Raw genomic sequence first — 144179 nt, 5'->3', positions numbered from 1 at the left:
GCCCATGAACGCTGACGTCGGGTGAGGAATCCTTCGCTTTTGTCAACAGCTCTGACGACGGGAATCTTGGCATATTCAGAGCCAACTTCACGGTGCAAGGATTTCCTTCTTACTTCCCCCAATGTGCAGACAAGCTGGACCTTTAGAAGCAGATTATAGATTTAAAATGTATTTGAAGTTTACTTATGTACCTACCATTATGTTAACCACTAATCAGTTATCTCAACTAATGATAATTTAAAGATTTTTTTTAAAAAAATTCTCCCCTCTGGACATGAAGGTGCTCTGCTTGTATAATTGCATAGGCACTGGCCACCTCTGGTACCTCACACAATTGACTGTTCCTCATGGAGTGTAGCTTGGCAGTGAGGACCGGGAGACTTTTCAACCACACAAGCACCACAGTTTGGACAAGATAAAATCTGCGTAATGGGCTGGCCATGAATTACTGTCAATTTCTTTAGTTTTGCCTAACTACCTTCCCCTCAAGGAAGACTTTTTGTTTAGAAATTTTATTCATTTTGTCAACCTCAAAAGGGCTAATTCAAACCCAAAACATTCTGGCCCAATGAATCCCAATGAACTAAGCTGCCAAAAGGGAGAAGTCAGGCAACAAAATACTGAATAGATTATGGAGCATAATGAATATTACAACAACAACAACAAAATTACATTTGTATAGCGCTTTCGGGAGGACATCCCAAGGCGCTGGACAATCAGTGTTTCAGACCAAAACACTGCACCAAAAACAGCAAAAAGAAAGACTATCTTATACAACACTTTGTTGAATGAGTCAAGTTAGAATAGATGTAGGTCATATTGTCTTTACCTCGGCATCAAAGATTTGCCTGTAGACTTTTCCGCTTGGTACAATCCGAACTTCACCCATGGTGGTCCTTTTAGTTCTTTGCAATGAATGGCAGTCAGGCACGGAAGCAAATTGTCAAAGCTGCTCTAAACACAAACTAGAAAAGGCACATCACTGTAAGAGACCAGATTCATTTTCAACTGTTTGTACACATTTATAAGAGGAAGGGATGATTGCATAAAAGGCTATCAGAATGCCAGCATAACAATTATATGTATATTGCAATAATAATAATCCTTGCATTTTTGATGTAGTGCTTTTCACATCGGGAGGACATCCCAAAGTGCTTCACAGAACACACTGTAAAGTGAATAACGAAGTGTATATTTGTGGGCGAACGCGGCAACCAATTGCTCACAGCAATGTCTCACAAACAGTCGTAGATTGAAAATGACCAATTTATTATTGTTTTGGGTTTTGGAGGGATTATTATTAGGCTCTGTGTGGAGTAAGGAAACTTGCCCAAGGTTTCGCCCTGCCTGGAATTGAACTCAGGTCTCTCGCTTGCAAAGCGAGTGCTCTAACCACTGAGCTACAGGACTCCATAATCTTGATATCGTCCACGATAAGTTTCAAAATCAACCATTTTATCAATAATGCATTCACTTTTAAATGATCCTCTGCAGACACAAAGGATTAAAGAAATGACATCACATAAGACCATTTAGCCTACTGACCCTCGCTCGTGTGAATTCCTCGACTGGAGCTGTCTATTTTATTTCCTTTAGAGACATCCACTCTAATTACAATTCCCTGCTCTTTCCCTGTGCCAGGTGGACAAAGTTGTCAAGAAAGCAAACAGAATCTTAAGTTTTGTAAATAGGGGTGCAGAATAATAAATAAAAGAGGAGCTTAGGTGCATTGTTTTCATGCCCAGAGTATGTGGACATGGAACACCCTTCTGTGAGCGGTAGTTGAAGCAGAATACGTATTAGGTTTCAAGAGAGAACGAGATAAACAACTTGCATTTTATACTGTGCCCTTCACGTGGGATGACATCTTGGGAGGTGCTGAAATCTCATCAAGTTCATCAAGTTCGGAACCGTAAAGGAAAATGGACACAGATTTCGTAATGCCACAACTTTGACCTGTTTTCCTTGAAGAGAGAGACGAGCGAGACGTGTGTCACTCTGGCTCGGCGGTAGGCGGCACTCTCGCCTCCCGAGTCAGAAGGTTGCGCGCGTGGTCTAAGCCGACGCGCCAAGGCAGCGGTGGGGCAGTGGGGCGCTGTGGGGAGGGTGCTGAAAGCCGCGGTCCGCTTTGCCTATTCCGGAGGGGGTTGAGGAGCCCGTGGCACGGTTCGGAAGGGCGGCCGCGTTTCGTCCACGAGGCGCGCGTTCACTGCGCCGCGCGGCGCATCCCGCGAACCACTTTGAGGGAGTCCACGGGCAACGTGATAAAACGCCGCACCAATTGCAAGGAGTGTCCGATTGGGGGCTCGCCCCGGGTGGGGGGGTGGGGGGGGTGGGGGGGTGGGTGGGGTAGGCCTCCGGGTTCTTTACAATGGGGCACGGGTCCGGATGACACAAAAACTCCAATTCATAAATATATATATATATATAACATTCACGTTTTCTTTCAAAAAAAATGAATCGCTCTTTAAACTCACCCCGAACTGCCCTCTGAGCAGCAGTGACGACATCGCTGTGCGTGGGGACCAGACGTTGCTAGGCTGCAGGCGCTGCCACGGCAACGGCTCCAGTCGTGGTGTCGTCACATCCGGTGGCTCTGACCCGGGGGGGGGGGGGGGGAGAGGTGCTGGTTGGCGGAGAGGCGGAGATAGTTGCCGAGGGGGCGGAGCTGGAGGTGCCGGGGGGGGGGGCGGGGGCGGGGAGGCGGGACTGGTTGCTGGGGGGCGCGGCTAGTTACCGAGGGGCGGGGCTGGTTGCTGGGGGGCGGGGCTGGTTGCTGGGGGGCGGGGCTGGCGCGGGGGGGCGGGGCTGGCGCCGAGGCTGATGGCGGGCCCGGTGAGTGAGGTGCTGCAGGCGCTGTCGGAGCGGGAGCGGGAAGGCGCGGAGCCGCTGGCGGAGCTGCACAGGCTGCGGGCGCTGCTGTTGGCGCTGCCGCTGCCCTCGGTGCGGGAGCTGACGAGCGTCCTGCAGTTCGCGGTTATTTTCAACCTCCTGAACAGCGAGCACAGGTCAGTCAGTGCCCGCGGCCTCCCGTCACCGCAGCGGGACCGCAGCGCCAACCCGGGCCCGGGGCCCGGACTCAGGCCTGAGCCCGGCGCCTGGTCTCGGGGCTGAGGCCCTGACGGGGAATGGCCGCGAATTATTTGAGCTTTTAACTATATATTTCTGTATAAATATTATTTATGCATAAACGTCTAAATATATTTGTTTATATATAAATATACAGTTTCATCATTTGAGCTTTTAACTATATATCACTGCGTATTTATATGTTATATGTGTATATATGAGGGTAATAATCCCTTCAAAACAATAATAAATTGGTCACTTCAATCCAGGACCGTGTGCGGAGACGCTGCTGCGCGCGATTTGGCTGCTGCGTTTCGCCCACAAAACGCACAGTCACTACACTTTGCAGCATATTCTGTGAAAGCGCTGGGAGGCGTCTCGAAGGTTATTCTTCTTCCTACTAAACGGAGCCTCGGTCACACCCGATCTGCAGCACTGCGTCCTGTTTTGGGCAGCGCATCGATACATTGGCACCTGGAGGGGATGCAACGCGGCTTCACCAGAAAGACACCAGGGCTGAAAGGATTACGTTACGAGGACGGGTTGCACAAACTTGGTCTGTAAGTGCCCCGAGATGCCGTCCGGCATGAAGGGCGCTGTACAAATGCAAGTTGTTTACCCCCGAAAAACATTGGTTGCCGCATTCGCCCATAAAACACAGTTACACCACTTTACAGCATAACCTGTGAAGCGCTTTGAGACGTCTCAATGCCGTGACCAAGCAGCTGTTTTAAATGCAGTGATTATTATATCCCACGTGGTTTGGTTTCTCTCAAGCATAGTGATGGGTTTCTGCGTGTGTCAAGACACTCTAAAATATCCTTTCAAAACCTTCATTTATTTGCCTCCGTTTTAATGCTGAGTCTTCTTTCACTTCGTCAGGGAGCAGATTGAGGTGTGCGTTTCCATTCTCGAGCGACTTCTGCAGGCTGTGGAACCACTTTATTTGGCTCAGAACTTCAAAGAGCAACTCCAGAATGGACTTCAACACCCAGATGACAGTGTTCAAATCCTTGCTTTGTCCCAGGTAAGGTTGAACATTGAAATTCCCCCTGTGTCTGGAATGGAATGAGCACTCTCTCCAGTGGGATGCACCCTGAAAATATTTGGCAAAGGTTAGCAAGAGCCAAACCTTTGGAATCTGACCGGCTTCAACAATCTCTGGCTCAATTAATATTATTGGTAATCGACTGAGGTGGATAGATATTTGTTAGGTCAGGGTATTAAGGGATACGGAGCAAGGGCAGGTAATTGGACTTCAGGTACAGATCAGCCACGATCTTATAGAATGGTGGAACAGGCTCAAGGGGCTGAATGGCCTACTCCTGTTTCTATGCTGTGCAGCTGTAAAACTGGAGTGTGTATGGAAATGTGAGTTTTTCTTACAATCATAAATCAACTGCATTCATGCAAGTTTGGGGGCAGAAATGGAGCTTGCTCCCAACACACATATATCAAAATGGAATGGGGTCAAACTGCAGCATTTAACATTAAACTATATAAATGTTGCAACTGATTGATATCTTGTTTTTACACAAATGTTACATTTGGTTATTGCAACGATAGTACAGAACAAATTATTTATGCACATTTCTGCTCTTTTCAGATTGGACGAATTGTTGAAGATTCTGTTGCAGTCACAGCAATTCTTAACACCCCTGAGCTGCTCAAGGGCTTATCCAGAGTATTGGCAGTGAAAGAATATTGGTAGCAAAGGAGGTGAGACTGCTGCAAGTCACTGAATTATGTGTCCCCAAAAGTAAAACCATAATAACCCTTCTATTTGATACAGAGCCTTTTATGTCAGGAGGATGTTTCAAAGTGTTTCACAGGATTTATTGGAAAGTGGAGTGACGACATTTTTGTAGACAAACAGTGCTGTCACTGCATCAAACTCTGCAAGTCCGCCACCCAGTCCTTGGCAGGGATTACTGTCTCCCTCTCTGCCTTCAAGTTCCACCCTGAAATCTACCTTGCCCTGCTCAAGGTGCACGCCCGTCAATGAAGAGGGAGAGTGGGAGGGAGGGGGTAGAGAGTGAATGATTGTGTAAGAGAGAGGAAGGAAAGACAAGAGGGAGAGAGAGCAGAGAGAGTGTGTGTGGGGGAGAGAGAGAGTAATTGAGAGAGAATGCGAGAGGAGGGATAGAGAGAGGGATCGAGAAAGAGAGGAGAGTGATTGCTTGTGAGAGCATGAGGGGGAGAGAGAGAAACAAAAAAAGTAAGAGAGGTGCAAGAGAGAGATAGGAGAAGTGAGGGCAGCGTTTCGTGGTTATCTGTCAGAACAGACGATCGGAGTGTCCCTCGGACGGGGTGGGTGGGGGCAGGCGAACTGAAGACAAGACACTGACCAAGTTTCCTCACAGAAAGCTCCATCTTTCTACTTCTCTACTTTATTTCCACACCCCCCCGCCTGCAGTATACCTTTGGTTATTTCAGATAGATGACTAGGGGACAATGTATCTAATGCTATCATTCTGCTACTTTTTTTTTAGGCAATCCATTCTCTTTCCCGAGTTGCCCAAAGCAAAGCTGGGCTCGATGCATTGTTCATGACTTGCACACTGCAGGATTTGACAAATGTCATGGCGACCAGCGATGTGATACGATACAGAATCTATGAGGTACTGTGGATGTGGTGAATCTGAGCTTCAGAAATTAAATAGTACAATTTAATACATTACATTGTAAGGCGGAACCTTGGGCATGTTTCCTTACTCCACACAGAGCCTAATAATAATCCCTCCAAAACCAAAAAAACAATAATAAATTGGTCATTTTCAATCTACGACTGTTTGTGGGACATTGCTGTGCGCAATTGGCTGCCGCGTTCGCCCACAAATATACAATCAATTCACTTTGCAGTGTCTTCTGTGAAGCGCTTTGGGACGTCCTCCCGACGTGAAAAGCGCTATATCAAATGCAAGGATTATTATTATTATATTCCCTCCTCATTCAAAATTCAAATGAAATGGTTTTATTCAGGTCATGGCTTGCTTTGCCGTGAATGAAGCAGATTCTAAATATACAGATTCAGATGTTACTCTGAGCTGGTCTTCTCATTGCTGATTTGGTCACTGCGACATTAGGGGGCTGCCCAGGCCAGAGAGGCAGCGCAGGGGAGAGCAAAGAGGATGATCTCCAGTGTTGAGAAATGATTAGACAATCATTGCTAATCTTTTCTCGAGAGAAGATAACTCAGAGGGGACCTCGTAAAGGTCTACATTTTAAATAGGATTGAAAAGGTAAACCCAGAACAATACTTTAGAATATATGAAGCAGTAGAACAAGAGGTTTAGAGTTGGAAATAGCAATTTCTGATTAGACACCAGTTTTTCTTTACGGAGTGGGTAATGAACGCCTGGAACAGATTGCCAGGAAAGGTGGCAGAGGCCAGAGCAATAAAAGCAGGCCATTTACAAAGCAGCTGGATGTAGTCATGGGGGTACGGATGGTAGGGTAGGAGGGATGTTATCTATCTTAGAGATAAAGAAGTCCAGGATCTCTTCACACTTGGCATCAGAAGTGAGAATCGAGGATGCTTGAGAGGGGATGTGGAGAAGGTGGTGGATAACACTTCTTGTTGCTTGAAAGTCCTGTTTGAAGGAAAATAACTTAAGTTGAGTTCCTATGCTCTCTTTCTTAGCCCACATTACTATTGTTTTATTCCTATTTGTACCCTGATTCTCCGCCCTGCCCACCCCACCAATGGCAGTCAGGCCTTCAGTCTTTCTGCCCCCACCCTTTGGAACTCCATCCCACAGTTCCTTCGCCTTGCCCCATCCCTTTCCTCCTTCAAAGCCCATCTTAAAACTTCCTCTTCGATAGTGCCTTCAGTCACACTCCTTCCACCCCTCCTAATCCCAACCCCCAACTCGAATCCAAGTCCTTGACTGCCCAGCGTCTTGGGACGTCCTCCTGAAATGAAAGGTGCGATAGAAATGTAATTTGTGGTTGTTGAGATCACTACTGAGCTGATGGCAATAGCAACAGTGAACTCTGTGGTGTTTGTTTACAGCTGATGGTGGAGATCTCGTCTGTGTCACCTGTTTCTCTGGGATATTGCGTCAACAGTGGCCTTTTATCACAGCTGATCAATGAAATGATGGGGGAGGATGTGCTGATCAGGTGAGCAGATCTAGAATGATACAGCATGGAAACAACCCATTCAAACGAACAGCAAGGGGAGTGAGACTACTCAGTGTTGGTGTGTGCCAGAAGAGAGCTGGTAGGAGTATACCCGAGTATACCCAAGTCCACACAATTTTTTATTAAATCTTGTTTTTGGATCGATCCAGCTAGGTTAGAATTCCAGATACCCAGAAACTGGTAAACCAGAGGAGGTTTACCATAGTACATTTTGGATTTTTTAAAATGTGTATTCTCGTTGCAAGATCAATATTAGGGTAAGGGGGGTAAAGTCAGGCTGCCCATTGTCACCGGCCCTGCTCGATTTATTCATTAACGATGTATTGGATGCCATCAAAGGGGGCAGACTTGGTATATGTGTTCCAGGCCTTTCTGACAAGATTGGTGTTTCTGTTTGCAATGTGTCTCATATTTGACATTAGTATATAAATTGTTCCAAAACAATGACTGTCAGTAAATAGCAAATATTTGACACTCATTTCAGAGCCAACGCAATAGAGATGATCACTGCACTGCTGAAGACTCCACAAGGACGACATTACCTCGCTCAGCAAGGTGTCATCAACAAAATCTCAAATATGATCATTGGTGCAGCCTCTGACCCCTTCTCTGGCTTTTATCTACCAAGTAAGTAACAAAGTATTTTGTGCATCCTCTCCTTTCCTTGCATTCTCTTAGTATACAACAGGATCAGTCATTTAAAAATGACATTTTCCAATCTGTTGCAACTTTTATATTCTGGGCCAAATATTCTAAAGTGACACTCCAGTGCAATGCTGGGGATGTGCAGCAAAGTGGGAAGTGCCGCATTTCAGATGAGGCACTAACCAAGGTCTCACCTGTCTGTTCAGGTAGATGTTAAAGATCCCACGGCACTATTTGAAGAGAAAGGAGTTTCTCCTGATCTTCTGGTCAACAATCCTTCAAATAAAATTAAGTCAGTCACTCACTCCATTGGCTGTTTGTGGGACATTGCTGTGCCCAAATCAGCTGGGGCATTCACCCACAAAACACACAGCCCCCACGCCTTTTGAATCCTGAGAAGCACTTTGAGATGTTCTCCCAACGTGAAAGGAGTTATACCAAATGTTAATATTATTATTATGTGTGGAACCTTCTGTTTGGTTCGGACGCTGTCAATGGGTGATGGGTTTTCGCATCTGACCAAACAAAATCACATGTGTCAGCGCTGTAATTGGTAACTCCCCCTGCACAACACAATTTTGATCAGTAACTTCCTGCTTTGGGAATTGTCACCATCAGCCCAGTCCTACTCCCGCACGGCACTCTGCAGCTGGGATTCTGAGAATCAAAGCATTTGAAAGTTGGCTTGTACATTCATCGAGGCTCAGCTTCTTCCGTATCTCCTTTTCTTTGTAGATTTAGTCAAGTTCTTTGGACACTTGGCAATAATGGACGGTCCTCAGCAGATATGTGAGCGCTATCCTGCCTTTGTGGAAAAGGTCATTGAAATGGTGCAAGGGCAGGAGCTAACCATGGTTGGAGTTGGCTTGGACACCCTGGAAATTCTTGGATCCAGCATTGAAGGGAAGCAAGTGTTGAATAAAACAGGTAACGTTTATCAACATTATCCCAGAGGAGTTAATAATAATTCTTACTTTTGGTATAGCACCTTTCACATCGAAAGGATATCCCAAAGCGCTTTACAGGATATACTGTAAAGTGTAATGTTTTGTAGATTTCTTCTCTCCTTTTAGCATCAGGCAGCGTGAAATCTATCCATTAGCTATTGCTGAATCTCTCAGAATCCTTAGACAAGAAACATCAATAATTATGCTAGACTGGCTTTGGGGGAACGAGGTGAATTTTTCCCTACTTCTCTTCCAATCTCCTCTGAGGAAGATGCAAGCCTGTGTAACTATGCCCCTGCATTGTGTAGTGTAAACTAGTGGGTCTATTTTTCACCCTGTAGTGGAAAACGGAAGCTTGAGTTTTTTTGGGACTTTTGTAAGGGAGAAGTGGTAGGTTTAAAGGTATTTGAGCCAGACCTGGCAGTGTAAGGCTGTTTTGTGCCACAAGATAGTGGATTTTATCTGTTGTATTGAATTAAATCGTATTATTTTAAAACTGTATAAGCAGATGATCCAAAAACAATTCTGTGGGTTTTCCTCTTTTGCCTCATCACAGTTTAATGAGTAAAGCTTCACACAGTCTTGGATTGACTGCTCAGTGCTGAATGTTAGCTGATTAAGCATTGATTTATCATCAGTGAATATAAGTTAATTACTTTCGAGGACTAGCCACACCAAGCTTTTCTTTAGGATGCTGAGTGGGAAATGTCCATGATAGAGTGGATTTTGCATTATCTGTGGAGAACATTGCCTGTCTCCTCTCTGTTTGCCTACAAGATAGTCACTGCCCTTTATAGTAACTCCTGTGCGGCGCTTTGAGAAATCTTGATGACGTGATAAGACGCTTTATAAATGCAAGAGTTATTATTAGGATGGCCGTTCTATCGAATTACAAATTACTTTTCTTGTTCATTAGGTTCTGCATTCCAAGATCTGCTAAGAAAGCTCGGGAACCTCTTGAGCGGTGCAAATATGGATGTGCAAAGCCGCTGCCTTGATGCTGTTGCTTCTCTCCTCTACCTCTCTGTAAGAATCTTTTCTTCTAAGAGAATGAAGCCGAACCCTGGGGGTTGGGGCACATGAAATGGGATATTGTCATTTATCTACTCGCTTGGACTAATCACACCAGAATTAGCTAATATGATCCAATAAGTGCTGCAGGCCCCCCTGATGGCCTAGTGGGCTGCCTTGCCAGTGCAGAAGTAAGATATACAGACCAGAATGTTGACAAGACAGAAGCCATCCTCCTTGGCTCCTGCCAACATCTTCTCACCCTTTGCCTCTTCCTCTCCTGAAGGGGTTTTACTCCTTTTTTTTTAGCAATACCCCTGAGGTATTGTTTCACAGGGACTGGTCGCCCTCTGGTATTTTGTCTAAACGCCAATTATTATAATAATAATCCTTGCATTTGATATAGTGCTTTTCATGTCTTCTAGACGTCTCAAAGTGCTTCACAGAATAGACTGTAAAGTGAATTGACTGTATATTTGTGGGCAAAATGCAGCAGCCAATTGCACACAGCAGTGTCCCACAAACAGTCATGGGTTGAAATGACCAATTTATTATTCAAGAGTAAGTCCAGAGAGTGGGTGTTGACAGCCATTCATTCACATGGGCAATCACACATGCAGAGGAATTGAAGCAGAGAGTTCCATAGTCTTGGGCCATAGTGGCTTAAAGCATGGACGCTGATGGTGCAGGTGAGGGGAGGGGATAAGGGGCTTGCAGGACGCCGAAGCCAGCTGAGCAAAGGAGGCATGTAGAGGAATGGGGTGTGAGCAGATCGAAGAGGTAGGGAGATACCAGGGCATGAAACAATTTACACAAGTATGAGGATCTTGAAATTGATCCGTTCTGCAAAGGGCAGCCAGTGTAGCCTTGCAAGGACTGGGGTGATGGGGGTGTGGAATTTAGTATGGGTGACAGTTTTGAATTAAGTGTATTTTATGAATGGTGGAGCTGGGGAGACCAGTGAGGCAAGAGGTGATGAATGCTTGGATAAGGGTTTCAAACTGCATTCAGTGTGAGGTATGGCCAAAGGTGGGGAATATGGTGGACGTGGAAGAAAGTGGTCCTGGTCAGGGATGGATGAGGGGAAGGAAAGACAGCTGGGGATCTAACCTGACACTTGGGTTGTGCACAGGTTTAGCAAGTCTGAGGGATAGGCTGGGGAAGTTAAGGATGTCAGAATTGCAGGTGAGAAGATGTTGGCAGGAGCAAAGGAGGATGGCTTCTCTCTTGTCAACAATCGGCTGCAGAAAGTTGACCTTGATGTTTGACAAGCAAGATCTGGAGTTGAGGCTGGAGGAGGAAAAGTAAATTTGGGTGTCATCCGCCTATGTGTGGAGGTTGACTCCATGTCGACAGGGAGGCAGAGGGAGCCCTGGTCAAAGAGAGGTTATAAGCTGACCAGAACACTGTCCAACTTGAGTAATTTCTGAGAATCTCAGAACTCAACTGATTTACTTAACTCGTTTTTCTTGAATGTTGCAGGCAGACCAGCAAACTGATGATCTCCTGGGGATGATGGAGTCCTGGTTTCAGGCTTTGCACAGCCGGCCGTTGGAAATGTTCCGGACTATGAGTGCCCAGCCCTTCCCAGAGATTCACATCGGCGCACTCAAAGTCTTCACGGTGTGATTCACAATGTTACACATAAATTATATTAATTCATAGAAAGTTTACAGCACAGAAGGAGGCCATTCAACCCACCATGCATATGCTGCTGTTATGATATAATAATCCTTGCACTTGATATAGCACCTTATCATGTCGTTGACACGCCTCAAAACGTTTCACAGAATATACTGTAAAGTGGATTGACTGTATTTTGTGGGCGAAACGTGGCAGCAGCATCTCACAAACAGTCGTGGAAATTAATTGACTAAATTATTATTAGTATTTTTAATTTTCCTTTTTTAAGAGATTATTACCCCCGTAAAAGCAATCCGCCAGTCGACCAATAACCGGGCTCCTACTTAACGCTAGGTAAACAGGCGTGTGGAGTAAGGAAACTTACCCGAGGTTTCGCCCTGCCCGGGAATCAAACCCAGGTCCTCTCGCTTGCGAGGCGAGTGCTCTAACCATTAAGCTACAGGACTTTTTAAATGTTTTATAAGTGAGTTGAAAGTTATTATTTTTATTTTCCTTTTAAACTCAGGCGATTGCAGGCCAGCCATGGGGCCAGAGGTTGATGCTCGCCACCCCAGGGTTCATGGAATACATCGTGGATCGATCAGTTGAACCTGATAAAGATTCGAAAGACGCAAAATTTGAACTGGTGAAAACTCTAGTGGGCTCCAAAACCACAGCTGAGATTTTGGGAAACCAGCATTACCTGATGCTACGGGGGTACTTGCGGGAAGGCCCCTACTTCGTGAAGACTGTGACAGCAGTGGCAGTGGAAGGGAGCGAGTAATCTTACATTAAAGATCTGATCATTAAAGGCAGCATTGACAAACAATTAGGTCTTCAAAGTGAATTGCTATCCATCTAATGAGGGTTCAAACCTGCACTTGTCGAATGATCCACCAGTCACTGTTATATCAGGAACAACAACAAATTACATTTGTATAGTGCCTTTCACATCAGGAGGACATCCCAACAAGCACTTGAAGTCTGCACCAGTTCACTTGTTCTTTCGATTTCAACTAACCACAAGTGGACTTCCCCCTCTTGTCATTAAGCATCAACTTTTCACATCACCCAAGAGTGCAATTAACCCTTACAATAATTTTCCCACTTTTAATACGCTTAGTTTCTTTTATCTCTATTTACTTACTCGTTTATTTAATTATCCCTTCACACAACTGCACAATCCATAGGCTAATTACTATTCCATAGTTTGTTTTGTTTACTCATTGTGTGTGCTTCTCGCATTTTTACATTTCCCTTTTATTTGCTTCATTTTCTATCTTGTTCCCTCCTGATCTTGCTGATTTTCTTGATTTAGTTGCTGAACTCTTTCACTTTGTACCAAGGTACTCCAGCATGCAAGGGGTATTGCCTTGATCATGAAGCCAGGGACCAATTCTCCGAGAGGGCTGACAATTCACGATATCGCCAATGATTTATTGCTTATGCAGCTGAGGTTAGGAAACTGAAGCTACAGCCTGCAAGGCCCTCATCTCTGAAGTGGGACCTCATCTACCACAAAGGGAAGGAGAGCTGTTAGGAAAATGCAGACAGTCTTTAAAGCGGTTCTGGAAGCTTCCTCGGAGCAAGTAGAACTGCAGCAGAGTCAGCATACAATCAAGCCTGTCAAATCAAAGCTAGGAAATTTAAAAGAACAATGAAACAGGATCAATGGGTTGCGTCACTCCAAAAAGGAGCACAACTGCACAAGAACAATCCCAAATCTTTTCCGCTGGTTGAAGTCTTGGCCGTTCCAGTATTGGACTAGACCGGTGTTCTACAACAGACCTTTGAGGGTATCCTTTGGGTCTGGAGGGAGCAATACTGCTGGAGTATACAGTATACTGAATGCACTGTAAAATGAATTGACCTTTTTGTGGGCGAAATGCGGCAGCCAATCGCGCACAGCAGTGTCCCACAAACAATCGTGGATTGGGTGACCGATTTATTATTATTTCTATTTTTTTAAAGGAATTACTACCCTGGAAAGACGATCCGTCAATTGACTAACTGCCGGGTTCCTACTTACTGCTAGGTAAACAGGCCAGTGGAATAAGGAAACTTGGCCAACGTTGCGAGATCTAAAAACTGGTGGAAGTGGCTGCATGGCAGTCATGCACCACACTTACAAGCTCAGAGGCTTTCGCACTTGGCATTCCCAGTTTATTTGGGGGTGATTGAAGTCTCCCATCAGTACTACCTTCTTTTTCTCACATCCACTCCTAATAGGATCACTGTAACAAGTCGTTCTCCCTGCTTTGGACTGACAGTCTGTAGCAAACCCCAAATATTAGTCTAGCCTTTTTCTGGTTGAGCACATTTAACAGAGGATTTCCTATAATGATTGATCTGCGATGTCACATCTACGGTAACCTCCCAGATGTCCCTTCCTGTCTGCTTCTCTGATTTTGTTATCTGCTGCTTTCTGGAATCTTTGCAATCTTGATTTAGGTATCGTTCCTATTTTTGGTCTATGATTTGGTCTCAGCCTTTCTCGACTCTTCCTGATCAGCCGGGCCCGAGTTCTCTGTTACCTACTGTGGGCGTCTCTCCCAAATCTAGTTTAAAATGAAATGCAATTGCTGCGTTTATGTTTTGTGGCAGCAAACCTAAGTTTGGATACTCTAACTGTAGTAATGGGTTTCTACATGTGTCAGACATCTGTCCGACAAAAAGAAAAAAAAGTTTTGGGACTTAATCTTACAATCTAGGCTGAGGCTCAGCCCTGCCAGTGCCTTCAGAGCCACCGTGTTGAGAATCTATGAATCTATGAGTCACGTTGTCACTCAGGTTGTTACCATTCAGACTCAGATCTGTTGAACATCTTGCAGAAGTGGAAGACCAGGCGGCAGTTAGAGCCCACGCACCCTCGTCCCCAATCCTATTGCAGTCCAGATCCACTCTGCGCAGACTTGTATTGACGCGCAGCACCTCTGCCAACTGTTTCGCCGCCTCATCGTCCAAGCCATCCTCGTCCAACAACAGGTGGGAAATGTAGCTGTTGTGCTTCAGACTATTGAACAGCTCACCCCACGCCTTTGAATCCACATTGCTGTTCTGGGACAGTCCTAAATACTCAAGGGGAGGATTCAATTCAAGGAACTTGACCACAGTCCTCAGACCTCGGTGGCTCAGTTGATTTGCACCAATATCCAAATCCTTGAGTTGCAGCCTTCTCTGTGGCTGTATCCGCTGAACACAGTCGCTGGATTCTGAAGGCTTGTCCATTGTAAGCAAGTCAATGAGTCCTTTCATTAATATGACAATGCCGTCGTCTCCTAAACTGTTCCCATATAATCTGAAAAATGATTTTGTTAGAAGAATGGTATAATTAGTAAATGATGTTGGGATTACATTTCAGTAAAACACTTCCTCTTATCTTTCCCGTCCATGGCTGATATTCTATCCTCTCCTAAAGGCCCTCATTCCACAGGTTAGCGGTGTCTCCTCGGAGCTGAACTGGCTCCACGGTGACATACCTGGCCACGCAATGTCGGAATTGAACCACCCCGCTCTGGCGATCTAGTCCAGTTTCTGAGCCAGGCGGGTCCGCAATATTCCAGGGCAGTGCTGATGAAAGTCCAGCCAGCCTGGATCATCAGTAGTACCTGGAAGGGCAGGGCAAACCTGTCACTGGGGGCAGGGAGTCATCTAACTCAGCTCCTGTTAACCCTGCAAGCCAAAGCTCCAATGATGGGTAGAATGGTCCTAGCTGGACAAGAAGCAGGAAAGCTTGTCAGGCAGCAATATCAGTGGCAAGCTACACGGTTTTAGCTGGTTAGATTCCAACAGTTACCCCAATGCACACTCTGGGGTCCCCAAGCCTTGGCTCTTGCCAACTTGCACCTAATTTTTGAAATTAGGTAAACAGGATTCATCTCTCCAGGGAGAGAGTATGCATTCCACTCCCAACAATCTACCTCTGGGATTTCCATGTGTAGTTGGGATGTAAAGGGAGTCCTGTAGCTCAGTGGTTAGAGCGCTCACCTTGCAAGTGAGAGACCTGGATTCAGTTCCCGATAGGGAGAAACCTTGGGCAAGTTTCCTTGCTCCACAAGCCTGATGATAATCCCTCAAAAAAGATTACAAAATTGGGTCACTTCAATCCAGGGTATCTGACATATCTCCCACAAATATACGGTCAATTCACTTTACAGTATATTCTGTGAAGCGCTTTGAGACGGTTGAGAAGACGTGATAAGGCGCTATATCAAATGCAAGGATTATTATTCAAATTATTATGCATAGAATTCTCGGTTTGGAGAATCTTAAGCATGGTGACGGGGTTCCACGTGTGTCAGACACCCGGCTGGCTAAAACAAAATGGCACACGTGACCTGCTTGTAACATCTTTGTAGCATTGTGTCAGTCTAGACAGTATCAGCATCGCTGATTAACTAATAAAATAATCCTGGGAAGTGGATGGGGCTGTGCCACTACCTACAGCAGAGAGGTGACTGATGGCTGGGCAGTGAGGAGCTGGACCAGGGTTTGGGCGCTGGCAGGCCCCAGGCTGTTCAGGTTCAGGTTAATGGTCTCCACCCTCGACCGGCGGTTGTTCACCAGGGCAGTGACTAGCACCTCCAGCAGCCCATCGGTCAGCCCGGTGTTCCTGACCACCAGCTGATCTACTGATTCGCATGTTCGCAGCACCGTTACAGTGTCCATGACCTGCGAGGGGGGAGAGATAGCAAAGTGACAGTGACTGAACAACCCCCAAACCCCAACTTTCTTTCCTCTGCCATTACCACATGCCAACCAGCCTCCTAGCTATGACCAGTTACTGCAGTAAGCAGGATAAGGGGGACTACTAGGAGATGGGTAGCCTCTGTGTTGTTCTGGAATGACATTCTCACCCATCTGTGACCAGGGGTTTCTCTGCCTCCTTTTCCTTCTTGACCTCTCTGCCTCTTTCAACGCTGTCAACCATTTTGTCCTTCTTCACCGCCTTTCCCCTTAGCTCTACCTTCACGGTTCTGTCCTTGCCCGGTTTCATTCTTACTTACCCCAACATCTCCACTTAGTATCTGCCAATGGCTTCTTCCCCAGCTGTTTGGGAGGTGGGGGAAGGGAAGGGTGGTGCTAGGGGAGGGGTAGGTGATGAGTGAGTGCACAGAACTCCCTCTGTACTGTATGATCAAGCATAGCCTCTAATGCATCAGTATGACATTTGCCACTCCAGCCCCTCTATATTTTGTGCAGGCCCAACACTGGCTGTGGGCTGGTGGAGACTTGCCTCAAACCTATTGCACCCAACAAATGGCAGAGGCTGATAATAACACAATAATAATTGTTTCATTTGAGATAGAACTTTATCACATTATCAAAGTCTCAAAACACTTCAAAGAATTATACTATAAAGTGTAGTGACTGTGTTTATAGGCGAATGGACTCTTGCTTTCCGCAGAGAGTGCGCATTCCATTCCAAACATTATCTGGAATTTCCATGTGTAGGTGGGATGCATGGAACTGGGTTTGTTTTGGATATTCTTCAGCATGGTGATGGGTTTCAGCACGTGTCAAGACACCTGGCTGACCAAAATAAATTACATATTTTTCCAGAGCATCTGTTGTTCGCTGGTTCACAGGTGACTGGTGCTCCCCCTCCTCCGTGCCCTGTGACACGCATTTTCCTTGCGGCAGATTAGCCTCTGTATTTCCATCCACGTCTTCACTTATTGCTGGCTGAGTTTGTGTACTGAGCTCCGTGGTGCATTGTGGAGATAGGAGAGGCTCCTCAGGTACAGTAGTTAAGTGAGGACGGTCCATCGAAACTACTTTACCATCGCAGTGCTTGACTTGGGTTGTGCTGAAGGGATTTCGATATGTTTCTAACCATACTTTCATGTCACCAACTTCACTTCCATCAGATGTTTTAAGTTTCTGCTTCGGGTCGTTTCCCCCAGTGATGTCCTCACTCGATGCATCTCCAGAATGTTTGCCCGAAGAGAGAGAAGGACAAAGGCCAGTGTTTTCCTTGAGTGAGCCAATAGAAAAATCATCATTCCTGTCCCATTGGATCTCAATATATAACGCCGGTAGGCTGTCAGTGTTTTGTACAACAATCGGTTCTATAGTGCCATTATCACACTCTGTTCCACAGCCATTATTCGGGGTTTGCTCGTGATCCTTCAATCCAGGTGAAGCTACAACATCAATAAATGAGGCATCTCCTCCACTGATCATTTGCTCGGGTTGGAATGAGTGATGGTCATCTGTGAAATAGATGAATATACAAAACGTGAGTTTAGAATATTGATATACATTGCTGTGACCAATATTAGCTGGGGGATTGTTGGCCAGGATCCCGGGAGAAACTCCCTTCTCTTTTCAAGCAGTGCTATGGGATCTTTAACATCCACCTGAATAAGCAGACAGGGCCTCAGTTCCCTTGATACAGTCACTACACTTTAAAGTATATTCTCTAAAGCGCTTTGAGACGTCTCATCGACGTGATAAGGCACCGTATTAAATGCAAGGATTATTATTATTATCTTCTCTTGAGCTGTGCAGAACCCACCACTGTGTCCCACCCGGTTGGCCCAGTGTTCAAGATGGTCAATGTAGTCAGAAGGTCCCCAGGTGAGTCCGCCAGCAGCACAATATCATCCACAATCAGAAGAGCCACAAGGGATGGGCTCAGTGAGTCCGTTAACCCTTAGATGGATCGTACAACTGTAATACACATTCTAAATGAAATCTAAAATTTGGCCATGAATTCCCATGCTTTCAGTTTCATCATAAGGCACTAGTCAGTGGATAGATAGTTCCCAAGATAGTCGCATTAATGCTGCCTTCACCTGCTGCCCTATCATTAGCAATGCCCCGCAGTGCGGAGTCCACCTCCTCCCAGTTTGCAGCTCAGGCTGGTGGTCTCTCACCGTTCCTCACTCCTTCGCGTTCTATCATCCACTTTTCTTCTTCGCTCCCAAGCCAGTCTTCACTCTCACTGGAATCGCTGAGCTCAGCCTCTGACCACACCTGCTCGGGTCCAGCAAGGGCTCCTGCCAACTTCCCTCGTGTTCCGTCCACTTCAAAAAGAGAAATTGGGTACATTAACACAAACTGGAATGTTTTTGCGTGGGCGCTTAAAGCTGATTGAGAAAATGAAGGGAAAGTAACCCGAAGTCCTATCTGCCTGTTCAGGTGAATGGTAAAGATCCCATGGCACTGTTTGAAAACAGAAGGGAGTTTCTCCCAGTGTCCTGGTCACCATCCCCTGATAAAATTCACTTCTTGGCTGTTTGTAGGACATTGAGATGAAAAATTGACCCCTAAGTTCACCCACAGAATTCACTTCATTGCCTTATGGTAAATCCAATGAAGTGCTTTGAGACATCCTCCTAAGATGAAATGCGTGGTATTGAGTGTAAGGATTTATGGATGGAATCAGTGTTGACTGAGATAAGCCTTACCCTTCAGTCACAGCACTGGCTCTGATATGTAATGAACATCTACACAAGTTGATGCTAACAGTGTCTGAGGTGAGAAAACAACAACAAATATAGCGCCTTTCGCATCGGGATGACGTCCCAAGGTGCTTGAAACTCACGACTACAAATCCTGTTACAAATCCCCAAATAATAGATCCCAGAATCAGTCAATAAATAATATTCCATTTGCTCACCGTTGGGCACTGCACGACTCCCCACAGCAGTAGCTGCTCCACCTTCCAGACCGATTGCTTTCTTCTCTTTCGTTCGGATATCCAACATCTTCTTACTGGTGATTTTTTTGTCCATGTCATCAATAAAATTTTCTCTGGTCGAATCAACCTTCTTTCTTGCATTATGTCGTCCAATTTGCATCCTTGTTAACTTTTTTTTCACTTTCCTCTCTTTATTAAAGCTTGCACCATTGTAACAAATGCCCTTGTCATCGTCTTGTGAAGGAAAAACATTCGCTCGTTTTTCCATGTGTTTTTCATCTACATTGCAAATAGACTCCTCGCTGCTAACTTCAGTCTTCGTCGTTCCTCCTAAACTTTGATCTTGCTCCTTTTTCAATATCCTCATTAAACTTTCTTCTTTATTCACTCTAACCCCAGTATCAAAATCAATAGTCTGGGTTGATTTACTTGACTTCAAGGAGCCTCTGTTCATGAACTTTGCCTTGTGATCGGGCTGAATGTGAGATCCTTCACTTTCCTTTCTGTTGTCTTGCCTGTCTCTCCTCAGCAGGTGGTAGTCTGACATCACTAATGTTAATCTTGATGTCTCTTCTGTGGAAAAATATGCGAAATCAATTCCATAAATTACATTTATAAGACTGCGTTCTCCACACTACCATCAGTGGCTGATCTTTAAAGGCCTAGACCCCACCCTCTGAGACATCCTCCCGACATGAAATATATACCAATTATATACCAAATGTAGGATTATTGTTATTAAACCATGCCATTGAGACATCTCAATATGTTATTGTAAAGCAATAGGACTGTGTATTTTGTGGGACATTGTCCCACAAACAACCATGAAGTGAGTGACTTATTATTTGGGCTGTTTTTTTTATCCAGGAAACCAGGTTTTCAAATAGTGCCAAAGGGATCTTTAACCACCTGAACAGGCAGATGGGACTTCGGGCTAATGAGTCATCCGAAGGACAGCTCCTCTGACAATGCAGCAACAACAAAATGCAGGGTTGCATTGGAGTATCAGCCAAACCAAGAGGAATCCATGTGAGTGATTACCGGCTTCTTGGACATCATCAGAGTGAAAATCCTCGTTTGCTCCTCCGACCACTGCCGCTGAGGGTTGGTGGTTCCAATATTTCCGATACTTTCCAGCCACTGTACATCTGTTTAATACACAATGATTCAAGGAAAAGCATAAGTTTGGCGAATCTTTAAGTGATTCTAAATGGAGCACACGTAGTAAATCCTATAGGTAATGTATCTATCGAACAGTAAGAGGACATGTAGACAATGTGAGCAACATGTATTAGCTTGCTTCATAAGACAATCTGTCTCCGATAAGGTACAATCTCCAAACGTTGGTAACATACTGTATAATATTCACCTTAACACCTATGCAATCCCTTAGCGTTCATGATTAATTTACCTATGTAACAACATTCACTACATTACAAAGTAACTCTTTGTTCGCTGTTTTAGAGATCATAAAATCATAAATCAGATTCATTTTCATGTCATATTAAAGGCAAGTATGACCACCATTTAGAGATTAAAAAAATTTCCCTTTGCATTTGATACAGAGGGTAGATGAGGGAAAGGAAGCGGCTGAGGGTAGAGGACTGGGGTCCTCCGCAGGTGACCAGGAGGCTGAGGTGAGAAACCGTGAAAGATAAAGCGGAGGTGGTGGTTCATAGAGGATAAGACAGAGGTAGGTGGAAGTGGCAGAGATGGTCTGACAGAGGGGATGTGGGAGGAGGGATTGAAGACCATGAAGTGGTCAACAGTAACAAAACCTCCTTTTTGGAAACAAAACAACTGTTGTCCCTTCAATTTGAAAGTAAAAAATCCACCACATCAAACAAAATACCGCTGAGAAAGCTGTGGGAACCAGTGCTCTGAGAGGGGTGTCGCTCCCTAGTGGCCAATTGGTGTTTCATACACTTTCGTGTGCTGCTTAATTCACATCAAACATCGCCAATCACAGTGCTAATTTAAGCTGGTGAGGGTTATCGAACACCATAACTATTACCCGATATTACACTTGTCACTGCCGTCTGCCCACCTGGAGCATGGTTTCCCCCCTTTAACGTCAACCACGCGGAAGTTGCTGTGCCTTAGCTGGTGGTGGCATTGGTACTCACAGCACCCGCTGAGCTGTGCCACTTGGATGCTGTTGATGTGGATCAGCGCACTGAAGGGGAGCCCAGAGTGACACAGGGACATGAACCCAAAAGTTTCTGTGAACAAAACACAAAATACTGCAAATGCTGGAAATCTGAAAACAAAAACCGAAGTCGCTGGGAACACTCAGCAGGTCAGGCAGCATCTACGGAGAAAGGAAAATGAGTCAACGTTTCGGGTCCACGACCCTTTATTTTGCCAGTGCCATAATCACATCGAAGTGTTGCCGAGATAATTACTGTCACCAAAGCGTCTTGCGTGACGTTGTCACTCTGAACCCGGCTGATGCTCTGGTCCTGGTGGAGCAGATGAGCCATTAAACCCAGTCTTGTCTGTGCCTGGTTCAGGTAGATGTTAAAGATCATTCACTTCCATTTATTCTCCCCAACCCCCCACCTCCACCCCTCCTGGTCCCAACTTTTCTGGGCCAGGGAAAGCAGAGCAAGTAACTCTCTCAGGAATTTCCGACTTATTTCCTTGAGCAAGGCCATACAGAATGAGGCACTGAGTGTCCGGGGGGGTGTAGCTGGGGTTGTAATGTGCGGCTTGGTGAGGCAATGAGCTGCCAAAGGGGGAATTAAGGTACTGACAGAATTATAAAACGGTTTAGAAAAGCAACAGGTGATTTGGCCTGGAGGGTTAGTGATCTTAAAGGCACTGCACACACAGCCTTACCTCCAGGCACAGGCTTTCCCTGGTACACACACACAGACTGGCCACTGCAGACCCGCTGAGAGACTCTCAGTTCATCGGTAGCCTCAGCGCTACGGATGGCAATCTTTATCCCTCTCCCCAGGTACATCATCAAGATGTGGACGGCCGATTGCTCGGACATGAGTGACCCACACGCTCTCGCTGGGTGAGGGCTTCTGGCCGGCTGCAGGAACATGTTGTTAAATGTTAATCAGCTCAAAGGATTTGCGAGATGTTTGATCCAGCAGAGAACAACAACAACAACAACAACTTGCAATTTCTATAGTGCCCCAAACGGAGGATAAAGTCCCAGAGCGCTTGACAGTGGCAGAGCACGACGCCGAGCTGGGAGGAGTGGGAGGTGACCGTAGGCACGGTCGAATGGGGAAGATGGGGAAGGAAGGGGCAAGGCGGAGAGAGGGAATAGAGGAAGAGTGTTTGGAGCATAATGGCTGAAAGCTCGGCCACCGATGGTGGAACGGAGGGCACGAGGGACGTGCTGTGATTAACGCATTTATATGGAATGATTTGGCAGCAGTGACCGAGGATCGGAGCTCCTGAGAAGATTTCTCAGGGGCAGCTTTCAGGCAGATGTTAAGTGCCTGTGATATTATTCGAAAAGAGAAGGAAGTTTCTCTCATTTTCTGACCAGCAATCCTCAACATTTACAGGATTTACCTGTAATACACTGTAAAAACTATCACACGCCAACGTGCTGCTCACATTCCTCCTTCTAAGTTCATAGAATAGTAATGGAATCAGTCATTTGTTTTGTTTCCATGTGTTGGGTGGGAATGGGGCATGGATTTGTTCTTTGCTTGCCGCATAATTGGTCTCTGCTGTTCAAAGTCACTCACAATCGGTAGCGCTTTAATAAACGATTTGATCTGATTAGAGTTATTTGTATTTATTCGGTCTGAAACACTATCTGTCCAACGCCTTGGGACGTTCTCCCGACATGAAAGGCGCTATATAAGTGTAATTTTGTTGTTGTTATATTTACCTTTTTGTCTCCAAAGCAGCGGCTCTTCAATAAAGACAACTGCTCCGTCCTCTTCCCCAGGGATGGGCTCCATCCAGTCGGTGCTGCTCGTTCCAAGGCTGAGGATGAAGATGAGGATGAGGATGAACATCGTGGGATGTTGGGTCTCATTCTTGAAGACAGAGATGGCCTCTCGTGTGCGATGGCAGGTAGCTGCTGTTTGTGACTTGCGATTTGCCTTCGAAGCTTTATTTCATCCAACTGCGAAAAAACAAAGCCATGGGTGTGTTCCCCTGCAGATCCCAGCTGGAAATCCTGCTTTGTTAACTAACCCCAAGCTCCATCATTGAAACCCACTTGGAATGTCACATTTTGAACATAGCAGCCATTTTGCTTCAGCGAGTTCCCTCCAATGGACATGAAGTGAACCATTGATTAAAGTGAAGAAGGCTCTTTGACCAATTTAATCTATTTTAGATTATGATCACTTCCTCTTCTATAGTTTTCAGTTCCAATTGCTGCCCATCCATTCTCTTCTATAAAAAGTAAGGTGAAATACTCATTGAGTGCTTCACCTCCTGCTCCTTGCAGCGTACTCCAAGGCTCTGTCCTCGGATCCCTCCTTTTTCTCATTGACATGCTCCCTGTTGGTGATATCATCAACAGATATGGGGTCAACTTCCATATGTACATCCAGATAACACCCACATGTTTGAGTAAGTTACGCAAGAGGAGACAAACACCTTCAGGAAAGAGAGGAGGGAGGATCTTGGAGGAGAGCAATTAATGAGGAAGGAAATACCTGATACAGATCAAGAGTGTGTAAAAGTTCCATCAAGAACCTCTGCCTATGTTTATTGGGTCATTCAGAGCCATCATCGGTCTCATAGTAATAGCACTTTTAGGAGGTCGGTGACTGCTTCTCTGAAAATAGCACAAAACAGAAGATTAACTTTAAACTAAACTTTACAGCAAAAACAGAATATTTTCTATAAGGGAATAAATAGCTAGATATGAAGGTGAGTGTTCTTATTGTAGCCAAACACAGCAGCTACTCTGCACCAAGCATTGTCCCATAAACAACAATGGAATGAGCAGCCAAATAATTTAGAATATTAATATTGGATAAATATCGATTATATTTGATTCAGTGCCTTTCACGTCACAAGGATGCTTCAAAGCGATCAAAGTGACGAATGCAGCAGCCAATTTGTGTGCAACATCCCACAAACACCCATGAAATGAATGACTGTGTCCGGGGCATTGTTGGCCACCTCTACAATTGATCCCGAAGGTAAAGTACAAAATAAATGCGTTGAGGATTGCAGTTGGAAGAAACACACAGGTTAACAATGACAGAGCTCACCGTCCTTGGGCGGTGATATTCCTGGAAATCAGGTTTGGCTGGATTTCTGTCTCGGTTGTAAAGTAATGCACTGAAAATCACAAGATTGAAATGTTATTCTAAAGATGAAATGTTGGCGGAGGACAGGTTTAGTCTCAGCTGTGATGCTCTCATTGCCATCGTTGACAAAGAAACAGTGACCATTTTGCCATGATAAATTACCAGCCCCAGGCAGCCTCTGCCAGTCAGCAGTAGACAATAATAATTATAATCCTTGCATTTGATACAGTGCCTCTAATTTCATAACATTTCAAAGTGCTGTGAAGTGAATGGCCAATTCACCTCGAAGATTTGTTGGCCAGGGTATTGGGAAAACATATTATTTTCTACTGGTTTCCGTAAGAGGAAGGATTATGGAAGATAAATGGTTGTAAAAAAAATTCAAAGGAGGATAATGATCTAAGCAATCTCTATAAATGAATAAATGTTTTGTATAATAAATGTGAGTGTCAGATTGTACAGCAGATAGTCTAACCAACAGCTGAAGGTGTTGGAACCTAGGCTCCATCCCAACAATGAAACTCAATGTGGGTGAAACACCATCTGCGTCAAATCTACAGCTTCGTAATTGTATCTTTAGTCATTTCATCGCTTTGAATAATGGATGGAAACATGTTACAGGGACACAATGCATCATCCCAAAGACGTACTGACATCATCAGGACAATAGGCAATTGTCAAACTTCACAACCGCAAACTCAGTCACTACAGACTTCTCTTTACTGAATGCTTGATCCCAAGTGAAGACCCAGTAAAATCAGTAGAGGAGTAAACTTTTATCTGATTTCACCCGGGGATGGAGTGTTCTCTTAAGATCAAACCAATAGACACAACTTTCCAACAGAAACAAAACATCTTCATGAAATATCACAAGTCTTTCGAGATATTTACTTCACCCAGCTATATCCTGATCGGAGGGTGGAGGCTGTTACATAAAGGAAAAATCTACCCATAGGTTTGAGAGCAGGCAAAGAGAATAGAAGCACATATGTGATTCCATTGGTATTTTGATTAAATATCATAGAATCATAGAATATTACAGCACAGAAGGTGCCTGTGCTGGCTCTTTGGAAGAGCTACCCAATCAGTCCCACTTCCCCGCTCTTTCCCGATATCTTTACAATTTTTTTCCTTTTCAAGTCCCTATCCAATTTCCTTTTGAAAGTTGTTATTGAATCTGCTTCTACCCTTTCATTCCAGATCATAACAACACTCTGTGTAAAAAAAATTCTCCTTATCTGCCCTCTAGTTCTTTTGGCAATTATCTTAAAGCAATGTGGTCTAGTTACCGACCCACCCGCCATAGGAAACAGTTTCCCCCTATCTACTCTTATCAAAACCCCTCATAATTTTGAACACCTCTATCAGATCTCCCCTTAACCTTCTCTGCTCTAAGGAAAACAAATATGTCTGTAAAAAAACAGTCTGTAGTTTTATTATGTGGAAATTTAAGCCAGATAGTCCTGTGTTATTGCTTCAGGCATACCTGCACTGTCTGGTGCTCATTCTCTGTGCTGTCTGCTTCAGGTTGTAGCTGATTCTCAGTTACACAGACACTCGGCTCTTGGTACATTGCTAAAGTGACAAGTCTCCTCCCATTTTGGCTCCTTACCTGAATATAAGCTTGTTAAATGATACGTGTCAGTAAAGTTGTTGCTAAGGTCTTTAGGAAAACACTAACGATATCACGTCTTCAAAACATCTCAATGCGCTTAACAGAATATACTGTAAAGGGAATCGACTGTATATTTTGTGGGCTAAATGCAGCAGCCAATTGCACACAGCAGTGTCCCACAAACAATCGTGGATTGAGTGACCAGTTTTAATTTTAAGGAAACTTGCCCAATATTTCGCCCTGCCCGGGAATTGAACCCAGGTCTCTCGCTTGCGAGGCGAGTGCTCTAACCACTGAGCTACAATATCCCTGCGTTGTTGCTGTTGTTGTTGCTTTAGCCACTTGTGAGAAAGTATTCCATAATCAGAAACTCTTTTCACAAAAACAAATGTCTTTCAAGTTTCCCTTTGCTATTCCAGTGTCCTTTGTTATCAATGGAATCACATAGTCTAAGAATAACATCTTGTCGTGCTTTAGAGTGACTGGGACGACACTGAGTAGGGGAGGGGGAGGAACAGGAAGGTGACCACAGGGGGAGGAGGTCGAGGTTCATAGGTTGAGGTGATAGACTTCAAGTAGGACTTGAAGATGGATGGAGACGGATGTTTTGGAGAAGACGAGGGAGGCATAAGCATAGGTTAGGGATAAAGATTTGGAAAATCCAAGTGATGGTAGGGCAGAGAGGTTGGAAACTCATCACAAGCCTGAGTTAGTTGAGTAGAGGGGGGAGCAGAGGAGTGAAGCAGGAGGTAATCAAAGAGATAGGGAGGTGCTTGGGCGAGGAAGGAATTTATAGGTGAGGGGACCTTGAAATCAGTTCTGCTGGGAAACAGGGAGCCAATGGAGCCAGGCAAGCAATGGGGTGATGGATGTGCAGAGTTTTGTTTCAGTGAAGATGTAGCCAGCAGAGTTTTGAGTGAGTCGAATTATGGATGGAGGAGGGAGACCAGCAAAGAGAGAGCTAGCAAACTCCAGTTGAGAACTGGACACCGAGGTTGTGCACTGGTTCAGTGAGCGAGAGGTTGAGGAGGTTGGAGCCAGAATTTCTGTCCTGATATTGTCTATTCCAACTCTAAATCTACGTCCTCTTGTTCTGTCTTGGTGCATCCTAACGTATTGGTCTGGTTCACTTTTTTCAGTCGCATTTTTATACCTTTATATAAAGTCCCCTCTGCGACATCTTCTCAAGCTTGGAGAGCTCTTGAGCACTTATCTAGTCATTCTGTGAATCCAGGTCATTAAAGGTCATTAACATACACAAGGAGCAATTCTAAATCCACATCCATGTCTTACCCTTGATACCCAGTGATCACAGTTTGTGAAGGAATTTTTCATGTGGTATTTTGTCAAACGTCTTTTAGAAGTCTAGATATACAACATCAATTGACTTCCTACAGTCAATTTGGGCTGTCAGCTCCTCAAATAAATCTGTGAGATTAGTCAGATAAAACCTACCCTTTCTACCTACCATGTTAACTGTCATTTATTAGATTTTTTTTTAGGGGTAAACTACCACTTCCTTTCGGATGATTGACTCCATTATTTATCCTATTATTGAGGTTAGGTTTATAGGTCTTCATTGCCAGGTTTGTCAACCGCGTTGACCTGGGTGGCATTTAACCTCGGTCCTTTACCTGGATTTCTCAACAATAGAAAATATCTCACAGATTTGAGCGCAAATCTCAGATTGGTGTCCTTCAGTGTTGCGTGCTGAAATGGAATGATGAACAAGGCTGACATTCCACCCCCACTCAGTTAAATAAAATGTCCTCTGAGACTTGCTTTTAATGCAGATTCTAAAAATACAGAGTTTATTTTAAATACAAGTTAAAATTCAAAACCAATGGGACAGGATAGGGTGCACGATATGCAGTAACAACCCATGCATTTGATAGAGCATCTATCAATGTCAAAGTATCTCAAAGCATTTCACAAGTAAAGTCACTGTAACTGGCTTAAACTTCACAAGTGAATGTTATCAAGTATATTGACTGGCATTGTGAGCACAGCAAGGTTCCTAAAATGAATGAAGATTGCTCTCAATGGCAAGCTGTGTGGTTTTAGCTGGTTAGACTCCAGCAATTACCCCAACACACACTCTGCTTTCAGTCTTGCCAACCGGCGCCTAATCCTCTCCAGAATTAGGTAAGCAGGGTGCATCCCTCCAGGGAGAGAGTGGGCATTCCATCCAGACACAGGGAAATGTCCATGTGTAGATGCGTACATATGTGGAACTCTCAGGCTGGTTCGTGTACTGTTAAACACGTTGATAGGTTTCCATATGTCAGACACTTGGCTGCTCAAAAAATAAATAGCAACTGAAATCAGTGAGATTCCTCAGTTGTTCTCAGTCTCACTCGGATCACCCTACATATGGAAAATAGTTGACCATGTGACCGAGTAGATGGGACGTCACCTAAAGGATGGCATGTTTGAGAAGGCAACACTTGTCCAGCACTGGACTATCAGCTCAAAGTCTTGACGTGGGGCTTGAACCCAGACTGGGGCAATACGATAGCTACATCTTTGTTGAACTGCATGAGCTGATTTTGCTCCAACACATTGTTTATCTGTTATCTTCAGTGTATTCTGTGAAGTGCTTTGAGACGTCTCGAAGATGCGATGAGGCGCTATATCAAATGCAAGGATTATTATGATTATTGCAACAAAACCGCAAACAGAAGCTAAAGCTAAAAAAAAAAGCCAGCCCCTCCAGCTGAGGACCTGAGATATCAGAAAATGGTGCAGAAACTTGATTACTGAATTCCTGCAGCAAAACAACAGAAATTAATACACTTTATAATTATCCCGAGGTACATTTTTATTTTGAAGATTTCTTTAAAAGCAAATTCTCGCCGTGCTCCCTCTTCCTGACATTTGATTCCTCTTCTCCTTTTCCTGCAGGTCAGCTACCCCAAGTCAGACTGCCAAGCCAAGCTTCCCCCCCCCACACACACACACCCTTTAGCTCACAGCAGGGACCGTGGGCAGGGTTCGGGACCAGGTATAGTGGGGAGTTAAGGGTCAGAGTTCCTGCTTCTGAAGCTGTTGCGCTCTGAGGTGCTGTCCTGCATGAAGGTCCCTATATAAATGCAAGTTGTTGTTGTTAACCCCCCCCTTCCTCCTCCTCCCACCCACCCCCTTCCTGTGAGAAGGACGTATTGTGTGTGAGGTGGAGGGTGAGATCAGCCTGAGCTGTGATTGTCACCAGACGGGCGCTGACTGCCCACAGCTAGGGTATAAACGGAGCCTGCCCCGAACCACAGCACCACTCTGCGCAATTGGCTGCCGATTTCGCCCACAAAACACACAGTCACTACACTTTACGGTTTACTCTGTATACTCGAAGACGTAATAAGGCGTTGTATCAAATGCAAAGATTATTATTATTATTATTTAGCCTGAAAGGGGATGTGTGTTGTCCTTGTGTCTAGGCTATGTTAGTTAGGTTAGTTTGTCCAGGTAAGTCAACGCTTTACACTTGATGAGTCCAGAATATGTTTCCAGCATTGAGCAGTCTCTGCTGTCACTGATCTCCTCCCACATAGCCCCCAGCTCCTCATCGCTCAGCCCGTAGGAAGAGAAGAGGAATTGGTAGCAACAGCGGTTGAACCGGATGTGTTTATTGCCGGAGAACCTGGAGCTGTGTGTGGGCACTACACCGGCTCGCTTGGCACAGATGCCAACAAACACAGCCTCAGGCAATGAGCTGCCCAGGTCTGCGGATACCACGTAGATTTTCCTGGCCACATCTTGTGAGATAACAAAGGCGGCGGCGCTGCAGTAATCGGGGTAGCGTTGACTCGCATACTGACTGACCGGCACGAAGTTGGCATCAAGAGGGTTTCTGTTGGGCATGTCCTGGTGCTGGACTCTCCCAATGTACAGGTCCTCTGCATGTCTCCTCAAACCCAACAAGTAGCCCATCAAGCTCACGTAATTGACAAAGGATTCCTCATTGGATTTGAGAATGAATAAAGCTTTGGGACAAAACGTCACCGCCCACTGCATGATCATGATGGTCTTGAGAGTCAGGTTCTCAGGACCGTCCAGGAACTTGCCTTGGATTAAGTCCCCGTGCTTTGCGAATTCTCTGCGGATGTCGCTCTGAGCATCTGGCGTGCGAGGCATCCCGAGCGCAAACAAGGTCAGCACCGAGTAGCCTCGGACCCGGGTGACATTTGCCCAGGTTCTGCGGATCACATCCCGGCGGCTGCTGTTTTCCACGTCACTGGAGATGATGGACAGAAGGAAGATGTTGCTGTGACCACAGGCGCCTGAGCTGCTCAGGCAGAAGAACTGGGAAGCGTTGCTCTTGATGTAACCCACGGTAAGTTTCCGTGCCCTCTCTCTGATGTCTAGGGTTTGGGCATCTGTGTAGGTGTTCGGGGAGGATTGAAGCAAGTATTCTTCCACAAAGTCAGCTCCAAACAACAAGGCGTGGAAGAGGATGGCATTGAACAGCAAGAAACAGCACTGGTGAGTGCGGAGTCTGAAGAACCACATCTGGATGAAGAAGAATCGGGAAATATTAATTGGTTCTTTGTTTTTACCCTTTTTTTGACCACTGCACGTTTTTTTCATTTGGGAAAGACATCTATTCGCAAACATGTTTGGACAAGGACAATCTGCCCATTTCGATCAATATTATTCTTTAACCAATCTTCTCAGCCAGGCAATAATTTACAATTAGCAAAAGGAATGGAAAAGATTGACTTATTGTGATAATGACCATGGTGATGAATATTTATCAGTATCACATATTGAGACTAATGTGAGTCTTGGTTGGTTAGTTGATTGGTGGGTGGGTGGGTGGGTGGGTTGGTTGGTTGATTGATGAAGTATTGATTTGAGAAACATTGAATTAATGGAATTATCAATTTTCTAAAATATTCTTAAAACACATTCAATGTTTCAGAAAATCTAAAATTGCACCTACCTTATTATACTTTTATTATACCTTATTTGCGGAGTCCTGTAGCTCAGTGGTTAGAGCACGCGCCTCGCAAACGAGAGACCTGGGTTTGATTTCCGGCAGGGCGAAACGTTGGGCAAGTTTCCTTACTCCATACACCTCTGTTTACCTAACAGTAAATAGGAATCCGGTTGTTAGTCGTTTGCCAGATCGCCACGACTGTTTATGGGACACTGCTGTATTTGCCACAAAATATTCAGTCAATTCACTTTACAGTATATTCTGGGAACGGAAGGGTTTTGAGACAACTCGAACACGTGATAAGGTGCTGTATTAAATGCAAGGATTATTACTATTATTATATCATCTGATTGCACATACCTGTTAGGAAATAGTACGAATTAGACCAGTGAATGTGTTTGAGGACTCTGATCTGTTTGATGAACAGTAGCTTCTCTCATGTCTTCATGAATGGGGAGAGCAGAGTGGTCCAAACTTTTGGCTGCCTGTTAATAATCACAATAATAATAATTATCCTTGCATTTGATCTAGCACTTTTCACGTCTTCCAGACACCTCAAAGCGCTTCACAGAATAGACTGTAAAGTGAATTGACTGTATATTTGTAGGCGAAACGCGGCAGCCAATTGCGCACAGCAATGTCCCACAAACAGTCGTGGATTGAAATGACCAATTTATTATTGGTTTTTTTTGAGGGATTATTATCAGGTGTGTGGAGTAAGGAAACCTGCCCAAGGTTTCGCCCTCTGCCTGGAATTGAACCCAGGTGTCTCGCTTGCAAAGCGAGTGCTCTAACCACTGAGCTACAGGACTGTTGGACAAAGCTGGGGTAGAGGATAATCACACACTTACCTGCATGGTCAGTGAGGTGCCTCAGGGTTCCGGCGATGTAGAATTTAAGGGTTCTTTGGGGATTCGTCGTTCTGGCTTCACCGGGTGGATTGGTTCTGCAAATTCAGAGTGAAGGAAAGGACAGTTTGCATTGACCTCATTTCGCTGCTGGGAGGATCTTGTGTCAGGGTGAAATCCTATCGTATGCTCTCAAAAGAAACACAGAGGGGCTCAGTGAGGTGAGAATAGACCAAAAAACACCCCCATCACACGAGATGTGATGATTTTGAAACCTCTGATCCTTTTAACAACTTGACTAATTGGACATATTTTGTATCAGTTGAAATGCAACATTATTAACCTTATACACACAACCCTAAACCAGCCGGTGTTTTCTAACTTGCTTGTGCTGCAATGAATTATTCATCATCAAAAATGCAATTGATAGCTTGAGGTATCGGGTGGAAAGACAGCGACCTACTTAGATAGAAAGTACCGCAGGAATCATTTAGTGAAAAGACATGAAACATAACAAAACCAGGCAATTATTATGATAATCCTTGCACTTGATAATAGCGCATTATCACATCTAGACATCTCAAAGCGTTTCACAGAATATACTGTAAAGTGAATTGACTACATTTTGTGGGCAAAACGCGGCAGCCAATTGCGCACAGCAGTGTCCCACAACCAGTCGTGGATTGAGTGAACAACTTATTGTTATTTTTTAAGGAATTATAACCTCTGAAAAGCGATCTGCAATCGACTAACAACCAGGTTCCCACTTACTGCTACAGAGGCATGTGGAGTAAGGAAACTTAATGTTGAGAATAAAAATGCAAATATCCTGTGTTTTCATTGAGTGCAATAAATGATCTGATCTTGTTTCATTTTCCACCTAATCCAGAGATCCTTTGCACGAGGGAAAAAAATGACTTGAAAGACCAGCAATCCCATGTGATGTGGGCAGATGCCTTTTGGGTGGTATGTGAAGAGTGACTGAGATTGTCGGGCTGCATTATAATAATAATCTTTGCATTTAATATAGCCCTTTATCACATCTTCACAGAATATATTGTAAAATGAATTGACTGTAAATTTATGGGTGAAACGCAGCAGTCAATTGCGCACAACAATGTCCCACAAACAGTCATGGATTGAAGTGACCAATTTATTATTTTTTTTGAAGGAAGTATTGCCCTTGGAAAAGCGATCTGCCAATCGACTGATAACCAGGTTCCTACTTACTGGTAGATACAGAAGCGTGTAGAGTAAGGAAACTTGCCAAACATTTTGCCCTGCCTGGGAATCGAACCCTGGTCCTCTTGCTTGCGAGGTGAGTGTTCCAACCACTGAGCTACAGTATCCCCATGTTATTTCACAAAGCTTCAGATTACTAGTAATTATTGTATTATTGTAGCCTGTGAGGAAAATGCTGATATTTACAGTCTTGTGTGGGTTGTTCCCATACCTAAGACTATCCAAACCAGATTGAGAATCCCATACACCTAAGCAAATTCCTGTGTATTGGAATGACTACGCCGCCTGCTGAATCCCAAATCCCTGCTCCCCCTATTCTTACATTTGTATTTAATGCACTGAATCAACTTGCCCTAATTCTTTGCTTATAAGGAAAACATAATAAGCCTTGCATTTGATATGGCACCTTCTCACATGGATGAGTGGTCTCAGAATCATTCACAAGAACATGTACTAATGCACTTTGACTATTTGTATTTTGTGGGCGAACACAGAAACAATTCAAGCACAGCAATCTCCCACAAACAGCAAAAAATTTACATTTATAATGGCCTTTCCCATTGGGAGGATAGCCCATGGTGCTGGAGAGATACCGAGTGGGTGACACCAAATATGTTAAGGGTTCAATTCAGGAATTTTTTTTGTACTTTCCAGTTACAATCATCCTTACATTCGATACATCGCCTTATCACATCTTCGAGATGTCTCAAAGCGCTTCACAGAATAAATTGTAAAGTGCATTGACTATATTTTGTGGGCAAAACAAGGTAGCCAATTGCACACAGCAGTGTCCCACACATAGTCGTGGATTGAGTGATCGATTGTTTCTTCTTTAAGGAATTTTTAACCCTGGAAAAGCAATCTGCCAATTGCCTACCAACCGATTCCTATTTACTGCGAGGTAAACAGAGGCGTGTGGAGTAAGGAAACTTGCCCAACGTTTTGCCCTGCCAGGGAATCGAGCCCAGGTCGTCTCGCTTGCGAGGCAAATGTTCTCACCACTGAGCTACAGTTGAGTGCCTTGCCACTGATGGGGACGAAGCACCAGTGCCTGGACTGTGCTCCAGGCCATGATATAACCAGTTGGAGAATGTGACGACAGCAGTGCTAAGCGCTACACGCTCAGCATTAAGCAGCGATCTCGTGCCAGAGCTCTGACAGGCAGGCGCGATCGATTTGTACATTGCAGTCCATGTTCATTACCACAACCATTCTGCAAATGATTGTAATTCACCTTGTAGTTAATTTTGCAATGTAGAACTGCTCCAGAGTTTGTTCTCAACGCCCTTAATGGCTTGAGGCCCATCCCTGAGGCGTGTGGAACAGAAAGTCCCCGTTTGTAGATGGCTGACTTCACATAAACCGATGAAGCAAATTAATTATTACATTCCGGGCAGGAGAATGTACATCGAGTGCACAAAACCAGGTTATTCTGGTTAATCTCTGTCTCAGCCTTAATTTGCCCCGGAATTTAAAGTGGACCAACTGGAAAAGATGATTACAAGTCAAATAAAAATAAATCAGCCACGGTTCCTTCCTCCTCTCTGCTGCTCTCGCTCTGGGCCACCAGGGGAGGCTCCAGCTCTGGGGCCCACTGCGCCAGCAAGCCGTCTGCTGACATCAGCTGATCTAAATCCAGGACGTGAAGGGCTGAGTTTGCAGCCAGTGATCTGCCCTCCGGAGAGGGGCTCGCTGAACGCTGGCCGCTGGGGTGTGAAGTGTCCGAATGCACGGCGGTGGAGAGGACATCTTCTCCCCAGAAACCTTCGTCTTCAGTGTCTGAAAGAGCATCATCTCCATTAGACAATTTGCATCTCAACAACAGCCACGTGCCACCAGAGCAACAACAACAACTAACATTTACACAGCGCCTTTCACGTCAGGAGGATGTCCTGAGGTGCTGGACAATCTCGACCCGAGTAGGGGGTTGGGACCAGGGGGGTAGGGTGGCCGAATGTGCAGTCGAAGAGGTGGGGCGGACTTCATCACATCATTGCCAGAGTCCGAAACGACCAATGGCCAAACTGACGGTTTACAAGCAGCTTTATGGATGCGGGGGGCGGGGGGGGGGGGAACAGGAAGGTGGGGAGTTGATGCCTCAAGGATATCAGAGCACTACAACGGAGCAGTTGTTTGCAGCACTCGGAGGCGCTCTCCTGCTGAAGGGCACAATAGAAATGCAAGTTGTTGTTACGGGGGGATTAATGCTGCCACGTTAACCCGTTTCAGCAGCGAACATTACACGTGTCTGAGGGAAAAGGAAATATAGTCTCAAGGGACTGACTTAAGCGCCCCTCAATCCCGGCCCACCCCCAGAGAAGGACTCAGATCCACTGTGTACCATATCTACCGTACCCTGCAGGCTGGCAGCACTGGGGTCAGACTGAAGCTCACGTCCTGTGGCACAACTGAGGAGAGAACAATTGAAGAATTAGAAGTCTCGAAGTTGAAGGCACAGGAGCCAACGGGGAGGTTGAGGAGGGCAAGAGACTCACCGACTGTGCTGAGCTGTGCTGAGCTGCGCGTTTGGAGTCATTGGCTTGGGAACCCCGAGGAGCTGAGATCCCCAGACACTGGGGGAGTCTGCGAACCATCTCGTGGCGAGCGATACCAAGGTTTGCCTGCAGGGTTCCGTCATCGGCAGCAGCACAGACTTTCCTGGCACAGATATTGAAGAAAACCTTATTCAGGGCAAATATTTTTTTAAAAAACAAATTAGGTCCAATCGATGGATGGCATCGCGCAATCTGGGGAGGTTCAATTAGCTCGGAACAGCTTAACACAGAGCGACTCAGACACGCAGCCGTTTATACAGTTTCTCTTTGAGCAGAAATTCTCCATTGAATAATAATACTTGCATTTGATATCGATTTATCACGTCATTGAGACGTCTCAAAGCACTTCACCGAATGTACTGTGAAGTGAATTGACTGTATTTTGTAAGCAAAACATGGCAGCCAATTGCCCACAGCGGTGACACACAAACAGTCATGGATTGAGTGACCACATTTTTTGTGGGAGGGGATTATTACCGGAAAGCGATCCGCCAATCGACTTAACAACCGGGTTCCTACTTACTGTTAGGTAAATAGAAGCGTGTGGAGTAAGGAAACTTGCCTAAGGTTTCGCCCTGCCCGGGAATTGAACCATGGGTCCTCTCGCTTGTGAGGCAAGTACTCTACGCTACAAGACTCCACACATATCCACAATTTTTAATTTTAGGATCACAGTCTTAAGGCGGGTTGTGAAGTCGGTGAGAAGAAAATGGGTTAGAATTCAGACCAGTCTGAGGAACATTCAATGGAAAGCAAAGAGGAACAGACAAGAACCTGACTGGCTAGAACCACCAAAAAATTACAACTCCAAATGGTTTCTCCCTCTCCTAAACAAATAAAAGTCTGGAAGGTGCAGAAGCCAAAAGGAGGGTTTGAAGTCTTGTGCAGCAATCAGAAGGGATGACAGGTTTTAGAAATTCTCCAGCAGCACAGCAGTGTGAAAAGTTTCACAGATTTCACACTGAAACTGTCACAAATCACTCACTCGCTCGCACTCCCTCTGGACCTGTGGTCAGAAACTTGGGAAACTGCAGAAAAGACAAGGTTTTCACCCCAACCCCAAATATTTATTAAAGTTTGACCTTGTGCACGAATCTCAGGGCTTGCAGAACTCGTCTCCAGGTTAAAGGCAACTTCTGACTTCCTTTCTGGTCTCGTGCTGGGCTCAGTGCAAATTGAGACTAGAAACAGACAAGGTAAAAAAAAGGGGAATTATTTGAAATAAATGGAAACAATTGGAGACGAGAGCTCTCCACAGAAACACTAACCTGAGGTGGAAGGAAGGTTGATGGGTGTTGAGGTGTGGGGGCTTCTCACAGTGATGGTCAAGTCTTGCTTCTCATTCACAGCTGGGTTTGCCGGACAACGTTTTGTTGATATCTTTTTCCTGCTGAATTAAAAGAGAAGCTGTTTCTGGCATACCAACAAATCATTGGATAGCTCAGCACCGTCCACCAGGGAATCTCAACGAAGGGAGGACAACAACGGAAGAGACACAGGAGATGGCTAGACAAGGCATTGTATTTGGAGACGCCTCAGGAAGATTTTGTAGACAGAGAGAGAGGACCATAACATAAATAAGACTATGTTGTTTGCCAGAGGCAAAAATAGGGATATAAAAGTAAGGACAGATCAGATAATGAGGGGGAGAGAACTGATGCAATTGTGGTTTTGCACACAGAGATGAATAATATGCACAGAAGATCTGAGGAGTTAAAGTGAGAATACTGGACTCGGTGCTGTGATTGGGGGTGGGGTGCTGTAGAAAGATATGATCGGATGAGTTAAAGGACCTTCTTTACGCAAACAAAGCTCCAAATATGATAGGAGACAAACTTATTTGTACATTTTTCTTCTCCCACTTGTCCCAGGATCCCTTTCCTGCGCAGAGGGTAGTTTCTCCATTTGTGTCCTTACACCAGGTTTCTGCCACTTTTCATATAATTCTTTCGGTACAGATAGGATCTGTGGAACACACAATTACCAAATCAGGCAAGTTTCCTTACTCCACACATCTCTATTCACCTAGCAGTAAATAGCAAGCCGTTTGTTAAGTCGATTGGCAGATCGCTCTCCAAGGGTAAAAACCCCTTTAAAAAAAATAATATTATGGCCATTCAATCCAAGACTGTGTGCAATTGGCTGCCACCTTTTGTCCAAAAAACAGTCAATTCACTTTACAGTATATTCTGTGAAGCGCTTTGAGACATCTCAATGACATGATACGGCGCTATATCAATTGCAAGGATTATTATTGTGGGAGGGTCTACAAGGATGAAATCTGATGGCCTTCATCCAAACTAATCTTGTGATCTGGTGAACACAATACAAATTACATTTATATAGCACTTTTCATGTCGGGAGGATGTCCCCGAGTGCTTGATAATTCCATCGTAGATTACAAGCTTAAAATCACAACGTAAACCCACAACCTTCTGTTGTGGAGGCGAGAGTGTGACCAACTGAGTCAGGCTGACATCTATTTAAAAAGCAAGCAGAACAGTGGAGCGGTTTATAAAGAAAGTTTGTTTGAGAACCCTGTAATTCAATAGATCACTGGGTGACTGGAGCTCAGTGACTGTGGAGCTTTGTACTCACTGTAGAGCGTTGCTGTGGTGGAATGAGCACTTGAACCAGCTCCAGGTATTTCACAGTCATTTCCAGGACAGAAGCCATATCATTTTTTCGTCCTTCAAAGTTAGGCAACAAGTCCCGAAGATGATCACAGCTAGTTTTTATCCGTTTCCTACCCAACAGCAACGAGAGAGAGAGAGAGAGAAAAAAAGTTAGAGAATGAAATATTAGTGCTGATTCACATTCAAAAAACATTTCCAGGATGACCAGAAATCCGAGGCCTGAAAGAAACGGAAGTGATGACAAAGTGAGTTGCAACACTTTGTGTAAAAAAAATCTTCAGTTGTTTCAATGCAAATTTCACCCCACAAACATGATCAAGAAGCGGAAATTCCAAACACTTCCACTATTTTGTAACATCAAAGGGCCCGACAGCGATTCCTGTTCCATTATAGTGATTATGTAGGCAAAATGCAGTCACCAGTTTGCACACAGCAAAGTACCACAAGCAGTCAGGAAGCGAATAACCAATTTATCTGAAGGATTGTTGGGTCAGGACACAGGAGAAATTCACCTTCTTTTCTCACATGGGGTCATGTAACATCTCAGCTGAAGGATGGCACCTTCGACAATTCAACACTCCCTCAATACTGTATTGAACCTGGACAATCAGCTCAAGTCACCTTCAAATTAAGGTTCGAACCACAGTCCTGTCACCTAAACTGAGGATACTGTAGCATCTGAGAAATGCACATCTTCTGACCCTCTGTGTTTGACCTTAAGTCAAAACAGCAGCTCCAGCACTTTGAATGGTTGCCTGGTCACCCCATCACAAGTCTCAAGCGCCTCCAAATTAGAAGCTGAGATTTTCACCAAATAGCGTGTAAGTACGTTACCTGCGGTCCCGTTCTTTGATGACGTTGATTTTGTCTGTCTTGCTGGCAGCCTTGGCCACTGCCTCTTTGTGCTCCTTCAACATCCGTTTCTGGAACTTATTGAGCTTGTCCTCTTCCTCCTCCTCCTCGTCCGAGTCACAGCTGGAGCAGGAACTAACAGAGAAATGATTCTCACGTCTTATTGTAGCACTGAGGAGGTCACAGTATCTCAAAGCACTTCACAAGTAATTCCAGTCAGTCTGGGCTAGTCATATATTTATATAGACAAAAGCAGCAGTAACCTGCACACAGCCATGAAGTTAATAATAATAAATAATAATAATAAATGACTAATTTATCTGGGGATTCTTGGTCAGGACACCCAGAGAAACTCTCTCCTCTTTTCCAATAGTGTCATCGGAATATTTAACACCTGATGGAAAGGCAGACAGGACTTTAGATTCATGTCTCATCTGAAGAACAGTCCAGCAATGAACACAATATCCAACGGAGCAAAACATCACAGGACAACAAGGTTAGGTGACTAGCGAGGTGTAGAATTATTGGCAGTAGTGGGATTGATGGACACAGCAGGATTCCTCCCACCACATCTACTCCATCACCCTCCTGCTCCACTCAGCTTTCAAAACCAGATTTAACAACACCGCCCCATCCCCAGTCATAGTCACAAAAAACAACTCTATCGCCTTAATTGCAAAACACAGGGATTAGCTGAATTCTCCACACCCATTCCCTTCAGGAGTTCTGTAGCTCAGTGGTTAGAGCACTCGCTTTGCAAGTGAGACACCTGGGTTCAATTCCAGGCAGAGGGCGAAACCTTGGGCAAGTTTCCTTACTCCACACAGAGCCTAATAATAATCCCTCCAAAACAATAATAAATTGGTCATTTTCAATCCACGACTGTTTGTGGGACACTGCTGTGCGCAATTTGTTGCCGCATTTCGCCCACAAATATACGGTCAATTTGCTTTACAATCTATTCTGTGAAGTGCTTTGAGACGTCGAGAAGACGTGAAAAGCACAATATCAAATGCAAGGATTATTATTATATATTCTCTTAAGCACGTTGATGGGTTTCCACATGTGTCAGACACCCAGCTGAAGTCCCCCCAATTTTTTTTTAAATCATGGAGATACACATGAGTGCCTCAGCCCCCTTCCCCCCAGCCCAAACTGTCTGCAGGTGCTCACACACCTCACTCACACAGTAGAAAGCGACACTCAAGCAGGGAGTGGCTGTATCCAGGGGCAGAAACACAACCTTCTTTACACATGTTAAAGGTAAAGCACTCAGCCTGTATCAGGGGCACTAATATAAATGCAAGTTGTTGTTGTTAGTGTCATCGTTAAGACCCAAATCAAACCTATTAAACTCAATTCCTTTATATTCCTCATTTCTCTGACATGAAAGGGAAATATAAATGTAATTGTTTGGGTGTATTGGATCACTCACCAGCTGTACACAGAATCCTCTTCATTTCCTGGATTGCCATCTTCAGGTTTCTCTGACTGCTCCACACCCAAACTACGGGCTGAAAATATGCCTCTGGCAGCTCTGGGAGTGATGGTTGCACACACAGGCCAGGTGTGCAAGTCCTTGCAGTCTTCAGTCTCTGGAAACTCCATGTCATCACAATTAATCCTTCACAAAGACCTATGCACAGTGCTTTGTCCTACTCACTGCACACGTTTTTTTTCCTACTCACTGCCCTCTCCTCAAGCCTTTGAGCATTATCCTACCTTTTGGAAACCTCACATTGGTTTCAATTCAAAACAATCCTGATCACTTTCACCTGCACATCTTTGAGGGCTGAACAATTGATAACTGAGATTGATGACTGAGTGAGTCCACAGCTCCTGCTGCACAATTCCAGTTGGGTTTTTAGGAAATTCTGAGATTCTGAATATTAGATTGCATTGATATTACGCCGTATTTTAATAGCAAATCGCATTTCCGAGGAAGTAAATGTTTTGAGATCCGTTAACTAAATCTGTAACTTTTTCTTCAATGGTCTCCCCTCTCTCTGTCCCACCAGGCTTTATAAAACTCTCTAAGGGCCATTGGCTACATGTCAGCTTTGAGGTTTGACAGCTTTGAGACAAGAATATTTCCCCTCCCTGATAGCTCAGCTTCACTGAGGCCAATTGTAACTCCTCTTGTGTCCTATAGCTCAGTGGTTAGAGCACTTGCCTCGCAAGCAAGAGGACCTGGGTTTGATTTTCGGGCAGCGCGAAACGTTGGGTAAGTTTCTTTACTCCACACATCTCTGTTTATCTAGCAGTAAGTAGGAACCCAGTTGTTAGTCGATTGGCGAATTGCTTTTTCAGGGGTAATAATTCCTTCAAAATAAATAAAAATAGTTTGATCATTTAATCCACGACTGTTTGTGGGACGTTGCCGTGTGCAATTGGCTGCCGCCCACAAACTATACAGTCAATTCACTTTACTGTATTCTGTGAAGCTCTTTGAGGTGTCTCAGAAGTAATCGTCTAATGAAAGTATTATCATTATTATTCCATAAGTGTCACCAGTTTCAAAAACAATACAACAACAACAACAAAATTACATTTGTATAGCGCCTTTCTCGTCGGGAGAACTTCCCAAGGCGCTGGACAGAGTACAGCATTTCAGACCCGAGCTGGGGTTGGGGGAACACTGCTGGGGGTTAAGGGAGGGGAGGCGGAGTGACTGGGGGATGGAATTCCAGAGGTTGGGGGCAGAGTGGCTGAAGGCTCTCCTGCTAATGATGGGGCGGGTGGGTTGGGGGACGTGGAGCAGGCCAGAGCGGAGGGAACGGGTGTACAGACTGTACGGGAATGTGTCTGCCACCGATTGATGTTCCACGCAGATTATCTCCACACCTTTCTCTCTCTGCCTCGTCTTCCGCATGTTATCTGTCTTATGTTGGTGTAGAAATGTGGCCATCCACAGTACTCCTAGGAGCCTGCAGAGGGCGACAGCTGGTGCCTATGGGCCAGCTGCTGCTTTCTCTCTGAGTGATTCATTGAGTAATGTGATCGGGATCTGCTGGTCGGTCTCACACTCAGCTTCTCTGGAAACTCAGAGTCTCGCCTGGTTTCAAAAATAGAGGCGCACAAATGTCATTCGTGCCAAGCCAAGGAGGCCTGAGTGTGCAGAACGGCTGCATATGGACACTCCTGCATAAGGCTCTCCTGCCCAACAATAGCCTTCACCGCACATCCCTTCTTAGCTCCATTGATAAACCAATGACCTGGACCTCAGCGAGCCTGACCTGACCAGGTCACAGGTGCAGATCTGAAGCTACTCTGACTTTATTGATCGCAAGCGCTCTGGGACGTGAGGGGCACTATACAAATGCAGGTTGCTGTCGTTCATTGATCCTTTGGGCTGCCTTGCCCCTCGGCGCACTCTGGGGACCAGGATCAGGCTTAGCTGTGACGTCCGCTGTTAATGTCCACGGCCAGTAGAAAATAGTGGGAATATTTGTCAGACATTGCGGGGAAGTTTGACAAGTTTTGTGGAAAATTGCAGGGAGTTGATCGGTGCTATTGAGAGGCATTTTTTTTCACTTTATTGATTAAAATTAAACATGAACGAATAACACATCATCGATTGTTGCAAAAAAAATTTATTATTGATTTCTTTAACAAAAATTGTGTGGCCAACTTGGGGACGGGGACACAGGTGGGTCACACACATATACACACCTGTGCAGGCCCAAAGGACTGAATTGTCCGCATCCTGAGCTCCACACCTGTCTCCCCGTGTGGCATCCTATCAAACCCCACCCTACATTTGATGGCCTGGAAATCACCGAACACCAGCATCACTCGCCAAGCTCCTGACTGCAGGCTCCAGGAGGTCACCACATGTTGTCTCTCGGGACTGCCACCACACACAGACACACAGAGAGACACCCACCCACCCAGAGAGAGAGAGAGAGAGACACACACACCCACCCAGGGAAAGACACACAGAGTGACACACATACACGTGCACGGACAGTCTCAACAGTGGGCCTACATTCACAGCAGTGAGTAGTGTGAGCAGCAGTTGAACATGTTTCCCTCCTTAGCCGAGGGTTGCCAGTTACAGCATTGTACTTGTATTGGTTAGCAGGTGACTGACCCATGAGGAAACCCATCACCATGCTTCAGAGTATCCAAAGCAGACAGAGCTCCACATCTGGACGACGGTTAACCAGGGACAGTCGGCACAGGTTAGTAAAGGGCAGATCGGGTTTGATTAGTGGAATAAAGTTCTTCGAGGCAGTGACTGAGTGTACATAAAGGCAATGTGGATGTTGCGCATTTGGATTTCCAGAAGATTTTTGATAAGGTGTTTCTGTTTTTCTGGTATATATATATATATATATATACACTTGTATTGTGCCTTTCACATTGGGAGGACATCCCAGAAGCACTGTCCAGTGCACCCAAGCTCGCGGTGGGATATTTTTGAGAGGAGTGGGGCTGGTAGCTGGAGTCAGGGGGAACAGCCAAAAGTACACAGGCGATAGAGGAGCAACTGGGTATGGTCAGCCTGTTCACATTGGGGTGGGGCGGGTGGGCTGTCAAAATCCTTACGTCACTGAATGGGACCAGCAATCAAACCTGGGACTTTCCACAATGGGTAAACGAGGACGGAATAACGGAAGGGCAGGGCTGAGACGTCCCCCCAATGAACCCGAAACCAGGGGATGGCAGCACAGAGCTTCCCACAGGCCTCACTGCCCCCTGGGGTGACGCTTAATTCAGGAGGCGGGAAAATAGACACCAAAATACATCAACACAGAGATTGCCATGGAACAGGGTATCTGTATCCTTGAACATTCATACTTTGTTGATCCTCGATCCTTGCATTTGATGTAGCGCCTTATCACGTTGAGGAGACGTCTCAAAGCGCTTCACACGATCTATTGTAAAGTTGAGTGACTGTGCATTTTGTTTTCAGTAACTCGGCTTTACACTCTGAGGCTTGAGTTTTCCTTTGCCCCAGGGGTGGGAGACAGACAGTCGGTAGTTGGATGTGCAGAGAGCTGAATCTTTGCTCCTTTTGACCACAAGTGATTTGTGCAGGAACCTGTTGCTCTGTAATTGAGGGGTTGGGGAAGGCTTGAGTATCGGATGTCATTGCAAGTGAAGAGCGATTTAATCTCGCCACATTATCTGCTCCATGTCAGGATATCATTTCCAGTAAAAATAGACTGTGTGGACGGCGAGGCTGCTAACTGTCCCGCTCACTGTGACTCTCATCTTGACCCACAGATTAAAAAACACATAGAATTACGTCCGCCAGAGCTAAACCATTTTGTTTACTCTCTGCGCCACGTTGTGTTAGAGGATGTAATGGGGTGTTGTAATAAAGAGAGGATTGTGTGTGTGAGGCACGTAGCTTGCAGCTTGGAACAACAGTACCAAACTTGACCGGAAGGCAAGGAGAATCCAGGGGCAGTTTGGTTCTAACGGCTTCCCGATGTGTGACCTCTTGAGTGCACCGTAATAGGGAATGAAGGACTTAAGGAAGAGCTGATTTAAAAGCTCCTGCAAAAACGCAGGCAGCTATGGCCAAGGAATCTGGAGAATCTGATCGGGCGTTGCATACAGTGTCCAAAAAAGGTACTGCAGTTGGAGGAACAACTTAAATGTAAAAGAGAGAAAATCTTGGAACTAACTATGGCACAGCACATGCAGAAATCAACAGACCATTTGTGGCTATGGAAGGACCTGAGCCTCCATCAAACAGGGGACGTGGACAAGTAAATCTTACAGCCTCCAGCAGGAGGTGGGGCAATTGCTACAATTGCAATAAACCAGGGCACCATAAGTGGCAATACAGGTCATGGAGACGAAAGAGAGAGAGGGTCTACCCTCTAGACAAGCTCCAAATAACAGCAACTTGGGAACCAATGATAAAATTTGCTGGTTGAGACAGAAAAAGGAGAGTTTGGAGGCTGTGTTGAATATTCATCACCAACAAAATGGGAAAACAGACAACAACAACATTCCATTTATTGAGCGCCTTTCACGTCGGGAGGACGTCCCAAGGCGCTGTACAGTTGGGTCAGGACCCGAGCATTGGGGGGAAATGGTAAGGGTGAGGGGAGGGAAGGGAGGGAGCGAGGAGGGGGTAGAGAGTCGAGAGGGGAGCTGAAGGCACGGTCAAAGAGAAAGGTCTTGAGACCGGCCTTGAAGGAGGAAAGGGAGGAAGCGGCGAAGGCACTGGGGGATAGAGTTCCAGAGCCTCGGGGCTGAGAGGCTGAAGGCCCGGCCACCGATAGTAGGGCGGTTGGGGCGGGGGACGTGGAGCAGACCGGAGCCAGAGGAACGGAGGGTACGGGCGGGTAGGTAGGGGGATAGTAGGTCGGAGAGGTAGGAGGGAGCAAGGCCGTGAATGGCCTTGTAGGTGAGGATGAGGATCTTGAATTCGATCCTCTGGGGGATGGGGAGCCAGTGGAGGCGAGCGAGGGTGGGTGTGATGTGGTCGCGGTGTCTGGTGCGGGACAGTACACGAGCTGCAGAGTTCTGAATGACCTGCAGTGTGGAGGGAGGTGACGGGAAGGCCGGCGAGGAGAGAGTTCCCATAGTCCAGCCTTGAGGTGATAAAGGCGTGGACCAGAGTTTCAGCAGCGTGAGGGGTGAGGTAGTGCCGTAGTCTGGCGACATTCCAGAGGCGATGGAAGGCGGTGCCAGTTGTGGCGCGGATATGGGGGAGAAAGGACAGCTCAGGGTCGAACAGAACCCCGAGGTTCCTGACTGGCTTTGAGAGGTGGAGAGTGCAGCCTTGGATGCTGAAAATGCAGACAGGGAGACGCAGACGAAAAATTAAAAGGACATACAGGATACACTTTGAGTACACCGTAATAGAGAATGAAGGGCTTAAGGAATAGTTGAAAGAGCTCAAAGAGAAGCTTAAAGACGCAAAGGCCAACCGTCATGGCTATCATGAGAAAGCCAGCGGAGAAGCCAGTTAATCATCAGCAACGTCAAAAGAACGTAGAAAAAGAACGGGGAAGGACTAGAAGAGCTAGGATAGTCGCAGAGAGTCTGATGGCGCAGAATGGGGGTGATGGGGATGATATTAATCAATAGAATCTCCACCACTACCTCCTGCTCCTGTTTGGGAAAGTAAAGCCTCTCTTCAAGGAACCCTTGCCATTAGCAGCCATTAGAGTGGAGTCCTGTAGCTCAGTGGTTAGAGCACTCGCTTTGCAAGTGAGAGACCTGAGTTCAATTCCAGGCAGAGGGCGAAACTTTGGGCAAGTTTCCTTACTCCACACAGAGCCTAATAATATTCCCTCCAAAAACCAAAACAATAATAAATTGATCATTTTCAATCTACGACTGTTTGTGGGACATTGCTGTGCGCAATTGGCTGCCGCGTTCGCCCACAAATATACAGTCAATTCACTTTACAGTGTGTTCTGTGAAGCGCTTTGGGACGTCCTCCCGACGTGTAAAGCGCTATATCAAATGCAAGGTTTATTATTATTATTAGTAGTAGTAAAAACACAGGCAGAGATGTTAGAATCTCATTAGAATCTAAGTTACAAAAAGTTTGGGAAAAGCTGAAAGGCAAGGAAAGAGAAATGATGCAGGGTAATTCCAGCGAGCAAATGAGTATTACCACACTGAGTATTACCAGTTTGATGCATCTACATTAAGGAGAAAGACAACCATTTAGAAGTAGAGCAGATGAAGCTTGAACAGCGCTACAGAGCTTGACAAGGGAGAATGGAGATTTAAAAGCTCCTGTAAAAACACAGACAGCTATGGCCAGGGAATCTAGACAGTCTGAACGGGCATCACATACAGTATCCAAAAAAGGTACTGCAGTTGGAGGAACAACTTAAATGTAAAAGAGAGAAAATCTTGGAACTAACTATGCCACAGCACATGCAGAAATCAACAGACCATTTGTGGCTATGGAATGACCTGAGGCCCCATTAAACAGGGGACAAGGACAAATAAATTTTACAGCCTCCAGCAGGAGTTGGGGTAATTATTATAATTGCAATAAACCAGGGCACCATAAATGGCAATGTAGGTCATGGAGACGAGAGAGAGAGGGTCTACCCTCTAGACAAGCTCCAAATAACAGCAACTTGGGAACCAATGATAAAATGTGCTGGTTGCGACAGAAAAAGGAGAGATTGGAGGCTGTCTTGAATGCTCAAAGGATCACATCACCCACAAAATGGGAAGCCAGATAGGGAGATGCAGACAAAAAATTAAAAGGACATAACAAAAGCAATAACAAAATTACATTTGTAAAGCGCCTTTCACATTGGGAGGACGTCCCAAGGTGCTGGATAGACAGAGTTTCGGTCCCGAGCTGGGGGTCGGGATCAGGGAGGATGGAGGGCAGGGGGGGGGAAGCAGGGAGATCGAAAACACGGTCAAAGAGGAGGGTTTTGAGATGGATCTTGAAGGAGGCAAGGGAGGGGGTGAGACGGAGGGACTGTGGGATGGAGTTCCAGAGGGTGGGGGTAGAGTAGCAGAAGGCCCACCCGCCAATAGTGGGGCAAGCGAGGCGGTGGACGTGAAGCAGGCAGGAGCCCGCTGAGCGGAGGGAGCGAGCAGGATGGTAGGGGGTTAGGAGGTCAAAGAGGTAGGTGGGAGCAAGGCCATGGAGGGCTTTGAAGGTGAGGACCAGGATATTGAACTGTATCCTCTGTGTAATGGGAAACCAGTGGAATCGGGCAAAGATGGGAGTGATAGGATCACGGAGCCCAGTGCGGGAGAGGACACGGGCTGCAGAGTTCTGGATGATTTGCAGCCAATGGAGGGAGGAGTTGGGTAGGCCGACAAGCAATGAGTTTGCATAGTCAAGCCTCGATGTAATGAAAGCACGTATGAGGGTTTCAGTGGTAGCAGTAACAGTATAAAGTAGCAGAACTGGTATAGGGAAAAAATGAAAAAGTGCAGAAGAACGAGGATTCACTATAAGGTTCAAAAGACAAAACAGGACAAATTAAATCTACAAAAGAGTCAAATTTGGAAGAACGGTTGGGACAAATGATTGCTTCTGAATTTGAAAGGTTACAGAAAGAGTTAAAAGCAATGAGACAACTGATTGAGCAACATATAGATTCTAGTGTTCCACCAATATGCCTCCAGACAGAACAGGGAGAGGATTTATTAAATTTCTGACATCACTCAATCCACGACTGTTTGTGGGACACTGCAGTGCGCAATTGGCTGTCGTTTTTCACCCACATGTATATTCAGTCAATTCACTTTACACTGTGATATTGATGTGCTGTAATTACAGATGCCAATATTGGTTGAAAGGATTGATGTGGTAGCTGAGATAAAAAGGGAACCGTGAAGTTTCTGATGGTGATAATGGGCCGGTGCTGTCAGTTTGATCCACTCGAGGTGGGGACTGGACAGTTTGCACACCCAAAATTCTGGTTTGTCTTAAGTTGACCAAACAAAATTGCAAAGACTCATGGACTTGTTTTGCCGAAATAAAACGGATTCTATGGACTCTCAAAGACATTGGTAACATTGGTACATAAAGGTTGCCAAGAACAAAAGAAAGATAAAAACAATGTCTCATTTGACCATTTACAGTTAACTAGCTTAATAAATCATAGATAAATGAGAAATCGAAATCTTATTTTCTCACTCTCAAGGTGGGACCTGTAATAAATAGAGGATTGTGTGTGTGAGGCACGTAGCTTACAGCCAGGAACGACAGGAAGATAGTACCAGACAAAGCTAAGAACCAAGAACCAAATGATCGCCCTGAGCAAAGAAAGGCCTCTTAAAATACTTGTGATAAGAAGGAAGTAGCAGAGCAGTGAAAGCAGGGTTAAGATTAAGGGAAGTAACACAGCGAAACTTGACCGGAAGGCAAGGAGAATCCAGGGGAAGTAACACATTGTGGACCTAACGATAGAAGAAAGAGATAAGAGCAGAGCCTTGCGAAATGGGAGAGGGTCCACAGGAAGGATGATCTCACACATCTGGAGGTCAAGGTAGTACTGTTCATCCCTTGGTGATTAGAAGACTACTTCTAATTGGGAACGGGAACAAAGAGTGCAGAATTAGCACTTCAGATTGGGGTTAAAAGACCCAGAGAGAGAGAAAGTTAAGCAGAAGAGGGCTTAGATGAAGGACAGCAACGACTGTGCAGAAGGAAAGCCTTTCTCCAACCAGAAGCAATCCCTGGCTAGCTTTGCAGGTAATATGGTTTTAGTTGCTGTGTTTGCTAAAGCTTCATGCTAATATGATAACATAATATGAATGTTAATGTAAGGAATGTAATTTTGTGTGCTTGAATAAATCTTACGAAACTTTGATGATCTCGTGTGTTTAAACTCTCATTAAGTAAACCGTGGCAGTCCTGAATTCCTACAGTGGTTAAAGCACTCGCCTCACAAGTGAGAAGACCTGGATTCAATTCCCAGCAGGGTGAAACATTGGGCAAGTTTCCTTACTCCACAGGCCTCTGTTTACCTAGCAGTAAGTAGGAACCCGGTTGTTAGTCAATTGGCGGATCGCTTTTCCGGGGGTAATAATTGCTTAAAAAAAATCCACAACTGTTTGTGGGACACTGCTGTGCACAATTAGCTGCTGCGTTCCGCCCACAAAATATACAGTCTAATTCACTTGACAGTATATTCTGTGAAGTGCTTTGAGACGTCTTGAAGGCGCTGTATCAAATGAAAGAATTATTATTATTATAGCTCCTATGACTCCGCTGGAATTCCAAAGCTGCGTTTTACAGCGAGACCCTGGATAAAGTTACCAGTGATTTCTCCCTCACTCTGAACCATGTGCACATTTCAGTCAATCTGCTCTTTAAAGTGTAGGCTCAGCCGACAGCTGGGGAGAGATCGAGTGGACAGAGCCCTTCACAAAAAGCTCCCCCACTTTCTCCAGAGATTGCAAGAGCTGGTTCTCACAAGACATTTCACCAGCTTCCCCATGGAACCAGACTGGTTAAAGGAGAGAATTCCTGATTCGAAGCTCCCTTCAATGGACTCAGTTTTATTTAATCTCATTGCTCAATGTAAAATGGATCAGAAACTCCCATGTTTAGTCCCTGGTATGTGAGGAGTTTGCTGATTTCTGGTGGCTGAGAGGAAGGCCCAGAGAGGAGATTAATCGGGCAAAGTTCCCTGTCCTATTATATAATAATCCTTGATTAGGTCTTCGAAACATCTCAAAGCACTTCATAGAATATACCGTAAAGTAAATTGACTTGTGGACAAAACACAGCAACCAATTGCGCACAGCAAGGTCCCACAAACGGTCGTGGATTGAGTGACCAAGTCATTATTTTTATTAAACATTTTTAAGGGATTATTACCCCCGAAAAGCTTTCTACCAATCAACTAGCAACTGGGTTCCTACTTACTGCTAGGTAAACAAAGCCATGTGGAGTAAAGAAACTTGCCCAACGTTTCACCCTGTCAGGAATTAAACCCAGGTCAAGTTTATTCGAGGTGAATAAAGGGACATTTAGATTAAAAGATGTAAAAACTGGTGGAAGTGTCTGAATGGCTTCCTGTTCCTGTTCTCTATACTGTTTCATGGAGCTTCATATCTCTTAGCCTCTTAAGCAGACAATGTTAAAATGTGGCTGATTCTCCCTGGCCAGACTTACCCACCGCTGATCAGCAACCTCAGCACACAGCTCCAGGCTTTGACTCTGGGCCAAACAGGAGAGAGGATTTCTCTGACAGACTGACTCTGATCCTAGCTTTGCTGTGACTGAAAACTGATCCAAATCTTCTAACAACTAAACCCAGTGGGGGAGAGACGAAACAAACCTGTTGTAGATAAAACGTTACAGGTTTCTGGACAGCGCTATTAGTCCATAGTCTTCTGCTCGCAGTTTGACTGTGAGAGACCAGGAACTGAGGGGAGAATCAGTCTCTCTCCTTAGCCCACTTGGTGGGCTAAGCAGGGCGAAACCTTAGGCAAGTTTCCTTACTCCACACAGAGCCTAATAATAATCCCTCCAAAACCAAAACAATAATAAATTGGTCATTTTCAATCTACGACTGTTTGTGGGACATTGCTGTGCGCAATTGGCTGCCGCGTTCGCCCACAAATATACAGTCAATTCACTTTACAGTGTGTTCTGTGAAGCGCTTTGGGACGTCCTCCCGACGTGAAAAGCGCTATATCAAATGCAAAGATTATGGACTAATAGCGCTGTCCAGAAACCTGTAATGTTTTATCTACAACAGGTTTGTTTCGTCTCTCCCCCACTGGGTTTAGTTGTTAGAAGATTTGGATCAGTTTTCAAATGCACGGGCGTGTGGGAGGTGGTGGGAGGGGTGCGAGGGTGCATGGGTGCGGGGAGGAGGGTGGTTGCACGAGGGAGGGCGGTGCGGGGGAGGGTTTGTGTGGGGAAGGGGGAGGGGAAGGATGTGTGGAAATCTGTGAAAGGAAAAGAACGTCAATCCCCGAAGTGCATTGCCTACAGCTGCAGACATGCTCAGTGAAGCTCAGCAGCTGTGCAGCGCTGAGGCCTCGGCCACTCTATAAATAGGGGCAGTGGCTGAGGCGCTGTGGCTGCACAGTTGGAGACGAGAGGAGAGGCTGGGGTAGGGAGCAGCAATGACAACAACAACAATTTGCATTTATCTTGCGCCCTTTCGCGCCAGACAGTGCCTCATCGCAGGGAGAGGAGGCTGGGTTGGGGAGAGGGAAAGGGGCTGGGGAGAAGGAAAGGGGGGGTGGGGAGAGGGAAAGGGGGGTGGTGAGAGGGAAAGGGGGGGTGGGGAGAGGGAACAGAGGTGTAGGGAGAGGGAAGGGGGTGGGGAGAGGGAATGGGGGGGTGGGGACAGAGGTGTAGGGAGAGGGAAGGGGACAGAGGTGTAGGGAGAGGGAAGGGGACAGAGGTGTAGGGAGAGGGAAGGGGGTGGGGAGAGGGGAAAGGTAGGGGGTAGGGAGGCAGGGGTACCAGGCAGGCGGACACACTGCTCGGGGCAGACCCTCACATCTTGTGGACAACAGCAACAATTCGTTACCGAATCTCTTGGCTCATAAAATGCCCGACTAATTTCTAATCTCTTGCGTTTCAGGCTGAAGGACTGTTGTGTGCGGCAGAGATCATCATGACAGGTAACCGCAGCCTTTCACAGCAGCGATATGAATCCCATCAATTAATTTGTGACATTTTACACGGGACACTGAGGGCAATGAGATGCCTGTGACCCCCCCCACCGCCCCCTCCCACAGCTTCAGACCCCATTGTTGTGAAGCAGCCGAGCATTCAGCTGCCTCTGCCTTTAAACAGGGCTGAATCTAATTGTCTGACTGAGGTTTGAGCGCGGTAGAGCAAGCGAGTGAGTGAGTGAGCGAGCGAGCGAGTGGGGGGGGGGAGTGTTAGTGAGTGAGTGAGTGAACGAGGGGAGTGTGAGTGAGTGAGTGATTGAGCGAGCGAGCAATTGAGAGAGCGAGCGTTCTCACAGCCTCTCTACCAGCAGCTTATACATAGCTGATAGCTTACACCCCACTCCAGGCTGTGATCCAACCACTGAGGATCACAAATTTAGCACAAACTGAGCAACTGAAAACCTCACCCACTCTGACAAAGGGTCACTCACTGGGCAGAGACTGGCAGCGGACATCAACACCAACAATAAATTACATTTACATTTACACAGCACCTTTCAAGTCGGGAGGACATCCCAAGGCACATGACAGTCAGGGATTTGGACCCGAGCTGGGAGTTGAGGGCAGGGAGGGTGGGGGTAGGAGGCTGACCGAAGGTGCGGTCCAAGAGGAGAGTCTTGAGATGTATTTTGAAGGAGGCAAGGGAGGGAGCGAGGCGAACGGACTGTGGGATGGAGTTCTAAAGGTTGGGAGCAGGGAGGCTGAAGGCCTGACTGCCGATGGTGGGGCGGGCAGGGCGGGGGTGGTGGAGCAGGCCAGAACCTCCTGAGTGGAGGGAACAGACAAATCAATATGGTGTTAGCAGGTCATAGAGGTAGGAAGGAGGAATGGGAAAGGAGGGCTTGGAACACAAGGACCATGATTTTGAATTGTGGAGGAGGGGAGCCAGTGCAGACGGGCGAGGGTGCTGGTAACAGGGTCATGGAGCCTAGTGCCGGAGAGAACACAAGCTGCAGAGTTCTGAATGATCTGCAGCTTGTGAAGGGAACATTTGGGAAGGCCAAGCAGGGAGTTGGCGTAGTCGAGCCTAGAGGCGATGAACTCATGGATGCAGCCTGAGCAGAGGCTGGGATCAGGAACCAAACCATTGCATAAACCAAAGGAATGTTTAAAAACAGATGTGTTTTGTTTTACTTAAAAGCTAAGCATGGACTCAAACTCACTACAGGTCCTGCAGAATCTAGCTGACTATTTTGCAATTACTTTATTTGAGAAAAGTACAAATCTATTTATCAATAAAACTCTGTTACTCGATGTTCCAAGATATATATATATATATATATATATTATATAATGTGCTCAGTGGTTAGAGCACTCGCTTTGCAAATGAGAGACCTGGGTTTGATTCCCGGCAGGGTGAAACCTTGGGCAAGTTTCCTAACTCCACACGCCTGATAATAATCCCTCAAAACAATAATAAAGTGGTTGTTTCAATCCACGACTGTTTGTGGGACAATGCTGTGCGCAATTGGCTGCCACATTTCGCCCACAAATATACAGTCAATTCAATTTACAGTCTATTCTGTGAAGCGCTTTAAGATGTCTAGAAGATGTGAAAAGCTCTATATCAAATGCAAAGATTATTATTACTGGACTGTAGTCTGCCTTGGAAAAGCCACTCAAAGAGATGGGCCAGAGAATGAGGATCTGGCTCATGAGATTCTGGCTAGTGGGAGGGAAGAGTGGTTAGCGGCAGAGAGAGTGTGACTAGCAGTGGAGAGGGTGTGGCTAGCGGTGGAGAGGGTGTGGCTAGCGGCGGAGAGGTTGTGGCTAGCGGCGGAGAGGTTGTGGCTAGCGGCGGAGAGGCTGTGACTAGCAGCAGCGAGGGTGTGGCTAGCGGCAGCGAGGGTGTGGCTAGCGGCAGAGGGGGTGCGGCTAGCGGCAGCGAGGGTGTGGCTAGCGGCAGCGAGGGTGCGGCTAGAGGCAGCGAGGGTGTGGCTAGTGTCGGAGAGGGTGTGGCTAGTGGCGGAGAAGGTGTGGCTAGCGGCAGAAGGCCCGCCCGCCAATGGTGTGGCAGGCGAGACGGTGGACATGAAGCAGGCCGGAACCCGCTGGGCGGAGGGAGTGAGCAGGTTGGTAGGGGGTTAGAAGGTCGCAGAAGTAGTGGGGAGCGAACCGTGGAGGGCTTTGAAGGTGAGGACCAGGATCTTGAACTGTATCCTCTGTGTGATGGGAAGCCAGTGGAGTCGGGCGAGGATGGAGGTGTTAGGGTCACGGAACCCAGTGCGGGAGAGGACACAGGCTATAGAGTTCTGGGTGATCTATGAAGGGATGAGTTGGGGAGGCCAACAAGCGGGGAGCTCAGTGTGTGTGTGTCCAAAATAGGGAGCTCAGTGTGTGCATAACCTGTTACCTGGACCATGGGATTGGCTAAAATGGCCTCTTAATGTGTTACCAGCAACGTTGTACAGACAATATAAAGTGTTGTTGCCAATCCAGCCATCCAGGGGTTAACAGCTGGTCGAGCGCTCACTCGGTGAACCAGTTCCTGACTCCTGAGAATGATGAATCTGAGGGCTGGAGCTTAATGGTTAAGCAGGTCTCCAGGAAGTATCAAGATCAAAACTTTCCTCCGCCTCAAACTTTTTTTTCTGAAACCGCAGAAGGAAATAGGGAGTTTGGGGGATAATAATTGGCTTCAACATCTCCTCCCCGCAGCGGCTGTTAGTTTAGTTTAGGCCACCAGTGGACGAGGATCAAAGCAAATGGTGAAATTCAAACCAGAGAGTCACAGTCTAGACTTCCGTGCCAAGGCTTTGCAACCGTCGTCATGGAAACGCGTGATCCAACAGTTACTGCCTATGAAAAGGAAAGGACAAGTGAGCAGTGAGGGGTGACATGTGCTGCCACCCGGTACAGGCGCAGTAAGAGGGAGAAACACAAGAGAGATGGGTGCCATCTGCTCCTCACCCGACGTCACTTCAGGTAACGGGTGAGGTGGGCTTCAGTGGGGCGGGCATTCTTGAGCCTGGCATTCCTGGTCTCCGACATTCCTGCTCACTGAGGCCAGGACGAGGTCTGGCTAGGGATTGACTGGCTGGGATTAACCTGATTTCTTCCAAAATCTCTCAATGGAGCATATGGGTGTATAAAAGTTCCCCAGAGTTCATGGGTTGACGAGATTTTCTCTCCTGTTTCTCCCACAGAGAACCTGAAAAATTACAAGATCATCTTCGTTGTGGGTGAGTGAGCGAGCGAGCGAGCGAGCGTTTCACGTCATAAATGGTTTCTTTTTACCGAGTTAACTGCTGGGGTGCTGTTTTTCGAAAACGAAAGCCTTTGGAAAAGATTGTCAACAACTGCGACAGATTCCGCCATCGTTTTATAGAACCGTAGAATGTTACAGCACCGGAGGAGGCCATTTGTGCCTCCTTTGGAAAAGCTACTCAACCAGTCCCACTCCCTCGCTCTGTCCCCATATCCACGCAGATCTGTCTCAGCTAAACGTTGCTTTGATGTGCTCAGTGACGGAGACCCACATTAGCCCCTCCCCCCACAGTGCCAGCCCCTCGCCCCCACAGTGCCAGCCCCTCGCCCCCACAGTGCCAGCCCCTCCCCCCACAGTGCCAGCCCCTCGCCCCCACAGTGCCAGCCCCTCCCCCCACAGTGCCAGCCCCTCGCCCCCACAGTGCCAGCCCCTCCCCCCACAGTGCCAGCCCCTCCCCTCACAGTGCCAGCCCCTCCACCCCACAGTGCCAGCCCCTCCACCCCACAGTGCCAGCCCCTCCACCCCACAGTGCCAGCCCCTCGCCCCCACAGTGCCAGCCCCTCCCCTCACAATGCCAGCTCCTCCCCCCACAGTGCCACCCCCTCCCCTCACAGTGCCAGCCCCTCCCCTCACAGTGCCAGCCCCTCGCCCCCACAGTGCCAGCCCCTCCCCTCACAGTGCCAGCCCCTCGCCCCCACAGTGCCAGCCCCTCCCCTCACAATGCCAGCTCCTCCCCCCACAGTGCCACCCCCTCCCCCCACAGTACCACCCCCTCCCCCCACAGTGCCACCCCTCCCCTCACAGTGCCAGCCCCTCGCCTCCACAGTGCCAGCCCCTCCCCTCACCGTGCCAGCCCCTCCACCCCACAGTGCCAGCCCCTCCCCTCACAGTGCCAGCCCCTCCCCCCACAGTGCCAGCCCCTCCCCTCACAGTGCCACCCCATCCCCTCACAGTGCCACCCCATCCCCCCACAGTGCCAGCCCCTCCACCCCACAGTGCCAGCCCCTCCCCCCACAGTGCCAGCCCCTCCACCCCACAGTGCCAGCCCCTCCACCCCACAGTGCCAGCCCCTCCACCCCACAGTGCCAGCCCCTCCACTCACAGTGCCAGCCCCTCCACTCACAGTGCCAGCCCCTCCACTCACAGTGCCAGCCCCTCCCCCCACAGTGCCAGCCCCTCCCCCCACAGTGCCAGCCCCTCCACCCCACCAGTGCCAGCCCCTCCACCCCACAGTGCCAGCCCCTCCACCCCACAGTGCCAGCCCCTCCACCCCACCAGTGCCAGCCCCTCCACCCCACAGTGCCAGCCCCTCCACCCCCACAGTGCCAGCCCCTCCACCCCACAGTGCCAGCCCCTCCACCCCACAGTGCCAGCCCCTCCCCTCACAGTGCCAGCCCCTCCCCTCACAGTGCCAGCCCCTCCCCTCACAGTGCCAGCCCCTCGCCCCACAGTGCCACCCCTCCCCTCACAGTGCCAGCCCCTCGCCCCCACAGTGCCAGCCCCACCCCTCAGTGCCAGCTCCTCCCCCCACAGTGCCACCCCCTCCCCCCACAGTGCCACCCCTCCCCTCACAGTGCCAGCCCCTTCCCTCACAGTGCCAGCCCCTCCCCTCACAGTGCCAGCTCCTCCCCCTACAGTGCCACCCCTCCCCTCACAGTGCCAGCCCCTCCACCCCACACGCCTGAGAGGTGAGTGCTCTAACCACTGAGTTACAGGACTCCATGAAATGTTAAAAGCCGGGCTTTCAGCCTCTCTTGGAGTGGGGGGGAAACTCCATCCGACAATCCTTCGCCTCGCTCCCCCTTTTGCCTCGTTCAAGGCACGACTCAAGACCCTCCTCTTTGACCGTACCTTCAGCCGCCCTCCTACCCCCTCTGCCCTCCCTCATCCCAAACCTGCCCCCTATACTCTGGTCCTGATCCCTGTCTGTTCAGCACCTTGGGACGTCCTCCCAACGTGAAAGGTGCTTTACAAATGTAATTTTATTGTTGTTGTTGTTGAACCGAGGTCCCATCTGCCTATTCAGGTGGATGTTAAAGATCCCTGTTTGAAAAGAAAGGAATGTTTCTCCTGATGTCCTGGCCGACAATCCTCAAACTAAAATTGCTCACTGACGCCATGGCTCGTTGTGGGCCATTGCTGTGCTGCCGTGTTTCACTCAAAAAGCAGTCAATCCACTTTACAGTATATCCTATGAAGCACTTTGAAATATCTCAATGACATATCGCACTGTATCAAATTCAATGATTACTATTAGTATTAGTATTCTTATTATCCAACCGGTTTATAAATTTTGATCTTTTATTCACAATGCCAGACCTGTTAATACCTCCACTACCCAAATTTGTGTCGCTTTCAAATATTCACTAATTGGTTCTACCTCTACAGCTTTCTGGGCAGGTTGTTCCACACTTCGAAATCTTATGCAGCCTCTCATTATAGCCTCTCCTCTCATTACAACAGCAAGATTACATTTGTATAGCGCCTTTCACGTCGGGAGGACATCTCAACCAAATTCTCAAAGAGAACAGGTAGATTCTCATGGAATCCTGGCCAGCAATCTCCCAAATAAAATCGGTCATTCACTTTGTGGCAGTTTGTGGTTGGACTGCTGCATTTGCCACACACACGCCCACAATCACAGAAGATGTATCACATTTGATCCAGCGTGTTTTACAGTAAAAGGGTCTGTATCAAATGTAAGATTTATTAATCTTACACTTTATTATTATTCCACTATTTATTTTCTCTATTGGTCACTCTCGCCACCTGCTGGTACATATTGCACTTTCATCCCACAACCTTTTTACTTTCTCTCTCTCTCTCTCCACCGACTTATTTGATAATGCAACGTAGGAACAGGAGGAGGGCATTCGGCCTGGATTCTGACAATCCAACTGGATGACAGGTACCAGGTATTCCCTGCCAGCTTCCTGATGAGTGACAGGAGCCATTCTGCTTGCCAGAAAGTTTTGTAGGGAAATCCTGGGCTCTGGCCACTTCCGTCCCCACCAATGTAAACACGCACCAGCAGGGTGGATAGTGGTTGGATACCAGTTGGATAATGATCAGTAACAGAACCCCCCCCCCCCACTCCTCCCAACTCAGGATCTGAGGCTAATTGGAGGCTCCCTCAGTAATGTGGACAGGTGGCATCTCCTAGGAAAGGACCCTCTTGACTAGTTACAAAGGCCAATGTTGGTGTTCTGGATGCAGACTGACCACACAAGTCCTCTCTAGTAGTGGGAAGAGGGAAACCTGTCAAAATTGTGCTGTCTGTAGAAAAATGGAAAACTCTTGCTGTGTTTGATTTTTTTTCCACACGCAAATAGGTGGCCCCGGATCAGGCAAAGGAACCCAATGTGAGAAGATTGTAGCAAAATATGGCTACACCCACCTGTCCACCGGGGACCTGCTGAGGGAAACGGTCAGTTCTGGCTCGGAAAGAGGCAAGAAGCTCTCGGCCATCATGGAGAAGGGTGAACTTGTTCCTTTGGTAAGTGGCCCCTGGAACCCACTTCCCCTGAGCCGAGTGTCCAGCCGCCACACCCCAGTGGGTAGACACCAGCCACAATAAAGGGGATAAGCTGTCATTTATCACAACCAGGCTCGACCATTCCAACTCCCTGCTTGTCGGCCTTCCCGACTCTTCCCTCCACAAGCTGCAGATCATTCAGAACTCTGCAGCTGGTGTCCTCTCTTGCTCCGCAAGCCTGCCATCTCCCTCCTCGCCCTGGTTCACTGGCTCCCCATCCCCCAAAAGATCCTCATTCTCACCTTTAAATCCCTCTACAGTCTCATCCTAACCAATTTCTGTGACCTCCTCAAACAGTAACAACTCAGCCCCTCGATGAGCACTGACCTGCTTCATATCCCCTGCCTTCTCCTCGCCACCATCGGCAGACGAGCTTCAGGTGTTTCTAGCGCCTGCTCTCGAGAACTCCAACCCGGAATCCTTCTGACTCGTTCTCTCCTTCACTCCCTTCAAGTTCCATCTCAAAATGTACCCCTTTGACTGCGATTTTGATCATCTTTCCCTTCCCGGCCCAGCTTGGTTCCCAACCCCTGGCTCTGGTGCCAGGCAGCAGTCAACAACAACAACACATTTGTATAGCGCCTTTCACATCGGGAGGACATCCGAAGGCACTGGACAGAAAGAGTTACGGACGGACCCGAGCTGAGGGTCGGGGTGGGGGAGGGCCGTGGGGGAAGCAGGGAGATCGAAAACGGGTGTAAGAGGAGGGCCTTGAGGTGGGTCTTGAAGGGGGCGAGACGGAGGGACTGCGGGATGGAGGGTGGATGCAGAGTGGTGGAAGGTCAAGGCTACAATTGACGTGGTTTAGGGAGAGGAGAATGAGCCAGGGTTCAAGATCACTACCCAGAGATCACCCCTCCTCAACCAAGAAAGTGAGGGCAGACCCTCCCCCTCCCCCCATCCCCAGTCAGTTTATCTACGGTTTTCAATGATTGTGGAGCGATCTCCTCTGACCTCTCTGTTTTTCCCATGTTTGCCAGGAAACCGTGTTGGATATGTTGAAGGATGCCATGATTGCCAAGGCGGGATCCTCCAAGGGCTTTCTGATCGATGGCTACCCCAGGGAAGTGAAGCAGGGCCAAGAGTTTGAGAAGAAGGTACAGGACGTTCAGAACATTGTTACTTCGCTTCAACTGAAGCCTCCAGTCCATTAGCATCAGGAAACAGCTGCTTCATGATTCATGGTATTTTCTGACTCTCAAACCTTGTGGTTTCCTGGACTCCAGGTATTGGCCTTTGAAACCCATTACAATGTAGCAGCACCAGGAAAAGCTTTGATCTACCCGTTGTGAGTCTACCTGAGTCTTATCAATGATCTTGGGGCCCAATAATTGGTGATAGATTTTAATCCTTTGTCCCTGACCTGGGAGTGTGGACAGACAATGTGTAGAGTTGCACTCTTGTGTCTGTCCTCCTGACCTGAAAAATGCTATAGAAATGTAACTTATATTTGCTACATCCAATATTGCTTAATACTGAAAATAGAAGCCCCAAATGAAAACAATTCCATTATCTACAAGCGCTTTGAGATGTCTCGAAGACGTGATAAGGCGCTATATCAAATGCAAGGTTAATCATTATTATCATCATAACCTTGAGGGAGGCAAAGTGCACCAAAGGATGATTAGTATTTGATGGAGTAAGAGATGAGGAAAACAAGAGCTGAGATTGTGCTCTGAGCTTTACTGAATATCTTTACAATGCCTGCCTGGCTTACCGTTTGCTTCTTATCTCAATAGATTGCGCCACCTACGCTGCTGTTATACATTGACGCTGGAGCCGAGACGATGAAGAAACGTCTGATGAAACGTGGAGAAAGTAGTGGGCGTGTTGATGACAACGAGGAAACGATTAAAAAACGTCTGGACACTTATTACAAAGCCACAGAGCCCGTCATCGCATTTTATGAAAAGAAAGGTATTGTCAGAAAGGTGAGTCTTCCATCAATGTGCTGAGGCAGTAACTGGGAAAGAAGGTCTCGTTGATGAATATTTCTCTGGCAATTCCTGAAGCCTGTCCACCTCCAGGCTGATGGGGAACCCGGTCCAAACCAAACTTTTGAATTGAATCTGGGTTTATTTATACACAAAGGCTCGATGGGATATGGCACGTCTTACTTTAAGGTTGAAGCCTTCAATCAAATCAAGTCAATTCAAAAGGCAATTTGATATTCACTTGAAAAAGAAAGAAAATGTTTGGGGAGAAAGGGGTGTAGATTGGGACTTGCCATTGATATTGCTGTACGGCAAGCTTTCCTGTTGCTTGTCCAGCTAGAACCACTCTACCCATTAGGGCTTTAGCTTGCAGGGTTAACAGGAGCTGAGTGGGATGAATCCATGCTCCCAGTGACTGGTCAGCTCTTCCAGATCTTGCCGATGAGCCAGGCTGGCTGTGCTGTCATCAGCAGTGCGCTAGAATACTGTGGACCCGCCTGGCTCACAAATCGGACTACCAAGAACGCCACAGATTCCGACATTCTATTGTCAGGCACATCGCTTAATTCTGAATGGTGAGGGTGATCATCATGATATCATACGAGCTCACATGTCCTAGTAATCAAGAGGGAGGAGGATGTAATCTGAGCAGTGTGAGCATAATCTATACCAATTATCCCAAACAAATCCAATTTTAATCCTTGCCCAATACCACAGGTATGTTACAGTCAGGAGTTATGAGCTAGAAGAGGACCCCTGATTGACTGCTTTTTTTCCCTCCCCCATCGCTCAGCATCTCTTCCAATGTTTCCGTATGATAAACTCTTGCTTTTGCTGAACCCCAAATCCTAAATCCTGAGTTAGATGTGTCGGCTCAATGTGTGTGTCAGATAGGCTCAGGGTGTGCGTGTGTTAGTCCCGCTCAGTGTGTGTGGGTGGGTGGGCCCGGCTCAGTGAGCGTGGATCAGCCTGGTTCAGTGTGTGCGTGTCAGCCTGGCTTAATATGTGTATGTCAACCTGGCTCAGTGTGTATGTGTCAGCCTGGTTCATTATGAGCGTCAGCCCAGCCCAGTTAGCAGCACTCTCACCTCTGTGTCAGAAGGTTGGGATTTAAATCCCCACTTCCAGCCTTGAGCGGATGGTCTAGGTTAGAAATCTAGGGCAGTCTAGTTACAGATTCCCAATGTTATTGCAACCATAATCCTTCTATCTGACATAACATATTGCACATCTGGGCGAGACTTACAAATGATTCACAGGATTTACTGTGAGGAGCAGTGACGACAGGTTTCACGGAATTGGGTAAACATGGTGCACCCCTCCAGGGAGAGAGTGAGCCTTCCATTCCAGTACATGGGGTTTCCTATGTGTAGCTGTGAGGCATGGAGCTCTGTTTGTTTGGTTTGGATTTTCTGGAGCATGGTTATGGGTTTCCACATGTGGCTGACCAAAATAAAACACATGTCCCCACCGTGGTTGAATACTCCTCCGAACTGCACTGACTGATCTGTGGAGTCCTGCAGCTTAGTGGTTAGAGCACTCGCCTTGTAAGCGAGACACCTGGGTTCAATTCCAGGCAGGGCGAAACCTTGGGCAAGCACTGCTGTGCTCAATTGGTTGCCGCGTTTCACCCACAAAATATACAGCCAATTCATTTTACAGTATATTCTGTGAAGCGCTTTGAGACATCTCAAAGATGTGATAACGCGCTATGTCAGATTATTATTATATTCAGGAAGACACATAATATTAACAGGAGATAAAGCGAATGATAGGGCAGTGATTTCCTCCTGTCTATTTTTGTTCTTTATTCCCAATCAACAGATCAACGCTGAAGGCAGTGTGGATGAAGTCTTCCATCAGGTTGTTACTGCTGTGGACACCTTGAAATGAACCATTGTCGGAAGTGGATACTATATCTCTCCCACTCAGCATTTTGCCCCTGCCTCGCTTTCAGCCAGTCACTGACCCGTACTGCAACAATCAGTTAAGTTTAAAATAAAGGTCCCATTTTTTGACCTAAACTTTATTTGATCCATTTCTGCTCTGTGTGTTTCAAGAAAGTGTTCTTGAAATATCTCTGCCCAATCCCGATCCCCAATCTCAGATCCTTAGGACTGTTGAACAACCTCCATCATACTGATAGGACCTTGGGTTATTTGCCATCAGACCAGACCTTACAGCAGCAATGACCCAAGCCATCTGCTTAGCCCTGCACAACCCAGCCTGGAGGAATGAATGGAATCTGCTTCTTCTACTGAAAGTGCTGCAGCCTTAATATCTGTCAGAAACATCGAACAAAGGAAATCCACGTGGCAATCCCCTGGGGACTAGTCATGTGTTGGGGGGGAGGGGGAGCACTTTTGAATACCTTCCCAATTTTTAAGTCTCTTTCTCCAACCACAGAATCTCACTTGAATAATCTGCAATTTCTGCCATTTCATTGTCCTCTAAGGGTTTACATGGAATCTTATCTTGATTTTAAAAAAAAGGTTGAATAAGACAGGATGTTAATCAGTTATGTGATTGAATGCAGCGTTGTAAAGTTACCTTGTTTTATTAATCTCGCTGAAACTCCTGTCATCATGCCCATCTCTCTTGTGTAATACTACGTACAGTCTCAAAGAGGAGTTGAAAACCAAACCGGTTTCTATAGATAATCGAAATCAAGGATCCTCCATGTACCTGTGTTGCCAATAACAATGGTTAGCCAGACTTTTGGCTTGGGTTCTGAAGCCATGAGTTCTGCTGTATTATTCTGAACCAACATTTGTTATTATTACTGTGTGTAAAACAAAATCTTAACGCGTAGCAGTATTTATCAGAGTCGTCTTAATTGACAGTCCGAGCAGTGAAGGTGACTGAATATAAATATAATAAACACTGACCTCAGCTATCTGTGCTGCTGTGGAGTTTCCCTGTCATCATTCCTCTTTTTTGTGTATTTTGAGCTGTGCGCACAAGAGAAGTTTAAATGAAGCAAGCCTTGTCTACCCTCCGTAACGCCAATCCAACCAGCTTTATTGTGTAAGCATCCTGCACCATTCCTGGTAACGTGTTTCAGCTTCCTCTTGGTGTCTGCCTTGAAATTGCGCTTAAACTGCAACCTCCTGTCCTGTTATTTTAGTGTTTCTCAAGGTACTGTCCTGACTCTGTCCAGTTTTGACCTCTCGTTGCATTGCCAGGTGGATTCCAATATCCAGGTAGGTGTCACCCAACCGCTAAGTTCTCAGTGTAGACTGAAGCCTTCTGTGCTCATCCCTGGGGTTTGAGTAATAGTGTAACTCTCTCCCCAAAATAATCCTAATCGTCTCCTCTGGAGATTAATTACTTCAGCTCTTCCAGTGAATGTAACCCAGTCTTCTCGGTTCATTACCTAATTGTTTCCACAATTTGCACAATAAAGTGCAACCAAGCACCTACTTAGCACCATGCACGACAGTTTCCAGACAAGCTCAGCTATTAGTGAGAGAACCAGAGTCAGCAACAAGGCCACCCGAGAGATAGTGAGCAGACAGTTCTAATCCAGCAGGTCTTTGTAAATTCCTGTTGAATTATCCCCATTGTACTGAACCGGTAATGCTGATGTCAGGCATTTTAACAAAATTAAACCAGTCATTAAACATTATTAAACCTATGTCCCTTCTACTTTCTGTCTGTTCATTGGGGGGGGGGGAAGCTGCTATTGAAAATGCAATGACCTCAACGTTGAGAAGAAACTGAATTCAGATCAAGAGAGAGAAAGCCCATTGATTGGCTGCTTCACATCTTGTGCTGGATGCTGCATAGCCAAAGCCCCCCCCCCCGAATGATGTGCTAATGATACAGGAAAAGTTAATCTATAAAGCAAAAGCAGGATTACTATTGCAACAACACATCATCAATAGGGTAAAACTAACCCATCTCACAATGGTCTAATACCAGTTTCAAGCGCTCCAGGATACTGCCCCGTGTGAAGGGAGCGATATAAATGCATGTTGTTGTTGTTGTTGTTGGCTCGATTACGACATTCCACTGCCAAACATGTCACCTCAGATCCCGTTCAGTTTCAAGGCGACCCCGTTTAGCTTTACCCCTCTCAGTTGCTTATTTGACATGAGAGAAGGGAGGGTTTGAACCCTCACTAGATGGACAGCAGGTACCAGGAACGAGAGGAAAGGTTTTGCCTTCACAATGGCAGCTAGAATTGGACACAAGGAAAGCAGATGTGGAGAACAAAGAGATGCAGTGGTTTAAGCACTGAATTCCTACCTCTGACCATTTGTCTCTTGAGAGCTTGGTTCAAGTCCGGGCTGGACTGAGAGGAAGAAAATCTTGAGCTCTGCCTGTTTGCTGCAAGGAGCTTGTGTGAAATAAACCTGGAGTCAAGTTAATCCAGTTGCTAAATCTAATGGAGTGAGGGGAGTGAGGGGGTGAGGGGAGTGGGGCGCAAAGGGAGGGGGAGGGGAGGGAGCGGGGTGAGGGGTACAGGTGGGCGAGTGAAGGGGAGGCTGAGGGGATTGGGGGGCAAGGGGAAGGGGGGTGCGAGAGCAAGAGTAGGATCGGAGAAAGTAGCCATAAGGAGGAGCCAAAATAGATGGATTTGTAGGTTGATGGTTTGTGGATTGATGGTTGGTGTAGGAAGTGGAAAATTGTCACCTGTGCCTCTAACACTCGTACTTGAGTTGGGAGCCCTTCAAGCTGACACTGCATACTTGAAATGGTAAACGAAACGCAAAATACTGCAAATACTAGAAATCTGAAGCAAAAACAGAAGTCGCTGGGAACACTCAACAGGTCAGGCAGTTAGTGTGGAGAAAGGAAAGTGTGTCAACGTTTCGGGTCAACAACCCTTCGTCAGAACTCAAAGAAGGGTTGTGGACCCGAAACGTTGACTCACTTTCCTTTCTCCACAGATGCTACTCGACCTGTCCGAGCACTGACACACCCTCGCCTCCCCCACGTCATTAGCAAAAAATTCACCCTGCTTTGAAAGAGCTACCAACTGGTACTGCTCCCCTGCTCTTACCCCACAGCCCTGCAAGTTTTTGCTTTTTAAGCATATATTCGATTCCCTTTTGAAAGCTAATATTGAATCTGCTTCCACCTCTCTTTCAGCGCATTCCAGAACAGTTACATAAACACCCAAAATATTAAAGCCAGTGATTCCTAACAACTTTACAACCAAAACCATTACCTTCAGGCTGCTCTCCGGCTGTGAGCTTGTTTGATGTAATTCTACTAAGTACCTCCCCACCCCCCCAATGCTCGTCGATAATGTTAACACAAGAGTCACGTGGCTGGTACTACATCATGGGAGCTGGGTTTGGGTGAATGGATGAGCTTTAATTCTTGGCTTCAGCACAGTAACAGTCCAGGGCAACAACATGACCTATAACAAATCTTTAGAGGTGGAAATACTTTGTTGAATGTTTAAACAGAACCACACACTTTGGTAAAAGGAGTTATTCTGTTCATGGCTTTCTCTCGGTTAGGTCGGTCACTGTATACTGTATTTTGTGGCTTTTTTGATGGTAGTGGGGTGGGGGGGTCTTATCGTGCTGCATAATGTGCTCACTGGGATTGAGAAAGTAAATAATATTATAATAATAATAATCCTTGAATTTAATATAGCGCCTTATCATGTTTTCGAAATGTCTCAAAGCGCTTCACAGGATATACTGTAAAATTAATTGACTGTATATTTTGTGGCAAAATGCAGCAGCCAGTTGCGCACAGCAGTGTCCCACAAACAGTCATGGATTGAATGACCAAATTATTATTTATAAAAATTGTTTTTAAAATCTTTTGCAATCTTTTACAAAAGAAACAAGTTGATGTCTATCTTTCATTTTCCGGTTGGGGAAATCACTTTGAGGTTGGTTCCATCTGAAGAGAGAAAACCTGTTCTGATAATTGGCAAGTTGTGGGACAGGATCCGTCTTCAAAGTGAGTTAGGGAGTTACTAATTATAATCCTCACATTTGACATAGCACTTTTCACATTGGTAGGATGTTTCAAAACACTTCATAGGATATATGTCAAATAACAATAATAACAGCACCCCGCCTTATCCCGCTTCAAGCCGTTTTTTTTTAAGATGCCTGTTTTCTTCCTTCTTAAAAGCTACAATGGACTTTGCCTCCTACATGGCAGGGTATTCTTCATCCCACCTCTTCTCTGGGTTAAACAATTCCTCCTATTCTTCTGCTATTCTTTAACCTATGTGTACTTAGTTACTGAGTAATGGAAATAACTTAAGAACATAAGAAATGCTAGATGAAAAAAAACCAAGGTCCATCTAGTTCGCCTTCCACTTTCCTGGCAGTCGCATATGTCCCAAACTACCTATGTACTATATCCCATAATGTTATTTCCTAAAAGAATCAACACTTCATCAACTTCTCCCTGTTTACCCTAAAATCCTTCATAATCTTGAACACCTCAGTCATGTCCCCCTCTGCTCTTTCTCTGCTCCAATGCAAACAGTCTTCTCAGTTCTCCAATCGGCTATTGTAACTGTAGCCTTTCATCCCCAGAATCATTCTTGTAAACTTCTGCAGTCCTTCCAAGGCCTTAATGTCTTTCCTGAAGTGAGGTGCCCAGAACTGGATGCAATACTCAATTTCTGGCCTGACCAATGATTTATACAAACTTAGCATAATTGCTCTACATTTGTACTCTAATACAAATTGATGGAAGTCCAAGTTCAAAGGAAATATGTCTTTATAAGACAGCTTGTGATGTTCCAGTCATATTGGTCTAGAGATCTAAGTCTAATGCAGAGTGCCAGGTTTACTGTGCACCCACTGCCTAATCCAGATCCTTGTGTTTTGGCAAGTCAACTGTCTCCATCTCCAAGATGCTCATCAACAGGTCAGTGTTGGCTAATTCCCTCCCTCCCTGCAGCCACTTCCCCATACTTATAATAATATAATAATAATAATCCTTGCATTTGATATAGCGCTTTTCACGTCTTCTCGATGTCTCAAAGCACTTCACAGAACACACTGTAAAGTGAATTGACCGTATATGTGTGGGTGAACGCGGCAGCCAATTGCGCACAGCAGTGTCCCACAAACAGTCATGATTGAAAATGACCAATTTATTATTGTTTTGTTTTTGGAGGGATTATTATTAGGCGTGTGGTGTAAGGAAACTCGCCCAAGGTTTTGCCCTGCCTGGAATTGAACCCAGGTGTCTCGCTTGCAAGGCGCGTGCTCCCACTGAGCTACAGGACTCCAGAATAATCCTTGCGTTTGACATAGCTCCTTATCACGCTTTTGAGACGTCTCAAAGCGCTTCACAGAATATACTGTAAAGTGAGTTGACTATATTTTTGTGGGCAAAACAATAATGATCCTTTTTATTTGATATAGTACCTTTACTTCCAGTGGAGTCCTGTAGCTCAGTGGTTAGAGCACTCACTTTGCAAGTGAGAGACCTGAGTTCAATTCAAGGCAGAGGGCGAAACCTCAGGCAAGTTTCCTTACTCCACACACCTAATAACAATCCCCCCAAACCAAAACTAATAATAAAAATTGGTCATTTTCAATCTATGACTGTTTGTGGGACATTGCTGTGCGCAATTGGCTGCCGCGTTCGCCCACAAATATACAGTCAATTCACTTTACAGTGTGTTCTGTGAAGCGCTTTGGGACGTCCTCCCGACATGAAAAGCGCTATATCAAATGCAAGGATTATTATTATTATATTATTACGTCAAAATTGCATCTCAGAGAATGTCACAGGATTTTATTGTAAAATGTCTGACTTTATAGATAAATGCCTTTTTGTGCACAGCAACGCTCCACAAACAGCGATGAAGTGAATGATCTGGGAGATCGTTGGCCAGGACACCGGGAGAAATAGTGCCACAAGATCTTTAACAACCACTCGAGCAGGCAGACAGGACCTCGATTTGAAGTAGGCACCTCTTAAAACCTCTGACAAACTTTCTGGCAGGACTCACACATGAAGAATGACCAGTGGGCAAACTGAATGGTGTGTGAGCGCAGAAAGAAGTAAGAATATGGTGGGAACAAGGTGAGAAGTTAATTTACAGATTATCAACGCCAAAGTAAGAGAAAGTGCCTCAGACCCAAGCAAGGGCAACAGTCAGAGAGCCACAGAATGATTATAGGCCTTGGGCTTCAGTTATAACTTCACAGAGGTGACCTTGTTTTGATCAGGAAAGATGTTCGGGAGGAGGGGCACGGATGAGGTGCAGGTCTTTCATGATAGAGATAAGCACGTTGTTTGACTTACACTGTGCAATGGGGCATAGAACTCGAGGTCATAGGTTTAAAATTAACAACGAAATTCGAGGTTACAAGATTTTTTTACTTGCAGAATGTTAGCGATGTGGCACAAGGTTCCAGCGGAATCTAACTCCATCAAGCAGATAATAATAAATAGGACATAATAATAATGAACCACAACGTCTTTATATAGCGACCTTCAACTAAGGTAACATCTCGGAGCACATCCCAGGGACAGGAATCGCCGCCAAGCAAGGGGAGGGGGAAGAAAGGTGGTCATAGCTGTGTTTAAAGACCATAAGATTGGTTTGGATGAAGGTGACCCTTCGGCCCATCCGATCTCATCCCTACCATCCCTCCAATCACAGCATTGAGCTATTTTTCAAATGAGTCTAGTGTTCTGGACTCAATCATCTTTCCTGACAACCTACTCCAGTTATTGATTACCCTCTGCATAAAGAAACACTTCCTGGTATCTGTCCTGACATTACCCTTTGAAACTCTGTTTCCATGTCCTCTTGTTGTATTGCTTTGATTAATCTTAAAGTATTGATCTGGTTTTACTTTTTCAACTGCATTTCAAATTTTATGCACCTCTATGAAATCTCATAGAGACTGTCAGGCTGGTTCAGTTGGTAGCACTCTCATCTCTGAGTCAGAAATTTGTGGGTTCAGGCCCCAGGCTGGGACATGAAAACTCATATGGTCTAAAGTGATGCTCCAAATCAGTGTTGGTTGAGAGCTGCATTGTTGGAGATGCCGGTCTTTGGATGAATTAACTGAGTCTGCTTATTTGCCTGTTCAGGTGGATATTAAAGATCCCGTAGCATCTGTGAAACGCTTTGCGATGTCCTCCTGACATGACAGTAGCCATACCAAATGCAACGATTATTGTTATTAAGACTGAAGAAACCTAGCTTGTCTAATCATTGCACATAGCTCATTCCTCTGATGCTGGGGATCAGCCTTGTTGCTCTCCTCTGACGCTGGGAACATCCATATGGTCACCACATTCCCTCTTCTCTCTCCTCCCACCCTCCAACTTGACATCTGGCCCACCACTGTAAAGCGCTCTGAGATGTTACTCTACGTGAAAGGCATTATATAAAAGCAAGGTGTTGCTGTTCTTTCCGTTTTAAATAACTCCATTGATTCTGTATAATAATAATAATCCCTGCATTTGATATAGGACCTTAACACGTTGTTGAGACATCTCAACATATTGCTTCACAATGTATTGTAAAGTGGATTGACTGTGTATTTTGTGGGTGAAAGCCAGCAGCCAGTTTGCACACAGCAATGATCCACAAACAGCCATGAAATGAGTGACCAATTTTATTTGGGGGATTATTGGCCAGGACATTGGGGGAGACACACCTTTTACGTCCACCTGAACAGGCAGGCGGGACCTCAGTTTAATGCCTCATCCGAAGGATTGTCTATATATCTATGGGTATCTAGGACAGGGTACTTATTTCAGTGATGAAAGAGGATATATCACAATTTAAATGGATATACTAAGACTGGGTGTGTCTGACAGGAGCATTTAGTTAGTTTCCTTCAGTGATTCATCTCCACTTACAAGAAACAACCATGAATACAAAACAGTGAGAAGAGGAAGTAAAACTTGGTTTTGAGTAAATCCCTGTTTTGTTATACATTTCGTCATGTTCGTGAAAGACAATCTTGAGTTTGCAATTTCCTGCAAGTTCAAATCATATAACTATGCCATGTGTTTTAGTTCAGAACTTTGCTTACTCTTGTAACACGGACTGATGATACAATAGTGGATTTCCATGTCCAGGTAGATCAGAGAAGGTTGTGATAAACACAATGTGGCTAAAAATGAGATTTATTATTGTTATAATTAGAATTGAGCTTGGGTATTGGTTGGAAGAGGAATAGCAGCACAAATAGACAGTTTATAAATGTGTGCATGACAGTTTTCTAAAAGGTTTTCAACTGAACCATACAATAGAGCATATTGAAGAGAGACTAGAAACAAAAAGCAGAGCTGATTTTACCTTCTCGATCCCTGAAAAATCTAACTTAGAGTCAATTTAGATTTTTTACAAGATTTTTTTCCCTGCAGAATGTTAGGTATGTGGCATATGGTTCCAGCGGAATCTAACTCCATCAAGCAGATAATAATAAATAGGACATAATAATAATGAACCACAACGTCTTTTATATAGTGACCTTCAACTAAGGTAACATCTCGGAGCACATCCCAGGGACAGGAATCGCCGCCAAGCAAGGGGAGGGGGACGGAAGGTGGTCATAGCTGTGTTTGAAGACCATAAGATTGGTTTGGATGAAGGTGACCCTTCGGCCCATCCGATCTCATCCCTACCATTCCTCCAATCACAGCATTGAGCTATTTTTCAAATGAGTCTAGTGTTTTGGACTCAATCACCTTTCCTGACAACCTACTCCAGTTATTGATTACCCTCTGCATAAAGAAACACTTCCTGCTATCTGTCCTGACATTACCCTTTGAAACTCTGTTTCCATGTCCTCTTGTTGTATTGTTTTGATTAATCTTAAAGTATTGATCTGGTTTTACTTTTTCAACTGCATTTCAAATTTTATGCACCTCTATGAAATCTCATAGAGACTGTCAGGCTGGTTCAGTTGGTAGCACTCTCATCTGTAACTTTATCCACTACATCAGCCAGTTTGCACACAGCGATGACCCACAAACAGCCATGAAATGAGTGACCACTTTTATTTGGGGGATTATTGGCCAGGACACTGGGGGAAACACATCTTTTATGACCACCTGAACAGGCAGGCGGGACCTCAGTTTAATGCCTCATCCGAAGGATGGTCTATATATCTATGGGTATCTAGGACAGGGTACTTCTTTCAGTGATGAAAGAGGATATATCACAATTTAAATGGATATACTAAGACTGGGTGTGTCTGGCAGGAGCATTCAGTTAGTTGCCTTCAGTGATTCAAATCCACTTACAAGAAACAACCATGAATACAAAACAGTGAGAAGAGGAAGTAAAACTTGGTTTTGAGTAAATCCCTGTTTTGTTATACATTTCGTCATGTTCGTGAAAGACAATCTTGAGTTTGCAATTTCCTGCAAGTTCAAATCATATAACTATGCCATGTGTTTTAGTTCAGAACTTTGCTTACTCTTGTAACACGGACTGATGATACAATAGTGGATTTCCATGTACAGGTAGATCAGAGAAGGTTGTGATAAACACAATGTGGCTAAAAATGAGATTTATTATTATTATAATTATAATTGATCTTGGTTATTGGTTGGAAGAGGAATAGCAGCACAAATAGACCGTTTGGAACTGTACAATAGAGCATATTGAAGAGAGACTAGGAACGAAAAACACAGCTGATTTTACCTTTTCTATCTCTGCAAAATCCGATCCAATTTAGAGTCAATTTAGCTTTCCCACACAGTCCTGGCTGAGACTAGCAAACTCTGCTTGAATTCAAAGTCCTGAACTCCAAGTGAGAAAGCTGCAACTTTATCCACTACATCATTGTGGCTATTTCATTCTTAAAGAAATACATTCAAACTCTGTCCTTTCCCCAAGGTCAAGGTAATGGGCATGAGCTGTGTAATTCCTAGCTGGTCAGGCTGATGGTGGTTGGGAACATTTTACTATGGAATATTAAATGGTAAATTGTTAATGCTTTTATCTTGTCCCATTGCTATTCATTGCTCCATTCCTGCAGTCAACTGCAATATTGTGGCCTTACAACTTTACAATGAACTTTACAATGTTTTGTCAAACAGAGCAGTCGGAAGAGGGCTTTTGACTGAGGAAGAAAGGATGTTTTGACAAGATAATTACGACTGTATTCCATCCCAATCTCTTTCTCATCTTCTCTGGTATTCAAACCCTGATTTAATATTTTGTTCAAATCTTTGCCAACCCTTTGAGTCTTTAGATTCTGAGCCATCATTGTAGCAATTAACATTGATACTTGAGGTTGAATTAAATTGAGGTAATTTCCTTGTGATCAGGGCTCCCTCTGCCTATTTGTCCTCCTCGACCTCTCTGCTGCCTTCGACACTGTCGACCACTCCATCCTCATACATCGCCTCTCCGCTTTATTCGATCTTCACGGACCTGGCCTTGCCTGGTTCGATTCCTATCTCTCTCACCATCTCCACTTTGTTTCCTCTAACGGTTTCTCCTCCAGCCCCCGCACTGTCAAATCTGGCGTCCCCCAAGGCTTTGTCCTTGGCCCTCTCCTCTCTAATATCTACATACTCCCCCTTGGTGACATCATCCGCAGACATGGGGTCAACTTCCAACTCTATCTTTCTGCCTTCACCCTCAACTCCAGGACCACTGCTGTCCTGACAGACATCAAGTCCTGGATGAGCGCAAACTTCCTACAGTTGAATGTGAACAAGCTTGACGCCCTCTTGATTTGCTCGTGCCAGCACCTCTGCACCTCAGGCTCTGGCAGCATCAACCTCCTTGGTTGCACACTTCAACTCACCAGCCAGTCACGATCCTAGGTGTCTTGTTCGACCCTCAACTGTCCTTTCTCCCCCACATTCAAGCCATGACCTGCTCTGCCTTCCCTCACCTCCGTAACATCGCCCGACTCCGCCACTACCTCACCTCTCAGGCCACTAAAACTCTTGTTCATGCCTTCATCACCGACTATGCAAACCCCCTGTTTGCCGGCCTTCCCCACTCCTCTCTCCACAGGTTGTAGATAATCCAGAACTCTGCAGCCCGTGTCCTCTCCCACACCAAACTCCGTGACCCCATCTCCCCCACTCTCGCCCGACTCCATTGGCTCCCTTTCCTTCAGAGGATCCAGTTCAAGATCCTGGTCCTCACATACAAAGCCCTCCATGGCCTCACCCCACCTTACCTCTGCAACCTCCTAACCCTCTACCAACCCGCCAGATCCCTCCGCTCAGCCGGCTCCGGCCTGCTCCACATCCCCCGAACCACCCACCCCACCATTGGCGGGAGAGCCTTCAGCCTCTCTGCCCCCAACCTCTGGAATTCCATCCCCCATTCACTCCGCCTCACCCCCTCCTTAGCCTCCTTCAAGTCCCGTCTCAAGACCCTCCTCTTCGACCATGCCATCGGCTAGCCCCTTCCCCTCCCCTCCTTTCCTCCCCCCTGATCCCAGCTCGGGTCTGAAATGCTGTACTCTGTCCAGTGCCTTGGGACGTGAAAGGCGCTATACAAATGTAATCTTGTTGTTGTTGTTGTTATCCAATGGCTCAGTTGCTAAATCCACTGTCCAATGTGGAAATAAAACTTATAGATTAGGAAGGTCCCAGGTTTGATTCCCAGGGTTCCCCATTAAGATGGGCAAATATCACTGAATTCTGTTTGTGCCCTTAGACAGCTATATTGCTTGTGAGAGGAGATCTGTTACTACAGCAGTGGGAACAGCACAGGTTACCATCACTGCTTTTCAATTCATTCATCCTCCATTGTAAGAGAAACCGGAATTGAAATGTTTTCAGAGAAAATATTGCAATAGGTTATTGATCAGCTCAGAGTTACAAAACAACCATGAAGAAATGAATACAAGGTTAGCTTGTGATACAAGCAAGGTCGCGTAGTCAACCATACAAGGCAAATGGAAATTTTGCTGCACATTTTTCAAAGATTTAGGATGCATATCCTAAAGAGAATTCAATAAACTAAAAAGAGTTCCTTTGCACAGCTTCACAAGTGTTTCTGCACTGGTTACTGGGTTCAGTGATAAGCTGGTTTATCTGATTTCTAGCAGAACTACATTATTAAAAAGAAAAGTGTAACTGGTTACATCCTACTTCTGGAATCACGTTGATTTGTTTGTATTAATTCATTACATGGCGAGCTAAAGCTTCCTCCAAGCTTTTTATTCAAAAAAATTATATTCCTAGTGCACTACCTGTAGTTTGGCTTATACCATGTAATGAGTTACTATATAACATTGAGGGTCAATGATCCAGATCATTCAGCAATAAATACCAACAGTTCTTGTCAGTTTTATGACGTCTGCAGAGGATTCTCTGGCTGCTAGAATGTGGTGGAGGGAGACAGAATCATGATGTTTTTCAGTTCAGCTGCTTGATGCAGTGTTGAGTCACACACCCTGTCGGCCTGTGCTTAGGCAGTTGGACCACCAATATGTGCATTAAATTGTCCTCAGCGGTCCAGAGTTAGTTAGGATGGGTTCTGACTTCTGACCTTTGTCTGGAAACCCTCCCCCCTTTGAACATCACTGTTCATATATCAGATGCATCGAAGACTTGATCGTGATCAGGAAGTTCAGTTTGATTAGGAAGAAATGAGATGGATTCGATCGAGGCAGATGGACTTGGTGTATCTGTTCCAGATATTCCTAGAGCCCTAAAAATGTACAGCACAGGAGAAGGCCATTTGGTTCTGTGCTGGCTAACGAGCAATCCTTTCAGTCCCATTTACCCACCCTTTCACCAAACCCCTGGAGATGACACTTTTTAAGATCCAGTAAAACTCACATAAGTCATATCGGTTGGGGCCATAACGTTAAATATGACAGCAACAATAAAAACAACAACAAGATTACATTTGTATAGCGCCTTTCACATCGGGAGGACGTCCCAAGACACTGGACAGTGTACAGCATTTCAGACCCGAGCTGGGGTCATGGGGGGAGGGGGAGGGGAAGGGGGGTGACAATGGCATGGTTGAAGAGGAAGGTCTTGAGGTGGGACTTGAAGGAGGCTAAGGAGGGGGCGAGGCAGAGTGATTGGGGAATGGAATTCCAGAGGTTGGGGGCAGAGTGGCTAAAGGCTCTCCCGCCAATGGTGGGGGAGGGGTGGTCGAAGGACATGGAGCAGGTTGGAACCGGCTGAGCGGAGGGATCTGGTGGGTTGGTAGGGGGTTAGGAGGTCGCAGAGGTAGGGTGGGCTGAGGCCATGGAGGGATTTGAATGTGAGGATCAGGATCTTGAACTGGATCCTCTGAAGGATAGGGAGCCAATGGAGTCGGGCGAGAATGGGGAGATGGGGTCATGGAGTTTGGTGCGGGAGAGGACACGGGCGGCAGACTTCTGGATTATCTGCAGCTTGTGGAGGGAGGAGTGGGGAAGGCCGACAAGCAGGGCATTTGCAGTCGAGACTGGAGGTTATGAAGGCATGAACAAGAGTTTCAGCAGCCTGAGGGGTGAAGTAGTGGCGTAGTCGCGGTCTGCAAAGTATGAGTTATGGAAAACTTGGAGACTATACAAATGTAATCTTGTTGTTGAGCAATTATACGATTTAAACAGATAAGACTTATGCGAGTTTTATTATATTTATCCAGTTCCCTTTTGAAAACTGATATGGATTTTACCTGAAGATCTGCTCCCAGCAGGGCATATCATTCCATATCCTAACCAATCTGTACTAGATAAATGCTTCTAATCATTTAATATTTCTGCCATTCCCTTAATATCTGCTGTGAGCTTATCCCATTCTCCCCTTCTGTCCCACTTTAACCATTATTTTATTGTTGACAGCCTATAGAACACCTTGTTGTGTCTTTTTATATATTTGCTGTGTTCTCCTCATGGTTCTTCTTTGCCTTCCTAATTGTCTATTATCCTCTTTCCCAAGTTTACTATATTCACTCCTGTTTCTTTCTCCGTTATCTATTCTGTACTTTTCAAATACTTTTTTCCTTAGTTGCAGTTTTGTCCTCACTCCTTATTCATCCATGCCATCCCATTATTAGTTCATTTTCCATTATTCCTTATTGGAATATATTTCTCTTGCACCTGGAAGTCTACCTTCATCAGTTCTTTCCTTATATCATTATAATTAGCTTTTTCCCAATCAAGGAAATCTTGGTTTCGTCTATCTCCTTTTCTATAATCATTTTGAATCTTGTTATGTAATGGTCATGACCTGAGCTGTTCCCCCATCCTCATTTATTGCCCATAATGTCAAGCAACAACAACAACAGCTGCATGTAAATAGCGCCCTTCACGCTAGATAGCATCCTGGAGCGCTTCACAGTGGCGGAGTCTGACAACGAGCCAAGGGGAGAAGGAGGGGGGAGGTGACCATAAGGATGATCAAAAACGAAGGTCTTTATGCTGGATTTGAAGGTGGGGAGGGAGGAAGGGGGCAAGGCGGAGTGATTGAGGGAGAGAGTTTGGGGAAGTAGTGGGTGAACGCACGGCCACTGATGGTGGAACAGAGGGCACGAGGGACAAATAGGAGGCTGGAGCCTACTCATCAGGAATTTTACAGGGAGTTCCTGGTACTTGCTATCTACCAACTCAGTGTTCAGATCTGCACTTGACCAATTTAATGACAGTCTTGCTTGTGGGGAGGTAGGTCTGCTTGTAACATTGCAACTAGAAACCAATTGGCTCTAAGGTGATGTGTTTAGCAACAGAAAGTCAGTATTCTGTGAGGCAGGATTCTGTTGCGATCTTGCTCATTTGGTTCCTGAGCCAAGTGGGTCTACAGTGCTCCAGGGCACTGCTGATGACAGCCCAACCTGACTCATCGGCAGGACCTGGATGTGCCACTGTCAAGCTTGTCCAACTAGGACCACCTTACCTGTTGGGGCTTTGGCTTGCAGAGTTTATGGAGGATTGCTGGAAAGATTCCCTGCCCTATTACTGTGGACCCACATGGTTCAAGCCAGAACCAAGGACTCTGCCTCAATACTTTTGAATTCAAAAACCTCTTAAAAACATATTTCTTCAACTGTGTGTTTGTTAAGTCTCTTATTTCTGCCATTTGTCAAGGCATTTTGAGATTTTGATTGTTTTACATGAAAGGTGCCGTATAAATGCAAGTTATTTTATAAGGCACAGTTTAATTAAATGTAGGAAGCAGGGCAGGAGGATGAATATTTTCAAACGGTAAGATCAAAATTTCTATCATGACACTGAGGGAGTGGGAATCCTATATCCACTGCCTTTCTAGCCCATGAACACCGAAACCAATTATTTGCCTCTCCCAATAGTCATCCAAGGGCGGTAATTCCATCAGCTTTCCCTTGAAATTGCCCATGAGATGCACAACATATCAGCTCTTCCCATGCCTCTCTCAAACTGCCAAACAATAATAATCCTTGCATTTGACATAGCACCTTTTCATGCCTCCAAGATGTCTCAAAGGGCTTCACAGAATATACTGTAAAGTGAATCGACTCCATACTCTGTGGGCGAAATAATAACCAACATCTGAGAGAGCTCTCTCTCGCTCTCTCTCTCTCTCTCACTGCGTTTCCTCGCTGCCTTCCGACTATTTAAAGGAAATTCCTCTTTACAATGGAATCATAGGGAAGGCCGTCAGACTGTAAGCCCACACCCATTGCTTTGTTGTCGGTAAGAATTTCCTAAGTGTTTCCAACTGAGTCATTATTTTCTCAAAAATGTAAAAACATAACAATTTGTTCTTTCCCGGATTTCGTCCAAGTCGATTATAGCCTTGGGACGCCCTCCCTACATCAGAGGCCCTATACAAATGTAATTTTGTGTTGTATTGTAATTAAGAACCAATCAACTCCCCAATTCTGCATTTAGCACCCTGCTGAAACTGCGGCAGAACATATTCAATTAATTCATTTTAATTTATTTGTGGGTCTGATACTATTGCGCCACACCTTCCTTTTTGTTCCACCCTGCTCGTATCCCTAAACTTTTCACGGAAGAGTGCGTGGATAAGAGTGGCAGTGTGTGTGTGAGAGTGTGTGTGGGGGGGAGGGTATGTGTGACAGTGTGTGTGACAGTCTGTGTGTGGGGTGAGGGTATGTGTGACAGTGTGTGTGACAGTGTGTGGGGGGGGAGGGTATGTGTGACAGTGTGTGTGACAGTGTGTGGGGGGGGAGGGTATGTGTGACAGTGTGTGTGACAGTGTGTGGGGGGGGAGGGTATGTGTGACAGTGTGTGTGACAGTGTGTGGGGGGGAGGGTATGTGTGACAGTGTGTGACAGTGTGTGTGTGGGGGGGGGGGTGAGGGTGTGTGTGACAGTGTGTGTGTGGAGGGGTGAGGGTGTGTGTGACAGTGTGTGTGTGGAGGGGTGAGGGTGTGTGTGACAGTGTGTGTGTGTGGAGGGGTGAGGGTATGTGTGACAGTGTGTGTGTGTGTGTGACAGTGTGTGTGTGTGGAGGGGTGAGGGTATGTGTGACAGTGTGTGTGTGTGTGTGTGTGACAGTGTGTGGGGGGGGGAGGGTATGTGTGACAGTGTGTGTGTGTGGGGGGGGGGCAGTGTGTGTGACAGTGTGTGTGTGGGGGGGGTGAGGGTGTGTGTGACAGTGTGTGTGTGTGGGGGGGGGTGACAGTGTGTGTGACAGTGTGTGTGTGTGTGTGGGGGGGGTGAGGGTGTGTGTAACAGTGTGTGTGTGGGGGGGGTGAGGGTGTGTGTGACAGTGTGTGTGTGGGGGGGGTGAGGGTGTGTGTGTGTGTGGGGGGGGGTGAGGGTGTGTGTGACAGTGTGTGTGTGTGGGGGGGTGAGGGTGTGTGTGACAGTGTGTGTGTGTGCGGGGGGGGTGAGGGTGTGTGTGACAGTGTGTGCGTGGGGGGGGGTGAGGGGGTGTATGACAGTGTGTGTGTGGGGGGGGACAGTGTGTGTGTGTGTGTGTGGGACAGTGTGTGTGTGGGGGGGTGAGGGTGTGTGTGACAGTGTGTGTGTGGGGGGGTGAGGGGGTGTGTGACAGTGTGTGTGTGGGGGGGGTGACAGTGTGTGTGACAGTGTGTGTGTGGGGGGGGTGACAGTGTGTGTGACAGTGTGTGTGTGGGGGGGGGTGAGGGGGTGTGTGACAGTGTGTGTGTGTGGGGGTGAGGGGGTGTGTGACAGTGTGTGTGTGGGGGGGGGTGAGGGTGTGTGTGACAGTGTGTGTGTGGGGGGGTGAGGGGGTGTGTGACAGTGTGTGTGTGGGGGGGTGAGGGGTGTGTGACAGTGTGTGTGTGGGGGGGTGAGGGGGTGTGTGACAGTGTGTGTGTGGGGGGGGGTGAGGGGGTGTGTGACAGTGTGTGTGTGGGGGGGTGAGGGGTGTGTGACAGTGTGTGTGTGGGGGGGGTGAGGGGGTGTGTGACAGTGTGTGTGAGGGGGGGTGGGGTGAGGGGGTGTGTGACAGTGTGTGTGTGCGGGGGGGGTGAGGGTGTGTGTGACAGTGTGTGTGTGTGTGTGTGTGTGACAGTGTGTGTGTGTGGGGGGGGACAGTGTGTGTGACTGTGTGTGTGGGGGGGGTGAGGGTATGTGTGACAGTGTGTGTGACAGTGTGTGTGTGGGGGGTGACAGTGTGTGTGACAGTGTGTGTGGGGGGGGGTGAGGGTATGTGTGACAGTGTGTGTGTGGGGGGGTGGACAGTGTGTGTGACAGTGTGTGTGTGGGGGGTGAGGGTGTGTGTGACAGTGTGTGTGTGGGGGGTGAGGGTGTGTGTGACAGTGTGTGTGTGGGGGGGTGAGGGTGTGTGTGACAGTGTGTGTGTGGGGGGGTGAGGGTGTGTGTGACAGTGTGTGTGTGGGGGGTGAGGGTGTGTGTGACAGTGTGTGTGTGGGGGGTGAGGGTGTGTGTGACAGTGTGTGTGTGGGGGGTGAGGGTGTGTGTGACAGTGTGTGTGTGGGGGGTGAGGGGGTGTGTGACAGTGTGTGTGAGGGGGGTCAGGGTGTGTGTGACAGTGTGTGGGGGGGGTGAGGGGTGTGTGACAGTGTGTGTGGGGGGGTGTGAGGGTGTGTGTGACAGTGTGTGTGTGGGGGGGTGAGGCAGTGAGTGACGGCAGCACGTGACCGCGGGGAGGGAGGAGTCGGAGAGAATAAGAGCGCGCGGAGCGGCAGTTGGTCAGTGCTCGTCCCGACTTCAGCGGCGACACAGAGAGTCAGTCCGACACCTCCGTACAGACAGGTGAGGGCGGCTCACACTCACTCACACTCAGGTGAGGGCGGCTCACACTCACTCACACTCACTCACACACAGGTGAGGGCGGCTCACACTCACTCACACTCACTCACACACAGGTGAGGGCGGCTCACACTCACTCACACACTCACACACTCACTCACACTCACTCACACACACAGGTGAGGGCGGCTCACACTCACTCACACACAGGTGAGGGCGGCTCACACTCACTCACACTCACTCACACACAGGTGAGGGCGGCTCACACTCACTCACACTCACAGGTGAGAGCGGCTCACACTCACACACACACACTCACACACACACAGGTGAGGGCGGCTCACACTCACTCACACTCACTCACACACACAGGTGAGGGCGGCTCACACTCACTCACACACACACACTCACACACACACAGGTGAGGGCGGCTCACACTCACTCACACTCACTCACACACACAGGTGAGGGCGGCTCACACTCACTCACTCACACACACACAGGTGAGGGCGGCTCACACTCACTCACACTCACTCACACACACACACAGGTGAGGGCGGCTCACACTCACTCACACACACACTCACTCACACACAGGTGAGGACGGCTCACACTCACTCACACACACACACTCACTCACACACAGGTGAGGGCGGCTCACACTCACTCACACACACACACTCACTCACACACAGGTGAGGGCGGCTCACACTCACTCACACTCACTCACACACAGGTGAGGGCGGCTCACTCACACTCACTCACACACACAGGTGAGGGCGGCTCACACACTCACACTCACTCACACACAGGTGAGAGCGGCTCACACTCACTCACACTCACTCACACACAGGTGAGGGCGGCTCACACTCACTCACACACAGGTGAGAGCGGCTCACACTCACACTCACTCACACACACAGGTGAGGGCGGCTCACACACTCACACTCACTCACACACAGGTGAGAGCGGCTCACACTCACTCACACTCACTCACACACACAGGTGAGGGCGGCTCACACTCACTCACACACACACACTCACTCACACACAGGTGAGGGCGGCTCACACTCACTCACACTCACTCACACACAGTGACGGGCTCTCACACTCACTCACACACAGTGACGGGCTCTCACACTCACACACACTGACGGGCTCTCACACTCACACACACACAGGTGAGAGCGGCTCACACTCACTCACTCACTCACACACACACAGGTGAGGGCGGCTCACACTCACTCACTCACACACACACAGGTGAGAGCGGCTCACACTCACTCAAATACCGACTCACACACTCGCTCCCTGACACACTCAGAGGTTGGCGCTGACCAGGAGAGTGATGTGAGAGGCTGTTTCTGCGTGAATTCCAAACTCTACCCTCTGTCTGTCTGTCTGTCTCTGTGCCCGTCTCGGTGCCCGTCTCTGTCTGTCTGTCTCTGTCTGTCTGTCTGTCTCGGTGCCCGTCTCGGTGCCCGTCTCTGTCTGTCTGTCTGTCTCTGTGCCCGTCTCGGTGCCCGTCTCTGTCTGTCTGTCTCTGTCTGTCTGTCTGTCTCGGTGCCCGTCTCGGTGCCCGTCTCTGTCTGTCTGTCTGTCTCTGTCTGTCTGTCTGTCTCGGTGCCCGTCTCGGTGCCCGTCTCTGTCTGTCTCTGTCTGTCTGTCTGTCTCGGTGCCCGTCTCGGTGCCCGTCTCTGTTTGTCTGTCTCTATCTGTCTGTCTGTCTCGGTGCCCGTCTCTGACTGTCTGTCTCTGTCTGTCTGTCTGTCTCGGTGCCCGTCTCGGTGCCCGTCTCGGTGCCCGTCTCTGTCTGTCTGTCTCTGTCTGTCTGTCTGTCTCGGTGCCCGTCTCGGTGCCCGTCTCGGTGCCCGTCTCTGTCTGTCTGTCTCTGTCTGTCTGTCTCTGTCTGTCTGTCTGTCTCGGTGCCCGTCTCGGTGCCCGTCTCTGTCTGTCTGTCTCTGTCTGTCTGTCTGTCTCGGTGCCCGTCTCCGTGCCCGTCTCGGTGCCCGTCTCTGTCTGTCTGTCTCTGTCTGTCTGTCTGTCTCGGTGCCCGTCTCGGTGCCCGTCTCGGTGCCCGTCTCGGTGTCTGTCTCTGTCTGTCTGTCTCGGTGCCCGTCTCGGTGCCCGTCTCGGTGCCCGTCTCTGTCTGTCTGTCTCTGTCTGTCTGTCTCGGTGCCCGTCTCGGTGCCCGTCTCTGTCTGTCTGTCTCTGTCTGTCTGTCTGTCTCGGTGCCCGTCTCTGTCTGTCTGTCTGTCTCTGTCAGCCAGTCAGGAGCAGAGGCAGGAGAGAGAGAGAGAGAGAGAGAAGCAACCGAGCAGCTCACCAGGAAATAAAAAAGTGATGTCTTGCCAACTACTAACTAACTACTAATTAACTAATGTTGTTGTGTGTTGTGTGAGGACTGTAACATGTGGCAGTTGCCGGAGGGCAGTCTGAGCCCGGGCGACCACATCTGCAGCAAATATCTGCAACTGAGGCAGCTCCAGCTCAGGGTGTCTGAGCTGCAATCCGAGGTGCAGACATTGCGCAGCATCGGGGACAGTGAGTGCTTCCTGGATAGTTTCATCCTGGAGCCAGTCACTCCTCCGAGGCTCAGGGAATGTATAGATAATAGTATCAGTCAAGGACGGGATAGGGTGTCTGACAGGTAGGAGGTTAAGGGACCACCAGGGAGAGTGGTAGTGAAGCCTCAGGCTTTAACCTTGGCCAACAGGTACGAGATCCTTGCAACCTGTGTGGACAAGGAAGCCTGTGAGGAGGGAGGAAAACGTGATTCCTATATTAGGGGAAACAAACAGAAAGTTGTATTAATTGCGGATGAGACTATCAGGCGGACAGGTACATTTATCTGGAGCCGCAACCAGGAGACCCGAAGGCTCTGTTGCCTTCCTGGGACCAGGGTGAAGGACGTCTCGGCGGGGCTGGAGGAGAATCTAAAACAGGTGCCGCATAAAAGGTTGATCCACAAGATTAGGGCCCATGGAATTAAGGGGAATATATTAACATGGATTGAAGAATGGCTAACGGGAAGAAAACAAAGAGTAGGGATAAACAGGTCCTTCTCAGATTGGCGGGATGTGACTAGTGGAGTGCCACAAGGATCAGTGCTTGAGCCTCAACTATGTCCAATCTACATCAACGATCTGGATGAGGACATCGAACTTGATCTATCCAAATTCGCGGATGACACTAAACTAGGAGGGAGAATAAACACTGACTGTGAGTTCAAAGTCCCAAGTGAAAATTTCCATAAGTATGAATGGGCATGCCTTTTTGGTTGGTCAATAAAATTTCTTGATTGAATATTTCTGGATGAATTGAGCTCCAGGCAAAAGCTATTCTTTCAACATTCTGTTGGTTGGAATCAGTATTGCAGTACATGCAATCTGAGAAGTTTGATCTGCCCTCACAACAACAAGATTATATTTGTGTAGCACTTTTCACGTCGGGAGGACGTCCCAAGGCGCTGGACAGTGTACAGCATTTCAGACCTGAGCTGGGGTCAGGGGGGAGAATGGAAGGGGGAGTGACAATGGCATGGTCAAAGAGGAGGGTTTTGAGGCGGGACTTGAAGGAGGCTAAGGAGGGGATGAGGTGGCAATGGTGGAGTGGGACGTGGAGCCGGCTGAGCGGAGTGAGCAGGCGGGTTGGTAAGGGGTTAGGAGGTCGCAGAGGTAGGGTGGGACCATTGAGAGCTTTGTAGGTGAGGACCAGGATCTTGAACTGGATCCTCTGAAGAATAGGGAGCCAATGGAGTCGGGCGAGAATGGGGAGATGGGGGGGTCACTGAGTTTGGTGCGGGAGAGGATACGGGCTGCAGAGTTCTGGATTATCTGCAGCCTGTGGAGGGAGGAGTGGGGAAGGCCGACAAGCAGAGCATTTGCATAGTCGAGTAGGAGATGATGAAGACATGAACAAGAGTTTCAGTGGTCTGAGGGGTGAGGTAGTGGCGGAGTCGGGCGATGTTATGGAGGTGAGAGAAGGCAGAGCAGGTCATGGCTTGGATATGGGGAAGAAAAGACAGTTGAGGGTCGAACAAGACACCGAGGTTCCTGACTGGCTGGTGAGTTGAAGTGTGCAACCATGGAGGTTGATGCTGCCAGAGCCTGAGGCGCTGGCGCGAGCCAATCAAGAGGGCCTCAGTCTTGTTCACATTCAACTGTAGAAAGTTTGCCCTCACCCAGGACTTGATGTCTGACAGGCAGTCTGTCAGGACAGCAGTGGTCCTGGAGTTGAGGGTGAAGGCAGAAAGATAGAGTTGGAAGTTGACCCCATGTCTGTGAATGATGTCACCAAGGGGAAGTATGTAGATATTAAAGAGGAGAGGGCCAAGGACAGAGCCTTGGGGGACGCCAGATGTGACAGTGCGGGGACTGGAGGAGAAACCGTTAGAGGCAACAAAGTGGAGATGGTGAGAGAGATAGGAATCGAACCAGGCAAGGCCAGGTCCGCGAAGATTAAGTAAGGAGGAGAGGCGGTGTATGAGGATGGAGTGGTCGACAGTGTCGAAGGGCAGAGAGGTCGAGGAGGACAAGGAGGCAGAGAGAGCCCTGATCACAGATGTTCAGAATGTCATCAGTGACTTTGATCAGGGCTGTTTCCGTGCTGTGGGCAGCATGGAAGCCGGATTGGAGAGGTTCAAAGAGAGAATAATAAGAGAGAAAGGAGCGGAGCTGGGATGCGATGACTCGTTCCAGGACCTTGGAAAGGAATGGGAGGTTAGAGTTGGGGCCGTGGATGGAGAGTAGGGATGGGTCCTCATGAAGAGGAAGCTGAGATACTGGAGGGGTTTGTGCAGGAAGAAGAAAGAGCATAACTGGGAAACATGACTTGCTCCAATACCTTGGAGAGAAGAGGGAGGATGCAGATGGGGATGTAGTTAAGTAACAGTTTTTTGAGGAGGGCGGTGATGACAGCTGTTTTGAAGGGCTGGGAACTGTGCCGATCAACTAAGAGAGGTTGATAATATCTAAGACCATAAGACGTAGGAGCAGGAGTAGGCCATTCGGTTCCTTGAGCCTGATCTTCTAACCTAATTCCATTTACCCACCCTATCCCCATATCCCTTAATCCCTCTATCCTTTAGAAATATTATCAACCTCAGTCTTGAATATGTTCAAGGACTGAGCATCCGCAACCTTCTGGATAGAAAATTTCACAAATTCGCTACCCTCTGAATGAAGAAATGTTTCCTCAACTCAGTTTCCTCAACTCATACCCTTAATCTTGAGACTAGGACTCCTAGTTTTAGATTCTCCAACAGTCTCACGGCATCTACCCTGTTAAGACCCTTAAGGATCTTATAGGTTTCTATAAGATCACCTCTAATTCTTCTATATTCTAGAGAATATAGGCCTAGTTTACTCAACATCTATTAAAAGGGGGGGGTGGGGTGCAGGGAGGTGTACCTGGGAGGTCAGGAGACGATAGTGACAAGGGAACACTTGGTGGACTTTATTCGGGAATTGATGGAGGAGAGAGAAGAGGTAGAGTCAGGATTGAAAGTGTGCAGGGAGAGATGGGTGGAGGCCAGAGAGGGAGGTAGCAGAGCGGATCCTCTTGATTTTGGACTCAAAGCAGTCCATCATCTCACATTTGGAGTTGAGGATAAGGGGGCAAAGGAGCTAGTTTGTGGTGGAGAAGAGGAGCCAGGGGTTGCCCTTGGTCTCGAGGTGCCTTAAGGCAGGATGATTTTGGAGTCGAAGAAAGAGTAAGCTAGGTTAATAATAAAAAATCCATGCATTTGATATTGACCCTTATCACGTCTTCGAGACGTCTCAAAGTGCTTCACAGGTTATACTGCAAAGTGAATTGACTATACTTTGTGGGCAAAACACAGCAGCCAATTGCACATAGTAGTGTGCGACAAATGTAAGATAGGTATAATATTTTGATTATGAATTTCCAACAATTTTCTAATGGGTCAAATTTGATGTCAACCTGATTCACTTGGTAGCACATTCTACCTGAGTCAAAAATTTGTGATTTCAAAGCGCCACATTTGCACAAATTGGCTATTGCATTTACTTAAAAAAAATGCGCAGTCAATACATTTCACATAGTAAATCCTGCAATGTGCTTTGAGACATCCTCCCGACATGAAAGATGCTGTATCAAATGCAAAGATTATTATTATTATTATTGGTAATGTTACTTCTTCTGATTGACTTGCTATGCATTTCCAGTATTCTTTCTGTTAGGATTTTCAGAATCCTAATAACTTATTTTAACATCTTGTTCTTGTATCACTCTTCCAGTCTTCACCAAAGTAGCTTTAACTGATTTTTTTTTTAAATTCACAGCAATTCAATGTCGCAGTCTAAAGGAACAGTTGTCCTTGCCTACAGTGGCGGATTGGACACTTCATGTATTCTGGTTTGGCTGAAGGAACAAGGATATGAAGTCATTGCATATCTGGTAAGAAATCGTGGCGTGTACTGATTGAACAATTTTGAATTATTTAGCTTATGACTTGAGCCCACGAGCAATTCAACTAGTCATGCTCAAAATTTATTGTAAGAAAATTTATGATTTTATTTATAAAATAGAGACCAACCTTTGCCATTAGAACTAGACCCATAATGGAGATGACAGATTTGGAACTGTTCTGATGTCTTTTCATCTGTCTTTGTCTCTATACAGTACCTGTATCAAAGTACTTTACCTCAGTTTTACTTGGGAAAAATCCTTGTGTTGCATTTCTTGCTCATAATGACAACAATTTTGAGCCTGAATTTCTCGGGCCAGTGCTGTTAAGAGGTCATGGGGTAATGCAATTTGCAGATATACTGCGCCCTTCTGTCATAGTACAACAACAAAATTACATTTGTAAAGTGCCTTTCACGTCGGGAGGACGTCCCAAGGCGCTGGACAGACAGTTATGGACCCGAGCTGGGGGTCAGGGAGGGTGGAGGGCAGGGGGGGAAGCGGAGAGATTGAAAGCATCAAAGAGGAGGGTCTTGAGATGGATCTTGAAAGTGGGAAGGGAGGAGGTGAGGCAGAGGGACTGCGGGATGAAGTTCCAGAGGGTGGGGGCATGAAGCAGGCCAGCCTGCTGAGCGGAGGGAGTGGGCAGGATGGTGGGTTGGGAGGTTGCAGAAGTAGTGGGGAGCAAGACCATGGAGGGCTTTGAAGGTGAGGACCAGGATCTTGAATTATATCCTCTGTGTGATGAGAAGCCAGTGGAGTAGAGCAAAGATGGGGGTGATAGGGTCACAGAGCCTATTGTGTGAGAGGACACAGGCTGCAGAGTTCTGGATGATCTGCAGCCTGTGGAGGGAGTAGTTGGCCGACAAGCAAACAGTTTGCATAGTTGATGTAATGAAAGCATGAATGAGGGCTTCGGCGGCCTGCGGGGTGAGACAGTAGCGGAGCTGAGCTATGTTGCGGAGGTGGGGGAAGGCAGAGGGGGTCATGGCCTAGATGTGGGGTAGCAGACTTCTGGATGTCTATTTTTCAAATCGTAGGAATTCTCCCACCCAACCATCTGCTCAGATGCTTCTAGGAGCTGGAAATTTAAAATCATATGTTTTGCATTTCTCTGCCCAGTCCATTAATCTGTGTCCCCCTGAAGTTGCTTACAATCTTCACTGTTAGCTAAACTCTATTTTTGTGTTACTGACTATTATATTCATGCCCTCTTGTTTTGGGCTCGCCAAGTGGAAACAGCCTATTAACGTCCACTTTATCAAATTCTTTCATAATCTTAGATACCTTGTTCAGGTTCTCTGTCATCTCAATTCTACAGAGAAAAGTTCTAACCTGTCCAAGCTTTCCTGATCACTGTATCCACTCATCTCTGGGAACATTCTTGTAAATCTATGTTGTACTCTCTCCACTCCTTCCTGCAATATGGTGACCAGAATTACATCCAGTATTTTTTCTTTTTCATTCAAACATGTGAAACATGTAGGGCAGGATGAGGCTTTCTACCAGTACTCCAAATGTGGTTAACCCAACCGTTTATATATTACTTCCCCACTTTTGTACTATTGTCTACTTCCCAGACCTTTTTTGTTGGAAATGAACAATTCTGGGAACATTAATGATCTCGTACTAATTAATTTCTGTTGGTTCCATTCTCTTAAATAATTAAGACAGAATTAAGAAACTATGGACAAATAATTATATTTTTCTTTTTCGTGCAAACAGGCTAATGTAGGACAGGAGGAGGATTTTGAAGCTGCTCAAAAGAAGGCTCATGCTCTGGGAGCTAAAAAGGTAAAAATTCTCCAAACATTTCATTCCAGATGTCATTGTGAAGTTGTAGTGCGAGGACTGGCACTTGAACGTGGAGAAGCAAAGTTGCTGTGAGCTGATGTGACTTGATAAAATCAGAAATGAAAGTTCAGCCTCTTTTCACCTCTCCTTCCTTTGCCTTAGCCTGCCACCCTGAGGATAACTTGTGGGACTCTATGTTGCCAATCCAACTGAGATCAGTTAACAAATGCAGTTTAGTTTGGAGATCAAACCTAGGATTTTTCTGTCTGTACAGCTTAGTTTCATTCTAGACAGTGGCTTTACAACTGAGCCATTGTGGGGGCAGGGGCAGTCAGGTTAATTTATTTTATACAATGGAGCATTTACAAAATCACAGCACTTTACTTTGTGAAGGGCTTTGAGTAAAAAGCACTTTGTAAGGATCATTATTATCAGCAGGCCTCAGAGGAGCTTGCATAGTATTATGTAATAATCGTTGCATTTGATATAGCACCTTATTGAGATGTCTCAAAGCACTTTACAGGATATACTGAAATGAAGCAGCCAGTTGCACACAGTAATGTCCCAAAAGCAGCCATGGAGTGAGTGACCGATTTTGTTTGGGGTGGAGGGGGGAATTGTTGGCTAGGACACGGGGTGAAACTACCTTCTCTTTTTGAATAGCATCATGGGATCTTTATTGTCCATCTGAACAGGCACCAAAGGATTGCACCTCCGACAATGCAGCACAACCCCAGCATTGCACTGGAGTTTCAGCCTAGACCAGGGTGGTCCAATTTTTGACTGCTGAGGGCTATATGCCTTATTTGAGAAATGTCCGCCAAAGCAATATTTTTGTGTTTCCCTTCCAGAGAAATAACAGCATTTCTACAGTGCTTTTTTCAAGTCAATAGGATGTCTAAAAGCACATGACACTGCTGCCTGGGCACTCGAGCTGGGGGCATGAGCCAAGGGAGGTGGGATAGGGAGAGGAAAAGATGACCAGTCTTGATGTGCCTTGAAAAAGGGGACGCAGGGAGGGAATGGAGCACCAGAGAGTGGGGGCAAAATGGCGATGGTAGGATAGATGTAGGGGGGAGATACATGAAATAAGCTGGTGTTTGCTGGACATAGGGAACAGCTGGATTAGGCGGGTAGGGGTGGATGAAGGATGTAGAGGAGTTTCCCACTGGGGAAAGAGGGAGTTTTCTGTGTGGAAAGTCTAGATACAGATTACCAACTCACTTGGGTGGGGACTTGGATAAGATGCAGCTAGTATGCATTTGTTGCTTTACAAGCAACTTTGAGTCCACACTAAAGAATATGCAGACGGTCACATTGATTTTCGGTTTGATTTGTTTGACATTGTGTAAGATTACTGCTACGATATTTTGTGCTTTTAACAGGTTTTTATCGAAGATTTGAGGAAGGAGTTTGTTGAGGAATTTATTTGGCCCGGTGTCCAAGCAAATGCTATTTATGAAGACCGATACTTGCTTGGAACATCGCTGGCTAGACCCTGCATTGCCAGAGGCCAAGTGAAGATTGCAAAACAGGAAGGAGCTCAGTTTGTATCCCATGGAGCCACTGGCAAGGTATGTTAACTGAGTAAAGGAACAATATTTTTCCTGAAAAGATGAATGATACCTATCAGAATGTATTTGGTCACTTCTTACCAGTCAGGTCAGTGCCCTTTCAGTGACAGTGGCAGTGATTTGACTATAATTCAGATTGAAGTTCTGAAGAAGGCCCATACTGGGGGTCTGGATCGGGGAGAATGGAGGGCAGGAGGGAAAGGAGGGTGATATTAGTGGAGGGTAGAGGACAGGGGTGGGAGCATTTTGGGGAAGTAGCTTGGGTCGGTGGCGGCAGCCAAAATGCACACGTCAAGACTAAGCAAACGGGGAAGGTGAGGGCAGAGCGATTTCTGATTGGATATTGACTGAGAGAGTCAGCAATGGCGTGGCAGTGAATCTAGTTGTTTAAGATGTTTCTCCCAATTCTGACTGAAAATTGCTGTCATTTATGTCCATTCCTGTGGATAGTAGGACTGGGGAAGAAGGCATCAGAATAATCAAGTCGATATCAACAACACACATTATCAAATCAATACTCGGGACAGGAGTCACCAGCTGGTGGCAGTGCTGTATAACATTTACACTTAAATCCTGGTTAGTTGGACCAAATTTGGGAGTGGAGTGGGCAAGAGATCCAGTCCGGCGAGCTGGATTTCATTAATGGGTTAATAGGTTAGTAAAATCCAATCTCTTCTGTGCTAAATGAGCTACTCTCAACCTTAGGTGTGTTGTAGTTGGCCTCAGGGACCCTGGGGTGATTAGGGTAAAACAAGATTTAGGGATGAACTCCTTATTTATATCCCTGGAAAAAGATTTAATTACTAAATTTTTTTTTATTATTCTAAACCACTCGTTCTAAATGTATCTGGATTTATTAACCCAAGTCCTGTACAGTTACCTGTGGATTTTCTGAGGCACTACAATTCAGGCTCACAATGAGAGACTAGTCATTGTTACCATTAATTAGTTAATGTTTCTAATAATATTGTCTTTCAGTTCAATGACTGGAACATTTTCTCTCTCTCTGCTAAATTCTGATAATATACTGAATGTTTTTAGAAAACCAGACATAATAAGCAATGTTTCCATCAGAGTTCCTGTTCTGTGAATGCTCTGATAAATCAATAACATTTGTGTTTTATTAACTGTTAACCATATATTTATTTTATTCAAGGGAGCCTGATTTTATGTTATGCTATTACTGCCAATAATACTTTGCCTGCTTTAAACCACGGATAGTAATGAGATTAAAGCAGTTTATCCTAAGGTAACTGTGGGTGGTTTAATGTAAAAAGCTGCTCTGAAGATCTGTAAGGCGGATATATTGTGGGGAGCAGATGGGTCTGTTTTGGCCTTCAGGAAGAAAGCCAGTTCTAATCTGCTGTTGTGCATCCACTAAAAGCAAATATACAACTGCACAGATTGGCTGGGGATTTAGGAACAAGACAATAAGGCAATTTTAGTGCTACCAATGTTATTAACCATCACTGTTGAATATCATAAATAAACCACTTGATCAGATGATGCTGTCATCTGTTATGTAGCAGATTGGTATTTTTGCTTTTCTTCTGTCTACTATAGATTGTGGAGTCCTGTAGCTCAGTGGTTAGAGCACTCGCTTTGCAAGCGAGAGACCTGAGTTCAATTCCAGACAGAGGGCGAAACCTTGGGCAAGTTTCCTTACTCCACACAGAGCCTAATAATAATCCCTCCAAAACCCAAAACAATAATAAATTGGTCATTTCAATCTACGACTGTTTGTGGGACATTGCTGTGCGCAATTGGCTGCCGCGTTCGCCCACAAATATACAGTCAATTCACTTTACAGTGTGTGCTGTGAAGCGCTTTGGATGTCCTCCCGACGTGAAAACACTATATCAAATGCAAGGATTATTATTATTATTATCAGACTAATTGAAAAATTAACTTCTGAAAAATCTGAACAAAACACCACAGCTAAAATTCAACGACAGCAATTTTCTTGAGGACATCAGATTCCTGCCGCACCTTAATCTGGAAATAAAGTCATCTTCCGAGTACCATTTGCATTTAATGTATAACGTGAGAAGAACAGGGACAGCAAATCTAATTTAAAGGAAAGACTTAAAAAAAACTTCATAATTCCCTCAAATGAAGCTTAATTTTTGAAACAAATGAAAATTTCATTTATAAAAATGAGCATTTCTCCAAGAAATAAGTGTAAAATGTAGGCTGTGGCAATGGAAACGTATTGATGGACCTGTGTTTCACATTCAGCCAGTTACTGGGGGCAGGCAGTCATCCCGCTCAGCTCCTGTTAACCCTACAAGCCAAAGTACTAATGGGTAGGGTGGTCCCAGCTGGACAAGCAGCGGGAAAGCTTGTCAGACAGCGATATCAATGGCAAGCTATGCAGTTTTAGCTGGTTAGACTCCAGCAGTATGCCAACGCACACTCTGGGGTCCCAAAGCCTTAGCTCTTGCTAACCTGCGTCTAATACTCTTTGGAATTAGGTAAACAGGATGCATCCCTCCTGAGAGAGGATTTCCATTCCAACAATCTATCTCCGGGATTTCCACGTGTAGGTGGGATGCATGGAATTCTCAGCTTGGTTTGGACACCTCTAAAGCATGGTGATCGGTTTCAACATATACCCAGTATTGGAAGGAGAGGATAAGAAAGGAAGATGAGTGAATGCAAAACTACAGAATACAACAGTGAGGGAGAAAACGTTTCAAGAATCCTTAGTGAAACTTTGTCAACTTAATCATTTTTATGTTCTAAACGGTGCATTAAGTTGCACGGGTTTCTAAGTCGCAGTTTGGTCACAAGATTGGTTCGGATCAAGAAGTCCTTTGGCCCTAATCTGATCTCATTGCTCCCAAAACACCCATTCTCCATCACAGCACCGAGCTGCTTTTCAAATATCCTTTGCGGTAACCGGTTCTAGTTATTAATTCCGCTCTGGGTAAAGATAAACTTCCTGGGGTCTGTCCTGAAATTGCCCTCTAAACCTATGTCCTCTAGTTGTACTGTCTTGGTGAATCCTAAAGTATTATTCTGGGTTTACTTTTACAACCCTATGTAAAATATTACACACTTCTATGAAGTTGTCTCTCAAGACTGAAGAGCCTCTCTAGTCATTGCTCAGATTTTTACTCCTGCACAGAATTTTTAAATTCAAGTAATTTAAAATGTCGTTCAGCAGTTTGTAATCACACTCCAAGATTACAACAGCCTTTTCATGAAAGTATATATTTGCTTTTACTGTGGGCAGCCTTCCTAGTGTTCTAAGTGTTTTCTTTTTCTTTCCAGGGAAATGATCAGATCCGTTTTGAGTTGACTTGCTATGCGCTGTATCCTGATGTTAAGGTAGAACATTTTTTGGAATAAATGTGTTTTTACCATATTTTTTAGTTCTGTGATCTGAAGGTTGAAGTAATGACATTTTTGCGTTAAAAATCAAACTACAAATTCAGTTTGAGGTTGAAATTTAAGATAGTGTAATTGGGTTTCCTATAATCTAATCTATGCAAGTACAAATGACTCCCTCTTGGATCATTCTGTTGCCCTCAACACAATCAATCACAACCACCCACCTCGATTGCCTTGTTTCCCTCATCTACCTGGTTCAAGTCTTACTTGACCCTCTGCCATCATTCGGAAACTCACTCCTCAAAGTGTTTCTCCTTCCACCCCTGCACAGTCATCTGCAGGGTACCCAAGGCTCTATCTTCCCCCACCTCCTTTTTTCCATTTACATGCTCCCTCTCAGTGATGTCATCCGCAGACATGGGGTCAGCCTCCACATGTGGGCTGTGAGGTAAGAGCAGATTAGTGGAATCAGTTGGTAGCTCTTCCAAAGCGCAGGCACAGTGGGCTAAATGGCTTTCTTCTACACTGTAAGATTCTGTATAATTATTATAAATCCACACTCCCACCACTCTCTGTGTGGGGAAAAAGTAATACAAAGACACTTGTGAAAGGCCAGTCTCCCTCACGACTAATTTGATTACCTAAAGATTCTTGTATTGCAGAACTCTGACTCTTGTACATGTTATTCTGTATGTTGATTGCAGATCATCTCCCCATGGCGGTTACCAGAGTTTTTCAATCGATTCTTGGGACGCAATGACCTGATGGAGTATGCAAAGGTTGGTTTGAAATATTTGTTTAGAAATGCTGATATTTTAGTATTGCCGTTTGCGCAGTCCCGCTTTAAATTTTAACTTATTAGCTTTTCATTTTTAACGTAACTTATTTCCATTTGTGGAGCTAGTGAGCGCATTGCTAATGTGCTGGGATGATAATAATAATCCTTACATCCTTATATAGTGCTTTATCACGTCTTCGAGACGTCTCAAAGCCTTTCACAGAATATTCTGTAAAGTGAATTGACTGTATGTTCTGTGGATGAAACGCAGCAACCTTAGCAATGTCACTATCTGATAATTTCACTGCTTATTTTGGCTGGCAGGCGTGTTTTAGTTACATGGACAGATTGTAATTTCTGCAAACTGAATCACGAGAAGATTTATGTTGTATTATTATCGTTATTGAATGGTACAGGGAAATATAATTTATGTGCATTGAAATAGTAGTGCAATATAACGTTATGAAAAATCAAATCGCCCATAGTTAAATGGAAGACTTAAATAAATAATGTAAAATTCAATTTGGCAATATTCATGAATCTGTTTATGTGACATGATATTCTTCCAAAATGGGTTTTGAATCTTAAGAATTCTATGTTTTTTGTTGTGTGTAAATGACCACAAGAGGGCACTCAGTACCTTTGTGATGCTCACCACAGCATTACCAAGAAATCATTTGCAATAGATTTATTGAGATTCTATTAACAGTGTAAATTCTAACCTCATTTTTATTTTGGAAAAAAGTTAATATTAAGGGGATATAATTACTTGTAGAACCCACTGTGTGTACCTTTTAAGGAATCCTCATTGTATTGACTTTTTAAAATGAAATTGTTACAAAGAGTTTAAGATTAAGGTTGTTCGTGATTTATCAATTTTCCCTTTTTGGGCCTATAATTTGCGATTATTTCTGAATGGAATAGGGCAGGAGTAGGCCTTTCAGCCCCTTGAGACTGTTCCACCATTCTATTAGATCATGGCTTTCTTAATGACCAAGCCAGATTCCTCAAACAGAAACAAATCTCAGATACGGTCCACTTCCAGAGTGGAATTCACGCAGGTCTTCGGGAGTGAAGTGCTTGGGGTCTCTCATATCTAGCTGTTCTTTGATATTAAAGGAGATCAACTTCATGAAGTTGCTGCTCTATTGACTAAGTTAAATAATAATAATCTTTGCATTTGATATAGTGCTTTATCACATCTGCGAGACGTCTCAAAGCATCTCACAGATTGTACATTAACTGACTATATTTTGTGGTCGAATAAAGGTACATTTGAATAGGAAATCCCATTCGACTTGTACCAAATGTTTTGTTTAATGAAACGCACTTACTAATTCTGGAATGTTATGACCTTTTTACAGGCAGCCAGAAATCTTAATTGCTCTTGTCTGTCCTATACTATGACCATATACTGGTCACTGTTTTTAGCCTTCATTGCAAGGTAGACCCCAAATTAGTTTGGTTACTACTTTAGTGATGTACTGCAAACATACCTTTTCTGTTGTCAAACCTGGCCACTGGTTTACAATCAAGTTTCCTGAAGTAGCTTTGATAAATTCCTGCTAAGTTTAAGTTGTAAATAAATTTTGATCGTGACATATTATGGCTGCAGTAACAGCTTAGGATCACAAGGGGGCACACAAGGTTTTTGTGAGAAAAGTGGAATTTGTATGAAGATTGAACTATGATAGAAGAGGATTGGAAGGAGCGGAGATGACAGAAGCTCTGATTATATAGAGCAAAGCTATTTCCCACCCATCAAATTCCTATATTCAGAATTTTAATCTTTTCATAAATAACAAATGTTATTTTTAAAAATGTGCTTGGGTGGGTATGAAAAACTCAGTTCAGAGGACAATAAACCACTCTTGGTTTTTGGTATGACGTCCGAATCCTTGAATGCAATTATTTTCTTGTAATCGCTCCCACTGAGCTTCTCTTTACACCGTGGGCTGCTTTGTTCAGGTGCAATCACATGAGTGATGTAGGATTTTTGCTGATCTATTTAAAGCCCTCCTATGGCTCTCAGCAGAATATGCTGAATGAATGTTATTTCCTTTTCATCTGCATTCTACAAAACGTCCTGTGCTAAATGACAAACGTTCACTCTGTAACCACACAGCCAACAATTAAACTAACGGTTTAAAGCGATCATTGGAGACACAATAACTTTTTGGCTGTTGAGAAAACATACAAAATCTGATTGTTTCTCAAATTGTATCAGCTAGATGAAATGGTCTTTCCATCCTATACAATCCTATTTCACAATATTTTGCAATCGATCTGTCTCACTATTGTTACTGTTTACTGAAATAAGCTCCAAGGTGTATACTCGCATAAGTCTGATCTGTAGGGGGAGGGTGGTGAGAGAGAGTGGTGGGGGGTGGTGAGAAAGAGGAGGTGGGGGCGCGCGCGAGAGAGGTGAGGGGGAAGGGGATAAGCGGAGAGAATGATTGAGTTTATCGTGAGGCATCAATTTAAGAGAAGTAACAAAAGGAGTGATTAGGAGGAGCATTTTACACAAATGTTTAGGATGTGAAATTTCGGGTGCAGTGGTCAAGACAGAATCCTTATTAGATTTTAAGAGGGAAGTATAAATAGAGTAACTTGCAGGATTATGGGGGAAAAACAGGTTAATGGGACTACAATTGTTAGTACACTGTACAGAATATCCTGTAAAATGCTTTAAGATGTTTTGTTGATATAAGATGCTATATCAAATGCTAGGATTTAGTATTATAAGTTGCAAATTCCTTGCACTTAATCTCTTGACTCGTTCTACTTCACTAGTTGTTGAGGTCAAAAATACTGAACTACAAAACATTTCTTCATCTCCAGTATTGTAGACAATCCAGAAACATAGCTGTCAGCAGAAGATGGACAAGAAAAGGAGCTAAAAGAGCATAGAATATTTCACAAAGATAGACCTAAGCTAGACTGAGGAGTGGCTTTATTGGTAAAGGATGATATAACAGGTGTCAATGCAACAGCAGATGGTGAGATAGGAGAAGCAGTTTCGGAGAAAAAATAGCAAAGGTAAGAAAGAAATAACTAGTGACTCTTTGTGATAGTTTACTCCAGGTGATTGATGAGTTTAGGCGAGTACACTAAATGCACAAAATAATCTTGAATATGATTTTAGTGCAAGCGAGATTGGTATCAATACAAGGGATATGGATAAATTAAGTGGTATGTGAGGAGATGCAACATTAAATTTTAACGTGGTTATTAAACTGAAAAAGGGACATTATCCAGGTCTTTAAAATATTAGAATGCATAAATGCAAGTTATTTATCTTTAAATTAGTGTTAACAAAACAAATTCAGAATTAACATTAAACTATGAAAGGTGATGAACGTGTGTAACGTCTACATCATATAGAAAATAATATCTTCTATTTCTGTGCTCGCTCGTTGCCCTGAGGTAGTGGCTTAGCCAAAACAATCATTGATTATTTATGAAACAGTGGATATTAAGATTTAACTTTCCAGAAATCAATAAGCATGTGTTAATAAACATGGGAATTAGCATCTAGCTGAAGGGCAGTGAAAGCATAGAAGTCCTGACATTGTGCTGCACTTTTGCAAACAGCCAGCTTGTGTTATCTAAAGAGGCCGAAATATCTTTCATCCAATTTGTATTCACATTCCCCCCCCGCCCCCCCCCCCCCCCCACACACACACACACACACACACACGCGCACTGGCCACTCTCCCATTCATTGACTGTAAAGACCATTCTAACTTACAATTCAAAATGTTCCTTATTTTAAAATGAACGGAGCAACTGAATTAAACTGACTATATTAACTTGTCATTGGGGGTTATCCATTTTCTGGCTATCCATTTCCTAACTATCTGCAAACATGCATTGCCAAATTCGATCCCTTACTGAGCTACAGTCATGTCAGTTTGACTCCATAGAGTGCCAAGTAGTGATTTAATAATCACACCAAAGATACATGACAACTTTTGGATAAGTGAACAGTGGAAGTTGCTCCTTTCTGCTAAATCTGAACATCAGACAGTGTTCACCCAGACCTTGTCCACACCAGACCTGAGACCACCTCCTTAGGGCTGCCCCCCCTGTGCTAATGATAACAGCCATTGATGCTAAAAGGCACTGAATGAAAAAACAACCTCTTGAAACCTAATGAACCATTCGATGGCTTGACTGCTCAAGCATTAACAATTACTCCATCTTCCTGTGACATGAAGAAGACACTTTGTAACAGTGGGCAACCTGTTGACACCACTCAGGACTGATTCAAACCTGCTCCAGGCAAAAACAACCCGAGCAGGTAACAGCATAAACCCCTCATTTTATTATTGACTAAAATAATACACAACTACATTTGCCCAACTCATTAACCATTAATGATCTTTATCCTCTCTGGGAAAAATCTATAGGATGTTATTGACAGTGGTAATTTATTGCAGGGTGAGTGCGAACGGTGATTCTGGGTGAGTCGCATCAGATTCTTTCACACTGCTTTCCCGTGGCCAGTTTGCTGTCAGGTGCTGTTACCTGGTGCCACATGCACCAACGAGAGGGGTGGTTTCCTTACTACTTTGTTGGTGTCAGTACCTCTCATGCTCAAACCGGATGATCCGATAAAGCCGACTATTTCTCTTATTAGGCAGGACTGTTTTGTACCCAGAATCCACGCTAATTTCTGCTTGAGTGCATTTCACCATGAAAATGCACCGCAATGTTCTGGCTATATCTGCCTGATCCACCATGGGAAATATTTGCACTTTTGTCAACCAGCACAGAGGGTAAACTGGAAAAAAAACCACAAAGTGGAAAAAGTATAAAGCATAATCACAAAAAGAAGTAATAGGAATTAGCCATGGAAGTATATTTACAGGTTGTTCACAGACTGACTAATAACCAAACCTTTAATTCAGTAAGACATTTTTAAGTTAGTTTTGGTATTTTTAAAGAATGAGACAACTTACCTGGATTTGAGCTTTGATAGTTTGCCGGATTCCTGTTACAAGGACAGTCTTTGTGTGCCTTGGGGATAACTTTCAAGCTGTGAAGGTACCTATATAATCCCTGCCTCGTCAGCTGTAAAATGCACTTGTTGCTTCTGTGTTTTATTTTTGCACTGATGTGAAATATGATAACTTCTTGCAACGAAAATAGGGATCTTGAACTGAGAATAAGTAAGATTCCTGCGTGAATTGCTAGTGGGATTTTAGAAAGGTTTGGTCTGCTGGAAGACTCGTTTCAAAGTGTATGGAAAATGTACTGGAATTCTGCAAATCGAGAATGTGGTAGCTATTGTCATCCTTGGGTGAGTTTTTGATCGTGCTTGCGGTCACCTCCCCTCTTCCCCTTGCACCTGCATTAGTTATTTTCCATTTCCCACACCATCTTGTCTTTGTGACCTCTTAGTGAGACGACCAATTTAGATCTGGATTATGGATTGTAACGACCACATTCAAGTGCTTGGTGGAAAATGGGTACACCATCTGCCCATCACTGCGTTGCTATAGTAAGACGGTCCAACTGGATCTAGATTTACTCTGACTACTGACTATTTCACACTGCAAAATTTAGCAAATGGTTGAATTCAGTCTTTGAAACTGGTTCTCTATAGCAACAAGTTTCAAAATTAAGACTGCATTTAAGAATTTTCCAACTTCTGGATACTGTGAAACACTAAGAAAATTTTAGAGTGAATTTAGGTCCATGTGGAATTTTTACCTCTTAGCATGTTAAATTGCGCTAATGTGACCTGAGCCGTTCTTCTTAAAGGGGCAAGTGAAAACTATGAATTTCAGAGTAAGATGCAGGTTTTCACTAATAATTCTCCACACAGTAGCTTCTTGATCGACCACAGTGAGTTACAGAATGGTATTAATGCCTATACACATGTCTGCCTGGGGACACTGAGACTAGGGAAACCAAGAGAAAGAAAAGTGAGAATTTAAAACAAAATAGTATTCCTATTGAGAAGGTGAATAACTTTTTGAATTGTGTATGAATATAACCTCAAAAGATCTGCTGATTAAACCTGGTAAAATGGTTCTGTTTTTGTTGTGTAAAATCAATAACCTTGTAGAACATAATGTACGGTAGTTATTGCAACTCTAAGATGTAAAACTGACCGGCCACAAAAAAGGCGTAATAGACAAACTTGCTCTGAGGTTCTTTTACCTATCGGAATGGACATGAAAATTATTCATTTTTTAATTTCCGGTAAATTGAAAAATATTGGTCTTCTGGAAGGTACTGCACTTGTTGGAGCAGTGCCCAAGTGTTATTCATTACTGGAACTTGTTTTTATTTCATTTGAAAGATTCCACACTGAAACTTCCTTTCTGTCTGTGTCAGTAGCTGGTGGTTTTTTCTGCAAGACTGGGTTTTGAGAGCTGCTGGCTCTAGTCACCGGGGGTACTGTTCTGCCATGGTGATTTCAGATAATTGGGGCCAAAGTAATGAATTACTTCATAATGTTGTTTGTTATCTCTGCTTCAATGTATTGTGCGATCCAAAGGAGGAGTCAGCCTGTGGGAGGTTGGGAAATTGTATCAGTTCACAAGACTAGATACTCATCTTCTCTGAATCATGCCTTTATTTCATCCTTTTTTTCCCTCCGCCCCCCCCACCTCCCACTGTCCTTGTAAGCAGAAGGCGGTTGTCTCTTGAGAACTTTCAAGCTATTCACAGATTCTTAAAACAAAATAAAATTACCAGAAAGTACTAGAAATATTAAATTATTCAATTGAAGATTCCTCTTTAATGTACTGTGTAGTCCATTAAGTTCCCTTGAGTAATGCTTTGTTCAGTCCTTAGAGCCTGTCTGTGTAATTCAGACCATTTCTTACTAGTTTGCGCCCAGCACAGCAGTGAACCTTGAGGGGGAATTGATGAGTAGTGTGTGGCTTTTAAAGCGGGACTTAATTTAACAGCTGGAAATGGCACACGCCAAACAATTAGTCAAAACAGTCTTCCAAAAAAAGCTTCTGCCCAAGTCATTTATGCAGTTAAAGATCAGCAAAGCTAAGTTGGAAATGATGGAGAAAAAAATGAGGAGAAAATAACTAGCCGAAGCTAGGCACATAATTACAGCAGTATTTTGTTATTTTGGAGTGGGGAGGCAGTTGTCATCTCAGTATCCTATTCCAGCATTGAAATGGGCTTGTGCAAAGAGTGAGTTTCCAGAACTGGTGTAAGAGAAAATAAAATTTCACTTTTTTGAAGACCAGTTGCTCTTTAAAATGGAATGTCTTCAAAGTAAAGTACACTTGGTGTAAGACCTCATCAGAGGTCGCGTTTTTATCGGAGGTCACACTTTCAGCCACTACGCCCCAAAACTCTGGAACATTCTACCTCAACCCCTCCGCATTGCCCCCTCTCTCCCCTTTTTCAAGTCCTGCCTGAAAAGCTTCCTCTTCGACCTTGTTTATCCCCCACCCAGCCCCCTACTCGGAGTCAGGCTTCTCCACTGTTAAGCGCTCTGAGACGCTACCTTGCGTGGAGGGCGCTATATAAGTGCAAGTTGATTGTGTTTTTGCTCATTGCATCAATCATAGCAGTAACAACTTGCATTTACATAATGCCCTTCACATGGGGTAGCTTATCGGAGCGCTTACCAATGGCAGAGCCTGACGGGGGGGGTGGGGGTGGCATATTTTTTCTTTACTGTTGGATTTGATTCTGTAATGCATATGCTGAGCCTTGAGAGCAGTCAATAGAGGGCCTGAGAAATGTTTCCACATCTTAATGTATGTACTATGAAGGTCCAAACTATATAGGAATAATTTCTGCAGGAGAATTTCCCTGCACAAGTATCAATTTGTAAAACTTAATCGTTTTTATTTACATTGAGTAACCTCATACACTACCACTTAAACAAATCATAATATCTCGGAGAGATATTTTAAATAAGTATTAAGAAAATATTTACTTTTCTAAAATATTTCTATGTGCACAATTGGCTGCCGTGTTTCGCCCACAAAATATACGGTCAATTGACTCTGCAATTCTGTGAAGTGCTTTAAATCTTCACAAAGACATGTTTAGACACTATATTCAATGCAAGGATTATTATTATCAGCTGTATGTGGAAACGAGTACCAAAACTACTACTATTAATAATAATCCTTGCATTTGATATAGCGCTTTTCACGTCTTCTAGAAGTCTCAAAGCGCTTTAGAGAATATAGTGTAAAGCAAATTGACGATATTTTTGGGCGAAACGAGGCAGCCAATTGCGCACAGCATTGTCCCACAAACAGTCGAAGATTGAAGTGACCAATTTTATTATTGTTTTTCTTGACGGATTATATCTCAAACTAAGGTTTTAAAAGCTAATTAACATCCTCCCCTCTGTTCTCGCCCCCTGACCCCAGCTCGGGTCTGAAATGCTGTACGCTGTCCGGCGCCTTGGGACATCCTCCCAACGTGAAAGGCGCTATACAAATGTAATCTTGTTGTTGTTTTGTCATGTTTCACTAAATATAAAACCCTCTGGTTAATAATAAGTTACACACCTTGCAATGAACACACTGCACCATTGATGATGGACCTTGATGTCTTTGAATTTCTTTTTGGATTACAGAATCATGGAATCCCTGTTCCTGTCACTCCCAAAAGTCCTTGGAGTATGGATGCTAACCTTATGCACATCAGGTAAACTGATTTTTAATACTTGATTCATTTGAAATATTGCTGCCATCTTAATATGGATTTGTTCTTTTATGGAAAATATTGTTCCTGTTGTTTACTTCTTCAATTTGTGTTTTCCACAGCTATGAGTCTGGGATCCTGGAAAACCCCAAGGTAATAATTCATGACATTGAAATACTTCAAATATGCCATTAAGCGTATACTGTGGTTATGTGTGTGACCCATAATTTGAAATTTCATGGGGTTAGTGGGGGATGGCAAGGCCAAGTCCTGGTAGTATTATCATCTGTGTTATAGAGCTTTTTATTGCTGCTGAGATCAATGGGGAGGGAAACATTCTGTGTGACATTGTACAATGCAATGTCACATGGAAACAATAAAGAAGCAATTAGACAGATGAGCCACATTCACAGAGGAGCGCTTCAAAGTTGGCAGCTCGCAGCAGCGGTTTCTCCCATTGTGAAATGTAGAGTCTTGTTTGATCGAAGGTCATGAACCAATACAATTTCTGAAGCAGTTACAGCCAATAGGCAGGCTCTTCCATTGCCATTAGCCACTTTCACATCTTTACTGAAGGCTTTTATCTAGTTTTACTAGCATATTTATTCGTTTATATTATTGAGGGGCTAAAGCAACTGATTTTTTTTCTTAATGTTCATGTAGAATTTTTTCATGCAAATTTCTTTGCGGGAAATGTATTTCCTCCCCTTTAACTGTAAAAGGTTAAAGCTGATCTCACACGATCTAACCTAATGACTATTGATCAATATTGAACATTACCAAAAGTTTTACATACACTATGTAAAACTAAGCATGTTGCACTCCATAATCTTGTATAGCCACAGTTTAAAAAAATTAAAGGGAAGCATTTGTTTAGCACTTTGTTGTGTTTAGCACAAGCAGATGCATAGTTTATGTAAGTGATGTTATAAGTTACATTGAGGGATTTTGACAACTCCTTAAACTTTCAAAAGAGAAGTTTGTTTTTATTATTGCCTTGGACTTGGGCTGACGAGTCTTTTAAACCAATAATCAATCTTAAGGTTGACATGTTAAAAACAAGATTCTCTCTGTTGGTTTATGTAGATATCTGGAAACATACTTTTTTTTATTCAATGTTTTGTGCTGGCTAGGGATTTGCCGGGATACATCTAATTTGACAAAGTGATCTCAGGATTTATTTTATTGATTTGCTGCAAAGCCATACGCTAGCTTCTGTGCGTTACAGCATTGGCTGAACATATTACTGTTTATGTTTGCATGTAGTCTAGAGAATCCCCTGAAGTGCACTACCTCTTGGTTTAGCCATGTAATTCTATCGCATGGCAGAGCTAACTTCTGTTATGCATTCTTTATAAATAATTTATAATTTTCTAATAACTATTTAGGTATCATTACATTGCCTTTTTCAAATTTATATTCACTCCCTTCTTCTTCCTTCCAACATATCCATTCTATGGTTGAGGAATCATACTAACTTAATGTTCTAAGTGCACAGAAAAGCACAGTCCTATTTGAAAGTCTATCTTATTCAAAGGTTATGCCTTTTTATGTTGTCCCATTTCCTCCCTGTTCTTTTCTCGATTCTTTAAGGTATTGAATATTACAGGACGTTTGTGGGTTGTCTTCTAAACTTACCAACCTGTCCACTTCCTCTGCTTGGCAGACACTGAGGTGCTTTGTATCCCCTGCTCTGCCAGTCCCAGCATCGGTCGAACCTTCAGCCTTTCTGCCCACCCTCTGAAACTCCTTCCTGGAGTCGCTCCCCTCACCCCTTCTCTCTCAAGACTTTCCTCCTTGACTGTGCCTTTGGTCATCTTCCCACCCCCATACTTGTTAAATCCAACCTGCAGCTTGGGTGAAAACCCTCAACTGTCCATAGCTTGAGACGTCCTTCCGTTGTGAAAAGCATTATATAAATGTAATTTTTTGTTGTTCTGACAAAGCCCTTAGTTATTGTACTCTGCTCCTGTTAACCCTGCAAGCCAAAGCCCTAATGATGGTCCTAGCTGGACAAGCAACAGGAAAGATTGCCAAACAGTGATATCAATGGCAAGCTATGTGGTTTTAGCTGGTTAAACTCCAGCAGTTACCCCCAACACGTACTCTGAGGTCCTCAAGCTTTGGCTCCTGACACGCCTAATGCGTTCCAGAATTAGGTAAGCAGGATGTGTCCCTCCAGGGAGAGAATACGTATTCCATCAATCTATCTCTGGGATTTCCATGTGTAGGTGAGACGCATGGAATTCTCAGTTTGGTTTGGTAATGGGTTTCCACATGTGTCAGACGCTCAGCTGAACAAAAAAAATTCTGACAAAGGCACAAGATAGGTACAGTGCAGTTAAGGATACCAGTCTCAAAAAGCATTTGGAATGAGATGTAGTTGAAGGCAGGCAATGTAGAGGTGGAGGAAAGCACCTGATCACGGATTGAACGTGGGGCAGAAAAGACAGCTGATGATCAAACTGTATGCTAAGGTTGTGCACATGTTCGATGAGTTTGTGAGATAGGCCGGGTAGGTTGGTCTGCACGGGACTGCACTGTATGTATCTGGTTCCGTTTTTCCCCTGCTCAGTCAATCCAGGATCAGATAATGTAGCATTTCACCATCTCTTTATAAATAAAAATCCTGACTCTGACCAAAAATCTTTTAGTGAGTTTCTTAATGAAGGTAGGTGTCGATAGAAAGTGGTTTGGGATTTTCGATTTCTGGTCATGTTAAGTTGCAGTGCCCTTTAATTGTCACAGTAGATTTTTCCCTCACATACAGGAAATAACTAAGGAAATTGTTCTGTTTATGGAGCAATTTTAAAAAAGAAAATTGAACTACAAAAGGTCTTTAGGTGTCAGCCTGGCTCAGTTGGTAGCACTCTTCCCTTTCGGTCAGATGATTGTGAGTTCAGTAGAACATAAATTTACATGTTAGACAGAGGTCCTGTCTGCATGTTCAGGTGGATGTTAAAGATCCTCTGTACTATTCAAAAAGAGAAGGGAGTTTCTCCCAGTATCCTGACCAATGATCCTCCAGATATTATTAGTCATTTACTTTATGGCTGCTTGTGAGTCGTTGCTGTGCACACATTGGCTGCAGTGTTTGCCTACGTGATACACGATCAATCCACTTTACAGTAAATCTTGTGAAGCACCTTGAAACATCCTCCTGATCTGCTCTCCCTTGGTGATGTGATCCAGAGGGTGGGGGCAGAAAGCTGAAGGCCCGACCACCGATGTACCTCACCATTACATTTTATTATGATGATTATTATTATTAGGATTTTTATTATTACTATTAGCTTGCTTTATGTACCCAACCCAATCTACTCCACCTGCTCTCTGGAATTCTATCCTAAAGTTCCTTCACCTGGCCCTCTCCTTCTTTCCCTCCAGCCTTCACATCCCTTTGACCTTTTGCGCTCCCTGTCAGTTGTGTAAAGGTGTGTAGAAGGGAAGAAGAACATTTACTAACCAATGGAAATAATTTCACCCCTTATCGACTCACAAAACCCCTAAATTTCTATCAGATCTCCCCTCACCTTCTCTGTTCCAGTGAAAATATGTCTCAATTCTGAGTGAAATTGCTATTTAATGTTACTGTGCACAGCATAGGTTAGTGGGTTTGTTTTGTTCCTCTTATTACAAATAAAAGATTTCTAGTTTTAGAGAAACCTCAGTTCAATAAGAGCAGAATTATTTTAAACAATAAAATGTACATCAATTTATACAAAATAAGAGGTTTTATTATGTGGGAACCTGGGAACGTCAATTCAATGCTACTCATCTCATACCTTCACTTGATTCAGATCCCATCAGAATGCACTTTGCTTTAGACACACCGTGGTAGACAGTACACTTCCAGCTTCCAGAGCTGATCTGATTGTCTTCCTGTTCGTATGTGCGGTGCAGTCTCGTGCCCCCAGCGGGGACCTGACCCAGAGTGCTGACCTGTGGCCATGTTTATAGCACACCCTGTTATGACACTGGCCCTGATTTTTATACTCCCAAACCACTGTGTTATAACTTTATCTAATTAATTATCTTAGTTTTGGTACTTTTTTTTGCACCTAATGTTTGCACCTTAATTTTCTCTTAATACGGCGTGAGGATTGTTGGTAACCGCCAGGATACAGGAATCTTTGTGAATCTTAAAGAAAAAATAAGGCCTGTTTAGATTTTGAATAAAAAATATAAATCATTATTCACGCTTTTGTAGAGCTCTGGCTAATTAAAAGTTAATGTGAAGTGTTAAACATGTTCAGAATCCAAAAGACTATTTTAATTTAATAAGCTATTTTGGCATCCCCATCCACACTGCTTCGAGGTCTGGTGACTTTTTTGAGTGGGGGAATTTAAACAATCTTATCAGCCCAATTATAATCAGTCTTGAAATGACAGGAATCTTTATCTCAATATATTTAATAAACACAAACTTCTTTGATCCGGCCTGTTGACTTTGGTGTGAGACTCTAGGCATGCCTAGAAGGCTAACACTTTTTTTAAAAAAAACTCTTGTGAATGTGTGCAGTGGCGCAACAAGAACACTTGGCTACAGAGATTTACAAGCAGATGGTATAACCATTTTCTGCTTTTGTGAGACCGATTGGAGGGCAATGAGGCAGCTAATGCAGAAAAAGATAGAAATTTACTTGCTTTAACTTCATGCAGCACTCTGAAAGACTTCATTCAGGCCAAGCTCAACAATATCAGGCGATTGAATAAATGTTATCAGCATCGATAGCTCTACATGATGGTTTAGTTCACGGCCCATTTGCCTCCAATTTCTTCTCTTCACCCCTTTCTGGGTAGACTTTCTTCAGATTCTGTGAGGCTGACATTGCAGTCTGGCCTCCTACAGTGAGGGCTAAATGGAACCCAGTGATAGTGTACAAAACGATTTTGTTTTTTGAACTACAAGGAGCAGAACACAGAGCAATCAAGGAAAGCTGATCGAGTGGCGGTACATTTTCATTTTAAGAAGTAGCTGAGGTCAGATTCACATAGGAGACAATCTGAATTTCTTTCAATGTTTGGTAAAGAGGAAAAATAATTTAAGTCAACTTTCTATATGCAGGAAGGAACTGGTTATTATGTTTAAATAAAAAATATACGGCAGAGAGATTTGAATTCAGTATAGATTAGATTTTTCTGAGTATTCTTTAATTGGCTCAAAAACTTATTGTGAACAGTAAAGCACACTGATGATTGTACCAGTATTGCACATTAAAACGTCAAGTCCATCAAAGGAGTAGATATGGGAAAAAAATATATATTCTGTATTTTTTGTCATTTCTTTGCCCTTTTTATTTCAATTATTCTTTTGGTTAAAATTTGTTTTTATTTGGCTGCAATGCTTCCGCATTAAGTTCTCGTCCCTTTGCCCCTCATATCCATAATATGTTTTGCTAAAACTGCTTTCTGCTGTTTTTATACAGCTATGTCCTCGCTGCCTTCTATCTGCCAATGTGTTTGAGAATATATGAAATATATAATAATAATAATCCTTGCATTTGATATAGCGCCTGATCACGTCTTTGAGATGTCTCAAAGCTCTTCACAGAATATACTGTAAAGTTCAGTGACTGCATATTTGTGGGTGGAAAGAAACAAATGGATGATGCTCATGTTTGTTTCTGGACTGAGCACAGTTTTATAAAATTGTGAACGGGGGTTGACATACTGTCAAGAGATAGCCGAGGGTACTTATGTTGGCACATTAAACAGTGGAATGATACCTACCTTACTAGAAGTGCAGTAATTGGACAGAGGATTGGATTTTGGCAGAGCATACCCTTATAGCTGTTTTCAGTTTGATACTGTGAGCTGCTGAGCTACCCCAGGTGTTCCCAGCTGTACACATTCTGTAGAGACTCTGCCCACTAGGCTACATTGGCATAGCTTTGATAGGGTTCACTTGCCCAGCCTCTTGGCCAGCATGCATTTACAATCCAGAAAGCAATAGAGAGAAGTGTGAAATGTTTTTCTTGCACGCTGCATGCCGTGCTGCTTTGGGTTGAGCAGGAAGAGGGGCACAAGAGTAGATCAGGGTGATGAATAGTCTTAAGTATCTTCATCACCTGGGCAGAAGAGATCAAGGAAGCACATATCTGGTCGCACATTGTGAGATTTGTTAATGGTGCTAGTACTACAGATCAGTGTTATTGTATTCGTCAACTCTGATTATACTGCTTTGTTTTAGTGTGCTGAAGGCTGCATCATGCAGTCAGTTATATTCTCTTGTTAAATGTTGGATTCTAACCTCCAACATTGTTAGAATCCGGACCCCTTTTAAAATTAAAGAAGTGTTACTATAATGGTTCTTCTATCTATATCAGGTTCTCATTTTAAATACTTTTGTTCAAGCAAGTGAATGCAAATAGATAATTTGACCGCTGGTTTGAGTTAGCGTTTCTCAATCCACCAGCGCAATGAAGCTGAATTAATACACAGTTGTTACTGAATGATCTATGACTTAATGACTGTGTTTCTGTTAATGATTTAACTCCCCACCCAGCAATCCCTGTACCATCTTCAAACCAGTACCCTCCAATGTTAATCAGTGCTCAATCTTCAATCAATAATTATCACAAAATTAACAGAAAATAGAGTGAGCAAAAGAAAGAGAACAAGAAATTATTATAATCAAGTTTGTAAGTGTCTCAATGGTACGTTCCTTCCCAACCTGGCACAGGAGTAGTGTGGTATGAGGGGAGGAAACTGTTCCACTCAATGGGGCTTTGCAGACGAATTGGCGGCACTGGCTCAGCAAAGATGAAGTGAGTTTCTCTAGCAAAATTGGACTCACAGAATCCTCATGTCCATCATCCAGTGGAATCGCATTGAATGTCCCCTGGGCAGGTGGGAGGGTATGGTGCACGACTGATACAATAATGCATTTGATAAGGCGCTTTTCACATCAGGACAGGAGGATGTGTCACAGCAATTCTCAGGATTTACTGGGAAGTGGAGTGATTGTGTATTTTTAGGTGAATGTGACGGCCCAATTTAGCAGCTCATCAGGAAGACAACACCTCTGACAATGCAGTGGTTCCCTGGCATTGCATGAGGAAATTACGTTTTAAGAAATAATACTGATCACTCTTCCACCAGGATTTTTCGCATATTTCAGTTGTCCTCCAGTTCATTATAAGATGCGGTTTGAGATGTTAGCTCCAATGGACTACCATTGATCATTTGAAAATTACCTGTAGAATTAACATTCTTTTACATTTTACACACAGACCACTAAACTGTGATTTGTGTCAGAATATCAGTGAAACTTTTTCATCTTAGGTCTCACTCTGGGATTGACGAGAACCCAGCAGAGAATAGGGATGCTAGCAGTTTGACTACACAAATCAGACATTACTTGATATTGGCAAAACAATTTAAAAAAACAGTTTTCTTCCCATTAGGCTTCTGTATCAGCCAGGAAAATATGTCCTGAAATAGGATATGCGCAAGAGCCAGCAATCATTTACTAACTGCTGTGACCCCCCACAGGCAAAATCTGACTGTAAAATACTAAACTGGGCATAGAAAATAACAAGTTATTGTATTTTGGTATATTTACAGAATGAGATTTACAAGTCGATAGTGTATCTTGGGTGTTGATCAAGTGCTTATGGTTTATATAATTTTGATCACTCAATGTGTTCCAGACTTGTATAAACTCCAGATGTGAGTTATTTAGGAACTTCACTGGTCTTTTTATTTATAGTATGACAATTTAGGTTTAATACCTTGTATTATTCTTCTCAGTGTTTTTTTTAAAACAAAATTGGGTCCAGCATAATTAATGTATTCAGTTTTAATATTGCTTCCAAGTTCTACCTGAAAGAGTAAATGTGCAGTTCATTATATAGTTTTTTCTCTTTCCTCACTCTCAGTCACAGCACATATTCTTTACAAAATTGTTTCTAGCTTCATCACCAGCAAGTATTTAAAATATGCCACCGCACGGAAGTTTTAAATGTTGTGCGTAGATAATTTATTTTAAAATCCAAACCTCCCAAAATGCGTGTCCTGTTTATGCTTGTTTTTGTTAGCCTAAATTTACCAAACTTCTACTAAGAAAAGATTTCAGGTTAGGGCGCAGATGTAATAAAGTATTCTTATATCTGAAGCCTGAATTTTAAAATCTTTGTGTTTTTAAGGGAAAGGAATGACTGATCATGTCTGACAGAAAAAGAAACTTCAATTATTGGAGTGAGTGTCAGCATTGAGTACTGTAAGGTCAGGTGTAGCACGATTACATGTAGAGTAAAGCTCTCTATTCTGATTATTATGATCAAGCAATGTGCTCACGAGAGGACACAAGTATAAATATTTAAATGTTCTAATCGAGCATCTTTTAGTACCAATTTGTGGGCAGTTTTGTGCTTTGGTGTCATGCTTGTTAGAATCTGAAGAGATCATCTTAAATCCTTTTTGCATAAACCTGCAGAGGAGATTTTGATTCCATCAGTCAGTGAATTCTTAGAGGTAAAACGATAATAATAATAATAATAATCCTTGCATTTGATATAGCGCTTTTCACGTCGGAAGGACGTCCCAAAGCGCTTCACAGAACACACTGTAAAGTGAATTGACTGTATATTTGTGGGCGAACGCGGCAGCCAATTGCGCACAGCAATGTCCCACAAACAGTCGTAGATTGAAAATGACCAATTTAATTATTGTTTTTGGTTTTTTGGAGGGATTATTATTAGGCTCTGTGTGGAGTAAGGAAACTTGCCCAAGGTTTCGCCCTCTGCCTGGAATTGAACTCAGGTCTCTCACTTACAAAGCGAGTGCTCTAACCACTGAGCTACAGGACTCCACGATAGTATGGCAGTGATTGCATGTATACGGTTTGATCTATTGTAAAAGTATTATGGTGGGTAGTATCTTACGTTTAATTCCACAGATTTTTAATCCACTCTTTTTGATTATGAAATGTAGTACTTTTATAAATGGCTAGTGTGATACATTTACAATGTGCGACTTTGGAATGAATTTGTATGCTATAAAACTGAATAATAGTAATCTATATTCTTACTGTGTGATTATTTCTAGTTTTAGTAGGGAAAAGTCTCAGTGTAGTCAGTGATCCAGGCAGAGTCTTTCTGTTTGAAAATTGCAGGAGTCTAAATGTCGCCCGTTTAGTTTGATGAGAATTTCATTCACCACTAACTAATCTAATAACAATACTTGTGTTTGATAAAGCGATGGATAACATTGTCAATGCCTCAAATTGCTTCAAGATTTTGCTGTGAAGTGTAGTGACTGTGTTCTTGCAGGCAGTCACCCATGTTATCACCTGCCCTGGTTTAGCACTGCTGCACTGTGTACATCTAGTTTAGCATGGACTAAAGATTGCTCGTCAGGTCAGCGCTGACATCGCTCCCTGTAGGTTCACTGCTGATGTGTAGGGGGCCTCTACATTCCCACTCTCTTAATGAAGTCAGCAACTTAGCAAATGGGAGGTGGAAGTTGCCACTCTGGGGCACTGTGTGTTGGTACTTTATCTCTGGGTTACCACCATCATCCAGTTTATGAAGATTTTAACAAATGCTTAGGCTGGACCATTGGCCAGTTTGCCTATCACACAGCAACTTAAAACATTTTTTTCCTGAAAAAGAAACAGATATTTCATTACAAGCGTTTGCAGAAAGGGAAATTTATTGACCTCTTGTGAAGTGGGCAAGGGAGCTCGTTTTGGTAATGTGCAAAGAAGTTGGCAAACACCTTTACAGGACGTGGAGTCCTGTAGCTCAATGGTTAGAGCACTCGCTTTGCAAGTGAGAGACCTGAGTTCAATTCCAGGCAGAGGGCGAAACCTTGGGCAAGTTTCCTTACTCCACACAGAGCCTAATAATAATCCCTCCAAAAACCAAAAACAATAATAAATTGGTCATTTCAATCTACGACTGTTTGTGGGACATTGCTGTGCGCAATTGGCTGCCGCGTTTGCCCACAAATATATAGTCAATTCACTTTACAGTCTATTCTGTGAAGCGCTTTGGGACGTCCTTCCGACGTGAAAATGCAAATGCAAGGATTATTATTATTACAACTCTGAGGTTAACAAATCGTGTGTCTCGGCAGACTGACGGGAGATGTAGTCATCGTTCAGCTCCCAAGTCACTTCTTCAGATCTTTTGAATTTTGCTTTTGTTAGTAACTTTATTTTTCCCAAACAGGCAATGCCTGATGACAACACTCTTCAGCTTGCTCTTTACATTGTATTCACATTGATGTTGACTCTTGAAGTTAATGTTCCTTTTCAAAAGCCTTTTAAAAATAATCAACATAGTCATATTAAATTGATTCTGTCAAAAAGGACACTCTTAGTATTTTCTTAAGACTTCATTCCTAAATATAGGGTTGTTTGTGGAATCCTGTAGCTTAGTGGTTAGGGCACCCACCTCACAAGCGAAAGGACCCTGGTTTGATTCCCAGGCAGGACGAAACGTTGGGCAAGTTTTCTTACTCCACATCCCTCTGTTTATCTAGCACTAAATAGGAACCTGGTTGTTAGTCGATTGCTTGTCCGGGGGTAATAATCTGTTCAAAAAATTGTTTTTGTTTAATAATAATAATAATTTGGTCACTCAATCCACAATTGTTTGTAGGACACTGATGTGCGCTGCATTTCGGCAACAAAAATATAATCTATTCATGTTACAGTATATTCTGTGAAGCGCCTTGAGACATTTGAAGTCATGAAAATGTGCTATATCAGATGCAAGGATTATTATTTTTATTATTCGATCCATAAGACAGGCTAATGATGTAAGGACAGGCAAATGGGACTGAATGGATTGTTATTTTAAACCAGTAACCATGAAATTATGTTTAGGTTTTTTTNGTAAATTTAGTTTAAACATTGTAATAGTTTTTTTNCTAATTGTAAACTTATTTCACAAAAATGACTTTTAGTTATTAAACAAATTCGGAAAATAAATGTGTTTCTTAACATTTTATCACTAGTTAGTTCCCCAATTTATTGTCTTCCTTTTCCTGTCCCCAGTTTACTTAACTTATACTGTTCACTAATGAGAGGCATTTAAAGTTAGCTGTGAATGTTTCACACAATGTGTCCTGGTGATTGTTTCCATTTAGATAGACTATTAAAAGGTTTTTTTTAATGGAGTGTCCCTCCTCCAAGCTGTGATTGATGCCAGTGCCTTAAATAAAACTTTCTATCTATTGACACAGAATTGTTTCTAAATAGCTTCGTCTTGAGCTGTCTTGTGGGCTGTATTAACTGCAGTCACGCGAGATGCCCATTTTTTTTAATAGTGTGTGGTGGTCAGACATCTGCCAAGGTCGTAGATTTGCATTGGTTTTCATTCAATACCAAATCAACTTGAATTTTATATCAACTGCGGGCTTTGGTTTTTGCTTGACTTATTCCTCTAAGACTACTCTGACTCCAGCTGAGAACATGTCAAAGGATGAGATGAAATTAACTTGAGGGGAAAGAAGACATTTTTGTAGCCTTTAATACCTGCACAAGGCACAGGTTTTGAAGAGGGGGAATTATTTTCTCTAGGATTTTGTTTTTAAAATTCCTTTGAATCAGGTGGATATTTTTAGCTTGACCCTTTTGCATTACCAAAGGACAAAGTTGTCTGCAAACCAATATGTTTTATATTTTGCTGATGATCGAAGTCTTATTTAAAATAAATTATTAATCTCACCGAAAATGTGTTTTAAACCTTGTTCTCGTCCCTGCAAAAACTGTTTTAAGACTGCAATGGCCCCACAGTCACTGTGACATTTATATTGTCCCACACGCCTTTCAGTAATTTATTTTTTTTAAAGTTCCCTCGATGGTGTTATAAGGTAAAGGAACCGTCTTGTGGAGCACTAAGCCACACAAAGCCATGGATTTAAATCCTAGTTTGTAGTAAATGAGCTGATTTCAACCAGGGCAGCTGTTAGTTAGATTTCTCCTCAGCGCCCCTTAGACTAAAGGAAAAAATGTCAATTGGTATTTGGCTCCTGTTTACTATCTCTCCCAAAGGGTGTTCAGCAAGAGTAAGAATCACCAAAAGAGGCGAGGAAATTAGCAAACCCAAATCATTCTGCTGAGAAAATTATTTATTACTTTGGCACAAATTTTAAGTTTAAAAAAATAAAACCACAGGAAACTTTTTTATCAATTTAATTTTTTAATATAAAAAGATAATCAAATCTTTTGTTGCATTGAGCTGTTTAGGTAAGAAATCAGTGTTTTTTTGTGCTTATCAAGCTGAGGGATATCTGTCATAAGGATTTAGAATACTTTTCCACAATTTAGTGTGCAAATGTGATTCTATTAATCTAAATGGTCTCACTGCAAGTTTTGCTTTATCTAAAAATGAGTTTGTTGGTAAAGTCTTACACATGTAAATCCTTTGTCCTTTGATAAAACGTATTGATCTGAACAAACTGCAACCAAATGCTGTTCTTCTAATTGTCTTTCTCATCAAGTTGAGGATTGTTAAAGATCAGGAGATTTACTACTTATTTGGATCCAATGTCTGTTCAATGTTTGTTGGAGAAAATATCTGAGGATGTAATGGTGGGGTGGGGGGGGCAGCAATCATTTCTCCCTGTCAGAGATGAGTTGTGTGTAAATGATGTATGATAGTTTGGTATCCATAGTTTTAGGATGAGTAAAAACAAACCCAGGTGTATCATGGCATGGTATTTACTCTCTACTATCCCCTGCAAACCTCCCCCTCCCCCCACTCCCGCCCCAAAGGAGTTAAGGAGGGGTGATAACAGAGAGCAAATAGGAATGTCAGTAGACAGATTAATCTGCTCCTATTGAGCAAATAATCTGAGATTTGCACTGATAAGGGCTGAGGAACAGAACTCTATAGAGTCATTATACTTTGCAGGAAAAAAATCTGAGAAATTCTGTGGGATGTTTTGATGTGATAAGGCACTATATTAAATATTGCAAAATAATCATTATTTTATCTCAGTGCTTATGGAGCTGAGAAAAGGAAGAGGATAAAACATTAGAAAGTTGACATGTATATACTGTATGCTTCACGTTCTGTCCAAAAAGTCATTTTTAATGTATTATCATTGTCAGTTAATAATTCTTAATTTTCTTTTTTTAATAACAAGAACCAAGCACCAGCAGGCATGTACCAGATGACAACAGACCCAGACAAGGCTCCCAACACTCCTGACACCTTGGAGATTGAGTTCAAAAATGGTAGGTGCATATTTCTGGGCGGAGTTGACACGGCAAAAGGAAGTGTTGGAACAAATGTTAGAATTGCTATAAGCAAGGATTTGCTCTACCCTATCGATGCAGTCTTCCCCAGTTGCACTCAACACCAATTGTTTGGTCAGGAAGCAACAGCTTGGCATTCATTCATGCGGGCAGCTTGTGGTTTTATATGAGAATGCCTTTGATCATTGCTTCATATTGATCTGGTGAAGACATTGGGAGATATTAGGGTGCTGACTAAATCCTGGATCACATTTGAGGTGTTTAATCTAGCTTTAAGATCCACTTATGGGTCAATTGTGGGGTGGAGGAGAATCACCAAACTTATGTGTTTCAAAAAACAAGTGAGGCAAGATTTTGCCTTTTGAGACCCATCTTGCTTGATGCTTTCATTAACAATAGTTTGAATGACATTGGGAGGGAAATTGGGAGGCGCTATGTAAGTGCAAGTTGTTGTTGTGTAATGCATATAATATCTACAACAATCGGATACTTTGGAATGAAGTGGTGGGTGGGTGATTCAGTGCCCTAGTGCAGTATTCTGGTTGATGTAACTCCAGAGATTTAAAGATATTGATTGGAAGATCCTGGGATATCTGTTTACATTGTTGATCCATATCAATATCTAAGTGTTGTAGTGGATGCCAATGTTTTGTGTGCATTTTCAGGATCCCTAGTGCCTTAGCTTCAGTCATCCTGCACCTGTGTTCACTGGGCATGAAAAAGTGGGGGGGAGGGAGTGTCCATTCTCTTTCCCCACTCTCGAACTCAGATCTGGAATTGGGGACAGTGAGGGCTTTCTTCTTAAGTCGGACTCTTTTGTTGATAGATTCCCTATCCTTTTGAACGTGGATTGGACTAGCTTGAAAAGGAAACGAGCATTTGAGCATCGTGACATTGCTGTGTTTTTTTAAAAAGTTTAGAAAAATTTTTAAATTTAAATTTTTTTTGAAGATTGTTGCTTATCAAAATGCATGGTGTTTGGACTTTGTGTAATGTTGGAATCTAACCCATCACAAGGTGGTAACTAAAGCAATCGCTCTGCAGCAGTGTGCCTCTTGTCAGTGTGTCAGAGCACTGGTGCCTTCATTTGTGATGTGGGCACAAGCTGCCTGTTTGGACAGGAGGCTGAGACACTAAGGAACTTTCACTGGTGCAACAGCCGGAGAAACAAGGTTGAAACAGAATAATAATTATAATCCTTTCATTTGATTTAGCGCCTTATCACGTCTTCGTGACGTCTCAAAGCACTTCACAGCATATACTGTAAAGTTAATTGACTGTATATTTTGTGGGCGAACTGCTGCAGCCAATTGCACACAGCAGTGTCCCACAAACAGTCGTGGATTGAGTGACCAAAGTATTTTTATTTATTTTGAAGGAATTATTACCCGCGTCAAAGCAATCCGCCAATGGACCAACAAACGAGTTTTACTTACTGCTAGGTAAACAGGGGCATCTGGAGTAAAGGAAACTTGCCCAACATTTTGCCCTGCCCGGGAATCAAATCGAAGTCCTCTCGCTTGCGAGGCGAGTGCTCAAACCACTAAGCCACAGGACTCCGATAGTAACAATAAAAAAAATTAAGATTTATTTCTTTTTTTGCTATGATGGAATTATTTTCTAAACAGTAAACCTGTCCTTACGGTAAAAACTGTAGTTAAAAGTTTTTCTGCTTCAAAATATGCTGTTTTGCGATGCTTAACATTGCTCTTAATGTGAAACACAAACAGAAATGCCTCTCAGCAGTGTTAAACTTTTTTCCTTTTAACACTGCTTTATATTGTGTTTTATTTCACAGAGGCAGTGCAATGCTTTTTCTACAGCACTATTATGTTAACGTCTTTTGTGTCTAGGAATAAATGCCTCAAAACCTAATACATTTTAATGGCTGTAATGGACTAAGCCCCCCTGCTATAACTATTCATCTAAGAGTTAATTTATTTGAAGTTTTAATCTAATTATTAACTATTTTCAGACTAAGTAGCTTTTTGGACAACAGGATGACTATGTTGATGCTCGCGAGGCTGAGTGCAGACAATACAACAGGCGCAAAAATTTGTCGTGGCTTAGTAATCATTAATGTGGAGCTTACATTTTATAGAGAAAAGGCTAAAAAGGCTATTTTACTCTGATTGGCAACTGATTGCTGTGCTAAATGCTAATAAGGGAGACAGATGGATGTGCAGGAGATTAGAGACTGGCTTTCTGCTTCTCCTCCTTCCACACCCCCGACTGCTTCCTGTTTCATTTATTGCTCATTTCGTGCAGCTAATAAGAAGGCCAATGACATCTCCTTTTTTGCCTGTTTTGGGCAATGATTAATTCATGGGGTTATTCCCCTTGATGGACTATTACAGACATTCACCTTTGTAGGGCAGGATAATGTGGAGCATGTGTGCCTGCCGACTGTGTGGTGTGCGCTCCCCTCCGTTTATCAGCCTGAAAAAAACCATTCTATTCGCTCATTTGTCCAGCCTGCATGAGGTACTGGTGGGACAGAAGGTGCTGTGGCTTACACAATGCTGAAGTGTGAAATTTAATTAGTAAAGGGCCTGGCCACAATTTCACGGACAGAAAGAAAGGAGTTTTTATGTCCCTTCGTGCAGCTTCCTCAGCCAAGGCCCACGGTGCTCTTAGTTGCCAGGGTGTATTCATATTTCATATGTCAGCCCCATTTAATGCACCATCCATGAATTTAGAGACCTTTTGCCTTCAAATGCTTTCCTTTTTTTTGATCTGATGCAGGTGTCCCTGTCAAAGTCACCAACATCCATGACAAGACCACTTGTGACTCAGCCCTTGAATTGTTCCTATACCTCAATAAAATTGGGTAAGAACATTCTAAACTTTTATCTCCAACTCAGCATATTTCTCTTCACATCAAACTGGAGCTTTCTTTCGTCTTGCACAGCCCTATGAATCTGAAGATAAATGTTTATAATTCACGCTCTGGGAAGCCAGCAGAAATCTCACTAGCTTTGTTTTGAGGGATTTATTGTACATACAAAATGTTTGTTTGATACTGAAAGCTAAGTATCAGAAATAAATTCCCATTCATTGATGTTTTTTGCAAAAGAAAAGCTGCATTTCCAATGGATATTGTAGCAAGATGCATTGCAGAATTATGGCAAGTCTATCATTACTTGTGCTGTGAAAGCATTGGATTTACAGATTATGTGTCAGCCTGGCTCAGTTGGTAGCACTCTCGCCCCACCAGCACACTATTTGTCTACAAACACACAGTGTCCGCACTTTACAGTGAATCCTGGGACGTAGTTTAAGACCTCCTAATGACATGAAAGGCAGCACTATTTCAAATGCAATACAATTTATGTTTATATATCAAGGACATCTCAAAGCACTCAACGTTGCTGGGCACCTGAGCCGCGGAGTGTGAGAGTCGACAGGAGTGATGCAAGGATTATTGTTGTTGTTATGTTATTTCTGCATTCTTTGAATATAGTAGAACCTTGCCTTGTGGGTGGTACCTCAGCACTGAGAACAACTCACCTACTCACTATTTTTAATCTTTTAAATCCCAACTCATTAATAAAGGCACATAAGCATAATGTAAAGTAGTCAGTCGACTCACTAATATTAAGCGATACCCATGTTCTAACAGTGACCTGCCACTATATTTTTCAACAACTAGTTTTTTCAATTATTGGGTCTCCAATTTATTTTTTTATCCCTTCTTTCCTGAAGATGGTTTCTTGTGCTCAGGTATGTTCAGCTGTCTTCCAATGTGATCAGAGCAAAATTTAGCTCTGACATCACCTAAGGTTCACACAAGCTCTCTTCCGATGAGAGTAGCTAGATAGAATTCTGACGCAGGAAATGTGATCAGTGGTTATTTACTTATCCTAATAGAAGAACTGTGTATATGTCTAATTTGGTGTTGATATAGAAAGCACAGTGATGGGTTTCTATATAAATAATATTAATCCTTGCATTTGATATAGCACCTTATGTCTTCGAGACATCTCAATGCACTTCACATAATCTACTGTAAAGACTGCATATTTTTGTGGGAGAAATGTCAGATACCCATCTGACAAACAAATTGTGACTCTCTTAAATAGAATGTTAATAACAGCAATTCATGGTTATTTGGTTTTATTTTAAAGATTATCCACTTTATTATAAAATGACATCCAAAAAATGATTGTTATTATAAAATAAAAATGGTAAATGAAGCATTGAATTCTGCAACAATTTCTTTTGAAACTGTATAGCTTTTAAGGTAGGCTCGGCCTTTCAAAGGATAAAAGGCCTGGGAAAAGAGGGATCCGCAGTGTTAAATGAAACAAGCATCAGCTCTTTATGTGTTTTGTTTAGATATTAGTTTTTTGTTTTGTTTTGTTTTTTGAAGAATGCGTGACATAGCAATTATGTGTTGTATTGGAACAAAATGGAACAATGGTATAAAACTTTGCTCTATCCCCTTTTAAACTGTTATTTAAAAGATAGGACGAAATGACTTCACACACACAATGAGGCTTGCATGAATACAGCTGTGATGTTAAAAAGGTTTATTTTTTTAAAAAAATCTTGTCTCCTGGTTACTGTCACTTTTAATTGTCAACTTCCTCGGTCACTATTCTTCCTCTAAAGCCACTATAAGTGCTGTGTGCTAGCAAGATGAAAGCAGGATTTGCATTGCAATGAGTTTTTTATGTGATGCTGAATAGACATGTATAAATGAGATTGGATTTACTGTATTTTTTTCCCCGGGCCTACTGTGATGGTCCTCGGTGCCCGCCTATAGCAGATTGGACTGTGAGAATTTTGCATGGATTTTTGTCTGTGTACTCTGAATGTAGCGGCCCTGGAGGTCTTCTTCCGGATTTAATCGGCCGCTCCTCATACCGCACAGCTCCAGCAACATGCTGTCGACCTGGAGAATTGCCTCTTTGTGCACCGCTCGACGTCTCCCTTCATCGTATGTGAAAAGATCAGTCTCATTTTATTCTAATCTGACTTCACTCCCATTCAGGGCCCGACAAAGTGCCAGGCTGTGTGCCTTGGAATTGTGCAGCCATCCTAAAATTTTTTGACATCCTTTAATGAGGCAGAATGTTCATTGTGCGAGTTTATCACGCTGTCTCTCAGTTGACTGGCCCTTTTTAACCTCAACCATATTAATGTCTACATCACTTGAGCCAATTACTTAATGCCCTGTTGTACCTTTATGGGGGTGAGTCACTCATCTCAAAAGGAAATTGAACTATACCATTCGTCTTCTGCCTTTTTCAGGGGGAAGCATGGGGTTGGACGTATAGACATAATCGAGAATCGCTTCATTGGCATGAAATCACGCGGTAAGGAACTCCTGATGTGTTTTATTTGAAACAATGTTTTTCAATCCGTTTTGGTGCTCTGTTGTCTGTGCTGCCCTATTCCTGGTATTCCGTAAGAAATGGAGGAGTGGCAGGTTTCTTTGCCCCTAATAGCCAATTGATCTTCAGTGGTCCTTAATCTATAGAGACTCCTGTATTTACTGGAAAATTTCTCCGTGCCTCACACTGAGGGGAAAAAAAACACAGAAATATGCTAGGAGCCCTATTTTCTACTGATTCATTAATTGGCCTTGTTTGCGGAATTGTAAAAATACTCTCACCAGCTTTGGTCCATTACTCAGAACACTTTAACATTTGGACACATTTGTATTTCTCCACTATATTGCAAAATAGAAATGAAGCAGTGTTATCATATTTTTCTTGGTGTGTTTTCACTTTTGGATCCATACAGGAGAAATTAGTTTGCAGATTCTAGAGCAGTGGATTAATTTCTAAATTAGGTATTAAACCTTGACCTACTTGACCTGCAACAAATTCCTGTTGCTCTTTTTAATCTGACCTCATGGGTGCGAATCAGTTCAGATTGAGTTAATCTTTTTAAATAGCTGGCTCTGACGTTAGCTGAAAGTGAATAAAAGGCAACTTTTCTCACAGCATTGCCTCTGCTTCTGGGGCAATCCTGTAAATGACATGAGATTCTAGTGTGTAATGCTTTCTAAAACCTGCTGAGGTGATCCTGTAGCATTAACACCGTGCTGGACAAGTTGAATTGCTGCTGCCAAATGCAGTGAGAGCGTGTTTTCTGTATGGGACAAGCTGAGCTATGCCTGCCCAAGTCCAGCTACCCCAGGAGACTGGGAAAGGCCACAGACACAAAAAGACTTGTGATTCAGAAACAACACATACATTTAGAGGCAGGAGGATTTCACGCATTTCCTGCCATTACTGAGATTCTGACCTGCTAAGTAAACGAGGTGAGGTTCAGGCAGCAGCTTCTGGCGACTTGATGATCATTTCTCTAAACAGCTCTGTTTGAACTCATTCTGCCATAGTATATAATGGGATTAGGTTATGCTGCCTGCTGCAAAAAGAATAGTGCTCAAGTGGCAGAAATGACACGATTGTTGTTCTCAGTGCAGCCTTTGCGTTTAACTTTTAAAAAATCGTGTAAGTTTCTTGATCTGTTTCTCCAGATGCATAGAAACGATGATGTCTTTGCATTACCTAAACAGCACCTAAATAATAGTTTGCATTGCATGACACAGTGTCAATTTCATTTAATTTAATTTTTCTGTTGTGGTTCTCGGACACTCCCAAATCCTAAAAGCTGGAGTTGTGTGATTTTTATACTGCTACCAGAGATCGTCTGCATGAAATTCCATTCTTTGTATGCTTCTTGATAAGGATTACAATAGTGCCACATTGTTTGTGTATACCTGGACTGACTTTAGCATTAAGTCATTGTTGACCTGCCAAAATGTCTGGATGTTATCGCAATAATACTTACATGATGATCTCACAATATTGATACATGTGTGTGCTCCGCAATTTTACAATGCGAGTCTGATCAAGATAGAGTATGCAGGGGGACATCTGCTGCCAGTGCATCAAATCCAGAGCTAACCAAAACCAGCTTGCATTTACATTACTCCTTTCACAAAGGTGATGTTTCAGAACAGTTGCCCATTTACCCCAATCCCCTCTGTCCCACCATCGATAGTTAGACTTTCAGCCACTATGCCTTCACCACCTAGAACTCCTTCCCTCAATCCTTCTGTTTCATCATCTTCAAAATCCTACCTCTTCAACCCTACTCATGGTGACTTCCCTGCTTGGTCTCTGGCATTGTGTCCTTAAAGTGCTCTGGAACATTGCATGAATAAAGGACGAAATGTAAATGTAATTTCTTATTATTATGGGGTGGATGAACATGAAGGATCTGCAGAGCAGGAGAATGAAGGAGAATGTTGGCTGCAGAGTTCTGGGTGACTGAAGCTAGAGAGGATAGAGCTGGGCAACCCATCAAACAGGGAGATAAAGAAATCCAGTCTGGGGGTGACGAAGGTGTGGGTGAGGGTTTCGGTGTCATTGGGTTGAGATAATGATTGAGGCAGGCAAATTGTGGAGAAGGAAGAAAGCAAACTTGGTCGGATCCCAGAAGAAAGGCTTTATCGGAAAGTTGAGGATTGAACATAAACCCCTCTATACAAGCTGCGTAAGCTGCAGTGAGCAACTCCAGTATGATGCGCAGGTTTGCAAGAGCCCAGCTTGTGGATCCCAGTGTGTGCGTTGGGGTACTGCTGATGTTTAAGACACTAATACTTGATAGCTTGCCAAGTTAATGGAGCTAAAACTAGTCAATGTAAAAGAGTGGAAATAGCTGTACAGTGATAGGTATTACATCACAGCCTAAACTTTGGAGCCCATGATATTCAAAGTACAAGTATCAGGTTCCAATTATCCAGGGTATGGTCAGCTTCTTTATTACTACTAATAATAAATGATCCTTGCATTTGATATAGTGCTTTATCACGTCATTGAGATGTCTCGAAGTGCTTCACAGAATTTACTGTAAAGTGAATTGACTGTATATTTTGCAGGCAAAACACGGCAGTCAATTGCGCACAGCAGTGTCCCACAAACAGTCGTGGAATGAGTGACCAAATCATTTTTTAAAGGAAATATTACCCCGGGAAAAGGGATGCGCTAATCGACTTAACAACTTGGTTCTTACTTACTGCTAAGTAAACAAAGGTGCGTGGAGTAAGGAAAGTTGCCTAACGTTTCACCCTGCCCGAGAAACAAACCTGGATTCTCTCGCTAGCGAGGCGAGTGCTCTAACCAATAACCTACAGGACTCCATTCCTATTTCCCCATATTAAATTTGATCTGCCACCTATTCTGCAAGTCTATTTGTCTTACTTCAATCCTCTTTAATATTATTAGTTACCATCCCCTACAGTTTGGTGTCATTTTTTTCCAGTATTTATTCATCTCTTGTAATTGAATTGGGAGAAATTCCACATTATGAGGCCCAGGATTGTTTGTGTGGAGAATTCAGTGTTAACCTGAGCTCTTCTGCACACAGCGCTGAACTGCTCTGCATAGGCATGTGTGGAAACGGACCCAATTAAAGCTGAACGATGCCACTTGTTATATGACTAAGTGAATAAGCAAAATCATCTGAATTTGCTGCTGGGCCCTAAGAAGGCAAGAACTCGTAAGCAGTTCTAAATTAAAATCAACTGCAGCTGTTAAAACCATAATGAACTGTGTGTAAAAGCTTCTCCAAAGCTAATAGGATAATTTACATCCCTTGCTAAGTATATTAATTGGATACCAACCACACACCTGACATAACAGCCAGTCATGTTTGTAAAACTTAGAGTAGTTGTGACAGTCAAATGTATTGTCAGAAACAAAATCCAGTATAATCCCAGTTACAAATGGGAGATATGGAAAAGCTGTTGACTGGAGCCAAGCCTCTGTCTTTTTAACATTCAATTGGAAAAAGTTAGTTCTCATCTAGTACTTGATGTCTGACAGGCAATCGGTCAGAAGAGCACTGACTGGTGAACGTTCCCGCTGCTTGTCGAGCGAGGAACACCCTACCCATCAGAACTTTGACTTGCAAGATTGAATGGGAGCTGAGTGGGAGGATTCCCAGTCCCCAGTGACTGGTCTGCCCTTGTGTGTCCCGCCAATGAACCAGGCTGGCTGTCATCAGTGGTGTAGAGGGAGCAGAGCCTTAAACCCAGAGCCATAATAATAATACTAATACTAATAACAATCCTTGCATTTGATATAGTACCTTATGTCACTGAGACATCTCAAAGTGCTTTACAGGATATACTGTAAAGTGGATTGACCGGATTTTGTGAGTGAAACGCTGCAACAACAAGATTGCATTTATAGAGCGCCTTTCACGTCGGGAGGACTTCCCAAGGCGCTGGACAGTTGGGTCGGGACCCGAGCAGGGGGGAAATGGTCAGGGTAAGGGGAAGGAAGGAAGGGAGCGAGGAGGGGAGTGAAGGGAGGAGTGAGGAGGGGGTAGAGAGTCGAAAGGGGAGCTGAAGGCACGGTTGAAGAGAAAGCTGCAGCCAGTTTCGCACAACAATGTCCCACAAACAGCCATGGAGTGAGTAACCAATCTTATTTGAGGGAATGTTGGCCAGAAGAATGTCTCTTCTCTTTTTGAATACTGCCATGGAATCGCTAACATCCAACGTGGAATTTGACCTTCCAATTCAGAGGAGCGAATGTGCCAGGCTGACACACATGTTCCAGTCTTCATCAATGCATGCTACCAGTGAATAGCGTATCTTGGTGTCGACCAACAAGTGGAATCTTGTACAGCTGGAGAGTAAATGTACACAGTCACTCCACTTTCACTTCATAGTAAATCCTGTGAAGCACTTTGAAAGGTGATGTATCAAGTGCAAGGATTATTATCACCAAGAGCATCAGCTTGTAGCCACCTTCACTTTTGGGTCTGTCTCGAACCTATGGAGGAGCAATAGAAACAAAAGATACAGAGGTGCCAGCAGTAGAAATGGGAATCTGATAGTACAGATCAGAAGAATGAACAGGCCAGGTGAAGCTACTAACAGCTTCTGTTGTTTTAGCTCCGTGAGCCTCCTGTAAACAGGACCATTTAAACCTCTTCTCAGATTGTTTCTCTATTCACAACCAAAAAACAATGTCAGAAATCAGGCTCTTGTGTTCGGTCCCTCTGTTTAGTAACATTTTAATCATCTGTACCATTGTTTATACAGGCCTGACATATAGGAACAAATATTTTGTATTCACTTTATTTTGTTTTGTACTCTCAGCCCGATTTGTGCCTGGTGAAAAAAAATTGTGAATAAATCGAAATTACACCTCAAGGTGCAGAGTTCTGCCATTGTGTTCCAGTTGAACAAAAGCTCTAATTAAAATGTTTTGTGTCTCCGGGCTCACTTAAAACTTGATGCAGCAATCTTTTAACGAGGATTAATTAATCTGGCACATTATGTATTGCCCCAATGAATGTGTTACATCTGGATTATCAAAGCCCATTATTGACAACCATAATAAGGTTTGTGAAGTGGCCACTTTTCTGTTATTTTGAGGCTACTGTTGAAAAGAATAGTTATTTATACTGATTTTATTTGAATGAATGCAAATTAAAAGCGGCATTAAAAACAAAAGCACAAGAATATTTCAATTTGTCACTGAATGCTGCTTCAAGTTTGTTACTGTGTGTGTATGTGAGAGAGGGGGAGATTTGGGGGGAGAGGAATAACTATATAATCATAGAAAGTAACAAACCATGCATCTTAGAATTTGTAGAAATTATAGGACATAAAGTCAGTGCTTGTATTTGCTCTGCAGTTTATTTTCACTGCACATAAATATAACATTTTCCTTCGGCTCATATGAAAATTGAGATAGGTTTTCTGGAGCTCTGCTAATTATGGTAGTGCAATAGCACCTCATCTGTATGTTGGTGAGTCTTGACCTGCAACCCCATTGTATTCTCAAATAGTTACTGATTTTTTTTTAAAAAGTCTGGCTTTTTATATGGTTGTACTTTGTGCTGAGTGAGGTGCGAAACTGTGATGGTAAAATGATAGAGTGGATAATCTGGACGGATGATATCAAATGAGCTGAAGGCTCATCCTGTGATGTAGCTTCCTTCTCTACCTATGGGGGAAGAAAAGTATCCTCTGATGTAGCTTCCTTCTCTACCTATGGGGGGGAGAAAAAAATACTTATTTTTAAATATTTATGTCTAGTTCCTCCTTGAATGTTAATATGGATCAGCATTCCAAGATTCTGTGAAGGGTATAAATGCAAGTTGTTGCAATCTGGATCTTGCCTCAACCCTCACCCATGCCATATCCTAACAACTTTCTTTGTAAAACAGTAACTCCTATTTCCTCTCCCCTCGTTCACTTGCTATCTTAAATTGATGAGCGCTCCAGGATGCTACCTCGCGTGAAGGACGCTGTATAAATACAAGTTGTTGATGTCCTCTAGATACTGATACAACAAAGCTCTCCATGGCCTCGACCCACCCTACCTCTGCGACATCCTAACCCCTACCAACCCGCCTGCTCAGCCGGCTCCGGCCTGCTCCATGTCCCCCAACCCAACCCCCCCCCCCCCGACCCCAGCTCGGATCTGAAATGCTGTACTCTGTCCAGCGCCTTGGGATGTCCTCCTGACGTCAAAGGCGCTATACAAATGTAATCTTGTTGTTAGTACACTGACTAGTGGAAGTAAGACAGTTCATCTCCCAGGAGAGACCATTTATCTCCCTTCACCCCCCATAGGTTGTAAGCAGCACAAAATGGAGGAAAAAATAAATCCTCCACTGTAAAATAAATGTCAAATTCAATTACACTCACTCGTTTTTTCTTTTTAAATATCTAGTGGAGAAACGATGCCAAGAGCAAAGCATTAGCAATTGTTTAAGCAGCTCCAGCTATCGTCACTGCATCTGTCAGTCAACCAAGTGTAAACAACCACTATTCTGTTAAAATTCAATCCCCCATCTCTATTGTGCTGAGTGAATCTGACATTCAGTTTGTAGATGGGTAAACAAAAGCCGAGATGGATAAGTAAACTTTGGAAGTCAGTAATCTTCCTACATTGCTGTCTAAAGACAGTAAATTCTAGACTTCCATTAGGAAATGAAGGATGACACATGTAGAAATTAAGTAATTGCTTGTCAGAACCAAGTCAAATAGTCTGTTCACTGCATGCTGGTAGGCACTCAGCTTATTATTGCGGACTTGATAAACTGCAGGTTGCTGTTATTCTCCTGCAAACAACATTATAAAAATCCAAAGGCAAGAATAGTTGCTAGCTTGACTCAGTCTACATTTGCCCCTAAAATAATGTGGGATGGATTATTCTTTTCAGAACAAGAGGAACTGAGAGAGGCTCATCCTCAACACTGTATCTACTACATGCGTAATGCTTATTGCAGAAAATTATTCTACACCGGTCTTAAACATTTGTGAGTTCTCATCTGCCTGTGCTTTCAGTGACACTAGATCAAGGCCTGGTACTTGCTTTCTCCAGGCAAAAGGCAAACAGCCCCGAGCCATTCTTACTTTCTCTTCATTGATCGAGGCTTCAGAGCAGCTCGCTCTCCCTGTCAAATGACGACGTAGAGGAAGCAGGTGCCTGACACAAGAACCAAATCATTTAAAAACTATTATTTTATCAATAATAAAGAAATAGTTCTTTACAAAATATTTGGGCTGAAATTCCAATCAGCGTGGCATGTAGCACCTTTGGCAATGACACCTTTTTAATGAAATTTCTCTCTTATAATTGCACATCGCCAAAAACGCCACCCGACACAGAGCTTCTCCACTCAGCCCAATCATCTAGACATTCTTCAAAAGCTGCAGAAAGCTGTGCTTCAGCTCCTCACACACCTCCCATTTAATGATCTAAAAGTGTTAGTCGCTGCTGTGTTGTCTTAACTAGCCTACAGTTATCATGAAAGTATTACCTTTTTATTAAACCATTGTTTTGTATTATATAGAAGCTTTCAAACCACAAGAGGTCCCCACTTGAGGAGACACAGTAGTTATCCAGTAACTCTTACAATTGTACATAATAGTAGGACAGGATCCAATTTGCATTGTACAGTACAATCAGTTTATAATCTCACACTGTAAGGAACCCCCCACTGTTCTATCAAATTGAAGTTTTTTTTACTGTTGATTGTTTTATACTAAATCTACCAGAATACGGTATGATTTTTACATCTTGCAATGCCTAGAACATCATCTAGTTTGCTGAATTTTTGAGAGCTGAGAAATGCACTTAACATATACAATAGTAAACCGTGATAGCGTTTAACTTTTCCTTCTGTGGTCTACATTAATGGAATTCCATTTAAGTTTGAACCCCATTATTACAAATCTTTACGGAGCCTATGCAAGTTCCCATAAGCCACAGATGCAAGATAAAAGTACTGTAAACCCCCAGTTTACTGGACTGCAGGTATCCCCAATTCAAGCCTAGTCAGACTGCGCCTTAAACCGGAAAAACGGTGCCTGTAGATTCCCTCTCTCTCTAGAGGGAAGGATCCTGTTTATCTAATACCGGAAAGTATTAGGTAAATAGTTACCCATCCCACCATCGGCATTTGGGCTTTCAGCCTCTCTGCCCTCACTCACTGTAAATCCATCTGGAAGTCCTTGGTACTTGCCCCCTTCCTTTCCCTTCTTCAAGATCTGCCTCAAGACCTTCCTCATTAACTGCACCTTCATTCATCGTTCTTTTGCTCATGTAAACCCCCTCCTATCCCCAGCTCAGATGCAAACCTTGGACATTTCAGCACCTTGGGAAACCCTCCCAACATGTAAAGTAGTAGTTGTTGCTGAAAGGCTTCATGGCAGTCTAGCAGCAACTTTCTCTGTGTTCTGGCCTTTCCTCGGCATTTCCACACACACACATCCCAGTTTGGAAATTTCTGTCAGACCCTGAGAAATTAAGCATATCCTCTAAATGTATTCATGGCGAATTGTTTTTCCAGGGGTAATCATTCATTCAAAAAAAAAAAGAAATTAAAAAAAAATTGGTCACTCAATGCAAGACTGCTTGTGGTTCACTGTTGTGCGCAATTGGCTGCTGCTTTTCACCCACAAAATATACAGTTAATTCACTTTACAGTATATTCTGTGCAGTAGCTCTTTGAGACGTCTCAAAGACATGATAAGGCGCTGTATTGAATGCAAGGATTATTATGATTATTATTATCTGGCCGGCTGAATAAACTCAGAAATGCCTGCTGGTTATTCTATCCGGTTAAAGAAATCATTGAGACCATTCGAAAACATCAAAAATACTTTTGTTTTTATTTTAACAATTTATCTTATTCTACACTGACTCTGAAATCTCGGCTCAGAGCTGTATTTTACAAACCTAATCAGATTTTTCCCTTTGAGCAGATAAAGGGGAGCTCCTGAACTGAGAGCCCAGTGACAGCTTAATTTTCACAGCTGAGTTTCTGTCTGCTCACTGGCAGTTGTTTAATTACAGGCTTTCAGGGAGGCCACTGGGCATACATTGAGGGAGATCAACGCTTAAACCCTGTCATTTAGTCAGAATGAGTGCAGATAGAACAAGGAATCTGGAAATTTTCACTGCAAGGTGTGAAGTGGACTGTCTGAGTCCCAGTGAGCAGATAATGACAGATGCATTTTAGAGCAAGCTGGGACTGAATGGTGCCCGACTTGGTTTCTGTCAGAAAAGTGATTATTTTTGTCACTCGGCAATAATTTTTGATGGTGTTTTTCTTTTTCTTTCTCTTACGAAAATGGTTAGGTATCTACGAGACCCCAGGTGGGACGATTCTGTTTCATGCTCATATGGATATTGAGACCTTCACCATGGACAAGGAAGTGAGGAAAATCAAGCAGTCCCTGTCTCTGAAGTTCTCAGAACAACTGTACAATGGTAAGTAATGGAGAAGGCAATACCTGAGTAATGGAGATAGTTAGCCTGAGTCCAGTAACATTGGCTGGCAGAGATACCAACTGAGCCTCAAATACAAGGTCATAAACTTATTTTACTATAAAATTCTCCTGGATCTATTATTTTTTTCTCTTAAATTCATCCTGGACACTCCATCGGAGAGAGATCTGGGGAAAGAGCAGGTGAATGGAATAGAGTAGATGGCAACGTGTGGAGCTTGTGTGAGCGCAGACCTGACAGGCTGTAAACTCTGTGCTGTAAACATTCTGTCACTTTAATGTAATATCAGTTTTGGTAATGCTTTAGGATTGTCAAATTCTGATCATCAAGCTAAGATGCTACAGTCATGCACAGATTTGTTTAGAGCAAGTCTTATTTTTTTCCTGAAGTATTCCCACACTGTGCACTCTATCCAGCTGCGAGGGCAGACAGGTGACTTGTTTCTAGGTTTCTGCTCCAACTGTTCCACCCTCCCTTTAGGGAAATGTCTCTTGCTTCCACTCTGTACTTCAATAGAGCTGAAAATTCAAGTCTGAATGTTTGTGTTCCCAGCAGTGCAAAGCTCCATAAGCAGCCCATATAGAAGTGAGCCACAGGACTAGCAGAATGACTTTCACTTCCCACCTATCACCTTCATGCCTTGGCCTTTTTTTTAAAAAAAACCAAATAAATTGACTTGAAATACCCCAGAGTCCTGGCCTGAGAATGGCGTAAGAGATGATCCTAAATGAAAATCTTTAATTGCCATAACTTGCCTCTCACTCCAAGGATTATTGGCTTTTGTCAATTCATTCTTTTGTTCAAATGAATATTTTAAACAGATTTAAACTGGTAAATCCTGCTTCTAGTGTATTGCCCAGGTGTTTAATCCTATTGTCTTTTCAAGAGCTTTGGGTTAATGGGATTTAATTTATTAATGTTTAGATGTTGGGTACAAAGAAATGGCAAGAGCCTAGGAAAACAAGGGGACAGCAATGAGAGAGATTTGTTTTCAAGATGAAAGGAATATAATTTGCACCTGTAAACACACGACTCCTCTTTAATCACAGCACAAATTGTTCTGTTTTCACATAATCAGATTTTCACTTGTAATTTAAACTGTTTATATATCTGTCTTTAATTATACAAGCAAAATCCATTCAGCAAAACTCCACATTTTGCATGGGGCAAACCTGAATCTGTGAATGCCCGTAAACACTTTAATATTTTATTTATTAAGCTTTTTTAAAGGCTCAAAACAACACCCTGGATTTCCCCCACTGATTGTCCATCTTGACCTGAATTATCAGGTGAAGCCCTGAGCGGGAGCCAGAATCCCAGATAACAGAATTAAGTTGTAATTTAGCAAATGTTCAGCCTCACATTGCACTTTACTCGCTGTTCACAGTCCAACCTTGGCAACTATGCTGTGCTGCATGTGGCTATGTTCAGTTACATATGATTGCAATCACCCCATGTAAATGTGTTCAGAACAGGACATTATCCTACTAATTTCCTGGGGGCATTTGAACTAGACAGTATTGTTTGAGTAAAGTTTAATAAGTATAAAATAGGTATTTCATATCCTCCTACATGAAAGGCTCTATATAGAGTCCGGTGGAACGTAGTAGTTAGAGCACTTGCCTCGCAAACAAGAGGAACCGGGTTCGATTCTTGGAAATGTTGAAACCTTAAGCAAGTTTCCTTATTCCACACATCTGTTTACCTAGCAGTAAGTAGGAATCCGGTTGTTAGTTGATTGGTAGATCGCTTTCCAGGAGGAATAATCTCTTGAAAAATAACATTGTAAATATTTCTTAAACTAATAATTTGGTCACTCAGTCCGCAACTGTTTGTGGGACACTGCTGTGTGCAATTGGCTGCTGCGTTTCACCCATAAAATACAAAGTCAATTCACTTTACAGTATATTCTGTGAAGGGTTTTGAGACATCTCTAAGACGTGATAAGGCACTATATCAAATGCATGGATTATTATAAGGATTATTATCATAGAAATGCAATTTGTTGTGTATATCATTTTGTATCAAAGTGACACTACTATCCTCACAAAAAATTGGACATTTTAAACTCTCCAAGACGCTATCCTGCATGAAGGGCGCTAATATAAACACCACAGTTGTTGATGTTATGGTATTTTGACATTTACATGGTTTTAAAAAATACATTGAGCTCACTTATGTGCTAAGAAATGGAGAAATGATGTTGGAAAACTGGAAGAGGTTAAAGATTAAGTGACTGATGGAGAGATATGAAAGGTTAGTAGAGTGGAAACCTCCAGCATACCTTTATTATCTACCGAACACTAAATACCTCTTTGTTGCACTTCATTAGTGACAGCAGAGTGGAGCAGAATAATGTTTGTAGGTGTGTGATAATGACTGGGGTTAATTTACTCCCTGTGGAAATCATTTGTCAGGGATCTGCTACTCAGAGCAACTGCAGAGCAACAAGTGCAGGAAACCTAAGGTTTAGGTGTTTTTTTTGTAAAATCAGCAAAATTCTTGTCAACATTTTGGACATTGATGTTCACAAATTGTCTATCCTACAAATACACTATCAATACACTTTACAGTGAAGCACGTTGAGTCATTTTCCTAACCTGAAAAATATTGTATCAAAGGCAATAAAAATCCCTTTGCTAATTATCTTAACTTGATGCTTTCCGGGCACTGACTCATCAATTATATCAATTACCCAGTAACACTCCCTCTACGTCTAGCAATGCCAGGTCAAAAACATCAGATATACAAGCTCCGTCTTGATTGTCCAGCACTTTCATGTCAGGCATGAGTCCTGTAGCTCAGTGGTTAGAGCACTCGCTTTGCAAGCGAGGTACCTGGGTTCAATTCCAGGCAGAGGGCCAAACCTTGGGCAAGTTTCCTTACTCCACACGGCTATCAAAAAAAACAATAACAAATTGGTCATTTTCAATCCACGACTGTTTGTGGGACACTGCTGTGCGCAATTGGCTGCCGCGATTCACCCACAAATATACAGTCATTTCAGCTTATTCTGTGAAGCGCTTTGAGACATCTAGAAGATGTGAAAAAGCGCTATATCAAATGCAAGGATTATTATTATTAACCAGCGGATATACGTTTTCCAAACACTGACCATAATGTAAAGCATGGAAGAAGCTTTGCTATAAAAATAATGATACTTGCATTTGATATAGCGCGTTATCACATCTTTGAGATGTCTCAAAGGGCTTCACAGAATATACTGTAAAGTGTAGTGACTGTTTTGTGGATTGTAGCCAATTTGTATTTGTGTGATGTCCAATTATCTGCACGGTTTGCTTATCTGCAGCAGTCCCATTTGTGCAGATATCAGCTCTCAACTGTACCTATTGTTGCTTGCGTAAAGCTTCCTTCAAAACAAACTTATTTTAAGTAAATAGATCAGGGTGATATTTACCTAGTTATTGACTTTCTTTTAGATAGCATTAGATCAGAGAAGGCAGATGCTGGTAATGGATCACGCCAAGGGATAAAGTGGGCTTTGTGGGAAGTTTCCGCGATGTTACTAAAAAGTAATTACATTGTCTGCATCTCAGGGGAATTGTGGTCTGAAGGACAGGCTGACAGGGTGTGTAGGAGCTTCATAAACAGACAGATGTGCTTCCCTTCTCATGCAGAGAAAGCTAAAGAAGAAATTGGAGACAGCCCACTTGAGATCTGATTAGAGATGTTATTTGGGAAAGGAGGTAAAGGTGAACATCAATGAAAATGTGCAGGTTTACAAAATGAAACATATGGGCCTTTGATTCCAAACCTGATAAGTACTGGGTCATGTCTCAACTATTCAGTCAGATTTAGTAGCAGAGCTGAGCAGAGTCCCTCATGGGACAGTTCAACAAGCTATCAGGAGGCCACTCTGGGCCCAGTAGAAAATAGGTTCAGCTGTTCATTCAGCATCTGAAAGACTTTGCAGGATGAATTTGAACTGCCCTTTGTGACTTCATTGTCAGGGTTGGGAGGGCTTTGGGGGAGTTGAAAGGAACCATTTTTCAGCCCTTTCTTTTCCGAGAGGCCTTCGCTTGTAATGACTGGGGACTCATTGGGTTTGTGAAATTGTTGCAAGATGTTTATATATCTTTTCTGAGTATTTTCTCCTCTCTCGGAGAGTCTGACTTGCTGGGGTGAAATTTTGTGTGTGTTTGGCTGCTTCATCCAAGTGACTGTTCTTGACGTATGAGAGTGGACCGTGAGAGTCGGCAAGTGTCTGATCATGCCTCACTTGCAGATGTACACTCATAATTTTGTGATTAGGAGCAGGAAGCCAGGCTGATGAGTTTTTTCTCCTCCCTCTAGCCTTAGCACTCATTGTTTCTAGTTCTCCTGGGTAACGTCACCAAACTCGGTGGCCTTTTGTAGCTCAGTCCTACACTGAGCCATGAGCTATCACTCCATTTGGCCACCTGTGGAACATGTTCCTGATGTAAACCTGCCACCCCACCCCCTCCCCCCACCAAATTGAAGTAAATAAAAGCTTGATTGTGGTGGACGTTTATAAATAAAAAGGGTATCTACAATTTTTCAAAAGTAGTTTTGGTAAAAGCAGCAATTTATATAGCAATTAATAGAACCACAATAGTTTTTCAAGTTTGAAGAGTAATATTTTACTCATGTTGTTTACAAATAGTCGTAATGAAGACAAATGATATTTGATTTCAAAAAATCACTGAAGTGTTTATAAATGCTCTATTCTAGTTTGTCCTTAATTTGTTTTTGACCTTGTTAGGTAGGATGGTTATGATTTCAGAGCAATGAAGTTAGCTTCACATGCGTGTGAACTCTTTCAATATGCCAGTACATTGTGTAATTGTTCTTATTATTGCAAGAATTCTAGTTTTATTTGTAATATTGGCATTTGATATAGTGCCCTTCACGTCTCAAAGCAGTTCAGAGAGTTACTGAAAAGGGCAGTGACTGTATTTTGTAAGCGATCACAGCAGAGAAATTGCATACAGCAATGTCCCATAAACAGTCATGTTTGTCATGACGTGAGTGACCAGTTTTATTTGGGGGATTGTTGGTCAGGACACCGGGAACGAGGAACTCCCTTCTATATTCAAATACCATCTTGGGATCTTTAAAATCCACCTCAATAGGACAAAGCCTTGCTTTAACATCTCAACCCAAGGCCGGCATCTCCGATAATGCAGTGCATCCCCAGCACTAAATTGGAGTGTCAGCCCAGACAATGTGAGTTCCAAGTCCCAACGTGGGACTTGAGCCTCCTACTCATAAGTGAGAGTGCTATTGACTGAGCCAGGCTGACACCTTCTAGTCATAGACAGAACTGAGACTATAACTTCTATAGGTACCTTTTTTTAGACCTTTTTTTAATCAAGTTTGTAGCATTTCTTCAAACAATGACTTGTACTGACTAAATGCATGTTTGGGGCTTGAAAATGTTAGTGGGAAACACATCTACTGGACACATTGTTAAAATGTTATTGTAAATATGACAATGTTCACACAAGGTAAGAGTTTCAAAAGAACTAAAATATTATTTAGGGTACTTATAATTCCTTTACATCTTTACATCACAGCGCCTTGGGACGTCCTCCCGACGTGAAAGGCGCTCAATAAATGGAATCTTGTTGTTGTTGTTGTAATGGGAAAGCGAGCCAGTACAGTTGAGAATCAGACGTTACAGGTTAAGGAATCTTTGTAGGAGATTTCTCACTCAGTTATGATCTGATTCGATTGATGCAAAAATTGTCTTCAGTCAATATTGTTCAATGGTCTGAATGTGAACAACTATGTGGAAGCTAAAGCCAGAAGAGGGAACAGAATTTGTAATTCAGATGACTATTATACACAATTAGACTACTGATGTGTAACGTTATCTGAACCCTATCAGACTACAGTTTGTAATAATCATAATTAATATTTATTCAATATGTATTTGCTTTTTTTGCTGATTTATTCTGTTTGTTTTCCCTGCTAGGGTTTTGGGACAGCCCAGAGTGTGAATTTGTTCGCCACTGCATCAACAAATCACAGGAATACGTGCAGGGTAAAGTGCAATTGTCTGTCTACAAAGGAAATGTCTACATACTGGGTCGTGAGTCGCCCTCTTCCCTGTACAACAGAGATCTAGTCAGGTATGTAACACAACAAGCTTGGTTTATGTTTTAATGTTCAGTGAGCTATCCACTAAGATGGAGCCGACTTAAACACTATTTCACTGCTATTTAGCTAAGGATCTGGGTGAATGGTCAAGGCCAGAATGCAGGATAACAACTCTGAACAGAGAAAACACAATATATCAAGAAGTGGTCATTAGTTCGCTGCTGATATCACCTCCTGTTTCACTGCACATGCGCAAAGTAATGTCAAAGACCTAATGACCTGACAGGGTGGGTGGGATCTTAGGACAGACACCTGAATCCAGGTCCAATTTACACAAAATTCTTAGCTTCCCATGCTAAAATAAACTTCCAAGTCATTACGTTTCCCCTGTTCCACATCAGTCTTGACATCGGCCAGCTCCTCACATGCACTGTGAAACTAGCTATCAAGCCTCGTTGGGAGTTTATGCAATTATAACAAGTGTATAACTCCACTATGTAACCTTATACTGAGAGTTGTTGCTTTTAGTGTTTGTCTTCACTGCAGCACTGAGTTTGATGTCTTATCAGTGGACACAATGCATTACAATTTATAGAGTATCTTAATTTAAAGTTGGTCACATTCTTCAGGAATAGGGTCCACACTAACTCCTCTGTTTATTTGCTTACATCTCATATGCAGCTATTTCACTGCCATTATTGTCATTATTGATTTTAATCTGATTACCATTCCAAAAAAATCAATGATAACACATATGGATTAATAACCCTGAACAACATTCAGTGGATCGATATAGATTTGTGCAGTTTTTTTTTGCCATCCTAAACAATAAAATTATCCGTTCTTGTCTTCAAATATGGTTGTTTTTGTGCCCAAATTGTGTTGTGCAGTTTATTTCCTACGGTTGAGAATACTTACTAAAAGGAAAGTGTTTATCCCTGTGAAAAAGGTATCGATTGAGTTCAGGTAGGATAAATACCACATCTGATTTATCTCTTTTATCATCAAAATGTGTGCAGAGTAACCCTTAATAATCCCCTCTTTCTGGCTTACACTCAGAGAAGGAGCTAAATGAATAAAGTAAAAGTAATCAGCAGCATTTATTCCCTGTCAGATCCAAAGCATTTTCTCTTTCAATTTCTACATCAGTGGCTTTAAAATGTTTGAATGATGATGGAATCATACTAATAAAAGAATAGTAGTTAGCAATACAGGAGGGTGGAAGTGACTGGTCACAGTAGGTATAAAGTAATGTAATTATACGGCACATAGCCCACTCGACTGCACAAAAATAAAAGCACGGATTTCTGGAGACATCCAGAACCATTGTAAGTTCTTCCAAATTGCTTGTTTTTTATTCTTGCAAATAATTCATCAGCCAAAACGTAGACAGTAACTGCTGTGGTGTTTTGAAATCTATACAGAGTGAGATTAAGAAAAGCAGACCGTTAAAATGAGAGACCAGGGTTTTATTTATTTAAACTGTACTTACTGCCTTAATTCTTCCTTTCCTCCCCTACCCCCCAACCCTGTCTCTCAGTCTGACTGGACTACACACACCACCTGCAACTGTGAGGGCAGGTGGCAACAAGCTGCTCCCAGACCTCTGTCAATTCTGCTGAGAATTGTACCAGAAGCCATGTCAGAACAGTCCAAGGGAGACAAACACACCAATTTTTTCTCTGTGGGTTAGCGGCTGACCCCAGGCTGAGATCAGTGAAGTCACTACTGGGACCTGCCTGGTGTCTATGATTCTGCCACACTAGGCAAGGCATTTGAACCCACTGAACCGAGCATTAAGAGAGCTCCAGAAGACATTTAAGTGCAGTATATCATTGTCAGCAGAGATTCTGTGTTTGCGTCAGGACATGCATCAGAGTATTAACCTCCTTTTGGAACATCATTGCTGCAGTATTGCCAGGGAACAAGTTGTAGCAGATTACAGAGAAACGCTATAAAACCGCAGTGTATAATGTACTCAGCCTAACTTTCGCCCAATCTTAACCCTTAAAATTTACGGTTAGGCACAATTGGTGAAATTGGTATTTTTAACACAGAAGACAGTCCTTGTTATGAAAAAAAACTTAAGAACTTTCCACTCTGCAGAATATAACATTTTGAGACAGAAAAGTCTCATGGATGAAGGCTAGGTGGAATTTCAGACATCCAGCATATAAATTATAATAATAAACCTTACATTGGATATAGCGCATTATTACGTCTTAGATACGTTTAAAAGCGTTTTACAGAATATAGTGTAAAGTGTAGTGACTATATTTTGTTGGTGAAACACGGCAGCCAATTGCATACAGCAGTGTCCTACAAACTCGTAGTTTAGTGACCACATTATTATTTTTGTGGGAGGGATTATTACCCCGGAAAAGTGATCCAGCAATCGATTAACAAGTGGGTTCCCACATACTGTTAGGCAAATAGAGGGGTGTGGGGTAAGGAATTTATGAATTATGAGAATTAAGGAAATTATGGGAAAAAAGGAAATTATGAACCACTCAAGCTTCCTGCTCATTGTTTGTAAACATCATCTGAACCCAACTGTTGTTACTCCACTGAACCAATCCTAGCTATGTGTCTGTCTGTCTGTGTGTATGTTAGTCTGTGTGTCTGTCTGTCTGTGTATCTGTGTGTCTATCTGTATTTCTGTGTCTCTCGGTCTGTATTTCTGTGTCTCTCGGTCTGTATTTCTGTGTGTGTGTATGTGTAATATTAAGAAGGTGAAGTTAATAAGAGTGGTTTTATTGTGATTTTAGCTTGTACATGTTCTTATAACTAGTATCACGACAGGACAGTGATGGCTGACATGTGACATGATCTGAATGACTGTTGTACCACCTGATCTGATCTGCAGCAATACAGTTTTTATTTCACTGTGTGTTGCAGGTGAATGGCTTTCCTGGATATAATAATACAATTCTCAGTCCCTTTCAGTTAGCCAATTGCCTTAAACATCTCTGTGTCCTTGGCACTCTAACTTTCCTTTTGACAGCCATTCTTTAACTGCAACTTTATAATGTATTGAAACCTCAAATTCATCTCACGCTCTGCAGATCACCAGTATGTGATACCACTGCTTTAAATTTTTCATTTAAAAAAAAACCTGTGGTTTAACTGGAAGATTTCATTTTATTAGCTCCGAGTGTCAAAGAATAAAAAAAAATCAATCGGTTGAACAAAAGTTGTCCATTGAAAAGCTGTGTCAATACTTTGCGGCTTTTAGACTTGCTTTCCGACAGAGTGAGACTACAATAAAAGTCTGAGGAGTAAAATTAAAGTGATGCATGTTTCATGGACATGTTGCTGTCAACACACATTATATTTGAGCTGCTTATTGATCCTGATGAATGTGTAGAAGCAGTTGACCCTACGTTATAGCAAGGGTGGAACAGATTGATGTATTAGCAGACACAGAAACTCGGATACAAAAACATTTAGCAAATAGCAGCTACCCCAGGGTAGAGATTCCCCTGGGACTTCCCCTAGGTCATCAATCTACTCATAAACGCTCTGTATTAATACTAAGACAATGGAGAAGTTAAAGTTTATTTTTAAGTAAACAAAACGTGCAGCTCTGAGCACTGGCTAGATGGTGTGGAGACATCACCATCTGGTGTATTGCAATTTTTACACTCAGACCTGCAGGTTTGCAGTGTAAATGATTTTAGATGTTTTATTGGTGCTAAGACAAAGATATTTACAAGTATTTTTACACTAAAATTGTCCAAAGATTGTCACAAATTTACAATTTTTGCCAAAAGAACCAGAGGCGAGGAGAATTTTTCTCACGTAGCGATTTGTTCAGATCTGGAATACATTGCCTGAAAGGCTGGTGGAAGCCGATCCGATAAGAACTTTCAAGAGAGAAGCGGATAGATATATTTGGGAAGGACAATTTTGCAGGGCGATTAATTTGGGCAGCTCTTTCAAAGAGCCAGCGCGGACACGATGAGCCAAATGGCCTCCTTCTGTGCTCTATGATTCTAATTGAACTTTGCTCTCTGGGTGTAAAATGATTTGTTCCTCTTTTCTTCAGAGATGCAGCCCACACCAAGCCTTGCTCTCAGCCTCTATTGATAGCTGGTCACTGGAGTGTGTGAGAGAGTGACAGATCCTCTCATCCACTTATTTTTCGTCTCCTTAGTGGCGGAACTCAGCGTGTGGGGGGTGAATTATGGATGTGAACTCCCTTCTTACCGAGGTGCTCTCAACATGTACCGCCACCATGGCCTGGATCAGATTTGGTCTGGGCGCTGCATGTTTGTGGTTGCTGTCAGGACAGGGACAGAAAGGGGGTCGTGGCAACTGTTCTGCACCAGAAACGACCATGTTTTGACAACTTGAGTAACTTCTTAATTATGCAATACAGCAGCGTAATACAGGGCATTATAACACAGTGCTTCGGATGCAAAATATTAGACACCACTAATTATAAAATTATAATTATGCATCGTAATGCCTCTGCTAAAAAAAAAGACTGTCGACTGTGCTTCCAGCTCATCAGGTTGCCGAGGACATCATTTCCGCCTTTCTTTTCACGTGCCTAGCACACGGGGATCCAGCCAGACTTCACCACAAGCTGTGCACAATTGGCTGCCGCGTTTCGCCCACAAAATTACAGTCAATTCACTTTACACCATATTCTGGGAAGCGCTTTGAGACTTTGTGACGACCTGATGAGGAGCTATATAATGATATAATTAATCCTTGCATTTTATCAAATGCAAGCATTATTATAAATGGTATATGTGGGCGGTGGGCCTTAAATCATAGAATAATACAGCACAGAAGGAGGCCATTCGGCCTATCGTGCCTGTGCCATACTGTCAGCTTGAGGGAGGGACTCATTATTAATTTTTATTTAATTGTTTTCAGCATGAACGTCCAGGGTGATTATGACCCATGTGATGCAGGTGGATTTATTAAGATCAACGCTGTGAGGTGAGTGTTGTGGAGGCTTTATCTTTCAATTTGCAATTAAGAAGCTTTTCTGTGACTCACCAAATGCCCTATTTGGGATTTTAACCCTTCAAACCACTCTATTTTATTGTTGTGACTAAAAATCCAATTCTGTTTTAACAGACTGAGGGAACACCACAGACTTCAGAGCAAGAAAGATTGTAAAGCCTAAAGCCGTGATGCTAATCATCTGACTCTCGCTGACGCATTTTAATTTACAAATTAACTTCTTTAATTTCTGTAGAGATTAAGTGCAGATCTCCCGGTATTTTCAACCTTGTACTAATTTCACTTCCAATAATATGGATTCACTTTGGGCACAAAACCCTGAGAAAACGTGTGTACCCGCCTTGTGTCCTCTTTAAATGGTGGTGAAGCTCAAATACTCTGACATCGGGCTTTGATTTGTTCTAATCATTTCAGCACGGGCAAAAAAATTGTGGATAAATTTTGCTTTCTGACCTGTGGCTGTAAATGTACCATTTTTGATCGTGCTGATTCAATTAATGATCCTTGATCAGAAAAAACATTTAGGCTGAATAATAAAAATTCTTGCATTTGATATAGTGCCTCATTGTGTCAACAAAATGCCCTGCATCGCTTCACAGGGTTTAATATAAAGGGTAAATGATGTACTGTAAAGTGCAATGACTGTATCTACATAAACCTTTGGACGGTTTCATATTGAAGATCAGGAGATTTCTTTGCTGAAAAATATCAAGAATTTAGTTTCCCATCAAACAATATAAATTCATTCACTGTAGCTACTTTTGAAAGCTTGAATAACAATGAATCTATACACTGTTTAAATAAAGGGAGGTTTTCCATATTACGGGAAGAATATAAATTACACTGGATTTTTTTTCCTCCCTGTATCTTGTTTCTTGACACTGAAAAATCAATTTGAAATGAATGGCTTTTGTCTGGCTCCGGCTTGTACTGTATTGTGTTTTGTTTCGAATTATATCGTCATCACCAAAATGTTAGCGCTTGGGAAGTGAAACATTTTCTACCTTGTATGGAATGTCCATATCAAATGCTCGCAGATCAGACAGAGGTATGTTAATACAAGCACTAACCATGTAAGACAGTACATTAAAATGCTATTTAAAAGGCTGATAATTTTTTTTTAACCGTCTGTTTGATTACACAGTTCCATTTAAAAAATAAAGGAAAATGACTGCCCACACGCCATCTGTATTCCAGATGATTTATGCCCAAAGTAATGTTACTTCATCAAACCCAGAATTCATTTTAGTGAGAATCACACAATGGATAAGCAGCAGAATTGGTCTTTTTTTTTAGTGGCTCCATAGTGACTGTGGGTACAGCATTGCCCACCACAGCATCAAACCAACCTGAGCAAAAATGCAAATATTGCAGGGCAGCGTCCTTGTGTTAGCCAGGGTAAGCTTCTCACCCTGTCACAGTCTCGTAGCGCCCCCCCCCACACACACACACCCCTCTGGTGCTGTTCAGGCTCACGTGAAAAGGTCACTTGGGCTATGTAAAGCTGCTAGTGCCTGTGAATCTGCACCTCAGCAAACATTCAGTGGCTCTTGGGGAGCAAATTGGGAAGGATGTGTGTCTTAGTAAAGTAATGTACTGTACCTTTTATTATTTTATTCGTATGCCTTGGAAGGGAGGACTGAAAGTGACCATTGCTATATACATGCCCCCAAACTAATTGA

The 144179-nt window shown here is 43.9% G+C and overlaps 6 protein-coding genes across 7 annotated transcripts in view; 3 read left to right on the top strand and 3 right to left on the bottom strand.

The window, feature by feature from the left end:
* Window positions 1-2496, bottom strand: part of ccdc180 (coiled-coil domain containing 180) — a 41051-nt gene extending 38555 nt beyond the window's left edge. The window contains exons 1-3 of the mRNA XM_042337422.1: window positions 2478-2496; window positions 830-965; window positions 1-140 (exon numbers count right to left, since the gene is read on the bottom strand). The exon at window positions 1-140 is cut by the window's left edge and continues 48 nt beyond it. Of these exons, the coding sequence (XP_042193356.1) occupies window positions 1-140; window positions 830-889 (200 nt within the window). The 5' untranslated portion in view covers window positions 890-965; window positions 2478-2496. The remainder of the gene's footprint in view (window positions 141-829; window positions 966-2477) is intronic.
* A 301-nt stretch (window positions 2497-2797) lies between these two features.
* Window positions 2798-12270, top strand: psmd5 (proteasome 26S subunit, non-ATPase 5). Its single transcript, XM_007902790.2, is given in 11 exon segments — window positions 2798-3008; window positions 3952-4096; window positions 4676-4739; window positions 4742-4788; window positions 5562-5690; window positions 7085-7194; window positions 7700-7842; window positions 8596-8787; window positions 9724-9833; window positions 11301-11441; window positions 11968-12270. Coding segments are annotated over 11 exon segments (1524 nt in total). The 5' UTR covers window positions 2798-2823; the 3' UTR covers window positions 12226-12270.
* Window positions 12271-29385: 17115 nt separating this feature from the next.
* Window positions 29386-30477, bottom strand: LOC103184652 (beta-1,3-galactosyltransferase 9). Its single transcript, XM_007902789.2, has one exon. It carries the CDS (start codon window positions 30454-30456, stop codon window positions 29395-29397), a length of 1062 nt encoding a protein of 353 aa, XP_007900980.2. The 5' UTR covers window positions 30457-30477; the 3' UTR covers window positions 29386-29394.
* A 3997-nt stretch (window positions 30478-34474) lies between these two features.
* Window positions 34475-41085, bottom strand: LOC103184651 (spermatogenesis- and oogenesis-specific basic helix-loop-helix-containing protein 1). The gene is made up of 9 exons (XM_007902788.2): window positions 40455-41085; window positions 39002-39154; window positions 38130-38277; window positions 37378-37496; window positions 36800-36921; window positions 36614-36712; window positions 35472-35634; window positions 35332-35384; window positions 34475-34755 (listed from the first exon to the last, which is right to left on the bottom strand). The coding sequence occupies exons 1-9, from the start codon at window positions 40625-40627 to the stop codon at window positions 34475-34477; spliced, it is 1311 nt and encodes a 436-aa protein (XP_007900979.2). The 5' UTR covers window positions 40628-41085.
* A 10439-nt stretch (window positions 41086-51524) lies between these two features.
* Window positions 51525-62824, top strand: ak1 (adenylate kinase 1). The gene is given in 7 exon segments (NM_001292135.1): window positions 51525-51552; window positions 52033-52072; window positions 55273-55308; window positions 58667-58830; window positions 59850-59966; window positions 60609-60800; window positions 62628-62824. Coding segments are annotated over 6 exon segments (585 nt in total). The 5' UTR covers window positions 51525-51552; window positions 52033-52065; the 3' UTR covers window positions 62697-62824.
* A 17908-nt stretch (window positions 62825-80732) lies between these two features.
* Window positions 80733-143605, top strand: ass1 (argininosuccinate synthase 1). 2 transcript variants are annotated; one of them, XM_042337137.1, is made up of 15 exons: window positions 80733-80911; window positions 87183-87297; window positions 89032-89100; window positions 90486-90674; window positions 93951-94007; window positions 94715-94789; window positions 103367-103437; window positions 103557-103587; window positions 116539-116629; window positions 119396-119480; window positions 121907-121971; window positions 131284-131415; window positions 137393-137549; window positions 142405-142470; window positions 142612-143605. In XM_042337137.1, the coding sequence occupies exons 2-15, from the start codon at window positions 87190-87192 to the stop codon at window positions 142658-142660; spliced, it is 1245 nt and encodes a 414-aa protein (XP_042193071.1). In that variant the 5' UTR covers window positions 80733-80911; window positions 87183-87189; the 3' UTR covers window positions 142661-143605.
* The last annotated feature ends 574 nt before the right edge of the window (window positions 143606-144179 follow it).

This window comes from Callorhinchus milii, unplaced genomic scaffold, assembly GCF_018977255.1.
Source record: "Callorhinchus milii isolate IMCB2004 unplaced genomic scaffold, IMCB_Cmil_1.0 Scaffold8, whole genome shotgun sequence".
NCBI lineage: Eukaryota > Metazoa > Chordata > Chondrichthyes > Chimaeriformes > Callorhinchidae > Callorhinchus > Callorhinchus milii.
The sequence above is the reverse complement of the archived record's forward strand: the minus strand, read 5'-3'. Positions and strand labels throughout refer to the sequence as shown.

Excerpts from the sequence above, each read along its gene's own strand:
- LOC103184652 (XM_007902789.2), bottom strand. The coding sequence starts at position 30,456 with ATGTGGTTCTTCAGACTCCGCACTCACCAGTGCTGTTTCTTGCTGTTC.
- LOC103184651 (XM_007902788.2), bottom strand. The coding sequence starts at position 40,627 with ATGGAGTTTCCAGAGACTGAAGACTGCAAGGACTTGCACACCTGGCCT. Across the intron at positions 39,155-40,454 it reads GAGGATTCTGTGTACAGCTG|TTCCTGCTCCAGCTGTGACT; the intron begins GTGAGTGATCCA and ends TTTCTCTGTTAG. Across the intron at positions 37,497-38,129 it reads CACCACAGCAACGCTCTACA|ATCCTATCTGTACCGAAAGA; the intron begins GTGAGTACAAAG and ends TGTGTTCCACAG.
- ass1 (XM_042337137.1), top strand. The coding sequence starts at position 87,190 with ATGTCGCAGTCTAAAGGAACAGTTGTCCTTGCCTACAGTGGCGGATTG. Across the intron at positions 103,438-103,556 it reads GCTAACCTTATGCACATCAG|CTATGAGTCTGGGATCCTGG; the intron begins GTAAACTGATTT and ends TGTTTTCCACAG. Across the intron at positions 103,588-116,538 it reads GGATCCTGGAAAACCCCAAG|AACCAAGCACCAGCAGGCAT; the intron begins GTAATAATTCAT and ends TTTAATAACAAG.